The following is a 143,017-nucleotide window of genomic DNA, read 5'->3' on the forward strand; positions in this document are numbered from 1 at the left end:
TGCTTGTAAGTCTTCTTCAGAGATTTCATACATAACCATGGATGCACATAATCTTCTATGTTGTCATGTTTTTTTTTTTCTGATTGCTGCAACCGCATAAGTGCACGACATTCCTGACTCCATATCTTTGTTTTTTGGATCTTACTAGTAAGCCTCCTTATACGATTGATATCCCAATTCTTTGAACATCGTGACTAGATCTCCGAAATTGACAAGATTCAGGTCCATTGGAGGAAACTTCTCAACTTGACCATGCAGATAGACTAACTCACCGGTAGGTGCCCTTGAAAAGTTGCCCCCATAACGAAACACGGAAACACCGAATACATCAATCATCTGTAAAATTTTTCAAACCACAACAACACAAAACCAACCCTTATTATCAAAATCTCCAAAATCTCACTAAACAATACCTGACAAATGACTAATCCCACAACTAATCATCTACGACACTTACTTACAGTCCCTATTAGTCCCATCTTACGACATTGATAAGAAATAAAAGGCATAAGCAGAACAAATTTGAACAACAATGTACTTACCACTCTCCACGGCAGACGTAGGTAGAACCACAAAACTTCAATGGAACTACTTCACGGAACAACAACGACAACAATACGGAGACAAAGTGTCGTATTTTTTGGAAGAAAAACATAAGTTCTAGGACTTCCTGTAATTGTCTGTGACTGATATGGGCATCATTGGCATATCTCATAAGAACCATTATAAAACGTTTTTCAAAATATTATCGTCTTAGAACCCAAGAACCACAATGTCCCATAACTTTCACCAGTAGATCACGTCAGTCCCGGTCATACCATCCGGAAGACACGTACCAATTGCTACACCACATAAGTGTCAGGTAATCTGAATTCGTAACGCGTTACGAAGTAGATTGAACGGAAGAATCAATTTATACGGCATTTTGAGATGTTTAGGATTATTTTGTATTTTTTAGTCCTAAAGAAGTTAAATGTTCACAAATTAAAACCTTAAAGACCTATTTATTAGTTATTTTTTTATTATTATTTTAAATATTATTATTGTAAATTGTAATTGGATTAATTGACATATAACCATTTTTAATTTATCCCACAAAACTCGCCCCACTAAAAGAAGGTGGGGCTGTGAATTCGAAAGGTTTGAGAGTAGCACTGACAAATCAAGTAAGTGCATGCGAATTTCGGGCACCGGAAATGAGAAGGAAAATAGGGTTTGTTTACTAGGAATTAGGATTAAACTTTCACTATATATAAATTTTATTTATTTATTTGGATATGTGAATCTATGGGTATATAATTCAAATCCGCTATTTGGTCATATTAGTACGCAATTTGATTCGATATCTTTACAAATTTAATCAGATATGTAAATTGAATCTGATCTATAATCACCTCTATAAATTTTTAGTTAAGTTTCGCTGAATTTAATTTTTTTAAATTAGAATTCGTATTAAAACTTAGATATTAAAATAATTAATAATTAATCACTATTAAAATAATATTATAAAAAATGACTGTTAGTACATCAAATTATATTATATATTATGTGTAATTATGTATATTAAAAATTAATTATTAATCAATTACTTATATATATAATACAAAATATATATTAAATATATATAAAATGACATATAAATACATACAAACATAAATGATTTATTTGGTAACTGTTTTTAAAGGTTCATATAATATTTTTGTTAATACAAAAAAGAACCTAATATGAATAAGAATCTGAATGGATTATTGGAAACATATTAATAAGGTATAATAATTTAACCTTAAGTTCTTAACTATAATATTTAATTCAACGGACCAAAAATATGTTTCGACTTCTCGCATCAAAAGTAGATCTCATATGATATATTACATTAACAATTGATAGATATTTAATTTAACTCTTAAAACACTTTTTGCTTATTTATTTTCAGAATAACATCTTTTAAAACGATGTATCAAATCAAGTGAAAAGTGCAATACCAATTACACTGGAACCATTCTAGTGAAAATTATAAACGACTTAAATTGTTGATTTAATTCTAATTGAACTTTTTAATTAAAAAATTATAGTTATACCCCTGCTTTTTTCACATGATCCAACTGTTTTTTGTAACATAAATTTCAACTCTCCGATTAGATAGCGATATTTATAGATTTTAAATTTAAATATATAGTAAATAAACTGAAAAAGATTCACCGAGATAAAAGTCGAAAAAAACTGAAAACAAATCCACCTATAAATGATAAGAAAGTGAATCAATCAATCAATCAGAAATTATATGATCCACCTTGGATATGAATACTTGAATAGGCAGCCGTTAAACTGAAACTAAATTAATCAGCAGAACAAATTTCCAGAATTAAATGCTTAATTTGGTTAATTAAACAGAATATGAAAATAATAAATAAAATAAAATAGAGAGAGAGAAGAAAGAGAGAGAGAGAGAGAGAGAGAGAGAAGGGTATTAGACGCCATGTTGGACTCAATTGACCTCTGAATAAGTGTCTTCCTTCGTTCTCCATCCAATCAACGCCAATTCTCTTCTTTACCCACTCGCTCTCCGTCATCCCCGGCCACCGTATCCGGCGGAGAGCCGCCCTTCTCACATCGTCCCTGTAAAGCTCGCCGCTTGGCGTTGCTATTTCTAGGCTTCATCGATATGAACGCGGTCTTCAATAAGCTACGCAGTTTGGACGCATACCCAAAAGTCAATGAAGATTTCTACAACCGCACACTTTCCGGCGGTGTCGTCACCATCGTCTCCGTCGCCGTCATGCTCTTCCTTTTCATCTCCGAGCTAAGTATGATCCCGTGTCCTCTCTTCCTTTTTTTTCTTGGGCGGTGGGTAGGAGGGGGTTTATTGTTTTAATTTTGGTAAAGGTTGAAACTTTGGATTGTTTTGGCTACCTGGTTGGAAAAAATGCTCAGAAATTTAGAAGGGAAAATTTTGAGTTATACGGATTTAGGTTCCGGAGGTGTTTAGTAACATCGTGTGAATTTTATGGTTTGATTGGCTATTTTGTTGCATTGAGGATTGAGCTGAACTTGAAATGTTTCATTATTCAGTGGGAGAGCTTATAAAAGAGGTATTTTTATCTTGGGGGTGCAATGGTAGCTTAATTTTTGTTCTCCCCTTGCTTTTCTTCCGGCAAAATGATACTTTTTGTATGTTGATTTATACATTTTGCCATTACTTCATTCAAATTAATTGCTGAGAGTACCAAGGTAATGAAGGATCTAATTGCTTGGATTTGATTATGTAGTTAATGTTATGGATTAGCATGAGAATGGGTTTGTTCAAGCTTTCACTTTCTTAGTTGTTGCATTGATCTGCTTCTGATAACCCGGATCTTTGATATACGTTATCAGCTATTGGCTCAAGGGTTTAGTGTTACATATCTTGAGCCAGTCATCGAATGCACTTAAGCTTATTTTTCTGCAGTTTATCCACTAGCTTCTTATTCAATACTAGTTTAAGGATATAAGTTACAGATTTAATCTTATAATGTCATCCTTTTATGTGATTGCAGGTTTATACCTTTATACTGTTACCGAGAGTCAGCTTTTGGTGGATACTTCTAGAGGAGAAACCTTACACATCAATGTACTTATCATCTATATACTTTGCCCATCAATATGTTTATTATTTATATGTTTCTGCTATAACTTTTGTAGCTGTATCCAGGTTTCCATATTTTATGTCAACTCTATGGATATGTCATGGTTCATGAGTTATTCATGATTATTTCTTATTAGTTTGGTGATTTATTGTTGAGAAAATGCCTAAATGCAATTATTGCAAAACCTTCTTTTAGAAAACTAAAAATAATGTTGTGAGTTGGAGATTTTCTTTGTAACATTTTTATTTGGCGATTTTGATAGCATTAGTTTTGACCTTGTATATACTTTTAAGGAGTTCTAATTTGATTGTTTTTCTTGCCCTTGAAACTGCAGTTTGATGTCACTTTTCCTTATGTTAGATGCTCAATGCTCAGTTTAGACGCAATGGATATTAGCGGCGAGCAGCACCTTGATATAGTATGTAATGCTTAAATTTTCAGATAAGCAATTCTATGTGGATATGAAGATTTATTTATTATTTGCATTCTCTCTAATTATCTACCTTTCTGCCTCATGTTTATATTATTCTCACAGTATTCTGATTATTTTATATAAAAAATCTATTCTTATTATTACTGAAATACTTCCTTTTCTCAGAGACATAATATCATGAAAAAAAGAATTGATTCTCATGGCAATGTGGTAGAAGTGAAGCAGGATGGAATTGGTGCACCAAAGGTTAGCTTAAATACTTCAGCTCTTTTTCGCTGCACAATGATTGCTTGTGTGTATACTATAAACATTTGATCATTCTGGTATTTACGTTACTTCTGATTTGGTTTAAATGCTTGGAAATGGAAGGCATTATGCTTATGTTTCTTTTATGGATATGGATATGAATGACTGGTAGGAAGTGCAACATGAAACAGAAGATACTAGAATATAAAATAATTTGACAACAAAATTATGTTTATACGTTTAATGTGTCCCTGATGAATTTACATTTCATATTGTAGATTGAGAGGCCCTTGCAGAAGCATGGTGGCAGACTAGGACATGATGAAGAGTATTGCGGTTCCTGTTTTGGTGCAGAAGAAGTAAAATTTATGATTCAATATCGTTTAATTTGGTCTTGTTATCTTATGGTTTTCTATTTACCTATTCCATGTATTTCATAACTACTTACATGTGCTTCCTCTCCATGTCTCTCTCATTTGCAGTCAGACGATCAATGTTGTAATTCTTGTGAAGAAGTGCGTGAAGCATACAGGAAAAAGGGATGGGCGCTGTCTAATATGGACTTGATTGACCAGGTTGGCTTGATTCTCATTTGATTACTTGATGTGCATGGTACACTGCAATCTTATGAATTCAAATACCACACTTTATATTAAGAACTAAGAACTTAATAGTCAATGAGGAGGCTAATGACAGCAAAAACACCCTCTTGATATGCTCTGTGCAAACTTATTTGTGTTGCATTAGCAACAAATATTATTCAAGCGCAACCTTCTTATAAGCAGTAAATGCAACGTGCTGCTCATTTTAGAATTATCTCTCAATTAGCTGCAGTTGATGTTCCTTTATTTTAACAGTAAAGTTTCCTTGTTATATTTTCCTCTGGACAAATGACACATTGTATGTGTACGGTTTCCATGGTCTTGAAACCATAGTATTCTGACAATTTGATCTTGCTTGTAGTGCCAAAGAGAAGGCTACGTACAAAAGGTAAAGGATGAAGAAGGTGAAGGATGCAATATTCTTGGATCTCTTGAAGTTAATAAAGTGGCTGGAAACTTTCATTTTGCAACTGGAAAAAGCTTTCTTCAGTCAGCTATGTTTCTTGCTGATCTACTTGCTTTACAAGATAATCATCTAAATGTAAGACTGAACTTGATTTCTAATATCCCTTGTTTAAATAAAGCACCAATTTAAACTTTGATAAAGTTCTAATGTTTGTATGGTGCAGATAAGTCATCAGATTAACAAATTAAGTTTTGGAGCCCACTTCCCCGGATTAGTAAATCCTCTTGATGGGTAATTTTTCTATCTGTCTCTAGAGTCATTATTTTCTGGTGATGAGGATACCATGCTCCATGTGTTTTCACATGCTTGAATCCGTAAATTTTGATGTAATGCCACTAAATGTAGTCCTCAATCAAATTATCTTTGCTTTATGCATTCACTATGTACACATCCATCTATCAAATGATTAGGCACCAAAAGGTTGTTCAACGCAGCTACACCAACTGAATGCTTCTTCCTATTTTCTCAACAAAAGGGGGAGAACAAGGGTAAACCACAAAGCTTCCACAGGCTTATAGCCAAGCAAACAAATCTAGTAGGATTGACATCATCTTGAAGATAGTTGTAGCCTCTAGAATAATTACAAAGATGGTTATATACACATTTTAATTAAAGAAGATAGGCTTTAGTAGTAAATGCAGTAACTTATTCGTAATTGTTATGTACTGAAAATTTGATGTATGAGTTGTGTTATATTTGAAAATTTTTTATTTTGTACTATCTTCTTTCCTTTGAGTGGGAGGTTATTTTATCATGTATTATACTTAGTGAATGACATTTATGAAAGAAAATGGCCTGACTAAATTACTCATCTTCCAACCGTTTGAGCTCTCTAAATCGTTCTCTGCTTCTACTCCTTTGCAGGGTAAAATGGGTGCAAGGACCAAGTCATGGCATGTACCAGTATTTCGTAAAGGTTGGTATTATCTCGACATATTTTTATGATATTGATAATGATAAATTCTACTTATGTTTTACCTTTTATTTAATTATTTATTATCTTATATTTATATAATATTATGGATTATGTTCCTGATCATTTCTTGTTAGCTGTATTATCTAAAATGCAACTATTGTTTTTGTAGACTAGCAACAACTAACAATCTCAGTTCTATCATGAGTTCATTACACAACAATAAGTTAATGATAAAACCTTTTCCTACATCAAATGACTTTATTGTGTGGTCTATCATAATTCATAAATCATTTCTATAAACAAGTCGTTAGATTTAAGTCCTTTTTGTTTCTTATCGATTTCATCTCTTTGTCTCCGTTTACCTCTAAATTATTGTATTATGTTCCATTTAATCTACTTTTCTTAGTGGAACATTCGCTAGTCTTCTTGGGACATGATCAAACCAAATAAACTGTTGACGCACTTGATGCTTGTTTGATAATTGATGTGTGCAAACTGCAGGTGGTCCCTACTATATACAGAGACATTAGAGGCCATGTTACCTATTCAAATCAGGTATTGTCAAATATGAGAAACTTACCATCATTTGCATTGTTCCGTGGATAATGCCTAAGTTGCATCATAAATGTTATTGCACAGTATTCTGTGACTGAGCATTTCAAGAGTTCAGAGCAAGGTGCAGTCCCTGGAGTGTTCTTCTTTTATGACATATCACCAATTAAGGTAATACTGCTTAAAAAGTTAGATTATTTCATCCTCCTGTGAGTGATTATATTGGCACTGTTTTGCGCACTTTTGGTGCTCTTGTGAATAATAATTTGCTGTTTCTTTTAATCTTTTGGTAAATTAATGTGTTGTATGTTGCAGGTCATCTTTAAAGAGCAGCACATTCCATTCTTACATTTCTTGACCAGTGTTTGTGCAATTATTGGAGGTACATCCTTGTTCTTAGAGCTGGAAATAAGTGAAGCCAGCTCACGAGTCAATTTGAGCTCGACTTGTTAATAGCTCGATAAGCTGAACTTGTGAGCTAGTGAGCCGAGTTTGAATTTGGAATTGAGCTCATAAATTAAATGAGCCAAGCTTGAACTTGGATAAGTTTAGCTTATTAACTCGTGAGTTGACTCGATTATATATATATATATATATAATTTTACATATATATTAATGTTTTTAATTATTTAAAATTTATAGTCATTTTTTATATATAATTTTGATATAGAATATAAATAAAAAATTTATAATTGATAGATAGACTATATAAAATTGATCTTTTTTAATATTTTTTAATATATATAAGTTATACTTTATTGATATAGAATTATAGATTATGTTCTTATTATTTGAGTCAACTTGTGAGTTTTTGTTGAGTCGAGGTTGAACTTACGAAATAGGCTCGATTATTAATGAGTCGAGCCGTGTGCCAAGCTTAATTTTCGTGAGAGTTCGGCTCACTTCCAGCCCTGTAATGTTCTCTCTCTCCAACTAATCCAATAAGATCCATGCATGCATCGTGAAACTTAGCAAAAGTGGACATGTATCATTTGATGTAGGTGTATTCACCGTGGCGGGAATAGTAGATTCATCCATATATTATGGTCAGAGAACAATAAAGAAAAAGATGGAGCTCGGCAAATATAGATAATCTGGTGACTAAGCTACGTTGAGTCTGGTTAATGGCATGCTTGGTGCTGCATCATGTTTCATCCGCATCCTTGTGCTAACATACACATCCAAGCAGAGCTGCTGATTCTCTCCATGAATGAAGTGTATTTTTTATATATATTTAATTTTGTTCTTTTGGTTTAGAGGAATTGAGGATTTTCCAAGTGTCCAAACTGAGAGATATTGGTTGGGATAATACATGATTTGATTATGCACAACAGAATTCTCATTTCTTGTAGTGTTATAGTAAAACTAGGTTTAGACTTACAATTTTAATCAACAAAATTCTTGGTAACAATTAACAAAGACTTTTGTCTATTAATTGAAACCTAAAAATCCGACGGATGTAAAAAAAAATAAAAACTTTCATGACTACTTACTAAAAGTAAAAATCAGTTATAATAAATTCACATTTCTATACTTATAATCTTTTGTATATTAGATGAATTATAATTGATTTCTTTTCTCCCATCATATTTTTTAATTTGATAGATTAAGGATTAAACTGTCCGGATTTAAATTCTATTTAAGGATTTGAATTCTGACACATGTTTAAGCAAGCAAATGAGTAGGTTATTCGACCAACTGATGTTGACGTTGGTTAATTAATTTTCTTTTAATCATACAAATAGTATGAGAATTTTATTGAATAACCATTTAAAATTTTTTTATAATGATAGACTTTGGACCAAGTTCCCCAGAATAGTGGTCGTTTACGTGTTGTGTGTCTGTTTGGGCCGTTTAAGTGTTGTGGGTCGGTTTGGGCCTTTGGCCCCGTTGACCATATAAAATTAAGCTAATATATTCAAATTAAATTAACTTTCTTTACAAAAAATTCTTAAATTAACCTTTTTAGAATAAATTATTATTTATATTCATAAAAGATATAAACGCTGACAAATGTATCTATATAAGAATAAAATGACAATTGTACTCACGGAAGATAGCTTCTATGTGTCAAGAATATTCTAACGCACCAATTGTGTAAGTTATCTTCCGTGATTATAATTATTATTTTATTCTTATATGAATACATTTGTCAGCATATGTATCTTTTATGGATATCAATGATAATTTATTCTAACTTTTTAAACAATACCCAAAAAAATATCACTTTTACAAGTGCATATTATATGCTTCGTTACAAATTGAGAGATGCAATATATAATATGGTCAATTTGAGAGGAACTCATTATAATATAAACTCTATTCATTTAGTGATTATCCATCGGCAACTAAGTCGAGGATATAAAACGGTCTTCAGACATGAAATTGCACAATGAGGAACTGATATATTCTCACTATTTTTCCCCTTTTCTTTTTCTTTAGAAGTGAGAAAAAAATGATTCCAAACCCAATCAGCACCGTATTCCTTTGATATCTGTCTAATATCATTAGAGATATAGACATTCTTACATAATATCAAAATTTTTATTACATAAAAATCTAAAATTCCATCTTTATTATGTAAAAAAATATTTCAGCATAAGACAAACTAACCGAGAGAGAAAAATTTTAACGACTCTTATGTAAAGAATCATATTAAAAATATAATTATTTCTATAACTCTTTTTACCGACTTAAATTTTTGGAATAAGTATGTTTATGACAAATATGGTAGTACTCAAAGATGATAGAAATATTCCCAAATTAAAAAAAGAAAAGAAAAATTGAAGAACTTGACTTACAAATAGATTGGCTTGGGAAGAGTTACATGACATGATTAAATTAAGATAATCTAGATTCATACAAGATACAACTATTTAGTCTCTATGAGAACTTGAATTCCTCCTTGACTAAGAGAAACATTGGAAAGCTTCAATTTGATGGCTTTAATCTCTGCATCCTCCATCTCCTCCGTACTCAGCCAGAGAGGTAGGCAGTGATCAATCAAGTCCTGTCCACAACTCAAGGGTGAACCTCCCTTAAAAGCCCGGGTTCTCCCAAACCTCGTGATACTTGCTAGGTTCGAATCAGAAGGCTCCTCAGCATAACACTCCAATATTTCCTTGATGGCATCGCACCAGATTGGTCGAGCCACCTTGAGCAAGTCGTGCAACACTAGCACCGGAAGGTTCACGCTTCCCAGTTCCGATTCGTTGTGCCCTCCTCTTCCATGATAGTCCGACCCTCCAGTCTTCAAAAGCCCGTATGCATCGGCTAGGTCGCTATATGCTGCCAACAAAAGCTTAACATTTGACTTTGCTTCTATTGCACTTAATGAAATGATTTTACACAACAATTGTGGTCTCATGAGATGTAGCCTATAAACTATGCTTTATACTCAATCCATTCCAAAATATTTATTACTTAGGAAATTTAATACACAAGTAATTCAATGTGTATCCAAATACAATTTATATGAAGAGATAAATTATGAATATACTACATTCAATACAAATCACATCTATAACAAGCTCTTACCAAATTAGGATGAATGCACCAAATTTCTAACTAACATGTATCTTAGAATGCAGGGAGTTCTACACCAGTATTGACTAGGAGGATATTGATAATCCTAAATGGTAGATAATGGTTTGAATTTACTGTAATGAAGGAAACAAGCAAATTTTGTTATTCAGCATGTACCTGCCAGCCTTCCATCACTTCTGTAGACCTCTATTCCATGGAGACCAGCTTCTTTTAACCTCCTCACAATGGGAACAGGATTTTTCAGTGCCCATGGATGAGCCAGCACTGAAACGCCCCCAGTGTCGCTGATCATTTTTATTGCTTCCTCTGCTAGAGGCTCACTTCCCCTGCATAACAAATTTCTCATATTCTTACATATCTCCTTAGCAATGCAAATATATACATACAACCTACAAGAGCAAGAATCACTATATTACGTTGAATAAGCAGGTCCACCATCGAAAAGATATCGAGCAAAAGCTTGTTTGAGATTTTCTACATAACCAGCCTCGACCATAGCACGGGCTACATGAAGCCTCCCAGGGGCAACTCCCTTGCCTGCTATCCTGCAAACATGCTCCCACTTAAGAGGAAACTTGAGCTTATTCAGTTTCAAGACGATATTCTTTGCACGAAGAAAGCGTCCCTCTCTTATATTTGACAAAAACTTGTCCAGTTCCTCAAACCTTGATGGTCCAATGCTACTGTAATATGCTAAAATATGTACTGGTTCCTCTGCTTCGGAGTCTCCACTGCCAGTGGATTGAAAAACATCAGAATCATTGGAGAATAAGGATACCAAGCATAATTGGTTTCAATGTTAATGAATCTAGAATGTATAACATCTAAAAAATTACCTTGGAGAGAATATTGTACTAATTTCAACACCAGGAATTATCTTGATGCCATATTTACGAGCTGCTTCTACAGCCTCAGGGATGCCTGACATAGTGTCATGATCTGTCAGAGCAAGAACTTTCACCTGTTATGAGCAAATAGTGTTGATTAAAAATTAAAAATATGCCTAAAACCAAAGAATGTAAATCCTATGCAATGCTGTTGCCCCAGCCAATCATTATTGATACCATCAATAACAAGGAGTTTAATTGAACTTTACCCTTATATTCACCAAGTTTTACAGGCCTCTCAAGTTTGGTAATTTTCTATCAGCCATTCCTGCCATCTCTTGAGTAGCTTCATTATCCGTACACTAATAATCATAGTATTCTAGAAAACATCTTACTCAAATGTGCACATATTTCAAAGCTATGGTTTATTAATCAAGATTCAAGTACACATGCACTGGCTGGTTTTCCATGCCAAGGACATAGACTAAAAAATATGAAAACAATGTTCCATGGTCTGATATATTTTATTTGTGGATATTACAAAACCCGAAAACATGGAAAAGCTAACATGATAATACGGCTTCAACTGTTAACTATAGCTTAGGTGCTACTGCTCCATTACACATAAGAAAAAAAAAGGATAAAAAATAGCACTGAAGGTTTCATTATTTTGTACAAGCCTAAGAAACAAAAAAGCTATTCCTTTTGAAACTATCATATTTAATTGAAAAGAAGTGCTTAACATCATGATTAGAACAGTGGAAGCAACCAAAAAATGGGAGAGAAAAGGAAGATGAGACTTACGCCATTGATGTGAGCTCTGTCAATGAGCTTGGAAGGGGACAAGAAGCCATCACTGAATTTGGAGTGTGAATGCAATTCAAAGACGACCTTTTCCCCACCCCTGCCAAGACCCTTCTGCACTCCAAAATCATCGACAAGACAAGTAAGAGAAGAAGAAGATGATGGCTGATCCAAGTGAACCCAGTCGGTGACCGACTTGAATGCAAGAAGCTGCTCATGGGTCATCTTCTTCTTGCTGCTGCCACCACCACGGTGGTTCCTCTTCTTCTTCTTTTTCTTGTCCTTGGCGTTGGCTGAGGAACCTTCTCCCATCACCCCCCGAAAAGATAAAAACTTTAACGGAAATTTTGGTTTTTTGCTTAGGCCATTAGGGTGGGTATGTTAGGTTACATGACATGAACCCCTATATAATAGAAAGGGAGAAGGGTTCTCTATTATTAGGGCTTTTAAGTTAAGGGCAGTGTCCGTGTTAGTGACACAGGTGTCCTGAATGGTCACGGTTGAAGGAGGTTCCCTATTGGATAATCAGATAGCTGTACCTCATACGTCCTCTTCTCTGTCCCTTTATCCCTTTGCCTCCCTTATATACACTAATTCAATTCATTCTAATCTTTAACAAATAATACTTCTTATTTTACATCAAATATTTTTAATTCATTTTAAAAATATTTAATTCCAAATACACAAATTATTGAGTGTCCTGGCATGTACTTTTTACTCCATATGACTTGACAGCAATAAATTTCAAGATGTGGTTAATATTGCAGCCTTTCTTATTTGTTTGATTGCGGATACTCACACCGGTGGCCTTCTACTCCTAGTTATAAAATATTACTGTATATCAAAAATTATCTATCAAAGTAATTATTATGTATTTATATATTTTTAATATTATTTTATATAAACAGTTAATTAATGATTAATTTTTATATAAAATAATTGTCTCCTTTATAATGATATTTACTAGGAGTGTTTGCGGTGTGGTTTGGATCGGTTTTGAGTCAAAAACTCATCCGATCTGAACACTAATTTTACTTACGGTGCGATTTGGATTAGATGTTATTTTAAAAAAAAAAACCTGATCCGATCCGATCCAATTTCAAGCGGTTTGGATTGGATTGGATTTGCGATTTTATAAATTAAAAAAATTAAATAGATATAACAAGTCTCAACTCTCAACATCAAATTTTAAATAATCAATAATGACATAACAAGTCTCCACAATATCTTAAAAAGCCAACAACAACATAACAATAGAAATAAAATTATAGGTTAGTTTAAATAAATAAATAACATTTTGAATATAAAATATTTATTAAATAATAATAATACATGAATAATATAAAAATGTATAAAAAATTGAATATATTATAAGTATAATTGTAAATATAATAATAAAATAATAATATTATAGTATATTATGCGGTTTGGATTGAATTAGATCGGTTATAAAAATTAGATGTGATCCCGCGGTTTGCAAAAAAGAGAATCCAATCAAATTCGAATTAGCGATTTTAATCGATTTTCGGTTTGAATTGGATTGGATAAGCAGTTTAATTTGGATCGGTTTGAATTTGAACACCCCTAATATTGACCATAAGTAAGAACTCAGCTTTTTATATATTTAAAAATATTTTTTATATATTAAAATATTTATATATAAATATATGTATATTTAATTTATTTTTAATATATATTTTATATTAATAATTAATTTTAATAGTTAATTTTATAATACACAGGTATATATTAAGAATGCCGAACTCGTTTAATCGATGCATCAAATTAAATGAATACATATCTGTATGTTTAATTTTAATAAAACGAGTAGATTATGTGAATAACAGTAAAAGTGATGAGATTTATGTGAAGTGCATATAACAGTGAGGACAAGTAGCATATATCTCTTTCTACTTTACCATTTTTTCTTTTTCTTCTGAATAATTCAGCTCCGTACCGTACATTACCAAGTACCAACCCCCCACCCCGCTCTTCTTTCCTTCTTTCCTCTGTCACCATCAAGGAAAGCTGTCCTAATGCAAGCAGGAAATTAAAATAATAAATTGGATTGATTGGGAAACTCAGCATCTCTGTGATCATTCAGTAGCTACTAGCTAGTGCCAAGATTTATTTATTTATTTGATTGAAACCGAAATTAGTAGACAGGTAATGGTGTAATTTCTTTTCGTCCTTTTGACTGATGGGAGAAACTATGATTCCTTGATTAAGCATAAGGAATCCTAAAAGGAGCCAAAAAATAAATGCAGCAATGCAGAATTATATGTAACTGATTTTTCCTGTTATGTATCTGCTAGTGATAAATGCTACCACGTGACTCTCATCCAGGTATCTAAATTATAAACACCAAAAGCAGTACTACGGGACTAGACTACAGAATATAGCAATGTATCAATAATAGTTAGTGACGTACCATGGTTCTTGATGTTTCAATCACACCTATGTAATTGTGCCTCACTTAATAACAACCATAATACTATGTAATCAAAATGGATTATTGTTCAGGATTGAAGACAGTAGTGCAATTCTTCTGTTCAAAGTCATTTTGCACTGTATTCATCATATATATATATCACCGTTGATTCAAGTGAAAATTTGTCTCTATCTGCCAATGCAGCTCTCTTATTATTATTATTATTAAATACTTTGTTTAAACCTCAGTAACAATTGGGGCCAGTGCAGCTAAACCGTTATAAGAGATTATATATATGACTATCCTTTTCCTAAGATTATTACTGTTCTGAGAGAGGAGAATGTGGTTGGAAATAGATTTAAATAAAATGTACACCACTACAATGTGCATAACTGTATGATGTGAAGGCTAGGTAGGAAAGGGAAGCCTTGAATTTTCAATTCAGTCCTTTAATTTTGTGTTCTCTTTGTAGTTTTGACCATAATACAGGGTTGATGTATCTGATGGAAGAGTAGTACAGATCTATGAAGTCATTTCCACTTGTCTGTTTGTATATTCTTTTCTGCCATGCATGGACATGATGATTGGACATGACATGCATGCATGCATTGTGAATGCAAGCAATAAGCAATAGGAAATACAAAGATAACTGTAGCTAGTATTCTAGCATCTTTAATACCTTTATGTCAGGATGAACATGGAGTCACAGACAGGATGGGAACATTCCAGTGTCCGCTGGGTTATTTGTATGCCCACCTCGTTTTGGTTAAAAACTTTAATTTTAACTTAATCAACTTTAAAGTTTAAGCTAACTCCCTCTTGTAGCCATGAGAGACACAGACCCTGTATATATAATAAGCTGCTTCCATTATTCTATCACCAACATGGAAAAAACATGTACATTATTGGAAACTCCTCCACACCATTTTTCTTACCTTGTGAGGTTTTGCAATTCATCTCTGTATGCATGCATCATATATATATATCTGCTCTTTTGTTTTATGTGAAATTTTGGATGCATCTGGACTATGTGCTTTCCTCACGCCGAATCTCCACCTTTTTTAATTATATATTTTCAATATACTGTATATGTATATACACATCACAGGGGAGAAAAATGAAAAGAGTAAAAAAAGTGCAGGAGCCAATTCAAATATCATAGTATATTATATTATGAAAAAAAAATGTTAGGTGCAATGAAAAAATACTTACTAAATTAGCTGTTATGTATATGTAAGTACATATATTTTTTAATCTAGTTTCAATATTTATTTTATATTTTTATATAATTTTATATGGAGACTAATTTAGTATTTGATTTGGTCAAAAGATTCAACTATCATACATCTAAATTTTATTTAAAAAATCAGTCACTAATTCTTAAATTTTTAATGTCTACCATACATATTTAAATAGAAGAATGAGTTAATCATTTAACTAATCTAAATTGATTAGCATATTGTTAGTCAAAATTTATTGAATTTAAAGGAAAAGGTGGTTCAAATTATTAAGTAAGCTTTTGGAAGAGAAGTTGGTATCGAAAAAGACGTATTTTTGGGACATTAAGTAAGAATTCAATTAATTCCGCAAATTGAGGAGTTACTCGAGTAAAGAAGAATAGAAGATCGAAAATTTTTGGAAATAAAAGGTTATTTTATAACTATCACATGAACAGGTGAAAGTAGGGGTAGCAAGCGGGGAAGCCCGTCCCACCCCGCCAAAAGCCCGCTCTTTGGCGGGTTAGCTCGCCCCGTTCCACCTAGTGAGGCGGTCCCAAAATCCCAACCCGCCCCGCCTAACGGCAGGCTGGTGGACCGGCGGATTAAGTCCGTCAAATATCCTTTTTTTATTTTTAACTATTAAATCATATATATAAAGGTATAAAAAATTTTTTTCTGTTTTTTACTTTTAATTATTATAATTTCTAAAAGTATAAACAAATTATAATTTTTATATTCACAAACATTAAAGTCTTTGTAATTATAAATATCTAATAAACATAATTATAAACCAAGTTTTCATCCAAAACATAATTATAAATATTGTTCCCAAAGCAAAATAAACATAATCCAAAACATAATTATAAATATTGTCTCTAAAACAAAATAAACATAATCCAAAACACTCAATTTTCATCTTCATTCTCTTGTAAGTTGGGTTGGGGGAAGTTGGATTTTGGCAAAAAAATTGTGAAAATACCCCTTGCTAAAAAAAATACTAAGCTCGGCGGAAAAGCCCGCCCTGTCCCGCCAAAGTCCGCCGTTTAAGCGGTGCGGGTTAGGCAGTCCCAATTTTTCAACCCAACCTGCCTTTTTTGGCGGGTTATGCAGGCCGTGCCGGCGGGTTTAGGCCCGTTTGCCACCCCTAGGCGAAAGAGTGGGATCGATTACCCATATTTTTGCACATGTGGGAGTGTCACTTCAAATTGATCGGTTACGAAAATGGTTATAAATACTAGAAGGTTTGAAGATACTGGAGTTAAAACTTCGTTTCAGAAATTACTCACACACACTCACATCTCAGTGACTTTCTGAGTCTACTTCGAATTAAATTTCTGTAGGGTTCCTTCCACTAATTTTTATTTTCCATTTACATTTTCTACAAACTTTATTTTCCTTGCAAATTTATCTTTCAAGCAACATTTAATTTTCTTGTTCAAATTTACATTCTCGCATTGTTATCTTTTGAATTCAAAGCCCTTTGATCTAATCGAAAGCATTTTATTGCTTTATTTAAATTCAATGTAAACCATTTCGATTCTAGTCATTCTTATTTTTTAAACCTTTTTATTTACTTGTTGTTTCTTCAGTCGTTTCCTCTAATTCTGTCTAATTCGAAGGTCTTTGATGCATTTCTAGAAAACTGTCTCGCAAAAAAAGAGTAGGTTTCGCTCCCAAATTATTATAATCGAACCACCATCGATATACTAAAAATCGACAAAACACATATATATCACTAAATTGTATATATTATCTTTGAATTAAGTTGACAAGTATAATTAATTTGATGAACTTTCAAAAAATGTTTTAAGTATATCATAATTTTCTAAGAGTTTTAGTAGCTAGTCTTAATTATCGATTTTAATTATAAATTTAATTTAATCATAAAATACTCATGATATATTTAAAGGGTTATACTAGATATCTAAGTAATTTTTCATCCAAATTTTATCCGACTAGATCTAACACCAACAAAAATCACTCTCATTAAAAGAGTGCCATTACACGCACTTTATTCTTTTTCTTTCAAATTCACGTATACCTCCTCCTCCTCCTCCTCATCTTCCTCCTCCTCCTCCTTCGCGTGCGCATATTCTTCTTCTTCTGCTTTTCCTCCTCCTCCTTCTCTTCTTTTTCTTCTCCTTTTTTGTTATCGTCATCACCAACAACACCAACATTTTGCTACTGGATTATTTTTTCAATCAAATTGAATGGAATGCAATTGTTAAATTGAATTGAATTGAATTGAATGGACGCAGGTGTTCTGAATCTGAATTGAATTGAATTGATAATCTCTAAATTGTAGACAGACGTATTTTGAATTTGATTTTATATAATGAATTATATTTCGTTCATTCAATACTATACAATTGTTTCACCATGAGAAAGCTGTTTGAATTTGATTTTATATAATGGATTATGTTTCATTCATTCAATATAATACAATTGTTTTATCATGAGTACGTATTCGGTTCATTATGCAAAAAGTTGTTTGAATTTGATTTTATATAATGAATTATGTTTCGTTCATTAATTCAGTACTATACAATTGTTCGGTTCATTATTCCTGTTATGCACAATTCAAAATTCTTCCTCCTCATCTTTTACTGCTACTTCTTTACCAGGGAGAGAAGAAGAAAAAGACAAAAAAATACAGTAGCAACAACAAAAGAAGGACGATAAGGAGAAAACACGTGAAGAAGAAAGAACGGGAAAAAGAAAGAGGAGAATGAGGAGGAGGAGGAACGCGAAGAAAAAGGTGAAGAAGAAGACGCTCCGTGCGTAAACGAGTGTAAGAAGAAGAAGACATTCGGTGCGTAAACAAACGTTAGAATAAGAAGAAGAAACGCAGGAGAAAAAGAAGAAACGCGAAAAAAGAGAAGAAGCGTGAAAAAAAAAAACAAGTGACTTAATTAAAATGTTTCCAAACTTTTAATAAAACTATAATGCAACGCCAGATATTCGCGTAACAAGAGTAGTTTGCTGTAGAAAGTTGATGAAGTGGTAAAACCCAGACTTAGTTAAAAGGACAGGAAAAGCTATATCAATCAGAAATTGCATCATTATGCTCGCTAGCTCGTAGCTAGCTACTTATTATTATTGTCGTTATTCCTCCTTATAGCATTACTCATTTCTTTCTTAAATCATCATCTTTCATATATACACACTGCTCGCTGTTACATTATTAAATGAGAAAAAAAATTATATACATGGAAACTAGAAACCAACTAAATTATTCTACGCCGTCATGCTGTAAATTAAATGCCATGTATGTATAACTTATTATGATTGAACGAATTTCATTTCTTCTTGATTCCAAGATAACTAGGCATTTTTATTTTGGATCATCTTAATTTAACATGAATTAATTAAAGTCTAAAAGCGGGTGCGAATGAAGCATGCTTATTGCTTAGCCATTCTTAATTATCTGCAAGAATAATTCCAGAGTGACTTGTTGAATACATAGAAAGAGAATCATCAGTGAAAGACCTCTCAGCAGAGAGATCATCCTCATCCACCGACTCCGACGCTGCCGGCACTGCCTGTATCTTCTCAACTTCCCTAACAACCTGGCTCATCCCAGGCCGATTCTCCGGGAACCTCTCCGTACAAAGCATCGCAATCTCAAGCATCCGTATCATCCCACTCTGAACATTCTTCTGCCTATAGATCTCTTTATCAAAGATCTCAGCCGTCCATTCCTCCCTCACCGCTCTATGAACCCAACCGCACAGATCAACACCGTTCGATCCATGCGGAGAAGAGCAGGCAGAAATTTTTCCGGTTAAGAGCTCGAGGAGGAGGCATCCGTAGCTCCAAACATCGGACTGCGCTGTCACTCGCTTTGACTGGACGTATTCCGGTGACTTATAAATGACCATGCGCTGAACGGCGATAGGTTGGGCTATTAGGGCGGAGAGGCCGTAGTCGGAGACGAGGGCGACGTCGTTTTCGTCTATGAGCACGTTTGTAGTCTTGAGGTTGCCGTGTGGCACAATGTTAGGGTTCTTGGTGTTACTGTGCAGGTACTCCATTGCTCCAGCTACGAATTTTGCAATTGATAGCCTTGAATTCCATTTCAATGGCACCCGATTTCCATCTCTACCATCTGAAATTACAGGTAATTAAATTTTTGAATAATTGTAAAATAATTGTATATGTATATATATTGGTAAAAACTCAGTTGATTTCATGTGAAGTTGATAACTGAGAGCCGTTAAATAATTTGATTGATTTGACTAAATTTTTATTTAACGGCTCTCGGCTATCAACTTCACGTGATCGTATATATTACCGTGAAGCCTAGAGAAAAGGTTCCCATTCTGTGCATATTTGTAGAGAAGCAGCTTTTCATCTCTTGAATGGTAGTAAGCAAGCAAAGGCAACAAATTAGGGTGCTGCATCCCTGCAATGACACGCAGCAGTGCTTCGAATTCCTTCGCAGTGAAAGGTTTCAAGTCCCTCAGCCTCTTCACAACAATGGTCGGTCCATCATGCATCATGGCCTTGTAACTGTTCCCCATCATTCCCTGTCCCAGTGTCTCTGCTGACGCCCTTAGAAGTTGTCCCATCTCAAACCTTGTCTTGTTGCCGTTGAAGAACATGAGTTCTTTTCTCTCCTCCACCCTCAGCTTTGTACCTTCTCCTATCTCTATCTTCTTCTCCCAACCGCTGCTCTCTTCAATATCCTCTTTTTCCACCTCTTTCTTCACAACAATGCATTTTTTGTTATTGGGATCCTGCTGCTGCAACTTCATCATCTTGTTCAGTTTTCTTGCTGTGTTGTAGTATAGCATCAAGAGCAGTATGATTGCAAGAACAAGAACCACATTCAGGATTAATAACAAAGCTGGAGTATTATTGTGACCTGGTGATGGAGAATCGTTGCCTTCATTATCTTGCAGTACTCGAGCAATAATAGGAGAGTTATTATTATCGTTTTGTTGTTCATTGATGTTGATAGGATCCTCTTGTGCTGTGCCAACAATGCTCAATAATGTGGCAACAACTGCAAAAGAAGTAACAAGTTGTTGAAGACGAAAAGGAGAAAATCCCATGTTGCAATAGTACCGAGATTGAAAGCAGTGTAAGGCAAGCAGATATTATTAGGATTGGATATTTGAGTCACAATGTAGGTAGTTGAAGATGATAACAATGGGAATATTCTAAGTGTTCAAGTTCCCTTTGAGAATACTAAGAGGTGTTATTATTAGGACATTGTTTAGCTTCACTTACGAATCCAGCTAGCTACAAGTTAACTTGGCGTGGATTCTTCTTGTAATGTTCACCATGGCTTACGCTGTCGTAGTTTTCAACCCTTTTCATGGATTATGTGCTTGGAATCTTGAAGAGAAGCACACGCATCGCGCATGACATTCAGCCGGCATATAAGTAAAGGTAACTAATAACATTTTTGAACAATGTGTGAACAATGTGAATTAATAGGGTTAAAAAAGTAAATTTAATGAATAGCATTAAATTAGGATGTAATGTACTTGCATTTAATTGGTGATTGTTCATATTATTCAAGATAATTATTGTTTACCTAACATTTCCTATATATATTTAACATAAAGAACATAATAATTTCATTATGTGAAGCAGTTTATCATTTTATAATCAAGTTGGATTATTTTAGTAATTAGCTTACTAGTCCGCTTAAATAAGTGTTGAAGGTTCGAATTCCACCTTGTGCATGCAATAATCCATTGGCCAACAGCAAATCCTTAAATAGAGCTTAATACCGTGATGGATTAGTTCTTAGTTTATCGAGCTTAAGGATGAGAAACCAAAAAAAATATCTATCATTTTATTTTTATTCTAACACAAACACATATATATGATCCCTGAAATGAGTATCATAATTTAACTTTGCCAAACAACTAAACTACGTTCACGCATTGGCTCTCGAGAGATGCAAAAGGAGATGGTGGATATTATAAAGATTGTTCAAAATTTTAAGGTGATGTTGAAATACCTTAAAAGAAATGGATTCTATAAATACACGATTTAAGATAATTAAAGAAATAAAAAAAAGAAGAGTGTTAGGAGTTCAGTAATTTTTGTATTTTGTAATTATAAATTGATCAACAATAATATTTTTAATGGTATGAGATTAAATCCAATAATTAGAATCATTCAATTTTTTTTTTTATGATTAAATGCTGACCAACTTTTTAAAAAATTACTGCCGAGATTTCCCTAAAAAAAATTATACAAGACTCAATACTTGAATCATATCAGTCATATCTGCTTAAAAGACTTTTAAAAATAAATTATTAGAAAACATTTAAGAAGAGAAAAAGAATACAACTTATATAATTTAAGGACAAAGAGACTGAAAAATGATTGTTATTAGATAAAATTTGAAAAATTACGTATATGATAAAAGAAAGAGAATAATAATAATAATAATAATAATAATAATAATTATTATTATTATTATTATTATTATTATTATTATTATTATTATTATTATTATTATTATTACTACGGTGGGTAACCGGAGATTGACTGAATGGATGGCGTTGGCTGGCCCAAATGTGAGAAGGAGGAGGTTGCCGAATGAATGTGCAACTCGGGAGGCTCCGTCCGACTTGTTTGTACGAGAAGAGGGGGTGGTACCTGCAAAGACACTCCGATGCCTAAGTTAGCAAGAGTATGAGCAGGTCTAGAGAGTATTGGGCTTAGAGATACCTGAGGAGTGTCAGTGTATTTATAGTGGTGAGCCAATAACCACCGTTTGAGTAGTGCCGTATCTTTAGGGTGTTAACCGTCCCCTTATCTTAGGGAGGTTAAGATATGGCTTTAGGAAGCGGTTAGAGAGATTTTAGGGGCGGTTACTCACTTGAATGAGTGTTTATCTGCCAGCTAATCTCATGTCCGACTTCTTTAGAGTAAATCGTAGTGGACACCGACTTCTTATGTGAAGGTCGGTGCTTAGCTAGGCTTAATCCATCGGATTGGGCCTTTTAGTTGGACCTGGGCCCTTATCATTGGGCCAGGGTATGAACAGTGCCCCTACTTGAGCCCAAGATCTCTTTAGGGCTTGGGTTCAAGTATTTAACTCAGGTTCGTAGCCGACTTTCACGGATTTTGAAACCGACGTGATTATCGCGACCTTTTGTTTCTGACAGTTACGTCTATTCAAACGTCGTGTCCGTTAGGGGTGCACTTAGGGATTGATGGCTTTGGTAACGGTGCACTCTCATTAATGACTGCTTCGTTTTTACCACTATGCCCCTTAGCATGTTTATAAATACTTTCCCTCTCTTTCCTTTTTCCGTTTCTGCAATCTTTCAAACTTCTTCTTTCTTTGTTCGTGTCGTGTTCACTCGTACTACATTCTTGTGCTCCGGAGACTTTTGCTTCTTCCTACCTTCATTCCCAAAAAGAGGTTTGTTTCTTTCTCCTTCTTCGCACTTTTCGTATGACTTTGCTTTGTAGAGAAATAGGTTTGTAGACTTGTGCCTAGTTCTTTTTCCTCCTCTTTTAGAGACCTTTGTTTTTTGATTTTTTTCCTTTTCTTTTTCCCTTTGTAGGTTTCTTCATTTTTCTTAGAGAAAGAAAATGGCCTCCGTAGATTGGGTTGACGTTACTGTTCTGGGGGAGGAGCCGTTGGTTGATGCGGAGTTTATTACTCATCTTCGCACCCATCACCGGCTCTGTACTTCGGATGAGGATGAGCCTAAATATGAGTTGCATGTTCCCGGTTCAGAGGACCGAGTTTGTCATGGGAGAGCCAACGAAACGGCTCCCCATTTCTTCTTTATGTATGAGTGCATGATCACTCGTCTGGGCGTCTTTCTGCCCTTTTCAGATTTTGAGATGTCTGTTTTGCAGCATTGTCGGGTTGCCCCTACCCAGCTTCATCCCAACTCCTGGGGTTTCTTGAAAATTTACCAATTTATTAGCCATGCTCTGGATTTTCCGACTTCTCTGAAAATCTTTTTCCATCTTTTTCATATGACCAAGCCTTTTAGTGGGCTGAATAATAAACAGCAATGGGTTTCCTTCCGAGCCATACAAGGTCGGAGGATCTTTACCCTTTTTGATGAATCTTTTCATGACTTTAAAAATTTCTTTTTCAAAGTGCAAGCTGTAGAGGGTCATCACCCCTTTTTTCTGGATGATAATTCTTTTCCTCGCTTTCCTTTATACTGGCTGGAGGCCTCCCCTGTTGAACCTATGCACAATTACTCAAGAGGGGGGGTGAATTGAGTAATGCAACAACAATGAATCTTTTTGATAAATTTAAAGACAATATACAAAAGTGTTATTGTACTAGTATTTTTCCAAGAGCTTAACTCAATTGCTAAGCATTTATAAGGAGCTTTTACTTTCCAATAGACACCAACTCAAATAAATTGATCAAGCTTTTCACCAATCGGACTTAAGCCACTCCTTAAGTACTTACGAAGCTACTTTTCGATCACAATTTATTTGCTCAAAAGTAAAAGACAATAATATTGAAGAGATGAGTTTGGAGAGAAGCAAACGCTATTTAGAGTGGTTCGGCACAATCCTTGTCCTACGTCCACTTTCTTTCTCAATCGCAATTGAGAAGTTCCACTATTGCCAAGCTTCAAGGTGCTCGCGCAAAACCTTTTACAATCCGAGTCCTTAGTTTCTAACACCTCACGGTATATGATCACCACTCGTATACTAACCCACTCCACTTAGAGATACCTTCTCTAAGATTTGTCTTGAGTACTTAGTATACCTCTTTGGTATCTTCACCGACTATAGTGTTTATAACTCTTGACTCAACCTTGGAGATCACACTCCAATTTACAAGGTGTACAAGAAAACAATTCTCAGAGAATTGTTGAGATGAGATGAGTACTCTCTAGAAGAGTGTATGATTACAAGTTTAGCACTATTGAACCAATTGATATTGCTCTCTCAAATTGTGTATTATAACACCTTAAAAATGTGTAGAATGAAAGAATATGAACAAGATGGTTTGCAAATGCTCAAAAAATATAAAATAAGGCTTCAATCCATCCATTTATAGATTCCCCAAACCTTAGAAACGTTGGGGAATTAATGGGATGGAGCCTTTATGTCAAAACTAGCCGTTTTTTATGTTTTTGAATTATTTGCATCGATGCATAACACTTTGCATCGATGAAAATGTGTCTTTGAAGCTGAAATTTGAATTTTCAGCTAGGTTGCATCGATGCAAACATCTTTGCATCGATTCAACATGTCGTCGCATGTTTTGCATCGATGCAAGATGAGTGTGCATCGATGCAAACCTTAAAGAATGGCTTAAAATCACTTCAAAATGCTTAGGATTGATCTCAAACTTGTTGGAGTCAATTCCTATGCTTTTGTACCTTTGAAAACAAGTTTTTAAACCTTTTGGCTAGCATCGAATTGCAAGATGTGCATCAAAACATTTTGTGAGTGTGTGTTGAGAGATTTAGCAATTGGTTCTTAACAAGAAGTTACCTAAGTCCTAAGACTCTATACTTGTCTTCAAAAGTTGTGGACTTGAGTTTCTTGTTGTTGTTGTGTTTGCTTTCAACTCTTCATGCTTGTTCATTCAAGTTGTTTGTTGGTTTGTCTTTTCATGTCGTTTGTTGGTTTGTCATTCATCAAAACCTACGAATACAAACTTCGCATACAAGCAACATGATTTACAATTTCCCCCTTTTTGATAATGACAAACCAATTTTGAGGATATGTATTTATAAATGATTTTGAAAGCAACAATAATGCACTTTGTTTTATAGAAAGCTTTGGAGAAGACTTTTAAAAAAAATTTTGCAAGAGTTCCCCCTAAATATGTGCATTTGTTCCCTTAAAGATTTAGATATCAAAGTTTTTGCTTAGCGGAAGTCTTTTTGAAATCATTGTTTCGCAAACTTATTTCTTCTTTTCAAAACCTCAAACTTCTTCTTTTTCAAAAGATCAAAACCTCAAACTTTTCTTCCTTTTTCAAAAGTTCAAAGCTTCAAATATCCTCAAACTTTTCTTCCCCCTTTTGACATTATCAAAAAGAAAGGGAGTTTGAAATGCATAAAACAATGAGATATTCCCCCTTTCAAAAAAGAATTTGATTTCCTCTTTTTATATATAATAAGCATGCATAATTCCCCCTAAAGAAATGAAATATATCAAGGCATGCACATTAACTTAAAATAGGGGTACCAAGCCTATTTTGAGTTATTTCACCAAACAAGCATACAAGCATTAATCATTAAACAAAATTATGAAGGAATTATCAAAGTATTTAAACCATAATAGAAATCCTTAACTTGCTAGGAGTTAGTTTAACAATTCATATAATCAAATAAGCATAAAGCAATGAAAAGTGACTTTGCTCAAAAATGGGGTTTTGTTGCTCAAAAATGCCAAATTCACTTGTTTTTGTGTAATTTGGTTGTGTTTGCATCGATGCAATGGTCTTTGCATTGATGCACATAGCACGTCGTGTGCTTTGCATCGATGCAAAGCTTGGTTGCATCGATGCAGCATGCATCATTTTGCCCAAAATCACCAAATTTTCATCCTTTGGTGGTTCTTTCTTCAATCCTTTGAGTTCCATCATGTATATACTCACTTAAACCATTATAAGCTTCAATTTGTTGATCCTCCATTGTTTATAATCTTCAAATTCTTCAATCTACCTCAAGATTAATCACTCATTCATCAACTCATAAACTTTTCCAACGCCGATTACTTTGCCGGTGTTGTTGTCTCCATAGATCACGTTTCCTCCGTTTGTAGGCTCTATTGCGGTGAGCTTTGATTCATCGCCGGTCATGTGTTTGGAGCATCCACTATCAACATACCAATTTGTATCCTTAGCTCTAACACGTATCTACAAAATAATTAAAATTTGGTTTTAGGTACCCAAGTGAATTTGGGTCCTTGATGGTTAGTATGAGCATAATGCCCATAAGGCGCCCATCTCATATCTTGACTACTAAAGTTTATATGTTTAATTCTAGTGAAGCATACGGGTGCTATATGACCTACTTTATTACAATAATGACATATGACATTTGGATTATGCATCCTATGCATGTTTCTAAATGGTTGCCTAGGTTGTTTCCTAAATGCAACATCTTTTGATCTATATACATTGTGATTATAATTTCTAAATGAAGCATGTTGAGGAGGATGTTTAAAGGCTTCATTCCTTTTAGGCATGCTTACCTTTTGGGCTTGCGGTTGCCTAATAGGAGTTTTAGCATTTTTAAGTTTTCCTTTTTCAAAACCCAAGCCTTCCTTATTATGAACATGCTTTTGGTTTTTCAACATTTTATCTAAGTTCTTTGAAGATTCATTGAACTTAGCTAAAGTGTTCTTAAGATTTGTAATTTCATTTTCATGCATTTTACAAGATTTGTATGGATCACTACTTGTGCTACACTTATCTTTTCCAAGATTGATATTCTCGTTTTTCAACATCTCATTTTGTTTTAAAAGTTCCATATTCTTTTTCTTTAGGAGAGAATAATCTTGGGTAAGTTTTGTGTACACCTCAAGTAAGGCATCATATTCATCTTGTAAATTAAAAGAAGTGGGGTTGTCATCACTAACCTTTTCTTCGCTTGCCATTAAGCAAAGATTTGCAACCTCGTTGTCATCGGAGTCGGATTCATCCTCGTTCTCCCATGATATGTATGCTTTCTCCTTCTTCTTAAATTTCTTGTTTTTGTCCTCCTTTTGAAGTTTTGGACAATTGGGTTTGATGTGTCCAACTTCTCCACACTCATAGCATTTTGGTACCTTTGTTTTGCTCTTGAAGTTTTTCTTCATTGCAAACTTATTGAATCTTTTTAATAAGAGTACAAATTCTTCATCTCCTTCTTCTTCATTATCATCACTCTCTTCTTGCAGTGATGTTGTTTTAAGGGCGAGACTTTTCTTCTTGCTTTCTTCACCTTTTTGTCTATTTAGCATAGTCATTTTATAGGTGAGAAGATTTCCTCGCAGTTGATCAAATGTAAGTTGATCATAGAGCCTTCCTTCCACAATGGCGTTCACTTTGGAGTTCCATTTTGGTGTAAGGCTTGTAAGCACCTTGGTCACAATTTGTTTCTCATTGTATTTTGTGCCAAGCATGCTTAGATTGTTGAAGATCTTGGAGAGTCTTTCAAGAGCTTCTTCAATGCTCTCTTCATCTTTCATTTTAAAATTTTCCCATTCATGAACCAACATAAATACCTTTGATTCTTTAACGTGGTCGGTTCCTTCGTAAGTGATTTGGAGTTTATCCCAAATCTCTTTAGCGGTTTCACATGTAGAGATCTTCATATAATCATGCTCGTTAAGTGCACAATGAATGAAGTTGATGGCTTTATCATTCATTGCCACTTTCTTCCAATCATCGTCACTATATTCATCTTCTCCTTTCGGTACTTGCTTTAAGACGGAGACTCCTTCTTCTTTAGCGCTTGTTGTCTTTGTTGGAATGTGATTTCCATTCTCAATTACTTTCCAAATTCTCACATCTTGAGAACGGATCCAAATTATCATCTTATTTTTCCAATAAGAGTAATTTGTTCCGCTAAAAAGAGGAGGTCTAGCGGTTGAGTTACCTTCGCTAGTGTTGTTGTTGTTAAAGCCTGTGCTTGCCATGATCTTTTCCCTTAAACGGTTAAGTCTTTCAAAGGGTTAAGCTCTGATGCCACTTGTTGAACCTATGCACAATTACTCAAGAGGGGGGTGAATTGAGTAATGCAACAACAATGAATCTTTTTGATAAATTTAAAGACAATATACAAAAGTGTTATTGTACTAGTATTTTTCCAAGAGCTTAACTCAATTGCTAAGCATTTATAAGGAGCTTTTACTTTCCAATAGACACCAACTCAAATAAATTGATCAAGCTTTTCACCAATCGGACTTAAGCCACTCCTTAAGTACTTACGAAGCTACTTTTCGATCACAATTTATTTGCTCAAAAGTAAAAGACAATAATATTGAAGAGATGAGTTTGGAGAGAAGCAAACGCTATTTAGAGTGGTTCGGCACAATCCTTGTCCTACGTCCACTTTCTTTCTCAATCGCAATTGAGAAGTTCCACTATTGCCAAGCTTCAAGGTGCTCGCGCAAAACCTTTTACAATCCGAGTCCTTAGTTTCTAACACCTCACGGTATATGATCACCACTCGTATACTAACCCACTCCACTTAGAGATACCTTCTCTAAGATTTGTCTTAAGTACTTAGTATACCTCTTTGGTATCTTCGCCGACTATAGTGTTTATAACTCTTGACTCAACCTTGGAGATCACACTCCAATTTACAAGGTGTACAAGAAAACAATTCTCAGAGAATTGTTGAGATGAGATGAGTACTCTCTAGAAGAGTGTATGATTACAAGTTTAGCACTATTGAACCAATTGATATTGCTCTCTCAAATTGTGTATTATAACACCTTAAAAATGTGTAGAATGAAAGAATATGAACAAGATGGTTTGCAAATGCTCAAAAAATATAAAATAAGGCTTCAATCCATCCATTTATAGATTCCCCAAACCTTAGAAACGTTGGGGAATTAATGGGATGGAGCCTTTATGTCAAAACTAGCCGTTTTTTATGTTTTTGAATTATTTGCATCGATGCATAACACTTTGCATCGATGCAAATGTGTCTTTGAAGCTGAAATTTGAATTTTCAGCTAGGTTGCATCGATGCAAACATCTTTGCATCGATTCAACATGTCGTCGCATGTTTTGCATCGATGCAAGATGAGTGTGCATCGATGCAAACCTTAAAGAATGGCTTAAAATCACTTCAAAATGCTTAGGATTGATCTCAAACTTGTTGGAGTCAATTCCTATGCTTTTGTACCTTTGAAAACAAGTTTTTAAACCTTTTGGCTAGCATCGAATTGCAAGATGTGCATCAAAACATTTTGTGAGTGTGTGTTGAGAAATTTAGCAATTGGTTCTTAACAAGAAGTTACCTAAGTCCTAAGACTCTATACTTGTCTTCAAAAGTTGTGGACTTGAGTTTCTTGTTGTTGTTGTGTTTGCTTTCAACTCTTCATGCTTGTTCATTCAAGTTGTTTGTTGGTTTGTCTTTTCATGTCGTTTGTTGGTTTGTCATTCATCAAAACCTACGAATACAAACTTCGCATACAAGCAACATGATTTACATCCCCTTGCGAGAAATATGGTCTGGATGACCTGGATGAAGTAGAGGCTGCCGTCGTGGGGTTCCTCCGAGAAGTGTGGGGGAGGGCCCCATATTTGGATACTAAAAAATTTCTCCAAGGGTCTCCGACCTTTGTCCAATCACATCTAGGTAGTTTTTTCTGGTCTGCTAAATTTCCGACTTGTTAACTGATCATTCCGACTTGTTTGATTCTTTAGCTATTGTTTTCTTTTTTCAGAAGTGGCAAAGACAAACGCTCAAGAATCTTTTCAGAGGGTCCAGGAGGCTAAAGCTAAGTCTCGCGCTCGGTCTGGTGGTGCCAGGGTTATCTCTCCTCCTCCTCCTCCTCGGAACGTTGGGACTCTTTCCAATCCTATGGTGATTTCTTCTTCAGCTCCCTCTCAGCCGCCCTCCGTCGTCCGACCTTCTCCTGATCCCAAGAAGCGCAAGACCTTAGAGTCTGGCTCTTCTGGGGAGGTTAAAGCGGATGCTCTTGCATTCGTCCGAAAGAATATCTATCCTCATGCTCGTATAGGCATGGATGATATGTCTGTTCGGGGCCACCTTACCACTATGATCGAGGAGAGCCTCAAGGCGGCGGAGGTCTGTGGCAAGCTCTTAGATATCTTCGAGAGGGACCCTCTCAGCTCTTTAGAGACAACCTCGAGGGTCGAGGAGCTGGAAGGAAGGCTTCGTGTTTATCAAGAGCATGAGGGAGAGTTGAAGAAGGAAATTGCCAAGCTGAGGGAGGAGAGAGATACCCTCCGGGAGAAAGGGAAGGCTTTGCAGGCCCAATGCAACATGGAGATGGATTTGAGGAAAACGGCGCAGGCCAGCTATCAAAGCTTATTCAAAGATCTTTTGTCTGTGAAGACTGACCTGTTGAATTCTCGGAAAGCATATAAGGAGTTGGAGGACTCCATTGCCGATGGTGCCGAGGAGTCTTGGAGGATCTTTCTGGAGCAGGTCAGAGTTATTGCTCCCGACTTGGATCTTTCTCCTTTACATCCTGACAAGGTTGTCATTGATGGTGCCATCGTAGATCCTCCTGTCCCCGTGATTATTTCTGAGTCAGAGTTAAAGACTCGGGGGCAGAGGATTATTGAGTCTCCTCCTCGTTCAAAAGATGCTCCGAGTTCTTCAACGGTTCCTCCGATCCCTTCATCTCCCATGGATGCTTCTGGTGGCGCTCCTCCCGATTCTGGTGGTGGTGACCCGTCTGCTGTGAAAAAATGATCTTTGGCTATTTTGGGGGTCCGGCCTGTGGGCCCCCCCATTTTTAAACTCTATATTTATTTTGTTCTTGGTTGTGCAGTTTGAACAATTTCTTTTGGCCTTTTAAGGCCGTTAACAAAATATTTCGGCAAGTGCCCTTTTTGAATAAGGGTTTAGATTAACAAAATAAATACCCTTTTTTGGATAAGGTTTTAAGTTACCTTGTGCGTGTATGCTTTTCTAATTTTCTGAATTCCCCTTGACTTTTTCTTGAAAACCTTTCTTTTTGGCTTGTTTGTTTTTCGGAGATTTTCGTTTAAGGATTTTCGGGACATCCTTTAAACTTCTTCCTAGGTTTTCCTATCTCTTTTTGTTATCCCTCATACTCAACTTTGTTTTAGCGAGTTCTTATGACTTAGGTTATTTTTGCGATGCGTTTTTCTTCTACTCGGTTTTATACTCCGATTTATGGATCGAAGTGTTTCCGAGCTTTCCTACTCGGGGTCTCGTTTCGACTTATGAGTCGGATTTGTTCCCGAGTTTTTACGATCGACTCATATAACCTCTTTACACCGACTTGTACCTCGTCGTTTTATCCTGACGACCACTTAGGTCGATTCATGGGATTTTCACGTTTTGTCGAGCTTAAGTCGGCGCGTTTCGTAGAAAGACTTAGAAAAAATAAAAAAGGATATTATAAGAGATATTGTGAATGAAAAAGATCTTTATTAATTGGGGAGGTACCTTCTTTTGCTACTAAGGGTCTTGATAGCCTATTTTCCCTTAGTCTCTACTATGATGCCTCGTTAAAAACCCTTCTCCAGAAAAAACCCTTTTGGAAAAAAATCATGAAGTTTGGGAAAAGAGTACATCAGGGAGTAGAGTTCGCTTTTAACTGTAGTACCTTTTCATGTTACAAGCATGCCACGACCTTGGTAGCTCAGTGCCGTTCAGGTCGGTTACTTTATAATAACCTTTTCCTAAAACTTCATTGACTTTGTATGGTCCCTTCCAATTTGCGGCGAGCTTTCCTTCTCCCGATTTGTTGACTCCAATGTCGTTTCTGATTAAGACCAAATCATCTGGAGCAAATGTTCTTCGAATGACTTTTTTGTTGTACCTTGTAGTCATCCTTTGCTTCAACGCAGCTTCTCTTATCTGGGCATTTTCTCGGACTTCGGGGAGCAAGTCGAGCTCCTCTTTGTGTCCCCGTACATTTCCGACCTCGTCATGGAGAATTACCCTTGGGCTCTGCTCATTGATCTCTATTGGAATCATGGCTTCTACACCATAGACTAGTCGGAAAGGTATTTCTCCCGTGGCGGATTGGGGTGTTGTCCTGTAGGCCCATAGCACTTGAGGGAGCTCTTCAGCCCAAGCTCCTTTTGCTTCCTGTAGTCTCTTTTTTAGTCCTGCCAGTATGACTTTGTTGGCTGCCTCGGCTTGCCCATTGGCTTGTGGGTGCTCTACCGAGGTGAACTGATGTTTGATTTTCATACTGGCTACTAAGCTTCTGAAGGTAGCGTCGGTGAATCGGGTTCCATTATCCGTAGTAATGGAATAAGGTATCCCATATCTTGTGATGATATTTTTGTAGAGGAACCTGTGACTTCTTTAAGCGGTGATAGTGGCTAATGGTTCTGCTTCTATCCACTTTGTGAAGTAATCTATTCCCACGATCAAGTATTTGACTTGTCCTGCCGCTTGGGGAAAAGGACCTAACAAATCAATTCCCCATTTTGCAAAAGGCCATGGAGAAGTGATACTAATGAGCTCTTCTGGTGGAGCCACGTGGAAATTTGCATGCATCTGACACGGTTGACATTTTTTCACAAATTCTGTGGCATCTTTCTGCAAGGTCGGCCAGTAGAATCCAGCTCGGATTACTTTTCTGGCTAGTGACCTTGCTCCGAGATGATTTCCGCAAATCCCATTATGTACTTCCTCCAATACCTCGGCGGTTCTTGAGATCGGTACACATTTTAATAATGGTGTCGATATCCCCCTTCTGTAGAGGATATTTCTCACCAAGGTGTAATGTTGTGCTTCCCTTCGGATCTTTTTGGCTTCTTTATCCTCTTTAGGGAGGACGTCAAATTTCATGTATTCGACTAAGGGATTCATCCATCCGAGGTTCAGACCGGTTACCTCAAGTACTTCTTGTTTATCTTCTGTTTTTGCTACCGAGGGCTCTTGGAGGACTTCTTGAATCAGGCTTCTGTTGTTTCCTCCTGGTTTGGTACTTGCTAACTTGGATAGGGCATCCGCCCTACTGTTTAGATCCCGAGTTATGTGTTTGACCTCGGTTTCTGCAAAGCTCCCAAGGTGCTCCAAAGTTTTTTCCAAGTACCTCTTCATATTAGGGTCCTTTGCCTGATATTCTCCGCTTATTTGGGAGGTCACCACCTGTGAGTCGCTGTATATCATCACCTTTGTAGCACCGACTTCTTCTGCCAACTTTAGTCCGGCGATCAAGGCTTCATATTCTGCCTGATTATTTGAAGCCGGAAATTCAAATTTTAAGGAAACCTCTATTTGGGTTCCTCTTTCATCTACCAATATTATGCCCGTGCCGCTTCCTGTTTTGTTGGAGGATCCGTCTACATAGAGTTCCCATGTAGTCGGCTTTTCCTCTTGATCCCCTGCGTATTCTGCCACGAAGTCGGCGAGGCACTAGGATTTAATTGCTGTCCGAGTTTCGTATCTCAAATCGAACTCGGAGAGCTCTATTGCCCATTGAACCATTCTCCTTGCAACATCCGTCTTTTGGAGGATTTGCTTCATGGGTTGGTTTGTACGGACTCTTATTGTGTGAGCTTGAAAGTAAGGTCGTAGCCTTCGTGAGGCTATTACCAAGGAGTACGCAAACTTTTCTAGTTTGTGGTACCTTAGTTCAGGGCCTTGTAGGACTTTACTGATGAAGTAGACTGGATATTGTCCAACCTTGTCTTCTTTTATCAGGGCTGATGAGACAGCCTTGTTTGCTACGGACAAGTATAGGACGAGGTCTTTCCCAGGTACGGGTCGGGTTAGAATAGGAGGTTGGCTTAAAAACTTTTTGAACTCCTAGAATGCCTCCTCGCATTCAGGAGTCCATTCGAACTGGCATCCCTTTCTTAATAAGGAGAATAGTGGAAGGGATTTTAGTGCCGATCCTGCCAAGAATCTGGAGAGGGCTGCAAGTCGGCCATTGAGCTGCTGGACTTCTCTCAAATAAGTCGGACTTTTCATTTCTAGGATGACTCTACATTTATCGGGATTGGCCTCAATCCCTCTTTGTGTTAGCATAAATCCTAGAAATTTTCCTGCCTCCACCGCGAAGGCGCATTTTGCCGGATTTAGTCTCATCCCATGCAGCCTTATGGTGTCAAAGACTTGTGAGAGGTCGGATAAGAGGTCGACTTCATTCTTGGTTTTCACTAGCATGTCGTCGACGTATACTTCCATTAAAGTCCCTAGATGGGGGGAAAACACTTTATTCATCAATCTTTGGTATGTGGCTCCTGCATTCTTTAATCCGAATGGCATGACCACGTAGCAATAGTTAGCTCGTGGTGTGATGAATGATGTTTTCTCCTGGTCGGGCTCATACATCGGAATTTGATTATATCCCGAGTAGGCGTCCATGAATGATAAGTATTGGTACCCCGAGCTGGAGTCCACTAGGGTATCAATACTTGGTAGGGGATAAGGGTCCTTAGGACATGCCTTATTTAGGTCAGTATAGTCGACGCACATTCTCCATTTACCATTTTGTTTCCTGACTAGCACTACATTGGTTAGCCATGTTGGGTATTTGACCTCTCTGATGAAGCCAGCTTCCAGGAGCGCCTGTACTTGTTCTTCCACTATTAGGGCTCGTTCTGGGCCGAGCTTGCACCTTCTTTGTTGTACAGGTCAGGATCCTGGATAAACCGAGAGCTTGTGGGACATGAGCTCGGGGTCAATCCCAGGCATGTCGGAGGCCTTCCAGGCGAAGAGGTCGGAATTATCTCTTAGGAGCTTAGTCAACCCTTGTTTTAGAGTTTCCCCTAGGTTGGCTCCTATATGAGTGTTTTTCCCTTCCTCTTCACCAACCTGTATCTGCTCGGTTTTTCCTCCCGGTTGTGGTCGCAGCTCTTCTCTGGCCTTTGCACCGCCGAGCTCTATTGTGTTAACTTCTCTGCCCTTTCCCCTTAGGTTTAGGCTTTCATTGTAGCACTTCCTTGCTAGCTTTTGATCTCCCTTTACCGTTGCTATTCTCGCTGAGGTCGGGAATTTCATGCAGAGGTGAGGGGTAGATACCACTGCTCCGAGTCGATTGAGGGTAGCTCTGCCGATTAGAGCATTATATGCTGACCCCACATCGATGACTATGAAGTCTATGCTCAGAGTCTTTGATTTTTTCCCTTTTCCAAAAGTGGTGTGGAGGGGCAAAAATCCCAGTGGTTTTATTGGCGTGTCCCCTAATCCATATAGGGTGTCGGGGTAGGCTCTTAATTCTTTCTCATCTAACCCTAGCTTGTCGAAAGCAGGCTTGAAGAGAATGTCCGCCGAGCTTCCTTGGTCTACTAGGGTTCTGTGGAGATGGGCATTTGCTAGGATCATAGTTATTACCACTGGATCATCGTGTCCAGGGATTATTCCTTGCCCATCTTCTTTTGTGAATGAAATGGTAGGAAGGTCGGGTGACTCTTCCCCGACCTGGTATACTCTTTTGAGATGTCTTTTGCGAGAGGATTTGGTGAGTCCCCCTCCCGCAAATCCTCCTGAGATCATATGGATATGTCTCTCTGGGGTCTGCGGTGGTGGGTCTCTTCTATCCATATCATCTCGCTTTCTCTTTCCGTGACTGTCCGACCTTTCTATGAGATATCTATCGAGCCGACCTTCTCTAGCCAGCTTTTCTATCACATTCTTGAGGTCGTAACAGTCGTTAGTGGAGTGACCATATATTTTATGGTACTCGCAGTAGTCGCTGCGGCTCCCCCCTTTTTTATTCTTAATGGGTCTAGGGGGTGGCAGTCTTTCAGTGTTGCAAATCTCTCTGTATACATCCACTATAGAAACTTTCAGGGGAGTATAAGAGTGATATTTCCTTGGCCTCTCGAGACCGAGTTCTTCCTTTTTCTTGGCTTCCCTTTCCCTCTCTTTAGTTGAGGGAAAAGGTCTAGGTCGCCAACTCAGGTCCCTTAACTTGGCGTTTTCTTCCATATTGATGTACTTTTCAGCTCTCTCTTGTACATCACTTAGAGAAACGGGGTGTCTTTTAGATATGGACTGTGAGAAGGGACCTTCTCTGAGCCCATTGACTAGCCCCATTATGACTGCCTCTGTGGGCAAGTCTTGGATCTCCAAATATGCTTTGTTGAATCTTTCCATATAGGCTCGTAAAGATTCTCCGACCTCCTGTTTTACTCCCAGGAGGCTCGGTGCATGTTTCACCTTGTCTTTTTGAATTGAGAACCTCATCAAAAACTTCCTTGAGAGGTCTTCAAAGCTAGTGATCGATCTCGGGGGAAGGCTATCGAACCACTTCATCGCTGCTTTCGATAAAGTGGTCGGAAAAGCTTTGCATCGCGTAGCGTCGGAAGCATCAGCTAGGTACATCCGACTTTTGAAGTTGCTTAGGTGATGTTTTGGATCCGTGGTTCCGTCGTAGAGGTCCATATCCGGGCTTTTGAAGTTTCTCGGAACTTTTGCCCTCATTATGTCCTCGCTGAAAGGATCCTCTTCACCCAAGAGCGGCTCCTCTTGTTCGTCGCGGGAGTTGTGACTCTTGAGGGAAGATTCCAGCTTTAAGAGTTTCCTTTCTAACTCTTTTCGCCGTTCCATCTCCTCTTTTAGGTACCTTTCAGTTTCCTTTTGCCGCTCCCGCTCTTGTTCTAGCTGTTCCAGGCGGCTGTGGACTAACCCCATGAGCTCAGTTACATGGGATGGTCTTTCTTTTTCTGATGCGCGCCCATATGAGGAATTTACCTTCGGGTTTTTTACCCCGGAGGTGCCCTCTCTATGCTGATTGTTAACTTCCTGGTGTAGGGCTAGGTCCACATCGTTATCGCCCGTGTCCAGATTCTCTTGTTCAGAATCCGTTTCCACATGACCTTCTTCGTGGGATCTGTCCGCTATCAATGGATGATCTCTCGGGTCCCCGGCAACGGCGCCAATGTTACGGTGGGTAACCGGAGATTGACTGAATGGATGGCGTTGGCTGGCCCAAATGTGAGAAGGAGGAGGTTGCCGAATGAATGTGCAACTCGGGAGGCTCCGTCCGACTTGTTTGTACGAGAAGAGGGGGTGGTACCTGCAAAGACACTCCGATGCCTAAGTTAGCAAGAATGTGAGCAGGTCTAGAGAGTATTGGGCTTAGAGATACCTGAGGAGTGTCAGTGTATTTATAGTGGTGAGCCAATAACCACCGTTGGAGTAGTGCCGTATCTTTAGGGTGTTAACCGTCCCCTTATCTTAGGGAGGTTAAGATATGGCTTTAGGAAGCGGTTAGAGAGATTTTAGGAGCGGTTACTCACTTGAATGAGTGTTTATCTGCCAGCTAATCTCATGTCCGACTTCTTTAGAGTAAATCGTAGTGGACACCGACTTCTTATGTGAAGGTCGGTGCTTAGCTAGGCTTAATCCATCGGATTGGGCCTTTTAGTTGGACCTGGGCCCTTATCATTGGGTCAGGGTATGAACAATTATCAATCCTAAATATATATAATAAAGTACTTTTATTATATAATAAACAATTTAATGGCCAATATAATTTAATTTTATGACGACTACTATAAATAATTAATAGATAATATTAAGAAGATAATAATTTAAAAAAATTATTTAATTTAATATTAATAACTTTATATATATAATATTTAAAATTATATATTTATTATATTTAATATTATTCAATTATTCTAACCATAATAAAAAATATAAAATAAGATAAATAATAATTAAAAAATATAAAATAAAATAATATTATACTACTTTAAACTAATTTTCTATGGTGAACCAAACATTTTTGATAATTTATCATGGATAGTGCTAGGGAGCCAATGGTTTAAGTATACAATGTTATTGAGTTATAAAATAAACATCATCTATACTATCCAGAATAACCATCCGAATACTAGGGATAATAAACTTTCGAATCTAGAACTCTAATACCATGTCATAAATCCACTCATCCCAAAAGCGTAACCTGACAGGACAATGTAATACTAATACTCATATATCTAATACTTCCTACTTTCTCATTCATCATTATCTTCCACTGGCTACTACGACGTACTTACATAAAACTGTCTTTGGCTAAGCTAGTATATACTGATACTGTATAGGGAAGGATATTATTGGTGGCAATATACTATGGCTACCGTTGTCATCCCATGACCCATAATAGCTAAAGGAAAGCGAAGTGTGAGCGCCCATGCATAATAGTCGCAATAGCAACTGGCCAAGACAAATATCGCAAGACAAAAATTTACAACATTTTTATACACAATATATTTTCCTTTGATCTATTTATATATAAAATAAAGTTCTTTCATCGTATATAAAAACAATTTTGTGAAAATGCAATGGCCAATAAGACTTTACGACGACTATAGATAATACATTAGATTAAAATAATTATTCATTTTTTAAATTAATTTTTGAAATATTTTTAAACTAAATTCCTCAAAAAATATTAAGTTAGTCATTTTATTTTTTTCAAAACTTTTGTTCTGTTATTAATAATGTTAAAATTTATTGATGTGTCACATTAAATGATACTAAAACACACACATAATAATTTTAATTAATGACTAGCATAATAAATTTATGAAATTAAATCAAATCAATTTCAAATTAAAGAATTCTAATGTCTCAAGTTCTCCCTTCAATTAGATTTTAATTTGATCTAATTTTATAAACTTATCATACTAATAGTCGATTAAAACTCCTATGTATATGTTACAGTATCATTTAACGTGCCACATTAATAAATTTTGGTACGGTCAACAAAAAATGACAAAAAAACTAATACGATTAATTTAAAATTTTTCAAAGATGAATTTGATTAAAAATTTTTTTGAGAATTACTACTACTACAATAACAACAACAACAACAACAATAATAACAAAACCTTGTCTCACTAGATGGGATCGCCTACATGGATCAAACGACGCCATTTAACTATATCATGTATTATGTCTAGAGAGATCGTTTACATGTGGATCTCATTTGACCACTTTATGGATAGTCTTCCTAGATTTTCCTCTACCTTCCATCTCTTGTCTATCTTCCATCTCATCCAACCTCCTGATTGAGTGTTCTGTCAATTTTCTTCTCACATGTCCAAACCACCTGAAACGCGATTTTACCATATTTTCACAATAGGTGCTACTCTCTCTCTCTCTCTCTCTCTCTCTCTCTCTCTTATATCTTCGTTTCTTATTTTATCCAATTGCGTATGGTCACTCATCCATTTCAACATCTTCATCTCTGCCACATTTAACTTATGTTCATGTTCTCCTTTGACCATTCAACACTCTGTACCATAAAGTATAACCGGTCTGATAGTAGTGCACGATAGAATTTACCTTTAAGTTTAAAGGTACTTTTTGTCACATATAAAACCAAACGCATGTGCACTCTGCTATTTTGATCAACATGCTTAGATCATATGATTTACATCCTATTCAATCTCTCCATTATCCTATATGATGCACCCAAGATACTTAAAACTTTTAACTTTTTGTATGATGTTTTCTCTAATTTTCACCTCTGTATTAGGGGGTTTCTTTCGGCAGCCGAACTTACATTCTATATATTCCCTGTAGGTAGACTATATATTTCTAGAGCTTCTCTCCATAAATTCAACTTCTTATTTAAGTCTTTTCTTGACTCTCCCATAAGAATGATATCATCGACAAGAAGCATGCACTATGATTAAAGCTCTTGGATATGCTATGTGAGTACTTTCAAAACTAATGTAAAAATGTATGGACTTAATTAATGATGATCTCTGGTGTCACACCACCTTCAATTTTCACACTAGTTGTAGCCACATCATAGATATATTTAATTGCATGAATATATGTGATCCTCAGTCTCTTCCTTTCTAAAACTTTCCGTAAGACCTCTCTTGACACCCTAACGTACGTTTTTTTTTCAAATCAATAAACACTATATGTAAATCCCTTTTGTTGCTATAATATCTCTCCATCATCTTTCTTAATAAGTATATCACTTCAATAATAAATCTGTCTAACATAAAATCAAATTAGTTCTCTATCCTAAAAAATAATTTAAAAAATAATGAATAATTTTTCAAGAAAGAATTTGACGATTTACCCTATCCTAATACATTATCCTCCCTACCCTGATACATTATCCTCCACAGGTTACTACTTCCATAAAACTTCGTCTTTGACTGGCTAGTATATGGTGTAGGGGTGGATATTATTGGTGGCACTATCACTATGCTGGTTACCATTCTCATCCATAATAGCTAAAAGGAAAGCGAAGTGTGAGTGCGCATAATACTCCCTAGCAACTGGCCAAGACAAATATATCGCAGACACAAAGTTAGAAAATTTTATACACAAAAGAACATTTTGCTTTGATCTATTTTTATATAGATTACTATCACACTATGGACGTTGGTGATTAAAGAGACAATGATGTTTTGAGTAGCGAAAGATCCGTTTATCTTTTAATAAGAAAACGATAAATCTGTGCTAATCCTAAGTAAGAATGGTTTATTATAGATTAGGGAGGAGAAATCTTACCCTACTCTAATTAAGCGCAGTGGCATGGTTAGATTCTTTCTCCATTGACCCATACATTGAAGGCCAAAACCCTGACGCGGAATTGAAGCATTTTGTTCCACTAAGGCAAGGTAGCATAGCCATCAAATAGACAAAACAAAACAGTGCGTGTGAGCCCTCCCACTTAGATTAGCTTGCTGCTCGTGATGATTTTCACAGCCGGCTTTGCTTACTCAATTCTCCTCATTTTGACTATAAATACCAAGCACTCCTCACAATGCAAGTCACAAATTAAACTGAAAATGGACGGTGGTTTCTATCTACTAGTAGTGATTGGTTTGGTTTCATTGGGGGTTGTTAACAGCGTGCATGGGCAAGGGACGCGTGTAGGGTTCTACTCTAGTACGTGCCCTAGAGCGGAGTCCATTGTTAGGTCGACGGTTCAGTCTCATCTTAACTCTGACCTTACTTTGGCTGCGGGGCTGCTGAGGATGCACTTCCATGACTGCTTTGTTCAAGGTTGTGATGGTTCCGTCCTCATTTCTGGCAACAACACCGAGAAGAGTGCGCCACCCAACCTTGCACTCAGAGGCTTTGAGGTCATTGATGATGCAAAGACGCAGCTCGAGGCTGCCTGCCCTAATGTGGTGTCTTGTGCTGATATCCTTGCCCTTGCTGCCCGTGATTCCGTTGTTCTGGTAACTAACTACTCATCGCTATAACTAACTAACTAACTAGCACTCTGATTATATCGTGCCATTACGAGAATGCAGAGTGGTGGAGTTAGTTGGCAAGTGCCAACTGGACGCAGAGACGGGCTAGTGTCACGTGAGTCGGATGTGGAGTTGCCGGGACCGGATGACTCTGTTGACTTGCAGAAACAGAAGTTTGCGGCATTGGGTCTAGACACAAAAGACCTTGTTACCCTTGTTGGTATATGTCTTACTTTTGTGCCTTTGAGTGTGACATAGCGATTGCATTTTGAGAATGAGATTTTGTGAAAATGCACAGGTGGACACACCATTGGCACTACAAGTTGTGGGCTTTTGAGCAGCAGGCTATACAATTTCAACGGAAGAAATGGTCCTGACCCGACCATTGACCCTTCATTTCTTCCTCAGTTACAAGCACTTTGCCCTCAGAATGGTGGAGCTCCTAGTAAGCGAGTGCCTCTAGATAATGGTAGCCAAACCAAATTTGACACATCTTACTTTACTAATGTGAAGAAGGGCAGGGGAATTCTGCAATCTGATCAGGCACTGTGGACCGATCCTTCCACAAAGGCACTTGTGCAGAGGTACTCACTTGGATTAACCTTTAATGTTGACTTTGGAAATTCTATGGTCAAGATGAGCAACATTGGTGTCAAGACAGGTTCTGAAGGTGAAATCCGCAAGAGATGCTCCGCTTTTAATTAATTTTATAATATATATAGAAGGTGTTTTTCTTATTTTCTATAGGCTAGCTTGGCATCAGCCAGTTGTGGTATTTATGTATCTTTGGTATGGCTTTCCTTTTTCATCAATGTTTGTGATCACCAGTATCTTCAAGCGTAAACGTAAAGGTTAGTGTATGCAAAATAGAAAATAAGAAACTCTCGAATAATAGAGGGTCAAGTCAACTTGCACAAACTGTGTGTATGCGTGTGATGATTCGTTTGATTTGTTAGTAACAGTAATTCATAGTCAACGTTACAATTTGTATTCCCATGCCCCAAGGTTGCTCAAAAGTCAAAACACTTGCACGGATTCGTTATAGTGCGTTCTATCCGGATAGGCAACACGTGTGGAGCGAATTAGAGGACGAGAGAGACCCTGCTTAAACTATTAAGAATCGAAATCTATGGAATCTTAATTTGCGCTGAATCAACCAATTATACAAATAAAATCATCTCATAATCTCAATACCATGAAACTAAAATGTACGTAGAATACAGATGACTTGTTCCAAGAATAAAATAATTGCCTTTTCAACTCAATTTCAAGTAAACCTTAGAGCCAAGTAACCTACAAGTTCTTAAGCTCCTTGAGAGCACAGTTTTTAGATTCCTTCCCACCTTCATGTAAGTATTAACAAAAAATATGCGGGAGTAACTAACTAACTAACTATCTACATGGTTAAATCACACATCAGCAATGCATTCTCAACAAATAGGCAACTACAAAAAAAAAAAAAAAAAGCCCTGCATATTTTCATTTAACTAGCATCTTATCCATTCTGTCTATCCAAACACCAATAAAACAGACATATAAAGTCAAATACACACAGGGGACACATTCTTGTGCAATTTGATATTCAGCTACTAAAGAAGACCTAAGTATACTCTTTTTTTTTTTTGGTTGGAATCTAGAAGAACAATTACATGCATGACAATGCACCCAATTCGAGATGCAAAAGTACAACACTTAAAATCTATATTGAGCAAATTGAAGCTACTACTTTCAGTATAAACATGTAGTTAAACTATGCGTTCATTTGAACCTGACGCAATAAATACAAAGTGCGGAGTTCGATTAACGCATTAACCATCATGATGATCATTTCATCTTACGAATAGCACAGTAAACTAGTTCTTTCAAATCATCAAATTCCACAATAATCTTCACCAGAGCACCTTCAAAATTTGAAGTGAATGATGCTAAAGCCATAAAAGCATTTGATATTTAAAGCAAATGCCTGAAGCAGGGTTAATTCATCATTTTAACATCAGAAGAAAAGAGCATTATCATGTACAGAACGTGAGAAACTAAGAGCAGGCTCCAGCAAAACCAACCACAACCAAATCATGAATCATAAAGAATAATTCAATTCCCTCAATCTTAATAGAGTACAACAACAATTCAAAGACAGAACCGCACATCACACAGAGATTACCCAAACAAGCGCATTAGAATTACAATCAAACAAACAGCACTGGAGAAGCAAACTATACTTTCAAGAAGAAACAAAGGTTAAAACAGCTAACTAATCACTTGAGAGAAAAAAAAATAGTGTATATATAAGTTACTGAACTTAGAAGGAAAAAAAAATGATTATAATGAAAAAAGAAAGCACCACTAACTATGAAGATTCTATTATAGAAACTGAATTCCGCTTACAGTATTAAGGTACACAAAGTCCTCTTGATCTTGATGGCTAAACCAATACATACTATACAGCAACCGTTATCTTCACACTCAAATTGTGACAGGAAGGCACCAAGTCAATCAATCACTTGGAAACCAGTAGAATTTCAGGTTTCTTGGGTTTAGTGGGAGTGTTAGAATTGGAGGAAGAGTTGGCACTGGCAGTGGTGGCAGCATTTGCTGCAGCGGCAGCTACGGCAGCAGCTGCCTTGGCAGCCTCCCTAGTCCTGTTATCAAGCTGAATGAGACTCCTGGTGGCAAGTATGGCTTGAGGCACTAAATCATGAGAAGCCCTTGCATACAAAGACCTGACAGCAGAAGATGCAGCATCCTTCACTTCTTGAGGGTTCAAAGGACCCAGCAAGCAGTGCCCCAATATCCTCAGAACCGGTTGTAGAATCTCCCACGGCAAAGGGATCCTATCACCTTTATGAGCCCCTTCACCATTACCCCCATTGGAATCCAAATCAAAATCACTTTTTTGAATCTGCAAATTCAAATTCCCCATTTCTTCAGCCACCTCCTCAATTTCAATCTCGGAGCTCCCAATTGCACCATGCCCGTTCGCAATAGCAGTCTCGTCGCGGTGATCGAGTTCACTTCGGCAAGGGCAGTCCTGCCCAGCCCACCCGGCGGCGAAGCGGCAGAATTCGAGCTTCGACCAGCTCGGCATCTGCGAGATCTGTGCGTAGTAGCAGTGTAGCGCGGTGCCGACGATAGTGGCCCTCTTCGTTGACTTCATGGCAACGTGCGGCTCCAGCGGGGGCGACAGAACGCCGACAGAGGAGGGCTTGTCTACGGCGGAGGAGGGCTTCCGGAGGGGGGCGTGGTAGATTGAGGGCTGGGAGAGGTCGGGGATCGTGACGAGCAAGGGTTTGCCAGCACGGGATTTGGTCTCAGCGGCGTAGATGGCGAGTAGAACGGCTTCGAAGCCGGCGAGGGAAGAGGGATCGAAGTGGTGGTGGATGCGGGAGAGGTATAGGGCGGACAGTAGGGGGAGGAAGGAGAGGACAAGTAGGCGGAGGTGTGGGTCGGAGGAGAGGAAGGTGTCGTAGAGCCAGTGACAGAGTGGGTCGGAGGCGGAGCCTTGCAGGGAGGAGGAAACGGCGGAGTAGGCGGCGGGCGAGGAGAGGAGGGAGAGAGCAGGGCGGTCGGAATCTGCGAGTGCGGAGAGGGCTTCGGCGGAAGAGGAAGGGAGGATGGCAGCGAGGGCGTGGATGCGAGAGCGTGCCTTGGAGACGGACTCCCACCAGGAGTGCATAGGGTCGTCGGAGGTAGGGTTTTGCGTGGTGGTGACGGTGGCTGTGGATGAGGAGTTCGACGACGACGGTGAGGAGTGGTGGTTGTTGTGATGGTGGAAGTCCATGGTGGAGGGAGGCTAGGGGTTAGGGGAGTGTCCTTGCTCCTCCTCAGTCCTCGCTCCTCTCCGTGAAACTGTGTCGTTTTGGGTCTCTCTTTTGAAAACTATGAACTGGAAAGTGGAAACGGGGCAGAGAATTTCAAAGAGAGAGAGAGAGAGAAACTGGATTACACTTGACTAAGGTGAAAAGCTCCTTGCTTTATTACCATCATCGTCATTAATTATAGTACTAAACATGGGATCAAATTTTTTTATCATCATTAATTTCTTTCGGGAAACACATATGCCAACTTTAATGGCGTTGTACCCTCTTCTGCAACTCCACTTTCAACTCAATTCAAATTTGGGCGTTTCAACAAACCAATGAAATTACTCAAATTAGACTCTCCAGACTCTCGGAGAGAATCCAGATCCAAAAATCTTTCTCATGTTTTATTTTCTCCTATAACGAGAGATACTGTGAATTGAAAAAAAGAAATCCTATATTTAAAAAAATAAAAAATGAAAGAAAACGTTTTATTATTACAAATATTTGTATTAATTCCATATAATTTTGAGGATTGAAGTGATTATCCAAAAATAACTGTGGCAACATTGGAGAGTCCGTCATGTTAACCAACAGAAACAGTTGCAGATGCGTCCTCGTTATTATCGCCTCTGGCGTTACTAAATGCATTTCATTTGCACTCTCTTTCAGTGCCCATCAATGGCAATGGCCTCTACTTTCTCCCTCACCAACACCACCATCACACCTTTCCTCTCTCCCACTTCTCCGCCTAAGATCTCTTCCTTCCGCTTTTCCAATTCCAGATCACTCCCCCTCCCTACTCTCTCCACCGCCTCTTCTTCTCCCACTACTATTTCACATGCTCCAAATGACTACAAAGACGCCCCTATTGAATTAAGTATGTCTCCATTTCTACGTTCTCTCATTTTCCCATTTTCTAATCATGGATTTCTTTGTTGCAGGGTACCCTGCATTTCCATCCGTCTTGGACATCAATCAGATTCGTAACATTCTCCCACACAGGTACTTGCCTTTTCTGTTTTGTTATATCATCTTGTTAATTACCATTGGATTCATCACTTGTACGTTTGTATTCAGGTTTCCATTCCTTCTAGTGGATAGAGTTATTGAGTACAACCCTGGAGTTTCAGCCGTCGCCATCAAGAATGTAACCATCAACGATAACTTCTTCCCTGGACATTTTCCTGAAAGGCCTATCATGCCTGGTGTCCTTATGGTTGAGGTAACCAACTCATATTTTCTTGCTTAATTAATATCATGTAAGTATGATTAGCTGAGTACAAACACCATCAGCTTAATATCTGTCTTTTTTTTTGTTGTAATCAATCATGCTTTAAAGTTGCATTGGACTCTTGTGATGCAGGCAATGGCACAAGTTGGCGGATTGGTCATGCTGCAACCCGAGGTGGGAGGCTCTCGCGAGAATTTCTTCTTTGCCGGAATAGATAAGGTGCGATTTAGGAGGCCGGTGATTGCAGGAGACACTTTGGTTATGAGAATGACACTCATCAAACTGCAAAAGCGATTTGGAATAGCAAAGATGGAAGGGAAGGCCTATGTTGGAGGTGAAGTTGTCTGTGAGGGTGAGTTCTTGATGGCTACTGGCTCTGGTGGCGAATAGTTTTAGAAACCTCCATCAAAATGGTGTTGACTTTGTTGCATTTCTCTCGGGCTTCTCAGCACTTTTTTTAGTTGTTTTTGTTTTGCTACCATATATTCTTTTATATGGAAGAAGAGAACATAGTCGGCATTGTTACTTATGCTTATTTTTGTATGCATTTCAAAGTATCTTTACATTCTGTATGAATTTTGCTACATACAAACATGGCCCAACATGATCCTTATGCAAGTATATTTATGAGATATCAACATCTTAAGTTTATGTCTCTGTTATAACTTAAAAGGTGAATGCATCCAAAGATTAGAACATAGAATTTGAAGACTTTGATATTTGTTTACAAGCCAAGGGCACCAAGGGGTGTTTTCCCTTGTGCAGCATAGCTAGCATGCTTAATCTCAACCAATTTCAGCCTCTCTAGCTTCTTTCTGTGTGCAACGTAATCTCCATCCTCGATTTTGCCAGCTAATCCCAAAGGGTCAATTAAGAACTTCCCACCGGGGTAGCCCTGATCCCCGGTGGCGTTGGCAAAGTTCTCGGCAGTTCTTGACCACGGTGTGGCCCATTCCACCCGTCTCTCAACCCAACCATGAGAAGCAATTGTGTCCCCAAAAGAGAACCAAAGGAGAAAGGAGCAATGACATTGCTGCAATGGGGTCAGCACCAGCCACAAACCATGGAACTGCAGCCATTGCCGCCTCCCATGAATGAGCTCATCCTCACCATCTGAGGAAATGCTGGATCTTTGCCTAGGCCTAGTGGATCAAAACCGTAGTCACTCGCAAGCCTGCAATTGCAACCGCAGTTACTAAAAAGCCAAGATCGAGTGTGAGGTTCAATTTCGGAATGCAATTAGCTAAGTATTTGTGATTAAATGATTAGTATTGTTTTAGAGAGAATTGTGGTACGCGGTATGCATATAAAAGAAAGAACCAATGTAAATGAAATTACCACCAGCTTTGACAGCAGGATCCATGACTTCTTTGGGGCAGTATAGCAGCTGCTGCCACAACAAGTCTTGTGGGACTAACGGCGGAAACATCACCAACCTTGCCTCCACATAAGAAGGAAGATCCCAACCCGTTTAACACAGCACAGCATGTTGTAGCTGCCATCTCTCTTTTTCTGGAGGAAACAGTTAGCAAAAGAAAAAATAAAAGACTAAGGCTTGTGTCAAGTCTTTCTCTGCAAATGCACACTAGAAAGTGAAGTGGCAAAAAATTAAAGTTGTCGCGTAAAATACAGTGCCAAGTAGGATTATGAAATCTTAAGAAATAAAGAAGCTGTAGTGGATAGATTTTGGACCAAGATATCCATCTCCTTCCAAATATCCAACACCATTGTATTATTTATAACAGTACTAGGGTGCAAGCGGTACAAGTAGCCCGATCACTCCATTAAATTCGATCTCAACTCAATTATTATAGGTACTATAGCCGATAGATAATCGGGTCTAATCGAGTATGATACCATCATAACTGACCATAATCGGTTCCGGTATCGGAATTGAGGATGTGGAACCTGACCTGACTCCATTATTCAAAATGTTATATTCAAAAAATAAAATACATACATATATATTCATATAATTTTTATCAACCTAACCCTAATTTCACTCCTTCCAAGCCACCAAAAGAAATAATTGAAAGGGTAATTCATCTAATTTTTTTTTATATTCATTTCTTAGTGTTATACACATTTTTTTCATTTTTTTGACAAAGTTATTTTTGATTGAAAATCCGATTATCTGAACCGATCTAACTCGAATTTAAACAGTTTGGTTCAGATCAATTCGAGTACAATAAAAAAAAATGTGACAATCAATCCAATCCGAAACAATCAATTTTGATCTATTTAATTCTCATTTTAATTTAACCCTAATCCAATCCGACCCAATTACGGTGGCATGTCCAAAGGAGAGTTTGATTTTTTTTTATCATGAGAGTATCTATAGAATTAATTGTTGAATACTTATAAGCTTCAGGTAATTAAGCATATAAATATGGTAGGACAGAAATTAAAAAATTTCTTTATTGAACTCTTGATACTTAGTTAAAGAAAGCTGAGTATTTTCTGCTTAATCATACTTTTTAGGATAAATACCTAATTAGAAGTCTTAAAATCTTTTCATAACTAAGGTGAAACTTAAACTTTCGAAACTTAACTAAGTAAATGTGTTGCTACTTACTACATGTACGCAACAAAATTTAAATCTCGAGACTTGTTTAGACAGAAGTCCAAGACAGAGAACGACTCAAGTAACCTTTTATGGCGGGGTCTATGAGGTAGTTGAAATATTTTTTTTCTTTTATCTTTCAATGGGCTGGGTATTAATTCAGGGTCTCTGGATTGTTATTGGTAAGACTTATGTTTAGATGTACGGGCTTACAACAAAAAAGAGTTGTAGTCCATGAGCCCAAGATTTCATTAACCAAGATGTCCATATAATCCAAATAGATGCCGGTGTAGTTATTTATGTAGGTTGTTAGTTAATGTATCAACATGTTAGTTGATTTGCACCTGGAGGTCCAGCAGGTTCTCTATTAAAAAAACAAAATAAAACAAGTAAATAAATAATAAATAATAAAATTGAGTAAATTTTTGACGATCCCTCTCTAGTCTCTATCCTTTAGACAGGACTCAGAAGGAAGGACAATAGAGATGTATTTATTTACTTTTGAAGAACCAACCATTTATGTTCTTTCGTGTTAATGGAGCCAAAGCCATTAAAGGACAGTTCCAATTATGTAGAGTACGTACAAACGTTACTAATGTCAGTAAGTATTGTCATATAGGGTAACTAACAGTTTAATGATATATTTTGACTATTCTTTTTCTCAAATAATCTTGAACTTTGCTCAAACAGTAATAATGTATTGGTCTCCAACACTAATAATAGTGGTATGAAACTTGAGAAAATCACCAACCAAATTTGATTATTGCAGAGTTGCCAAAGGTCACAACATCGCTTTTTGACAATGACACGGATAACATCTCATTTCCCATTAGAAGCAAATGACCCTTTCAGGCACTATTCGGTTAACGTTAATTAATTAAAGTAATTACAATAATCAAATCAGATCACATCTTTTGCTTTCTTAGTACAACTCAAAATAGCTAAGGAAAGTTGAGCTTATCGCCTAACTTGTTCTCACTAACACTTCGCATTATCTATGCCACGATTGTGCTGTACATTTGTTGTAATATATATTTTCTTAAAACAATATTTTTTAGGAAATACAATTATACTTGAATATTTTTAAAAAAACAGAAGATATAATTTTTAATATAAAAATTATTTATACATAAAAAATTAGTCATTAAATTAATTATTATATATTTGTGTATAAATATATATTGTTTAATTTATTTTTAATATATATTTTATATTTTAATATGTATTTTATATATATGAATAACCAATTTAAGGAATAATGTTAATATGTGTTGTGTTTTAATACTATTTTTCTATAATTAGGACCCAAATAATAAAGTATCTAGCGGTCTAAATAACTATAAGTTGATTGCATTTATTATTGTGGGACATTGTTGTTTTGGACAATGCAATATAGATTTATTAAAATAAAGAAGCAAAATCCCCAAAAACATAAAATAAATGCAAAAGAACAGCTCATCTTCATAATCAAAATTGGAGAGTTAGCATGCTAGTTGATGCAGCAGCATGAGAATCCCCATCATTGTCTACCCCATGTTATCTTTTTTCCTTCGCTTTCGGAGGCACAGCACAATAATAATAGTGACGTTTATTCCCTTTTGGCGAGGATTATGGAATTTTTGGATTTTAAAACATAATTGTCACTAATTGTGCCTATGGTTATTGCGATCTCCCAACCCCGTATGGATATAATCATTTTGCACTCACCTGACCCTCCAATCTCATAATTATCATGTGCATATCCCTGACATATTCAAACATTTATAGTCAAAAGTTTTCAAACAAAATTGCCAAGTAAAACTATTTACCTTTCTTATTTTTATAATTCTCCCCTTTAATTTATCATCAAGACACCAACTAATTTTTTTGGTTATGGAGAAGGTGCAGGTGTTGTGTCGGTTTATAAAATGAGGGAGTGCTATACTAAAATGTGGGATAGCTTTTGGTTTAGATTTGGTAGGAAGAAATTGGACTCTTCGAGTTTTTTGTTTTGAAAATCTTGTAAGCAAATCGGAGGATTCGTTTTGCTTGTAGTATACGAAATTCACATAGAAAAAATCGGACCGTGCGATATGTCCTTACCAAAACGGATAGTCCGTTTTCTTTTTTTTTTTATTATTTGGTTATACTAGTCCTTGGGTCCGATTTGTAATTGAGAAGAATTTTTTTTTAATTTTCAAGAAATCGGAGGATCCGAGTTTCATCAGCAAGTCGCAGGGTTCAATTACTGTTTCCTGACATCACAGCCCAGTAAAATTTTCCTCCTCTCTCGCATTCTATACTGACGTTGCCTCCATAATAAAATTAATTTACGGTTTTAATGTGACAAATAAAATTGAAATGAGATTAAGATGTGGCTGCTCCACTCCCTAGACCATATATAGAAGACATGAACGGGGTTTATTTTTAATAGGGGACCAGCAAATTCATTATCATTGAGGATCATCATGAGAACAACTCATGTCCAACATACATTCATCTGCATGACAAATGCTGTTTTCATATTCATAAAATTAATTATTGCGTTGTGGACATATAAAAGAGAGTGGAAAAAAAAGGATCATGATATAATGAGTGTTTAGGGAAAAAAAGCAGACCTACTTTGACCGTGCTATTAGTTTCTTATTTCACGGTTTTCTGTTTAATTGTGATAAACAAATGATTTTTTTTTTCTTGTATAAAAGTATTTTATGACTAATGAGAATACTAATGAGAATACACTCTTAAATAAAATAGCCAATAGGTCAAAGAGTAGGGGCCTTTTTCGTGTACTAATAATTTGTGTTCATCAAAGCTACAGAGAAGAGCTTTCATCCAAAATGATTTCATCGGTTCTCTATTGCCTTTTGCCTATTCGCCATTTTAAAATTCAGTAAGCTCGTTAAGGGTACCCCACAAAAATTGAAAGAAAAAAATATATATTTATTTGGGTGTCATCAAATTAATAACAAAATAATTTTTATAACAAAATATTTTTTTAATGTGTTTAATAAATTTTTAATAATAAAAATAAAAATATTTAAAAAAATATTTTTTTAAAAAGTTATAATTTATATTATTTTTTATCTTCTAAAAATATTTTTTACATAATAAATAAATAAATAAATACTTTTATATTATTATACCCAAACATAATTAATAGATAAAAATATTTTTTTATAAGATATCTAAACATAAAATAACTTTTATTTTTTCTATAAGATCTTTAAAAAAAATAACTCGAAAAAAGATCTTTCTTAAAAATTCATCCAAACAAATCCTATATGCAATGCAACACTTGGCTTTTCATTTTTTGTATTGTAGTACAAGTAGTGTTTTTCAATAATATAAAAATTTAGTGTATTTTTATTTTGTATAAATATTACAAATTTAATGGTCAAATTTATTGTTTTTAATTTTTTTTTTTAATTTACAAATTTGACGGTTAGATTTGTATTCCAACATTAAAATTAGTTTTTAATTTAAAAAAAAATTGTCTTCGTATCTACAAAAAACATACTAATTCTCTATAACTATACATAACACACTTCTCCAATTCTCAGATTTTGATGTTGTTTTTTAAAAGATTTGTTTAAAAAATATTTTTTATTCTCTAAATTCTCTAATTTTATATTAAGTATATTTTTTGGCAATTTGATTAAAAAATAAATGCATACAAATTCAAAATAAATTTGTAAATAATAGTCTACAAATTCTTTTTTGAATTTTGTATGTATATTTTAAATAATTTCCCAACTGATTTAATAAAAATTAGATTAAATGTGAGAATCGTTTGATACTTACAAAAAATGTTATATTTTGTCAAATTGAAATTATTTTTAAATGATTAAAATGTTATTTCATTATTTCAAAGGTCATTTCATGAAAAAATAATTTTTTAGGAGGTCAAACTTGTAATTTATTCTTTACTATAGAATATCATGTTTTTTTTAATAAAAAAATAAAAGATAGATATGAAATCTTCCATATTTAATTTTAATTTAATTTTATTTTGAATTTCACACAATATTACATAAGCATTTATAAGACTATATATTATAAAAATCGATTTGAGACTCTGTGAAATTTATCATTTTAATATTTGGTCTTATTTCAATTTAACAACGATACAATATTTATATAATGGGTTTTGTTCGGTATCTTTTCGGTTGGTCGGGTACCGAATGGTTCGAAGGATGTCTCGTACGGTGAGGTAGGTTCTTCGCCTGTCTTCGGTTCGCAATGTTTGAGCTGGTGCTACTGTTTTTCCGAGTTGTTGGTGTGGCAAAGGGAGGATGTCACCTGCAAAGACACTCTGACGTCCAAGTCAGTGAGGTTTATAAGTAATGAGAGAGTAAAGTTGTTAGTGACGTACTTTGGGGGAGGGGTAGGACCCTCTCCTTATATACACTATCAGTATGGCGGCCTCATGGGAGGAGACCTCTTTCCTAAAAACTTCCTTTCTCATAAGCGTGGGTGTACTCGGGTCGTAGATCGGATGGGCCATGTACGCAGACTCGACCGAAGAGATCGGATTGTCTGTGGGGGCCAGGTCAACCCAGACGCTAGTTGGACTGGGTCGTAACAGGATTAATAGATATACAAATACAAAATAACAGCATTTTACTGATCTTTCTTTTAAATGATACTATCTTTCTTTAGTAATATTAGTATCATTTTAAATATTGTATCTAATGTAAGAGATTTTTAATATTAGTTTTAGTTTTAATTTTATTATGAGTCTTACAAGATTACATAAATATATTTGTGATACCATATGCGATAAATAATTATTTAAAATTAAAAATAAAATTTACCTTCTAATGCTTAGTCTTTAAGTTAGTTAAAATTTTATATTATTTTTATTATTCTATCAACATAATTATATCAGTGATAAATTTTTATTAATTCTCCATCAAAATAATATTATTTTTTTAAAGTGAGATAGATTTCAGTTTTAAAATTCAATTCATTTTTTAAAAGTATCAAAAGTGATACTCTAAAATCTGTTCATTAGAGAGTTGTTCTTAAGTTTAGTCTTTAAAAACTTAAATATTGATAATTTATATTTCATATATATATATTTAATCTATTTTTTAAAAAAAAGAAGTATATGAAGAAAAATTTATTTAATGGTATAACATTATTTAAATCGACATTGATGCTATTTAATTATAAAATTCTTTTAATCATAAAAATTTATTTATTTGATTATGTGTCGATACGTTAATTTTTCAAAAAAAAAAAAGTAAATTAACAAAAAATAATTTAATTGGTATATAATGTTAGCCCAAAAACACTTATACACATATTTGATAATATATTATCAATCGTGTTATTATTGTTATGTATAAAAAAATTAGTTATTTATATAAAGTATTTATTAAAATATAAAATATATAAAATAAATTAAATATTTATAAATATATGATTATTATGTTTTATATATATATATAAAATTTTTTATATTGTCACATAATCAAATATTTGACCAAATTATCTGTTATTTTAAATATTATACGAATATAAATATTTAAACAAATAATAATTAATATATTAAAATTAAATTCTTGAGAAATTAATTTCTAAAACGTAAACTGTCTCAAATATTTTTGGATTTATTTGGGTGAACTCTTAAAAAAAATATATTTTTTGAGTATTTTTTTTTAAATTTTATAAAAAAATTAAAGTAATTTTATATTTGGATATTTTATGTAAAAAGATCTTTTTATTTATCAAATATATTTGGATATAACAATTTAAAAGTATTTTTTATTTATTTATTATGTGAAAAATATTCTTTTTAAAAAAGATGTAAATTATTGTAGTTTTTCAAAAAAATATTTTTTATTTTTTTAATATTTTAACTTTTATTACTAAAAATTTATCAAATACACTAAAAAATAAAAAATATTTTTTATTAAAAAAATTTATCAACTTCATAACGTCCAAACAAGCATTTTATATACAAACAATAGCTATATTAGTAGTGACATATACATTAAATATTACAAAACTATTAAACATATTTTTTAGACTAATTTGTTAGTATTTAATTTTGACATTTTAAAAATTAAATTGGTAATTCACGCCAAAAATAGTGAACCTTTTGGAATAAGCTAAAATCGTGTTTGATGAAATCTATTATGAACTACTGATTTTTTTTTTGTGAAAAATGAAGATTTTGTTATGCATGTTAAGGAAGATAAAAATATGTCTATTACATTAGTAATAAATTACACTTTTACAAAAACTAAAGATGCAACTATATATAACTAAAAAAAAAGAATACTAGCTACTTTCTCATATTTTTTATACAATTGTTATTTATTAGAGTCACATAATACCATTTTCACTAGCCACCGTTATATATCATGTATTAGTAGTATTCATTCATTAATAACCTCTTTTAAATTGAGAGTGTATAAATTATATTTTTTTAGTTTACTACATATCTTTTTAAAATGATTTGGTGAAAGTGTCTTTATAAAGATATGAGTAAGTTGTTTTTTGGGCAATTTACTTAAATAAATAGAATGGCAGAATCCTTTACTTAAATGTGCAAAACTGATTGTTGTTACGTGCATGTGCAAAAACGTACTCTATGTAATCCGTGGCAATCCACAACGGTTTACGAAACCTGCATAAACCGTGGCAGGTCACAACGGTTTAGGAGCAAAAAATATTGAGTGTAAACCGTGGTAAGTCACCACGGTTTACGAAAGATGGATGGCATGCATAAACCGTGGTAAGTCACCACGGTTTATGAGGAAAGTGGCTTACACATAAAACTCGGTAACCCACCGCGGTTTATGTGTGTGTAGCTATATAAGTAATCTTGTCTAAATTTTTGTTAACAAGGTAATTATTTAATATAAAAAATCCAAACAGAACATTTATTTTTTTTCCAAAGATAGTACTACTATGTACATTTTTTCACAAAAATCCTGTAATTAAATATTTTGTTAGTACACTTTGTATCATGTTACATTAAAAATAATAAAAAAAATTAACAATAAGGTATTAAACATATATATAGGATAGCATGTTACCAAAAATAGTATAAAGGATATAACAATATAATATAAGCTATAGCATGATCACCAAAAAATAATATGGGCATGAGTAATGGCAGAAAAATACAGAATCAAGAGTACAGAACTAAGAAAAATCCTAAAATATAAATCTCCATCTGTAAAGTAAAAATAAAAAAATAAAATAATAATCTCAATCCGAGACCATATAAAAAAAATAGTATATAGTAATACATAGCAATATATATGGCATATATTGTACTATTAGTAATTATAATGAACAATAGTTATAATAAGCACCAAAGAATTATGATTTATAACTTGAGCCTGATTGCAGCTACTGCTCTTGATTCTAATGGAGTTATTAGCATTAAGATTATCCACAACAATCCAGCACCTAACCCTGAAGGTGATCTTGAATAGCTTCAACTTCCCAAACTTAATTCTCACCGGTTGCTTGGCCTTCAACCGAAGAGGAACACTTCCACTTTGCTGCAGTTGTTGCTTGAATAGCCAATGGAGGGTGAGGATCGCTTGTACCGACTAAATGGCGTCGCTCACGTGGCAGGATATATCGACGAAATGTGAGGCGTTTATTATGTGTAAGTTACTTATATAGCTACACACACATAAACCGCGGTGGGTTACTGGGTTTTATGTGTAAACCACTTTCCTCATAAACCGTGGTGACTTATCACGGTTTATGCATGCCATCCATCCTTCGTAAACCGTGGTGACTTACCACGGTTTACACTCAATATTTTTTGCCCCTAAACCGTTGTGATCTGCCACGGTTTATGCAGGTTTCATAAACCGTGGTGGGTTGCCACAGATTATATAGAGTACGTTTTTGCACATGCACGTAACAACAATCAGTTTTACACATTTAGGTAAAGGATTCTGCCCTTCTATTTATTTAGGTAAATTGCCCTTGTTTTCTTGATGAAATTGGCATGAATTTTAGGAAACCGTCTTAAATTTTCTCTCTAACATTGTGGCAATCAATCCCAATGTATTTCGTCCTTTCACGAAACACTAGATTACCATAATATATCTAGCAGATTGGTTGTCATAAATTAGTGTCATAGGACCCGATAGCTTGATTTTAAAGTCATTCAACATATACATAAGTCAAACTCCTTCACAAATTACAAAAGTCATTGCTCGATGCTCTGCCTCTGAAGATAATTGAGCAACTATTTGTTATTTTATACTTTTTCATGACACCAAAAATCTTTCAAAAAAAAAGCAATATCCGAACACTAATTTTCGGATGTCCGGGCATTACTCTAATCGGAATCTAAGAAACTACGAAGCGACAAGTCACGAACAAACTCAAAAAATAATTCCTTTTTCGGAGCTTTTTTCAAACACTTCAATACATATAAAGCTGCTTTAAAGTGCTCATTCATGGAACAATTTAGAATTTAACTTAACTTGCTAACAACGAAAATTATGTCAGGTTTGGTATTAATGAGATATATCAACCTTTCAATGAATATTCTATATGACTTAGCATCATTTAATAATATTCCTGATGATTTTACAAAATGAATTGAATAATTTGTAGATGTACTGACTAATTTTGAATCTAATAAATCATACTCTTTTATTTATGTTTGAAAATTTGGATTTTTTTATGGTAAAAAGTGGAAGACAAGGAAGAAGGAATAGTGAGTCATCGCTACTGTCATTAGGGTTTATTAGTGTATGTCATCCACGGCACTATAAAAAAAGATAGATATTTAAAACGGTTAATTTTTTTTATGTGAGATGAATGATATATTTTTTTATTTTTTATGATATTTTTTAAGTTGATAGATTAATCGACAGATTAAAGACTGATTTATCGTTAATCAAAATTCTATTTAAAAATTTATTGTTGACTAATAAATTATTACATATATAAAACAGAAAATCAAAGATGAGTAATATATTTTAACATGATAATTTTGAGTGTTTTTTAAAACGGTGAAAAGTATAGAAATCATTGAGTTTGTTTTTTATATTTCATTTTTTAAAGGTCTAATTTCAAAACCGATTTTGTATCTTAAAAATTGAAAGATTCAATTTCTGTATTTCAAATTAAACGAAGCCATATTTAAAATTAATACCCAACAATCTATAATAAAAAAAATACCATTTTTGACCCAATATAAAAAATAAAAAATTATTCAAACCTTAGTTTTCTTCCTTTACTCTTTCAGTGTAAATTTAGCATTCAATTAACAAATAAGGACCACTACTGGCATCGGCTTCAAGAACCTTAAACTATTATTATAGAGACTCTATTACAGTGTTACCAAACTTTAAAGGCATTCATATATCCGACCGAAAAAAGAAACAGAAAAAAAGCTACTACATCTATAAATTCTTTGATGGAAATAAATTAACAATCCGAAACGTGGTCCACAGTCTACGATTTACCCTCCACATTCCACCTAACAAAATTGGCGTTGTTTTCAAAATTATTATGGTCACCATATTCACCATTCGCCAAGATCACACAGTCTATTCGAGTATCAATTTTTTCGTGGCATTATTATGCCATTGTAGATAAGTTCATCTCAAAAGAGAAACATTGCAACAATAGAATATATTTGAATTTTGAGATGATATTAATTTCAATTGACCATGCAATAAATTTCTTAACTAACTCAAATGGCATAGTCTTTTCATATTTAATTAAGAGGTTGCGGGTTCGAACTTCTTATCTTTGGTAAAAAAAAAATAAAATTTCTTAGCTAAAAAAAAAGAATAATTAATTAATACTCAAGTGATTATTGCCTTATTAAAAAGATTGGGTTTAAGTGTTTAACTATCTTATATCGTAAGTTACATATTAAAATTATAAATTAAACATTTTTTATTATATTTATTATAAAAAATATTAAAAAATAATTATTTTATTAATTTATATAATTTTATTAAATTTATAATTAAATATCTATATTATTTCTTTTTTAATTAGATCTTACATTACTTTTAATTTTATAAATTAATTTTTTTTCATATCAAAATAGTTATTAATGAAACACTTTTTTAAAAAATATATAATAAAAAATTTAATTAAATATTTTTAATTTGTAAAAATATTTTATTAATTTTAATACTTTTTACGAAAAAAATTTAATTATAAAATTAAAAATAATATTAAATTTTAATTAAAAAATTATAAAAATTCAATTATAAATATAAAATCATTGAGACTAAGAGTATAATTATTTAACTTAGTAAAATTAATTTTTTTAATATCTTTTTTATAAAAAAAAATCAAATACTACATCACTTCTATAAGTTCTATTAATTCGAGATTGAAACTTGGAAGCTCAAGTACATGACACGCGGCGAGTTCCACTTGATCTCTTCCCACATGGCACTTCCCTTCCTTTTCAATTTCAACAACCACACTCCACTCTCTCACTCTAAACTCTCTTTAATTGACACCGTCACAAGTGATTATTACTTTGGTTACGACTTGATTTGGTAAAATATTTTAAAAAATATTTATATTTTTTAAAATTATAAATTTTTTATTTTATGTTTAATAAATTAAAAAAATTGTATGTTTATATTTGTAATTTTTAAAAAATTAAAATATTCTTAAAAATAATTAAAGTAGAATTTTTTAAAATTAAATTGATATTTTTTAAAATTTAAAAGTCTAATATAATCTCATATATTAACTAATTTTTAAATTTAATGTTTAAATTTATGTTTTTTATAATATTTTTAAATTTTAAAAATTATTTTATCAAACGTAATTATTACTACTTGTATTTATTAAAAATTATTTTTAATTTAATTTACCAAATATAAATGCTATATTTTTTAAAAATATATTTTTGAGAAAAGGAGAATTCATCCCTGATTTTTTGGTTTGTGGACATTTAAGTCCTTGTAGATTAAAAAATATATTTAAGTTCCTGACCTCTTTAAAATCTGGACATATCGATTCCTGTGTTTAATTTGTCAACCAGGTCAGATTTTTCTGACAGACAGACTTAAGTGAATATGAGGGATCGATAAGTCTAGATTTCGAAAAGATCAATGACTTAAATGAACATGAGGGATCGATAAGTCCAGATTTTGAAAAGGTCAATTATTTAAATGTATTTTCAAATTCTCGAGTACCTAAATGTTTGCGAATCAAAAAGTCAGTGACATATTTGTCCTTTTTCCTATATTTTCTAAAAATTAGCTTTTATAAGCTACTTTTAAAAAGTAAAAGTTTTATCAAATTATGTTGAATATTTTTTGTTAATTAAAATTTAATTTAGATAAATAATTTAATTAATTTTTTTTTGAAAAAATAGATTATAAATAAATTATTTTATATTTAATTTTAATTTTAAAAATATTTATTTAAAAATAAATGATAAAAATGTTTTATTGTAAAAGAAGTCATTTTTTAAAATTTTTCTATAAATATTTAAATAGTATTTAAAAAAATTACAATTTAATTTTAAAAATTATACCAAACATTAATAATATAATTTTTTATAAATTAAAAATAAAAAAATTATTAATAAAATTATCCAAATTCCAAACTGATCCTAAGTCCAACCAAAATGATCTAATATTAACAAAATTTAATTATGCATAGTATTATTATAAGTTTTTGTTTAATTTAGTTTAATTTAATTCATAAAAAAATTTAAATATATAGCACTACTCTTATACTTTATACAAATAAAAATACATAAAATTAAGGTTTAGTTAGTTAATCTTAATTTAAAATTTAAATTTTAAAATTTAAAATAAATAAAATAATTTAAAAAAAATTGAGTGAAGAATTGGTTTACTAATATTATTCTTAATCAAATAAATAAATAATTTGGCTACTATAGAAAAAGACTTCTTGATAATAGAAAAACAAATTCTCCTTTCATATACTGTAATCAAAATTGATGTAAATTAAAAATGAAATAATAAAAAGAGAACAAAATCGTTTTTTCCAGCTCAACAAAAAAATCTGAGTGTTCTCTCTACTTATTTAAACTTACCCACCCAACTCTCTCACCTTCACAAACTCCATTCCAAATTCCAAAACTTCCAACTCTTCTATCTATCTTCTCACACTTTCCTCTCTTCATCGCAAAAATGGCATCACACTCACCAACCCGTTTCCGTTTCTCTCTCATTGTTCTCTGTGCACTCTTCATCTTGGGAGCTAACGGAGCCTCACCGTCCCACTCGCACAACGCTGCCCCAGCCCCCGCCGTGGATTGCTCCTCCCTGGTTCTAACCATGGCGGATTGCTTGTCCTTCGTCACCAATGGCAGCACCACCACCAAGCCGGAAGGTAACTGCTGCTCCGGGCTCAAATCGGTTCTGAAAACGGCGCCTCAGTGTCTGTGTGAAGCCTTCAAGAGCAGCGCTCAGTTCGGCGTCGTTCTCAATGTCACCAAGGCCCTCGCTCTCCCCGCTGCATGCAAAGTCTCCGCCCCTTCCGCTTCCAACTGTGGATGTCAGTCAAATTATAACTTCCTTCTTCCTGTTTCCGAATCTTCTCTCAGATAAAGTTTTCATTTTTATGTGACTTTTTTTGTTTATTTTTTGCAGTGTCTGAAACACCTGCCGCCGCTCCTGGTATGTTTCTTTCTCACTTATAATCCATTTTTAATTTTTAGATTCTTAGTAGTATTTTATGAAATATGGATTTGTGGGATTTAATTGAAATTTGATTCGATTTGTAAAATGAAAACAAGTTTGGGAGGGGTCACATGCTTAGACATATATAAGAGAAGCCATACCTGATTTTGTAGTTTTGTTGTTTTTTTATTGTTAATTTTTCACGGACTGTGGATAATGGAAAATTAAACATGATAGTTTTTTTTTTCATTCTATATGCTCTACATTCGTTCTGATTTTTGGGTACCTAATACAATTGGAACTATCTACCAATTAAAAACAGAGAGAGACAGAGAGATAAATTGTTAATAATTCACAGAGTTGTAGGACATTCAGGGCTTTGTCTATGATTTTCTTGCTGTTTTCTTTTTACCCCTTTGGTAAACTTCATTTGACTATGGTGAAGAATCCGGAATGTAATTTTGTATATATTATAGTTTGCAGAAAACATGAATGAAAAATGTCGGTGATCTTCTAGGCACACAAGAGGTGTTACATTTTTTATATCAGAAGCTGTAACTCATTTTATTATATCTTATGCATGTTGATTGATTAAATTAAACATGGTTTTCATTCTGATGTTTGGAGTTGGGACATTCTTGGTGTTTCTAAGTTGTGTTTGTTATTTTTGTTTTGTCTCTTTGTAGGGCTCTCTCCACAATCTCCTGCAGTATCTCCATCATCTGGTTCTTCTGCAGCTCCAGCTAGTTCAACCCTCACTCCAAGTGAGGCATCATCTCCAACACCAGCACCATCAGCTGGAAGCTCAGCATCATCACTCTTCCCGATTTCAGCTGGATCCTTGTTTCTTTGCATCTTGCTAGCAGCATTCTCAGGCTTTTAAGCTTCCCATATAATAAGATTTCCATTCTGAGAGTAGAGAGATGATGATGACATGAGGCCATGAGGGACTATTTTTATGTTACATATTTGATGTTCTATTCTACCATCGGAGGTTTTCTAATTCTATGTGTGACTTAAGAGTAGATATAATTCATTCTGGGAGTGACTTGAGCCTATGACCTTGTTTTGAGGTTGTATTGTACTCTCTTTTTATATATATAAATTTATTTATCATAATGAGTAGTCATAGTATTATCATTGCTGTATATGTTGGTTGTAATTTACTAATTATTATTTAAATGGGTGTGAATTGGTTTTATTGTGATTGTGACAAATGCATATCTGCACATGTGCCCAAGTCAATGAGGGAAGACAAGTTATGGTCTTCATGACATGCTGGCTTCTAAACATAGTGCAATCCATTTACGAACATGACAAACAAAATTAATATAAATTTGACTTCAGATGAACTCTACCAGTTAATTTATATAGAACCTTACATTGTTTGATCTAATTTAACACTATATGCTGGTTAGTAACTTCATTGTGACCAAATTATTGTTACCCCGTAAAACTGTTCTTTACCATAAACCATATACAATGTTCTCGGGTGGCCCTATATACTTTTCGGCGCATGCTAAAAAATGCAGCTAATGCAAACCAGAATTTGTGGGGGCAAGTGGCATCATCTTGTAGGCAAGCATGCACCGTCATGAATCCATAAACAAATTTTCAAGTTATTAAATAATGAAAAGCATCAACAACAACGACATAGGGGTATTGATTTCTTCTTGATCTCTTATTGAACTTTACATAAAGAAGCTCTCCCAATAACAAAGTCACAACTATAGTCCTTTTTCCCCCCAACTACTGTTATATCATACATGTTATGGCATATTGTGACAATTGGCTTCGTGTCTTCCACACTTTCTGCTACCCCTTTTTCTTTCTTTCTTGGCCAACAATATGGGGTACCCTTTCTTTTTATGATATTAGGTCATTCATGGCATCTATAAGATGCTGCTCCAAAGGGCCACTGGACCTTAATTTTATCATATTCTAGATTTGGTATAAGTTCCCCATGTGCTTTGCTATGTACTCTTTGTTTGACAATTATATCATTTTGGAAAAAACTTATCATCACTATTGAGAAAGAAAAAAAAGACAGTAGCTATTCTCTAATGCTAGTATTTGTGCTCGTAGAATAAATTCACTCTATCCCTATACAATTAGATATATACTCTTCAAAGCAATTTTTAAGCAGTTCAATGGCCAATTCATGCAATTTTACCCAAGCTATTGGGTAAGGTATGGAGTAAATTTAAATAAAATTTACATCTTATTTAATAGCAGATAAAATTTAAGCTGACTTAATATCTCATATCTTATATATACTTGTAACGTTTTTTCTTGTTTAAATTGCAGTATGCAACTCTAATTGAAATAAACGAGGGAAGAGTGAGAGGTGAGAGTCGGGTGGAGTGTCCGAGGGTAGAATACGGTGAGGCTTTCCTGATTAAGGAGATTACAGGAGAGAGTGCAGGGAGGACTGCATCAAGTGACAAGAAGGAGTTTCAACAGGGTAGTTTTAGGGTGGTTCCAAAGGTTTCATTTCGTGAATAGGTGGTCGGTTTCTCTGAATTCTCGGAGCTCACTAGGATTGATGCTTTAGATGGGGATTTAATAGCGGTTGTCACCGAAAAACAAGGTGACCCAAAGCCTCCAAAGTTCAGGTTTTTTGAAGAGGCTAAAAACGCTCTATCTAAACTCTATAAGGAGGTCATCGTGATTAAGGTCCTTGGGAAGTATTTCAATGATATGGCTTTGGTGCATAAACTGAAAGGTGTATAAAGGCTTAAAGGAGGCTATTAATTCTTGGATGTTGTTTTCGACTTCTTAGTCAAATTTGATATCAAGGAGGACAAGGAGAACGTGTTATTAGGGGATCCATGAATGATGTTAGGGTATTACATTGCGGTCAAGCCATGGACTCTGAATTTTGAACCATGTGAGGCATCGTTTGGGGACATAATGATTTGGATACGGAATTGCAGGGTTGAGCATATGATATTATCATGAAAAGGCCATGATGTGGATTGCTTCGGCTATAGGCAAACCCGTCAAAGTGGATCTCGCAACCAAGTCGGCAGAGAGAGGCAATTTTGTTAGGGCTTGTGTACAAGTGAATCTGGAACTGCCAGTTGTTCGGCAAGTGGTTGTCGACGACTTTAAATATAGTATGGAGTATAAATGTATGCTATTGATATGTGAGAAGTGTAATTATTTCGGGCATATAGCAGGAGAATATAGCACACCCATGGTTCCTTTGGTGGTTGTGGATGTACAAGCAGGACCAGTTGTTCATGAGAGCCGTTCCGTGAACTAGAATCAGCATATTTTTAAATTTGAAATTGCACCCATTAATACCGCGGCAGTAGCAGATTCTACAGAAAAGATGCAGGCAACTACGTTGCACGGGAAAGCAAAAGTGAAGGAGCCGTTGGAGTGTTGGACAGAGAAAGGGGCTGGACCAAAGTTGTTGGAAGGGATAGAAGAAAATTGGGCTAGAAAGCTAAGGACCAAGTGGTGGCTAAAGGCTTGACCCCTCTTTTTGGATACAAGTTGGGCTGGGTGGGTGGCCCGAAAGAGGGGAGAGAGACTCACGAGAAGGCTGGGTTGGATAGCAGGTTGCCTTCCTCTTCTCACCAAACTCCATCGAAGTCAAAGAGAAAGTTCAACGGCGTGTTTGCAGCTGGGTCTTCGACTACCCCTACGCTCAAGAATGGTCACAAGACATGCAGATCGGCATCGCTGCGAAACACGCCTATGCACCAAGACAGTGACGGTGTGCTGAAACAACAACAGCAAGATAACACGCCAATGATAGCTTCTATTGCAGTGGGGAGCGTTCCTGAGCAGTCATTTGTGCCGGAAAGGCAAGGAACACGAGAGGTTACTAGTCCTTCATTGGTTCATTAAGGGTCCGCCGCTGAGGTTGGTTCCATTTATGTCCATTTATTTTATAGATCGTTTAGATATGAATTTCATATCTTGGAACATTAGAGGGGTTTCTAACAAAATGGTTCGAGTGCATTGCAAAGAGTTAATTAGTAAATTTAGTCCAACTTCTTTTTATTCTTTATGAAACTCATTCCTTTTGAACGAATGAAACTCTTTTAGAGTAAACTTGATTATCATGATGTTGGAATTGTGGAGGCTAGAGATCACCGTGAAAAATTCTAGGTGTTGTGCTCTAATTCTATGCTGACTGTCAAAATGGTGGATATGCCAGACCAATGTATTAGTTTTGAAATCTATGTGGGCAGTGTTTCTAGTAATTATAGTGCTATATATGCTAATCGACATGTTTATAGGCAAATGGGTCTGTGGAATGATTTGATCGGAATTTCAAATATGATTCAGGGTCCCTAGATTGTGTTAGGAGACTTTAATGAGATTCTGATACATAGTGAACTTAGAAGGGGTGCTTTCAGTCAGGGCAGGATGGAGGTTTTTGCGAAAATTCTGGCAAACTGCCATTTGTTTGAGATAGGAGCTATTGAAAGAATTTTCACTTGGTATAGGAAGGTTAGAGGGGGTTCGCAGGTTGCGAACAAACTGGATAGAGCTGCTGTTAATCAAGAGTGGCGATTGTTATTTCTTGAGGCTTATAATGAGGTTTTGGCGCGTCTTCTTTTTGATCGCGGTCCTTTGCTCATCAGATGTACACCGGCTATGAAAACTAAGAAGGATTTGAGACCATTTAGATTCCAAACTGCTTGGATGACTTATTTGCTTTTTAGCAATGTTGTTCCCGCAGCTTGGAATAAAGGGTCCGCTGATGTTGTTAGAAGTTTGATCGAGGTGTAGAATGATGCTCTTCTTTTTAATAAGAAAATTTGGTAATGTGTTTGTTAAAAAGAAAGAGTTGGAGAGGCACTTGAATGATGTTCAAATTTCTCTTGAGAGTATAGAGGATCCGGAGTTGAGGAACAAAGAACAAAGTATTCATGATGAGCTAAATACTATCCTTCTTCAAGCAGAGCTTATGTGGTATAGAAATTGAGAGAGCAGTGGGTTCGGTGTGGTGACAAGAACTCTAAGATTTTTCACTTGTAAACGATCATCAGGCAAAAAACGAAACAAGATTCATGGATTGTTTCTGAAAGATGGAACTTGGGCTACTGAGCCGCAGGAGCTAGAGAAAGAAACGAACTCCTTCTTCCAAAAGCTCTTTTTGACAAGAGAGAATATTGATCTAAATGCTATGGGAGAATTTTCCAGTCCTTTCCTTAATAAAGAGGCATATAAAAAAATTGGTTGAACCGGTGGTATTGGAAGAGGTGAAAAGAGTTGTATAATGACCATAAATTGTTTCAAAGCTCCGGGACCAGATGGTTTTCAGGCCCTATTTTATAAGGAGGTTTGGAATTCTTTGAGCTATGATGTATGGAGTTTAGTCAAGAGAGCCTTTGAGGAAGAGATTCTAAATATTACAATTTTCGAGACATACATTGTTCTGATTCTTAAAGTTGAAGCTCCTACTTCCTTAAGAGATTTTCGTCCCATCAGTTTATGTAATGTTCTTTATAAAATCATTATGAAAGTGCTGGTGAACAGGGTTAGACCCTTTCTTTCAGAGATCATTGGCCTGCTTCAGGGTGATTTTATCCCAGAAAAAAGTACTACAAAAAACATCATCATTGTGCAGGAAATTATGAGTTTCTTGGAGAACACTAAGTTTAGAAAAAGGACTATAGCCTTTAAGATTGATTTGGAGAAGGCGTATGACAGGGTGGATTGGAGATTTCTTTGAAACTTCTTTGATTCACTTTGGCTTTTCGAGGACTATTATTCATCTTATTATGGCTTGTGTGACATCATCTTCTTTGTCTATTTTGTAAAATGGTGATAAACTCCAGAGTTTTAACCCCCCAGAGAAGTTTGAGACAAGGGGATCCCATATCTCCTTATCTCTTTGGGTTTTGTATGGAGTGTCTTACTTGTTTTATTGCCCACCGGGTTTCTCAAGACTAATGGATACCGGTGTCAGTTTTCATACATGGCCCAAAAATATTCCATTTGATATTTGCTGATGATCTACTGCTGTTCTGTAAAGCTACGAAAGCTCAGGTAAAAAAATTATGAAGTGCCTGGACTTATTCTCCAAAGCATCAAGATTGTGGGCGAATCTTAGTAAATCTAAGGTTCAATGTTTAAAGAATATTTATGTGAGAAGGAAGGAGATGCTCTTGGAAGTCTCTAGTATTCGTTTTTGTCAAGACTTGAAAAAATACCTATGGTTAATATTGGGTATGAAAGATTTTCTAGGAGGACGACCCAAGAAGTTATTGAGAAAATTCAGAACAAGCTTGCTAGTTAGAAGGAGTGTTTGTTGAATAAGGCAAGAAGGCTTTGTTTGGTTAAGTCGATAATGACTTTTATTCCGGTCTACAACGTGCAGGTTACTCTCCTTCCAAAGTATGCATGTGAAAAGATTGATTCACTTATGCGACGGTTCTTATGGAGAGGCCATAATGATGGGAAAGGTTGCTATTGGTTAAATGGAATGTAGCTATTACTCCCAAAAAGGCGGGTAATTTGGGTGTAAGAGATACATGTTGTGCTAATCTAACGCTTCTTAGCAAGTTGGTTTTGGATTGCTTCAATAATAGAAAAAAAGCTGTGGGTGCAGATTGTGATGCAAAAATATCTCCAAAATTTGAATTGTTTTGCTGGTAGTCATAAGCAGAATGCGTCAGCCACTTGAAAGAATATTCTTAAAACATATGAGGCTATTAAAGATGGGTTTAGGTAGAATGTAGGGGGTGTATAGCAATCCACGTGGTATGATGAATCGACCCCGTTTGAAAAATTTTGTTATCTTGTTCTTTATGTTCACATATCTGAGTTGAAATTCGTAGTAGTTGATTTTTGGCATGATGGATCTTGGGTGGTAGATATGTTTGCTACGACAATTTCTCTTGCAGTTAAGCAATTCATTTGTGGCTTTTCCTATCCAAATTTGGTGGACCTAGATTCAGGGTGGAGTTGGTGACCTGCAAGAGCAAAATGGTATAGTGCAAGAGAAGATTATAGGTGATTGTCGAAGCATAAAATGAATTGGAATGGAAATAGTGATTGGAGCTGGCTTTGGCATTTAAATCTTTCAAAGAAGATCAAATTTACTATGTGGCTTGGGTTTCATAACGCTCTCCCGACGAAGGCTTTTCGATTCAAGCGGCATCTAGTTTGTTCGAATTTGTGCCAGAGATGCAATGCGGTTCAAGAGACAATTGAACATTGCCTGCTGGACTGTGTTAAATCCAGGAAATTTTGGCAAATGTTAGACCATCGCTTTATTGACTCATTTGAAGGCACCTCCATTGAGGCTTGGTTTAGAAATGTCGTGCCTAGTAATGAGGTTCTTTTTGGGGCCAAAGTGTGGTGGTTGTGGAGACATAAGTGTAATGATATTCTCAATGTTGGAAATATTTGGACAGATCACAAGGTGATTTTCCTTATCAGAAGCACGGTCATGGACCTAAGATTTTATATGCACCGGTGTTCTTCTTTCAGCACCTTCAAGAATCGTTGGTGTTGAAAACTCCGTGTAGGTAATAGTTTTAAAGTTTATTGTGATGTAAGTTTATTCCATGATTTGAGTTTAGCTTATTTTGGTTGTATTATTAGATACTCTAATTAGAATTAGATCTTCTGATAGTTCTCTTCCGTAGTCTATCAACAGATGTGAGCTTTTTGCAGTTTGGAAGAAATTTGTCTTAGTCTGAGACTGCAGTTTGAGAAATATAAAAGAATGATTTGAACATTTTACACCTTTTGCATGACTCTAGTGATGGGTACACGTATGAAGTTATTAATTTTGTGCACAAAATTCAAAAATTGTTATCACGACCTTAATATATTCAAATCGATTGAATAGATAGAAAAACAAATAAAATAGTGAATTAGATGGTTAGATATGAAACAAAAAATAATTTTAATTATATAATTTAATCAAAATCAAGTGATATTTTTTAATAAATCATCAGTTCTAATTTAAAATAGGTATTTGCTTTAGTCGTTCTTTTTATTTTGACACTAAAAAAGATTGCAATATGCAATAACTTTGTATGTATCCAATATATTAAAACTCAAATAAAATAATTTTCATATCAATCTTATCAAAGTTAGCCCTATCAATTATGGAAAATAAACCTAGCATGTAAGATATGCAGATCTCGTTACACATGTTCAAGAGAATCTCAACCTCTCTGGGAGGAAAATATGAGTACATATTTTAAAAGCTTTTCAAGAAGTGATTAGGTGGGAATTTGTTCCAAAGTTAAAAAATTATATTAAATTATATTCGAAAATATTAAAGTTAGATATTATAAAAAAAATTTCGTTTTTAAATAATTGAAAATTGCTTTTAATATTTTCAAAAATAAATTACAAGTATGTTTGTTTATGATATATATTTTTAGGAGTGGACCGTTAACTTCTAAAATATTCTCAAAATAATAAAAAGAAAAAACTTTATGATAATTCACATAACAATTAAATAATATAATAATAACTTTATATGCTAATATTTATTCTTTTATCATGAAGATATCAATTATCTACTTTTTAAGATAATAAAAATTTTAATTTTAACAATAATATATTATTATTATAGAAAATTCTGAATTAAATTTTTTTGAAACAAAGTACATTCAAAAACAAAACTGAAAGCCTAAGAAACTGACATAGTGACATGTTTTGAGGAAGAGTGTAAAACAAAACTCAAAAAGCCATGATAACGGGGCATTGAAATATGCTAAAACTGTCAAATCTAACAATGCATAAGTTTCCAAGAAAAGAATATTAGATATATTTTCGGCAACTTTTGTCTTCTCCACTGTTCTTTTCTGATAAAATATCAACAGATATTTACATTCCCTGCTTGTTTTGTTTGTTTAATTTTAATATACTTTTTAGGTCATCCTTTATATACTTCAAATTAAAGAGTACATATTAATCAACCATGTCAAGTACTTGTATTATCGCATAAATACATACAACAGAACTAGCTACTAATTAATCTCCCGAGCTACATACACAATACACATATGCCTCTCTTTTTTTTTTCAAGTGACGGCAAAATTTATTGAACCCATTGGGCCGACTGGCCAAGTCCACTACAAAATGCAAACTAAACTGATATTTTGAGCCTGTAAAAAAACTGCTAAATTCGTGGATTTTAGTTAGACGAGTCGGTCTGCTAGGCCCAACTATATTGATATTGAGAATTTAAAATAAATAAATAAATTATATTATAATTTTAACCAAGTTGGGTTGGTCTAGTGGTTAGCTCACTAGTCCGCTTAAGCAAGTGTCGGGGGTTCGAATCCCGCCTTGTGCATGCAGCGGCAAACCCTTAAATGGAGCTCAATACCGCGGCGGATTAGTCCTTGACCTGTCTGGTTGGGGGATACCGTGGGAAACCAAAAAAAAAAAAATACGAATAATCGACCACTTCGTTAATAAAAAGTACATACATATCTTTTGTATTTTAAAATATATTTTCTATCAGTATATTTTTGTAATACATTTTATATTATATAATTTTTTGCATAATTTTTTAATATTATATATGTTATTGGCTCATGATAATATTTCTGGATCCGTCCCTCCACCACATTCGTTCTTGATTCGTTCTCCATTAATGACACACTGACATGAGTTAATGATGTGAACCTTTAGTGACACGTGTAACGGTATGATGACGGGTCGGTTAGTAACACGTGGCATGCTGACATGGATAGTTATGTTATATGTTACAATGCAATTTTACCACTTGATAAATTATGTCACGTGTTGCAATATTATTGATCCACGTGTCATTTACTATGTTATTATTACATATACATCTAGGGGTGTTCATGGATCGGATCCGATCTGCATATCCGCGGTGTTTATCCGAATCCGATCCGAAAATTGCGGATATGGATCCGATCCGCAAGGCTTTCGGATCGGATCGGATCGGATCCGCACACTAATCGGATCGGATTGCGAATTTTGTGTTGGTATCCGCATATCCGCGTATCCGCAAAATTAAAGAAATAAATAAATAAATATTCTTTTTATGTTTTATTTCAATTAATAATTATCATATATGTTATATTATTTTAATTTATTATTTAAGAAAAGTATGTTTAATATTATTTTAAGAGTAAACATATTTAAAAGAATAGAAAAAATGAATTTTATTGATTCTTTTTAATAAAAATAAGCTTTTAAAAATATTTTTTTGTTTTGCGGATATATCCGATATCCGATCCGATCCGATCCACAAATGTGCGGATCGGATCCAACCTTAAAAGCTGCGGATATTAGATCCGATCCGATCCGATTATTTTAATGCGGATCGGATCGAATTTTTGGCCATATCCGATCCGCGGACACCCCTAATACATCAAATTAATTCCTTACTTTGTATCAAATAACTCATTTTAGAAATTAAATGTTGTGCAATAAATTAGTCATTTCATCAATTCTTTTTCTATTTTTTTTTATAAATTCAAAATTTTTTATATCTTTGAGTACACAAATTTTAATTTTATTTTTTTACAAGTTATTTAAATATAAGTGTTCTTATAAAATATTTTTAAAATTTTAGTTTTAATTATACAGGTTTTTTTCTACAATATTTTATTAAAAGAATTATATGAGATATTGATATTGACTTGATAAAAAGTGTAAGTTAAAAGTATAATAATATTTTTTAATATAATTTTTTTAATATTTAACACCTTAATAAATATTTTTAAAATATTTGATAAGGTATTTGTTAACTAATATAAATTTATTATTTCCATCCATTTTAAGAATGTCCAATTCCCTATAAAGTTGACTTCTTACTAAATTAATAAGATAGATATATATTGTCGTTTATATATTAATTTATTTTATCTATAATTTAATTCGGCGGATTTTTCATATATTATACCATTAATTAATATATACACTTATTGTAATCAACTAATCATGGTTTGAATAGTATTAAATCAGATACAAATAAACACAAGAGATAATAATAAAATTTTGAATTTAGCTAGCATGCTCTAATGATACAAATTAAAATTATTAATTAAAAAAATATTATAAAAAATTATAAAAAAATATTGAGAATTTTTAATTTACAAAAGAATGAAAAAAATTTATTAATGGACTAATTTGGTACACGACATTTAATTTTAAAGATTAAAATGAATTATTTGATGTAAAGTAAGGGAACTAATTTAGTGCATATGTAATGATGTGATATAATAGATGACACGTGAATAAATAATTTTGTGATACGTGACATAATTCAACACGTAACAAAATAATATTGTGACATATAGTATAACCATCTTCGTCAGCATATTACGTAAATCGACACGTCATTATACAATTATACGTAATCAAACTATAAAATAACACATGTTATTAAAAAATAAATCAAAAACTAATATGATACAATTTTTTTAATCTCAATATACAATTAAAATTTCAAAAACAATTATAACGTGGAACATCAATCTTAAGAACCATTTTATCAATTTTGTCACTTTACATATGATTTTCCTTTTGTCACTCATTCATTGAATCAATCCCGATATAAGTATATATATATATATTGGTCCTTTTTTGACCTGCTGGCGGACTTTGCATAATTTCAAAACAAATTCATTGGGTTGTATTGGTCAAACATTTTCGGTGACCTTTATATTTTACTATTTGTTCATATCCACACAATAATCATGTGCTAGATCTAATACAATTTTTTTGTTACAAGAATTTCTTTATGCAAACATGCACATGTATTATACTATGCCTTTTTTCTTAAACGTATATTATAAACTTAATTGTTATGCACTAATAGATCGTGGTCTAAACAAATTTTAAATTATTATTCTCTTAATTTAATACGTGTATTTATAAAGTTTATATTTGAGTTTCTTTTTGTAACAATAATAATAGATATGTCTTTGTATTGAATTTCTATATTTTGTTTCAAGGTCTGTATTGTTTTTATAAAATTTGATTTCATATGAATGATAATAAATTAAAAAATGAAAAACTTTTTAAAATTTAATTGAAAATGTAGTCATAAAAATATTTGTTATCAAGTGTGATTTTTCAGTAGTACATAATTTAAGTGAGGAACAATGTTAGGGGTTAGTAATTTTTGTGATTTGTAGCCATTAAATAGTTATCAACGATGATTTTAGTGATGTGAGATTGGTATGAAATTTTATTCAATGACTCACTTTTTTTTTTGCTGATTACATATTGATCAGAATCTAATAAAATTGCTGGCCCCTAGATTTTTCTATTAAGTGAGTTAATACTAATGCAATCCAATAAAAATAAAGGATAAGAGTACAAAACCGTTTAAGAATGAATTTTTCACGTAGAAAAAATGAATTTTTTAAACGAGACAAAAAAAAGTAAAAAATGTTATATAATAATAATAATAATAATAATAATAATAATAATAATAATAAATCACAATTAACTAATAAAAAATGAAAAAATATTTTCTTATTATCATATTGTGCAACTCAGTGGCAGTCCAGTAGTCCACCAAGACGGCAAGACCCAATAAATAAATAAAAAAATAAAAGGTTATCATAATTTTTTTTATTAATTAGTTATTGATATTTAAAAATATGAGATAAAATATATTATTAGATTATTATAAAAAAATATATTATTAAATTATTAGACTAAAAAAATTAAATTTATAACTAAATAATGACAAAAAATAATAACCAACAAATTATAACATGATATAATCTCTCCGTACTCACTTAAAAAAGCTTAATTTATAAATACATAGTTGCTTACCTGTTACACCATGACTAGTTCCACAACTAAACTTGTCATTTTCTTGGAATCTTCAACGTTTTGGTTGCACGCTTTGCATATGCAACTTGCACCATTATATTATTAATAAATTAACAGTAATTGAAGAAAGATCCAAGCACCTTCTTCACACACACATGCATATATAAAACAGAACCATCCATTTTGTTCTTCAAGCTAGCTATAGTGATGGATGCTTTGTTGTTGAGCTCATTTCAGTGCCTTCCATGGCTCTCATCAACCAAGCAGCAAAGGCAGTATTCTCATATGCATCTTTCATGCAGAGCCACAAAGGTGGAGTGTGAGAGCAACTTCTACAAGGTTCTGAGTGTTAGTCCAAAGAGTGCAACCATGGATGAGATCAAGAGAGCTTATAGATCCATGGCGCTTCAGTACCATCCAGATGTGTGCCATGATCCTTCCATGAAGGAGGAGTCTAATAGGATGTTTGTGCAGTTGAATGCTGCTTATGAGACCTTGTCCAACCCCATGCTTAGACAACAGTATGATAGTCAATTAGGTTTGAGTGTCAGCCATGATTATTCTGAAACAAGTTTGAGGAGCTTTTGGGAGGAGGAGCAACACCAAGTGGTTGTTGAATTGAAGACAAGGTCGAGGAGACGCATGGAGCAAAAGGCCAACAGAATGAGGACACCAACCAGAGGAAAAGACAGGAACTGATGATCATCATCAATGTCTTGAATTTGATTTGATTATTTCATTAATTTTGATACATTTATTTAACTTGACATGTATAGAGCCATGAATAAATCAGTTTTATTAGACTCTTATTGATTATTGCAGATCATATAAACCAATTTTGGAAAGTTAACCAGATTCGTTATTCTGTAAAATGTTGAATACTAAGTTAGGATCAATTCAATTGAGTGAGTTAGTCACTTGTTTTATGAACCTTAGGATAGCTACTGATTTGTAAATTATCAATTGGTAACAATATTAAGTAACTGATTGATGAGAAGTTAAGCAAGAAAGTAATTGAGTTATAATTTTGTCAGGATAAAGAAAATTCAAAGTCAAGAACTGAGGCAGCTTAATTATTTCAAATATTGCAACTAGAGATATAATAATAGAATGCCATAAAAGAAAAGAAAAGAAAAAGAGAATTCAAAGGGGAATGGGGCAAAGGCAGTAGTATTTAATTTTCACACAACATCAACACCAGAACCAAGTCAACTTGAGCAGTTTTCTACCAACCCCAATTCCCCAATTTTATTGTATTAAGGACCACAAAAGGTCACAGGTTCATGTGAAGATGCAAACAAATTAGCAGACAAAGGCAAATTTTGTCACATGTAAACTCTCTGTCTCTGAACATCCTTTGCTGCCATTTAAGGTACTCTGAAAGTGCTTTAGGAAGAAGAGGTGGAAGGTGTCCATAACTCTGCCTTTTTCACCTTTGAAATGCTCTCAAGAACTCCAACTGGAGATATGTGACCCATCACTGTCACCCTCTTGGACTCTATATCTATACTGATTGATGTGACTCCTAACATTGCAGCAGGTTTAATCACATGTTAGAAAACTTTAACCCCATTAGCAAATATGATTTTAGTTCATATTAACCTTCATAAACCACTGAATATGGATATTTCAAATATGTTGACCAAAGATAATTCTAATTTAGTATTGTGATTAGTTGATTACTACCATATATAGCATGGCTAGTTTTACCTTCCATCTTGGAGAGATGTTTTTTCACTTTTCCAGCACATCCTTGACAGTGAATTGCAACCCTCATCACAACCACCTATATTTAACACTTCAAAGTTGGTAATAATGAAATGAAATTCCAAATATGGTGGCAGGACATAGACAAGTGTATAAGTATAATAACATAGTATTATTATATATTAGTCCCTTTTAAAATATAGTTTTTGCAAGTTCTGTATCACATGCAGATTCCATTATTCCAAGACATATCAGAAATCAGAATAATACTATGTGACTATAAGACACTTAACTTCCTTGGTGAGAAACAAACGGAAAAGATATCTTAGGTACAAGAGACAAAATTAAAACCAAGGGCGTGGCATAATGTAGTACCATCTGTATTGTCTAATAAAATACCAATTTGCATAAAAAGGACATAATCTTTTCTGTTTCCTCTCTAATAATGAATATGCATGGGACTGTGACAAAATGAAAAGCACGTGAGACATCTTGAAACCTATGCTAATGACAAATATGAGGAGCACTAATAATGGACATATTTTGTTTCCTTGCAGAAAATAATCCTCCTGTGACACAGTCATAAACCATTGTTCTTGATCTAAATAACCAACAAAGCTAAGGAGATATGGAATGGTAAATAGTTTCTAGTGAGTTCTGTTGATAACCAACTTTTTATGAATAAAGACACTGTAGAATTCACACTCCCATTTGCATTATTTCCATTTCATGTCTTCACTTTTTCATTATGGTCCTGCATAGTTTTGATTTTGACACATAATTTTGATTGCTTTTCACAGAAACAAGGTACTGTTAACTTTAACTTCAATGACTCATTGAATATTTTGATCTACCAGTACTACACTACTATTGAAGAATTACTCCATTGCCATTACTAAAGATAAGAAAAAAATAAAGTGCAATACTACTGCAGTTCATGAAACTCCAAAATGCATAAACTATTAAGAGAAATTCTACAAAAATATATGTAACGTGAGAAACCTGAAAGACATTTTCTGTTGGTGGTTTATGAAGTTCCCTTGGCTGATTCATGACTTGAACATGGTCCTCTCCTCTCTGCTTGATCAATGGAACTGGTCTGAACCTGCGAGACTCACTGAGTTTGGAGTACTTGGAAGGGTTGATCAACTTGGAATCATCAAGAGAAACACTTCTATCAGGCCTTCTAGGCACAACCACGGATCGATTATCATGTGTGCTCATGCACACTGCTGTTGATGCCTGAGAATGGCACATGAAACCCCTTCTCACCATTTTCCTACTGCTTTTGGTTTTCTGACTCATCATGTTCATCATAGAGGAGAGGTTATAGAAGGGGGATGGTGAAGCAGAAAGTGTTAGTTTTCGAAGGAAACAAAAGAGACTGTGGTGTCAAAATATACACTATTGTAAATAGTGATGATAATGCAATGCTGATCAGTGTATATATTTATATATATATGATGATGAAGAGAAATGCTGTCATTATGACTTAAGTCTTAAGCTAACAGTGGATTTCACTGCTAGTGTTAAGTGTAGAGTTGTTTTTGTTATTTTATCTGATATATATAAATATTACTATGATACAACAGTGTCCAAAATCTTGTCCTTTTCATAGGTTAATGCTGAGAAATTGACAATAGCCTTCTTTAGATATAAATAAGAAAAACTTCATGCTAGTGTCTCAAGTTTAAGTTGATCCATTAGAGGGTGAAAAGTAAAATCATATCATAAATGATTATGCTGTCATTATCTAATCATAAAAATATATACAGATACAATGTAGAAAATAAGTAACTCTTTATTTTATTTTCCTCCAAAAGTTTTGATCAGACTTAAGAATAATTGTCTAATTTAGTTTACTAAACATAATCTGATGCTTGAGTGACTACTTTTTATAGGGATAAGGTAGAGTTAATGTGTTGAGCAGAAACCCCAGTGGGGGTAACAGAAAATGTGGCTAATAACCATGTATGGTCAAAGGATCAGTTGAGGTACAAACATTAAATTTGATGCGGTTAAAATCAGAGAGAGAGAGAGAGAAAAAAGGCAGTTACAACTTACAAATGTTGAGGTTTTCATAATAACAATGCTGACAGCTCAAAAGATGCTCCAGCTCCATTATTTGAACTTTGTAATTAACTTCTTGTGTGATTAGTTTTCATTAGTAATGGATTTATAACATTAATTAATTAAGGTGGCAGTAGGTTTGACACTTTGACCCTTGAAAACAGTAACTAATGCTGAGTTCACAAAGCAGTGGTGAGTTATGAGTAATAATAATACGTTACACTACTTTATGCCTTTATTCATTCCCTTTCCTTTGTTTTCAGAAGGGACCACATCCTTTCACTCAATTCCTTCTGGAAATTCCTCCACTCTGGAGAAAGTACAGTGCCTATAATTAAATGCAGAACTTGATGGCAAACTATAGAAGCTAATAAGTAATGCGTTTTCAATTAAATTATGCACTCAATAAATAATGAACAAACTTCATCAACATTACTCTTCAATTACAACTAATTTTCTATAACTGCATTAGCAACCCTATCTCAGAATATCCAATTCGATCTAATCCCACAGTTCTACTCGTTAGTTAATTTATGGATCGAATAAAGTGTGAATTGAGATTCAATTCTACTCAACTAATCCGCACTGTGTATATATAATGTGTTAAGGGTGAGTGTCAAATTTTTAATCACTGAAATAAAATTTTTATTTATTTATATAAAAGTCAATTTTATAAAATTATTATAACATTTGTGTTAAGATTTAATTTATATACTCATCAAATTATTGCATATTGTATTTTTTATGATTTCAAGTAAGCCTGCGGATTAAAAATAGATAAATTAAAGTTGGCATTCTATAAATGGATTAATTTCTAAAATATAAGTGTTTTGCGCTTACAAGCTTTACAAGTCCGAAAAAAACAAAATTCACTAAACGCGCTGTTTATGTTACGTGCCTTTTTAACAAACTTTTAAATCACTTCAAATCAATTAATGCGCAAATATATAACTTCCATTTTTTAAAAGATTTCGTTTTTTTTTTTCGAATTTCTTGCCAAATTTGTTGGATCTCCTTCTTGCTTCGTTTTTTTTTTATTTTCATGATTTCTGAAACCAAGCTTTAAAATTGTTTTGAAGATAATAGAATTTCATAAATGAACCCAAACGATTACAGAAATACACTCAAACGATTACAGAAATACCCCAAACGATTACAGAAATAATTATAGAAATACACCCAAACGGTTACAAAAATACACCAAAAGGATTACAGAAATACACCCAAAATATGGGGAAGACAGTTCTTCTTGAAATCTTTTAATGTTTTGTTTGTTAAGGATGAAGCACATGACAAAGACAATCTAGAAAAAAACCTAGAAGAACAGTAAAACATTAGTTTTTTCTGGTGATTTTTTATTGAGATTTGTATATTTTCTTCTTGATTTCTTCTACTTTTCGCGAGGAGTTGGAACATGTCTTTTGTTTCAAATGTCGCTTGAATCTTGACAGTTTGCATTTTGATTGAGGAAGAAGAGAAAGAGTGTGAATCTTGACGGTTTGCGTTTTGATTGAGGAAGAAGAGAAAGAGTGCGGCATAATGAACGCGTGCATTGGACACTCGATTTTAAAGGAGTGATGCGCGTATTTTTTCTTGGATTTAGACTAACTTATATAGCTTGTAAGCCAAAAAAACTTATATGTATAGCAAGCCTCTTTATAAATTTACAAATAAGATAAAATTAAATTTAAATAAAATATTAATAAAATAGAATTAGGATTCAATCTAAATCTTATTTTAGTCTCTTGGTTGCCATTTCTAGTTATTATCATTATGTGCATCGTCCAACTTAATAATTATAAAATTAAAGTTTAATTTTATTGATAGCTTTATACTTAAGGCAATAAAACATCAATCTATGCGCAGACCTTTGATGTAGACTAGCTTATGTAAACACTTGCATTGGCGAATAGTGCAAATTCATGTTTGCATTGTTGGTAAATGCTAGCATGTCTATATGTAATGGTCTAATTTATTATTAAAAAAAATTAATTTAAAAAGTATAAAAATAAATAATTTTAAATATTTAATATTTATTATAAAAAACAAGTTTGACAGATTTAATGCCAAATTTGTAGACATAAAAAAAACTTGTCTGCAATGCATAGGTTTCTTAGAAACCCGAAACTATTATAAGAGGGAACGTTAGCTCACTACATCAATTTTTTACCTGTTTTTTTTCTAATTCCAGAGTTGCATTTCGTTTTAGCATTCTTTTATGTGTGAGTTTTTATTTGAAAATAAACTCATAAATAAAAATGAAGTATATACATTATTTTTATTTACACAATATATTTTACTTTTTCTCATTGAAAAAAAAGGATCAATTATAAAAAAAATTATGTAAAAAAAAAGTATAAATATCATGTTTAGTATAAATATATTACATATTATTCTGAGCTGTTATCTGAAATTAAAGTAAATTTAAACCAAATACGAAATTTTTTTTTTGTAAAAATTTTGATTTATTTGCTGATACAATAGTGATTTATCTAACTATATTATTTGAATTATGGTGGTGGATACTTACAAAAATCTTTAATGCTTAAGTTAAAAAGAATTTTAGACAAATTTTAAATAAAATTGAGATTGAAAAATCTGAGTTTGACGAGATATTTATAGAAATAAGTAATGACTTGGATATTACTTTTATATCTCTTTACTTGTGGTAGTAGATAATTTCTTTATATTTGTGAAGTTATTTCATGTTCTGGTAGTGATGGATAGTATTTAAAGTAGTAGATGATAAATGTTTTATTTGTCATGCAAGTCGGATCATGTACGAACTATAGTACCGTATTTCAAGTAAGTCGGGTAGGTTAACTCAGGTAACTTTTTGGATTGATCTTATTGAATATAGTAATCTTCTATAAATCTTCTGTAAAATTATATTAGCTTTAATTAGACCATAACTTTATTTTCGAGTCCTGATATGAACATATAAGGGTGGCAATGGATATGATAGGGTTTGAATTCAACTTTAATCTTACCCGCAAGTTAAAATTTTTATATAAATTCAACCCTACTCTATCCGTGAATCGAGAATATTCCAACCATAACCTTACTCGTTTTTAACTCGCGAGTTATAAAAAAGATGTAACGTTATTATATAATTTCATGATAATTTAAAATAAAACTGACTTTTATGTGAAAAAAAAAACATATCAATTAATGATTTTTTTTTAGTGGCTAAGAATTTTTTGCATTTAGTGAGAAGTCTTTACTTCAATATCTATTTAAAACATATTTTTATATAAATATATAATATATCAATAAAGCTCCACATCCAAATAATTTAACCAACTAAGTCTTTTAGATTCACGCGCTTCTTCGTCGTCTTCTTCTTCTTCTTGTTTTAAATTCACGCACGCACATCCTTCTTTTCCCATGATACTTCTTTATTTTTCAATTTTGTTACCACCATCACCAATAACACCTCCTCCTCTCCCTTCTCTTTCTTTTCTTATTGGAATTTCTTCTTCTCCTTCCTTTTCATCATTCTTCTCCATCGTCATCAACATCATGGTTATCATCGTTATCGTTATTGTCTTCTTCTAATACGTATCGTTGTTATCGTTATCGTTATCGTCATTTTAGTTATCGTCATAAAATTTTTTCTGATCTGAAATTGATTTGGATGGATTTTTGTTCAAAATTGACTTGGTCTGTGCTTGTTTTGAAACAAGTTTATTTGTGTATCGTCATTATTAAGTAATTTCGGTTCATTCAAAATTTAATTTTTGGTTCATTCTAGATGTAATTTCGGTTCATTTTTGAGTGAATTTCTGATCATTCAATTTTGTTTGTGTACTTGTTTTCGAACACAATCAATCAATCATTAAGTAATTCCGCTTCATTCTGAATTTAAATAAGGTGCACTTGGTCTGTGCTTGTTTTGAAACGAGTTTGTTTGTGTATTGTCATCGTTAAATAATTTTGGTTCATTTGGAGTTTGATTTTCGGTTCATTATGGATGTAATTTCGGTTCATTTCTGATTGAATTTCTGATCATTCAATTTTGTTTGTGTATTTGTTTTTTAATACAATCATTAAGTAATTTTGGATTTAAATAAAGTGCATTTGGTCTATGCTTGTTTTGAAACGAGTTTGTTTGTGTATCGTCATCATTAAGTAAGGTGCACTTGGTCTATTCTTGTTTTGAAACGAGTTTTTTTTGTGTATCGTCATCATTAAGTAATTTCGGTTCATTCAGAATTTGATTTTCGGTTCATTCTAAATGTAATTTTGGTTCATTTCTGAGTGAATTAAGGTGTATTTCGTCTCGTTGTTTTGCACAATTCAAAAATCTTCCTCCTCACATACTCTCTTGAGAAGAATAAAACCAATAAAAAGAGAAGAAAAATCAAACAAAAAAAAGAAACAAGAATAAAAAACTCCTCAAAACTCCTCATCATGTTCTTCTTGTCCGGTTTATCTTCTCCTTCTTGTTTTTTCTTCTCATAATTCTTCTTGTTTTACCCTCTTAACAATCTTAAAAACATGAAAAAATCAAATAAAGAAGAAGAAATGCATAATGCTACAAAATCACTTGATGGATTTGGATGTGTTTTTGTTTTCGAACGCAATCATTAAGTGATTTCGGTTCATTCTGGATTTAAATAAGGTACACTTGGTCTGTGCTTGTTTTGAAACGAGTTTGTTTGTGTATCGTCATCGTTAAGTAATTTCGGTTCATTTGAAATTTAATTTTTTGATGTAATTTCGATTCATTTCTGAATAAATTTCTGATCATTCAATTTTGTTTGTGTGCTTGTTTTTGAACGTAATCATTAAGTAATTTCGATTCATTCTGGATTTAAATATCTGCGTGTATAATCACGCTCTTTTAATGAGAGTGTTTTTGTTGGTGTTGAGTCTATTTGGTTGAACTTGGATAACAATAATGCTTAGATGTGTAACACATCTGATAATATATACATATATAGGATGCAGGTTAGTCGGATAGGGTTAAGATTCAACTCGCATCCTACTCGACCCGCATGAAAACCTTACTCGCACCATACTTTATCTGCTGCAGATCGAATTAACAACTTACTTGATTGGGTTGAATTGGATTGAATACTTACGAATAAGGTGTATATTATCACTCCTATCAACACATATTTACCTCAAATAACTTTATTTGTATAATTGTATGATATTTTTTACTGCATATCGCATATTTTTTACATAAATAATGGTAATGATGTTTGTACTAATTATTGTGTATATATTTTTTATAATATAGAAATAAATTTTTTATTAATTATTTTTAATTTAAAATTTAGAAGATGTGTTGTATAATAAGGATTTTTTTAAAAAAATAAAATTAAAAAATTATTATTTTTTAAAATCCTATTTTTTAACTTTAATTTTTTAAATATGATTTTTTTGTTTTAAAGTAAGTTCGTCGCATCCCTGTCCTCTGTAGAGTTAGTTTACTCCCAACAAACTCCACTTCAAATTTAAAAAAAAAAATTGGCTAACTCAGATTTTTAACCTTCACAATGGACAAAGAAATAAATTGTATTTTTATTGGAAAAATAATATATTTTTTTATTTATAATGAAAAAAATCCTCGTTAAATATGACTTATTCCCATGTATGTATTTTTGGAGACGATAAAAATGGTTGTCATTGCCGCTAGTAGGGGTGTAAGTTACCGAACCGAACCGAATTTTACCGCAAAACCGAACCGAAATTTACAACAACCGAAAGAAAAACCGAAAAAATCGGTTTTTTTTTTTTGTTTTTTTCGAATTAAACCGATCGGTTCGGTTCGGTTTTCGGTTGGCTCAGTAAAAACCGAACCGAACCGAACCGAAATATTGGTTAAGAAACCTTGTTTTTACACATTTACCCTTTAACCTTGTTGTTTTGCTAGACATTTTTAATTGTCTTTGTTTTATGTTTAATTAAGTTGAATTTGTATTGGATTTGGATGTGATAAATTCTTGTTTTTCTAGTTTATTGAAGGTTTTAAATTTTATTTTATGGCATTTTAAATTCAGATAAGTAGGTGTAAAAAAACCGAAAAAACCGACCGAACCAAACCGTTGTTGGTTCAGTTGCTCAAACTGCAGCCAACCGAACGGTTGGTCTCTTTGAAGAACCGATCAGGTCGGTTCGGTTGGTTTTCGGTCCAAAACCGAACCGATTACACCCCTAGCCGCTAGTAATGTTGAAGAGGCTATACTTGTTGTTTGTGTATTTTTGTGTACTCTTGGATACGATGATAATGTCTTAAAAATTTGAGTTTCGAGTATTTTAGAAAAAACTAAAGTGAAGTTTACAAGAGTATTATAGAGTTTGTCGACTTCGCCGAGGACGCAGCAAACTCACCCTAAATTAAAAAAATAAATAGTATTTAAAAAATTAAAATTGAAAAATAAAATTTTAAAAATAATAATTTTTTTATTTTATTTTAGTGAAAAATCTGTGTATACAAAGGTATTATAGTATTTCTGATAATTTATTTTGTAAACCACAGAGAAAAGACAAATATAAAATTGTGTAAGATTTAGGCCGTACACCAAACGTGGGACCCTTAAATGGACGGCAGAGATTGCCCCAACAACTTGGACGCAGTGAAAGGGATATGATACCTTTCACGCAGTTGCGTTTACACACTACACTTTCTGAGAGGAACACACACTTTGGAAATTTAGAATCACAAAACCCTGTTTCTATCTCTAATATTCATGATCCATCCCGTGTTACCCCTTCTTCAGAAATAGGGGTTTGGGATAAAGTAACGATTTTTCGATCAGTTTCCTAGTGATTCTTCGTTGAGGTTCCTAATTGACTTTCTGGGTCTTTTTAAATTCCCATTTTTGAGTGTATAAAATGACGGGCATTGTGCTGGTGTTTTTATGATTCCTTCCATCTGTCATCTGTGCTTATTTCTATGCTGGAGAATCCGAGTGTAAGTTTTCTATGCTAAATTGTCGATTTTCTTTTTCTTACGTTTTTATGTATTGTGTGTTTGTTTATTAGCCCGTCGTTTCTATTTGTATTAGTGCACAGTTCTGTTTTTTACTTTTGTTTGTGGAAGTTGTGTGAATGATGATGTTCTATTTGAATATTTGTATTAGATGTATTCACTTTGCTTGAGCGCTTTGGCCTGTTGTGTATTGCTTTTAGTAGATTGCATGTTGATAATGTTTTTGTAAGTATATATTTATAATATGTAAGATTTATTTCATTTGTTCAATCCATTGTTTCAACTGAACAAACAATTTCTTTATGTGTGTGGTAACAGATGATTTAAGAGTGAGGATGCTCTCAAACTGATTTATCTTTGAAGCTTCATGTGTTTATCTTCAATGTGAATTTGAAGTGTCTCTAATGGGGAATATACTGAGTCTGAATAGTTCCAAGACTAGATGGAGTGATCCCTCTGTGGCGGCTTTGCAAGATGAAGCTTGCAAGAGGCAGAGGTTATTATCAAGCTCCTGTGAAGATAATTCAAGACTGATACCATCCCTTCCTGATGAGATATCAATCCAAATTCTAGCTAGGGTTCCTCGAATTAATTATTTAAGTCTGAAGTTAGTTTCGCATGTGTGGAAGGCTGCCCTTGTGAGCCCTGAACTATTTTGTGTGAGAAAAGAACTTGGAACCACGGAAGAGTGGCTCTACATATTAACAAGGGTCAAAGATGATAAGCTTTTATGGTATGGCTTGGACCCTATTTCCAGAAGATGGCAAAGGTTGCCACCAATGCCAAAAATCTCCTTTGAAGATGAAGCAAAGAAGGGTTTGGCTGCCTTTCCCCTTAGAGTGTGGAGCATGATGGGTTCACGTATCAAGATTGCTGATATCATCATGAGCTGGCTTGGTCGGAGAGATGCTCTGGATCGGATGCCATTTTGTGGTTGCTCCATTGGAGTTGTTGATGGTTGCATCTATGCATTAGGAGGATTTTCGAGAGCTTCGGCAATGAAGTCTGTTTGGCAGTATGATCCCGTCAAAAACTCTTGGACTGAGGCTAGCCCAATGTCTGTTGGTAGAGCGTATTGCAAGACGGGTATACTAAATAATAAGCTTTATGTTGTTGGAGGCGTTACTAGGGGTCGTGGTGGACTCAGCCCCCTTCAATCTGCAGAAGTTTACGACCCCCATACAGGAACATGGTCCCAATTACCAAACATGCCTTTTGCAAAAGCTCAGGTGTTGCCTACTGCTTTTCTGGCTGATTTGCTCAAGCCTATTGCGACAGGAATGACTTCGTACAGGGGAAGGTTGTTTGTTCCTCAGAGTTTGTATTGCTGGCCATTTTTCGTTGATGTTGGGGGTGAGGTTTATGATCCGAATGTAAATTCATGGCTTGAAATGCCAATTGGCATGGGTGAAGGTTGGCCAGCAAGGCAAGCCGGAACAAAGTTGAGTGTTACAGTCAATGGTGATTTATATGCCCTTGATCCTTCAAATTCCCTTGACAGTGCAAAGATCAAGGTGTATGATTATGAAGGTGATAGCTGGAAAGTTGCTGCAGGAGATGTTCCTATTCATGATTTCACTGATGCAGAATCGCCTTATCTTTTAGCTGGTTTGCTTGGAAAAATTCATGTAATAACAAAAGATGCTAATCACAACATAACAGTGTTTCAGGCTGACTTGCAAAGTGATTTAGCTTCTGGCCAACCCAACTTGTCATCTTCGGATTACTCATCCAGTGAACATGCTGATTCTTCAGCAGAATCCAGGATTTGGAGGGTTCTTGCAAGTAGGAGTGGTAGATCTGCTGAACTAGTTAGTTGTCAATCTCTTAAAATTTGATGTTTTTGGGAGATAAGAGTCCTCTTATGGTTATGATTTCTGAGCGTGTTTGTGTTGGTTGGAATGGTCACTAATAAGCCACAATGTAAATTTTACAAGTGTAAATTATTTGCTTAATGATTGATTGGTATATTGTAAGCATTCAAGATTCCCTCTTACACAACATTTAAACTATACAAATATTAATATGATCATTCAAAAGATAGTATACCGAAACTTATAGTTTTCCGGATCATTTATTTACATTTGAATATATCATTATCTTTAAAGAGGGACATATATCAACCAACCAATCACTAGTTTTCAAAACTACTATGTTTAATGTGTGTGATAAAGAGAGAGATTCTTCAAGGGTGTTTTTTCTCCTATTGTCAGTGAAAGGAAATAATCTTTTTTAGTCATAGTCAGGCTTACTCGCTTAAAGTTCTCCTTAGAACAAGTATTGTGCTATTTTCACAACTTTTTATACTCACTTTCCAACTACAGTACCCAATACAAATTACAAATGTCTTCTTTTCCTATAATAATCATAACATGATTAAGGGCAAGTGATCCAACACATGAAAATAACCCAAAATGATGAAAACAGAACACAGAAGAGGATGAAAATCATATACAACTTTGTAGTGTATAACTCTCAAAAAAGAAAGCACAGTCTGGTTTCACTATGTTTTTGCTTCTTGTTGAATATTCAAAAAATCAACTAGAAGAACTAACAAGGTGCGAATACGGTTGTGTATTCGCTTGGCCATTGAATGTTGAAAGATCATCTAGGACCAGAGAGTTCATCTGCTGGGATATTGAAAGTGGAGTCTAAGAGCATATCAGTAGTGTGATGGCGCATGCGGTCGAATTCATGCTGGGTCATTGGCATCTCCTCTTTCTGCCATTGATCCCATTTTTCTGCCAAACCATCACCTTCTAGCATGCTCACCACCTCAGACATCTTAGGCCTTTCCACAGGGGAGCTTTGTGTGCACAATAAGGCCACCTGGATCAGTTGCTCTACCTCTTCATCTTCATAATTTCCCTGTAAATCTGCATCAACCAGTGTCTCCAGCTTCTTGTCATTCAGAATTCCTTTAACCTGAACTCAAAACAATGACATTTCCCAACAGTGACCACTAGCCCATAGGTGTTAATATGTGGAAACAACCAGTACAGTAAGAATGAACTTCAATGGGATATCTATCATACAAGGATTAGAAAAATTTTGTTGAATACAAGTAACTGTCATCAAAGAAGTATTGATATAATTTTCATAAATGGGATGCCTACCCAATGAAGCAACATGACATCATCATCATTGGCAAGACGTGCTAGATCAAAAGCCCTCTGTCCGGTTATCAGTTCAAGAAGCATCACACCATATCCAAAAACATCAGTCTTCTCTGAAGACTTTCCGGTTGAGAGGTACTCCGGCGCTATATGCCCGATTGTACCACGTACAGCAGTGGTAACATGAGTATTTCTGTAATCCATCAGCTTTGCTAAGCCAAAATCTCCAACAACTGCTTCAAAATCCTCATCCAGCAATATATTAGCAGCTTTGACATCACGATGAATAATCTTTGGATTACAATGATCATGTAAATAAGCAAGTCCCCGAGCAGACCCCAGTGCTATACTCTTCCTTTTTTTCCAGTCAAGTGGTGGACGTGTTTCTGGACGATCTGTGGCAACACAATCAATATAAATAAATGAAAATTTAGTATGAAAATACAAGTTTTAACAAACAATAAGAACATCCACTAATGTTAAATTATATATGCACTTGATTTTAATAACAGAGAGGATGAACTTAGATGATATGTAAAATTTGCACTGCCAATTCAGCATGTATGTGGCCATACCAGATAGCATCTTAGAAATACATTGGAAATCAATTTGACATTGGAAAACTAACACTTCCATATCTACCAGAAAAAAAAGACTTGAGAGTGAAGGTTTTCACTACAGGAATAAAAGAAACTAAGTAATATATTAACAAAAATGATGCATATCACACTAATCCACACTAAATAAAGATCACAGTAGAGTAAGAATGAATGGTACCCCGTAAACAAGATGCTACACTTCCATTTGCCATGAAAGGATACACAAGCAACCGTTCGGTAGGTGTCATACAAAAACCATGCAGCCGGAGCAAATTACGATGGACAGCCATGCTAATCATTTCCACTTCAGTTTGAAATTGAAGCTCCCCACCCTGTGTGCGTTCCTCTTTAAGTCTTTTTACTGCTACAAGAGTACCATTGGTAAGGCGTCCTTTATAAACCTTGCCAAACCCTCCTCTTCCAAGAATATTCTTGCTATTAAAGCTATCTGTAGCGACTTGCAGCTCACGCAGCGAAAACTTTTTAAGCTGACCAAGATGAACTTCAGGATCCTCCTCAGCTGCCATTGAAAAATATCAGTGTAGCTAAATCAGTAGTGGCTATCACATACAGATTCTTAATCAGCATATATACCATCTTTTATGTGTTAGTCAACTAACCAGGAACATCAAAGAAATAATCGGCCCGTTTCCTTCTTCGCAAACAGGCAACTGCAATGGCAGGGCCTGCAAACAACAGAGCAGCACCTGCAGCAACTCCTCCAGCAATAGATCCAGTGGCACTGTCACCTACAATGAGTTACAGAATCTTCAATTGTGATTGAATAAATTTTTCAATATCTTTAAAACAAAAGGTTCAACATTATTATCAACTTTCTCTCTTGAATAGACAATGTGAGGCATCTGCCTCAATATCTCAACAACTCATAAATATTTTTTAAGCACACAGAAGAAGTTATGCTCAAGATATATCAAACAATCAAGATCACAGTTCAAAAAAAGTTATTCTGTTCTTTTCAACAAGTTTAAATTTGAGTGTCAGTTGCAGGCACCATCCGTAATTATATTCCCAGCTAACGATTTTAGTTCAAGCAAATCAAGTTATTATTTGATAAGTTAAATCCATTAACAATAAAACAAACATCAACAAACCTGAAGAAGCTTTTGGAGGTGGAGCAGTGGGGGGAGATGGAGGGTTTGTTTCATTCAAGCCACGGTTATTATTTTTAAAACTGCAAAGAGGAACTCGGACATTAGCAGAAATTTTATAAATTCTACCTCAATGATAATAGTAAAAAGAAACAAAATAACTTGCACCAACCTGATTGGAGTGAACATTGAAAATGAACCATTTATTGGAACATCTCCTGTTAAATTGTTGTTTGATAGATCACTATATTCCACAACAGCCATAATGTCAGATTTCACAAAATAATATATGTGATAATAGTATACCAAGGCATCTTCATTTGCAGAAGTTCATGAAAGCTCTAAGTGAAACAGTAAAACTCACAGGACTTGCAGTGACATCACAGTTGTCAGAGACATGGGAATTTTTCCTGACAAACTATTGTTGTTGAGACGCCTGCTTCAGGCAGCAGGGTGAATGAGTATGCATATTATAAACCATTGATAGGGTAGAATGATAGTTTTTTTCTTAATGTTATTGCAGTGTCTAGTGAAAATTAAATAGTCATAGAACATGTTGCGAGTGAGAAGTATGCATGCTAAGACATAAATGAAGTAACAAAATGAAACAGATTTAAGTTTTGCATATTAAAGATACGAGAAAAAGGAAGCATGTCATACAGGAAACGTAGCTTTTTAAGGTTGCTCAATGAGTCCGGTATAGGGCCGGTTAACTTATTCACGTACAGATCCAAGCTCACCAAGTTTGTCAAATTTCCAAGCTCATCTGGAATTTTCCCAGTGATATTATTGCTATAAAGTTCCCTGTGATTGGAAAGAAAATTAAGTTAGAGTTCCCAAAGTAAAATTATCCCTTGAATAATTCAAAGATGGCAATACACATGCATGAAAACTGAATAGCACAAAAATTTCCCCAAGAATATCATTTCTGATTCACAACTTACAAGTACTGTAAATTTGGGAGCCGACCAAGTGCCGGAACTAGTTGACCGGAAAGGTTTGCATTTCCTAGATCACTGACCAAACACAAACATTTCACGATGAACACAAACGGCTATAAAAGTAAAAGTAAAAGTGATGTATGTATAACTTACACACGGATCACACTATTATCATTGCTGCAAGTAACATGAAACCATGTACATGGATTGACAAGACTGGAATCCCAGCTTTGAAGAACATCACCAGGATCTGTCAAGCTGTTCTTCAAAGAACTCAGGGCATCACCTATCATAGAAGCAATATTTAGGTGCAACATCCTTATTGTTAAATAAATTGGAGTAGAAAATTTTTCAGCTCAAATTCGGTCACATAGTCACAAATATGAACCAATTAGCCAAACAATGCTAAAAGAATAAACAACAAAGCAAATGGAAATAAACATTTTTTTTTGTCTGCAAGAATAAAAGCACTTGTAGATTAATTTGTAGAAGCCTTGGTCTCTATGATTAGGATGTGATGATGATGTCAGAGACCCTTTAATACAGTTTCATAGTTGAGTCTTTTTTGTTAACCATGCTCATTTCAAATACATGTCTAATTGGAATGGACATAAAATACCCTACAAAAAAAGGACACAACGTCACAACTCACCTTCTGAATTAGCAGAAACCTTCAGCATCACGTCAAGCACCAGAATTGCACAAATGAGAAACTGTCCCATGAAGCACCATGAAGTCACTCGCTCCATGCAGCTCCAAAAGAACCTCATTCTCATGAGTCTCTCTTAGTACTAGATGATCTCCATGGTGCCCCTTAAGCTCCAAAAGCAGCGTTGACCTCGTTGACCTCAGCAAACTAACACTGAACTTTGAAGTTAAACCCAAAAAAAAAAAAAAAAAAAAAAGAGAGAGAACAGGAATGAGTTATAGGTAGCTCCAAAAAGTTTCCTCCTTTTTTGTTGAAGTTCTACTTTGGAATCTATCTTGTCATGTGGGTGTTCTATGTTTTGCCATCAAATGCAGGCAAGTTCAGAATCGACATGCACATGTTCCAAAGTTTCAAGCTTTAAACTTTTCTTTCCCCCCCACCCGCAAAGTTGCAAAGACTAAAGACTTGACGAGGACAAGTCAAAGAACGTTGCATCGTTCAGTTTAGAAATTTCTCCTCCTTTGCTTTCTAGTTTTCTTTTATTATTTTTGTATTAATTTGTGAACACCGTGATGAGAAAGAGAAATTCGGATGAAAGGGAGAGAGAATGATGGTTTTGAAGTTTCATATAAACTACGTAAGAAAGGTGGATGAAACGGGCACGGTTGTTACGGTCCCCACCACCACTCCCAAAAAAAAAAAAGAATAAATTAAAAAAAGAGGGAAACAGTCAACTCATGCTGGTTTTAGTCAACTAACATACCGTTTCTTCTTCTACAACTCGAACATCATGTTTTTGCATTTTGCCCTTCCCAGTTTTCACGTTCTGGTAAAGATTTGTCGTGGCCAAGGGAGAAAGATGATGAAGTAGAATGTTTGTATTCAATGGTGTTGCTTACGTGGCAAGATTCTCTTAAAACTTAAAAGAAGAGAATTTTTTAGTAAATAATATAAAATTAACTATTTTATCAAACAAAATTAATATTTAAAAATTCATTTTATAAAAATCAAAAGTTAGACTCTATTTTCTCAAAATTTAATTTTTTTTGTATCAAAATAGTTATATATTCTTTTAGATTTTTACATTTGATTTCTTATTGTATTTAGAGGGACACTCTGCTATTAAGATTAAAGTTGTATAGAGAGAATATAAATTCTTATTATAGTTATTTTTTATTATATTATTATTATTTAAAGTGTGGACCCTAATTTTTCAAGTATTATTTCATCTTAAAAAAAAAATCTGAAAACTCTTTACTCTATAATTCACCTATATTAGATTATACTAGGTTAACGTTAAAATAGAACGGTAATTATAGTCTAAACGAGATTATATTTAGGGTTCGTTTTTGGAAGTTTTAAAAGTAATTTTTTTGATCTTTTGACTTATGAAAAGTAGTAATATTAATGTCTGGTGCAATTTTTAAAATTAAATTACAGTTTTCTAAGAAGTTATTTAGGATTTTATAGAGAAGTTAAAAAAAATGATTTCTCTCATAATACTACTACTTTTATCACATTTTTATAAAATAAACACTTTTAAAATTAAAAATCCAAACACAAAATAACTTATTCACATGTTACTTTTAATATAATTATTTATTGCTTAAGTAATTTTTTCAAAAGTAGTTTAATTAAATTGGTTTTTCAAACTGAGACTTAGTTATTATTAGAACAGATGAAGTTAGTTTAAAACAGTGTATGCTGAATGATACTATGATTTGTATATATTGTGTGATTGGCGTTGATAGTGTTAATTAAAAATGTGATATAAGTATTTGTAAATAATTTCTTTTTGTTGGATTTTTTAATAAAAAAATTTGATTAAAAATAGAGAAAAAGGAAACCGATGCTTGCTCTTGGAGATTATGCTCTATGCTAAATCGTTGTAGAAATTAAGGTTTTATGACTCCTAAACCTCCTACTAAATCGCAGGGTGCCATGGATTTGAACTTTGAATAGAGGCAAATGTAAGATACATGGATTACGTATAAATCTTGCATATGTTGCAGTGATTTACATAAATAAAAAATAATGAATTATAACAAATTAATTTAGAACAATCTGGTTATTAATTTTCCAAAAGATTTCTAACATAGTGAGTGACACATACAATGACAAACTTGTGGGCTATTGTTTCACTTTCACCTTACCACTTCATTACCCAATACAAGCTACAAATTTCTTATTTTATCTGTAATAATCACAAATTGATGAAGCCTATGCTTTTTGGAAATAAAGATCACAAAAAAGAAAACAAAGGCAGAGGATGAAAACCATATGCACAAATATAAAGCAAATCAAGGCAGCATTGTGTTTAACATCCAAACATCATCTAGGACCTGATAGTTGTTCTGGTTCCATGTTGGCATTTGAGGTTGACTCGTCACGGTTCCTCAAATTCGCAACATAACGGTGGGTGCGGTCGAATTCTTGCCGGATCTTGTCCCTTTTCTTCCATTCCTCCCATCTTTCAGCCAAACCATCACCTTCAAGCATTCTCACTACCTCAGACATGTTAGGCCTATCCATAGGAGAGTCTTGTGTGCATAATATGGCCACTTGGATTAATTGCTCCACCTTTTCTAAGTTATAGTCTCCCTGTAAATCACTATCCACCAGTTTGTCCAACTTGTTGTCATTCAGATGCCCTTTTACCTGAACCCAAAAATAAACATTAATCATTGTCACTAACACGTGGAAACAGCCAATGAAACAACATGGAAATTGGTTATGCTATAACACAAGGGAAAACATGCAATGATAAGATTAACTGATAGAAGAAAAGCACAAGCTATTCAACTACAAGTTAAAACCATGAAAATGCAATGATGATATAAATTATAGTTTTGTAAACTGAATGCCTACCCAAGCAAGCAATAAGATTTCTTCATCTCTGGCAATCCTTGCCATGTCAAAAGACCTCTGTCCAGTTATTAGTTCAAGAAGCATCACACCATATCCATAAACATCAGTCTTCTCCGAAGACTTTCCAGTTCCGAGGTATTCGGGTGCTATATGTCCAATTGTACCTTGTACAGCTGTGGTAACATGAGTATCTTTAAACTCCATAAGCTTTGCTAAACCAAAATCTCCAACAACTGCTTCAAAGTGTTCGTCTAGCAATATATTATCAGCTTTAACATCACGATGAATAATCTTCGGGTTACAATGCTCATGCAAATAAGCAAGCCCCTTGGCAGATCCCAGCGCAATAGACTCCCGTTGTGCCCAACCAAGCGGCGGTTTTGATGGCGCACGCCCTATTGCAACAAAAAACAATAATATTGAATATGAGTTCTGAGGTTTACCTTAAGAACATTCTATAGCTTTTGAGCTATTTAGAAATGGACACAAGTACACATCATGGTTTTTTCATGCTCACAACTTTCCTAAAGAGAAAGGTCACAAACACAATTACACAACAATGATATAAAAAGGAAGATGTATCTCAGAATACTAGAGATCCGTATAGCTTCAGCACATGCCAAATAACTATAAATGACATATATGTTGGTCTTTCTTTTACAGCCAAAATTTTCCTATATGATAAATAAACAATGTTTTACTTCATGACAGGGTCATTTCTTTCCTAGGAAAGCCTCATTGAATAATGAAAGTGATGAATATCAGATCAATCCTCCTTAGAGGACCAAAAAAAGAAAGACCATAATGGATGAATAAGAGTACCTCTTAAGCAAGATGCTAGACTTCCATTAACCATCAAAGGATACACAAGCATGCGTTCAGTAGGAGTCATACAAAAACCAAGCAGCTGAAGCAAATTGCGATGCTTAGCCAGGCCAATCATTTCCACTTCAGTTTGAAACTGAAAGTCCTCACGGTTGGAGCGTTCCTCTTTAAGTCTTTTCACTGCTACTGGCTTGCCATCGGCTAAGCGTCCTTCATAAACCTTACCAAACGCACCCTTTCCCAACACATTTTTGGCATTGAAGTGATCTGTAGCAATTTGCAGCTCACGAAGAGAAAACTTCTTAAGCGGACCAAGGTGAACTTCAGGATCCTCCTCAGCTGCCCATAAAAAACACAAATTGTTGGTAAATCAGTAATGGAAACCATATGCAGCTTTCACCAGTGAACTAACCAGGAACATCAAAGTACTCATCCTGTGGTTTCCTTCGTAGCCAGTAAGCAACTACAATCACAGGGGCTGCAATTGATAAAGCAGCTCCAGCAGCAACTCCTCCAGCAATAGCTCGAAAGATGGCACTCTTACCTACAAGCATTTAGAGAATTAAGAAGAAATTGAAAAAATATATATTATTACAAGGAGATAGAAGGACAAGAGATCTTCTCTTCAAGAGTGAAAGGAAACAAGAAAACATATAATTAAGCATAGCTTTTCAATTTTTCTGATAAATTAAATCCATCACCTGTACCCAAGAAAAAAAGGAGACAATACGTTACAAACAATAAAAAAAATATCAACAAACCTGATGTGGTATTTTGTGGCAGAACATAGCGTGGAGATGGATTTTTTGTTTCATTCAAGTGGTTATGTTCGAAACTGGGGAGTGAAACTCAGAATTAGCAGCCATGGAATGGTTTACTTCTCAGTACTAATATGACATAAACAAATAATTCAGACCAACCTGACGGGGGTAAATGATGAAAATGAACCATTGACTGGAATATTTCCTGTTAACTGGTTGTATGATAAATCACTATATTTCCAAATAACAATGCATGATGTCAGATTCACTAAATAATATATAAGACACTAGTCTAATTAACTAGGCATCTTCAACTGAATTAGGAGTAATACTCACAGGACTTGCAGAGTCAAAATATTGGTCAAAGATATGGGAATTTTTCCTGACAAACTGTTGTTGTTGAGACGCCTATTCATGAAGCAAGGCCAGGGTTAATTAGTTTGCAGATAATAAACTATGAGAAACTCTTGGGGCCAGCAACTTTTAGTATTTTTGACCCGCATTTTGCCAGCACAAATATTAAATTGTCATTTTACTAATTCATATGTGCAAATTCTAAAAAACGTGGATGCACATTGTATTGATTCATGGTGTGCAAAACTCTAGTAAATATAGGTGCAAATTATATACTTCTTGTGTGCAAAACGTCTGTAAATATGGGTGCAAATTATGACTGACTAAGTGCTAGCCAAAAATGATAATATTTGCTGGCCATGTAGCATTGCTCATAAACTATTAATAGAGTAACGAAACCCCTTAATATACTGTTCATCAGGGTGGAATTAAATTAATTATGCATCTTCAGTAGAGGTGACTTCTTTAAAGATGCTGGATAAAGGAAAGCTTGCCGTACAGGTCATGTAAATTTTTAAGGTTGCCCAATGTGTCTGGTATGACACCAGTTAAGTTGTTTGAGTAAAGATCCAACTTCTCCAAATTTATCAAATTTCCAAGCTCATTTGGGATAGGCCCAGTTAAATCATTATTGAAAAGTTCCCTGTCATTGAAAAGAAAAATATTTTAATAACTCCATGGTAAAATTTCCCATGAATAATTAAAAGATGCAAGAACGGTAAGAAATTGGTCAAAATCTTAAAGTAAAAAATGTATTTATGGCTTATATGACATTATAATGCTTTCTTCAGCCATTCAACTATTTCTGAATATCATATGTTGCTTAACTTACAGCCTTTGCAAATTCTGGAGTTTACCAAGTTCTGGAACAAGATGACCCGAAATCTGTGCATTTCCAAGATCACTGACCAAACAAAAACACGTTTCACTATGCACACAGAGCACATAAAACCACAGGTAAAATGACATAAATAACTTACATGCTGGTCACACTATAATCTTGGTTGCAAGTGACATGAAACCATGTGCAAGGATTTACAAGAGTGGGATCCCAGGTTTGAAGAGCATTATTAGGATCTTTCAAGTCTCTCTGAGTCTTGAATGCATTCAGGGCATCACCTGTCATAGAAACAAGATTCAGATGCAGACATCCCTATTGTCATATAACATGGACTCTGGAGTATAAAACAAAACAAGTTTCATTCTTTTTCCCCCTGCAAAAAATATCACATGCTGTCAATTGACATTGTAGATCAATTGGTACTGGCCCCATTCTCCTTCATTAGGAAGTGATGATGATATCAAATTTGATGTCATACTCAGAACTCATATCCTATTCAAAATGAAGTCCTATAAAAAGTCACACTTGGTTCATGATTTTAAAATTTGCAATGGCTTTCAACCCAAATGATACATGCTGTGATGCCTTGGTGAAATATTTCAAAAGCATGAAACATATTATTAACTCCTCCAGTTTAATTTCATTTCTTAGTCAAACATATCACCAAGTAACAAACAAGTAACACAGCTGACAAATTAAAAACCATGGTCATAAGTCATAACTCAAAGAATCTGTTAAATGGAAAAGGACATTTATGTAATAATAAAAAACAAGCAGAGGAGCAAAGACAAAAAAAAGTCCACTCACCTTCTTGATTGCCAGAAACCTCAAGCATAACATCAAATACCAAAGCTGCATAAAGAAGAAACGGTCCCAATCCCATTAAACATGAAACCACTCGCTCCATGTTTTGTATCCTCTTTCTTCAACCGCAGCATTTCATAAGAGCCTCATGCATAAAAGCTGATCCCCATGATACACGTGAAGCTCAAAACACGTTGACCTCGTTGACCGAAAGAAAAAAGCAGTGAAACGTGAAAAGCACAAACCAAAAAAAGGAAGAATGGGTAGCTCCAAGTTCCCTCCTTTTTCCACTGTTAATTCTTCTTTCTTTGAAATCTCAGGCTGGAGGTTGAAAATACAGTCATGGTGGTTGTTTGAGAAGAGAGATAGAGAGGTTGAGGAGGTTCAAGAGTTCAACTTTCGCAAAGTTGGGGAGACCCAAGAGGCGAACGAATGAACGTAGTTGCATCCTTTTACACACTGATGATAAATGTCTTCTTCTTGCTCTCCACTTTCTTTTGCTTTTTGACGTCTTTTTCTTTGCTTTATCATTTTTTTATGAATTATTTTTTAGCACTGTGAGCTGAGAAAGCGATATTCATTCAGATGGAAAATCAAAAACCGAAAGAAAAATACAAGACAATAAAACTACAAAGCCTGAATCTCTTTTTTTTTTTTTTGTATCTATCCTGCGGAACTCTAATGACAGTGTGAGTGTGTTTAGATTTTAGTTTGTAAATGGGAGTTTGTATAAAATTGATTTTGCAAACTTGATTTTGATGAAAAATAAGTTTGTGTTAAAGTGATTTATATTTAGTAATTTTTTATCAAAATAAATTATAGTAAAATAAATATTGTTTAAATTACACTACTCAAAATTATTTTTAGATAAATAATTATTAAAATAGACATCAAATTAAATAATTTTTTTATATTATTCTATCATTTTAATTTATATATTTAAATAAATATTATTAATTAATTTTATAATAAAATTAATATTTACTTACTAAAATAAAAATAATATATAAAAATTGACAAAATATATTTTTATATCGAAAGTAAAAATAATATATGAAAAATATATTAAAATATACTTTATTAAATTATATTATTTATAATTTTTTGAATACTCTCAATATTCTTTTATTTAATATTATTTTAAACTATAAATTTTAATTATTCATGACTTTATTCTTAGTTATAATTAATTTTTTATTTATTTTATTCTTTTTAACGGGATCAATAATTTATATTATAATAAAACTATAATAATAAATTAATATACAAGAATTACACTTATAAATTTTAACAAAGCTAAACAAAAATATTTTTTATACAAAATCAAAAGTAAAAATTTAATAAAAAAATATAATTATATATTTAAAATATTTGAATTCTAAAAGGACTACAAGCAAAGAAGTAAAGGATAGAATTGATAAAACAAAATAAATCAAATCCTAACTTGATTATCTAAATGCAGAAGCTACAATTCTAGCTTCTTATAAACGCACGTTAAGAACCTAAAATCACATTGGCATTTAAAAAAAAAAAATATTCAAACAAAAAGAGGAAGTGTTCAATACACTCAAACGTGCTTCTCTTCCTTCTAAACACACCCAATATTTTAGGTACTGAGAAGTGGACAACTTTCTCAAATAAACAAATTTTATTCTCATTTTGTAACGAGAACCCAATTTTTTTTGTTCTGGTCATACAAATACACATATTAACTTAACTATCATTGCTTGGATTCCAACCTATGTGCCTTAGGACTCGAATACTATAGAATTAATTTGGTGTGATTTTATGAGTTTAGAGAGTTAGATAAAAATTTTAAAATTAGATCCAGTTATTATTTAGGATCCGATCTGGATCAATATAAACTTAGTTTTACTCAATCTATATGTATTTTAAAGGGACTAAAAAAGGTATATATATATATTTTAAATTAATTGTGATATTATGTTATATTAATTATAAGTTTATTATTTTGTTTTTAATCATATTTGTTGAATTAAGAAATGGGGGCTGCTATGGTGCTGAAGGATAGATTCTTCAGCAGGTGCTGAAGCTGCGTGTCTTAACGTGGTGAGAACACGCGTCCATTAAAATATTTATTGCTTCAACATGTGATGCGGTTGCAGGTAGTCAGTGCAGAAGTGGATCCCACTGTTCAGAATGGCTGGTCAAAATTGAAGTGATTAACAGGTAAGTTAAGGAATATCAATAACTTAAGTAACTGGAAAATAAATATAATGTGATATAATAATATTTTTGTTTTTATATTCAGACTTTAGGTTGGTGGAAAAATTGGTTGGGCCTGGGGTGTTCAGATAGAAAGGAATATAAAGTTACTTAAGTTATTGATATTCCTAAAGTCTGAATATAAAAACAAAAATATTATTATATCACATTATATTTATTTTCCAGTTACTTAAGTTATTGATATTCCTTAACTTACCTGTTAATCACTTCAATTTTGACCAGCCATTCTGAACAGTGGGATCCACTTCTGCACTGACTACCTGCAACCGCATCACATGTTGAAGCAATAAATATTTTAATGGACGCGTGTTCTCACCACGTTAAGACACGCAGCTTCAGCACCTGCTGAGGAATCTATTCTTCAGCACCATAGCAGCTCCCTTAAGAAATAGGTTAAAGAAGCATAAAATTAGAATTTATGAACAAATCTAAATTTAAATATGGTTATCAACTTTTCTGTAACAAGTATTTTTTTCTTCTTTTATAAATGAGTGTATTATAATTTTTTAACATAAAATTTATTAAGACCCCAATTAAATTTAGACTTCATCCGGTCGAGACTTAATTTTAGTGTAGCTCAAATTATAACATAATTTTATCGGATCTAAAATCGAATAATAATGTTAAAAGGAAAAGTATATGGAACCAACTATAACCAGCCAACTTTTTAAACAATTCTATTTAATAATTAATTTTAATTTTTTTTAAATTTAAATTTAAATAATTAAAAGTTGATTAAATAAATCATAATTAAAAGCAGTAGAAAGTAAAAACCCTTTTTTTCTCTCTCATTTCCATAGCCGCCCACACAAAAACCCTTCCCCCTCTTTTCCTCTCCCACTCCCACCGCGCCGTCCACACTCTCCCTTCCAATTGGCACAGCCACCACGACACTCAGAACCGCACTGTTAGCCAAAACCCCACAGCCACCTCTCCTCCGTCGCGAAGGAAATCAGAAATAGCTCCGGAAGAAATGCCACCGGCAACCACCGTCCAACAATGCGGGCATCATCCTCTCGCGCCGCAGCCACCTCCACACACTGCTGCCATCACGGCTTCTTCCACCGCCGCAGCAACCTCCGCCTTGACGTGTACCCCGGTCGATCAACCGCATCTCCTCCCCAGCGACCTGGGTTTTTTTCCTTTCCCATCTTAGAGTTTAGTTTAACTTGTGTTTTCTATTATGAATGTTTCTTTTGGATGTTCTTAATCAACATTGTTCTGAGAATTAAACTCTTATAGTGTTGTATATTTCTTTTTGAGATAATTAATAGTTTTTTTTAGTGTTACTCTTTCTTTGTACAATTTATTTCTTTTCTACTTAGGATTCTCCATGCCTTCTTTATTAGGTTTTAGTAATCAAGATTCAGTTTAGGATAATTCATTCTTCTAAATTTGACTAATTATTATGCATTTGTGAATGAAGGTGGATGTTGGGAATTTACTGAATACATTTAACCTTTGATTTCATAACTATTGATAGTGCTTACTTAGTTTCTATATTTTTTTATAGGCTCTGGGATGTTTTTGATTGAATAATCTGTCTTTGTTTATGGCTGAATGCACCACCAAAGAGTGATGTACCAATCATTGAACTTGATATGCTCAATGGAGCTGATGGCCTTATCTTCGGCTTCCCCACGCGGTTCGGAATGATGGCTGCCCAGTTCATAGATTTTCTTGACAAAACTGGACCTCTTTGATTGCAACAAGACCTTGTAGGCAAGCCTATTGGACTCTCCTACAGCACTGGTTTGCTAGGCGGTGAACAAGAAACAACACCGTAAAAAAACAAGTTTCTATATATATCTTAACCGTGTTCCTTATTAGATATCACTAGGTACTTATTAGTTGCTGATCAAACTTGTCATGATTTATGTATAGCCTTACTGCTATAACAATGCTGGCACATCATGGAATGATATATGTTCCCATCAGATACACGTTCCACCATTGCATGTTCGAGATGGAAGAAGTGAAAGGTGGAAGCCCTTATGGAGCAGGGACTTATGCTGGTGATGTAACAAGACAGGTTTCTAAGATTGAATTGCTGCAAGTATTCTACCAGGAAAATATTTTTGCCACCATTACCAAGAAGCTCAAGAATGCTGCATAAAGCATATAATGTCTTTGCCTCAGTGAAAGGAACACTATACCACCACAATGATTGAAGGTTTTTGGCAATTTTTTCTTTTCAAGGTGATATTGATTTTATGGAGTTCTATTCTAATACTTCTGTGTTTATGAAGCACACAAATAGATTAAAGTTTTATTTTAATCCTTTAAGCTTTATGAATTAGTCACTTGTCATGGATGAGGTTGAGAATGAGGACTTTGTATTTACTTTGAAGACAGTTATGGCCAAATTTGGAGAAGAAATGACACCATATGCATTAGACTCCTTTTATAAATATTTACTAGATTCAAATAGCTAGATTATTATTTTAGGTTGAATAATAATTGTGTCTTTTATTTTTAAAAGTAGATGCTTCTTTGTATATGATTGTTGTTGATATTTCTTTGTTTTTATAATTGTCATTAGATGGCTGTTTTTTTGTTTTTTAGATAGATATTTCTTTACTTATGGATGCTATGTGTCTTTGCTTATGGTTGCAGATGGATGATTGCAGAAAGTCTACTTTGAAATGATTGATAAATTTGAACTGATCTAAGAGGAATTTGAAACAGTTGATGAATTGGATGAAGTGAAAGAAACGTGATCCAAGTGTAGCAACTATAAAATTATTATATATTTAGCTAGTTGTATAGTAATCATATACCCGTTTTCTAAACGATGTAGCTTTATCCCCTCTAACAAAATATAAAGTTTACGTCAGATGTTTCTTTTGTTAAACAAATAGATGTTTTTTTATATACTAAATGGATGATCCTTTTTGTATTGCTTTTGGTCGTGATGAATTCCGGTATCAACAGTGTTGCAAGTTGCCAAATTGTATGGACAAGTTGAATGAATATCATGATTCCTTTCATTGCATTTTAGCATGATAGATAAATTTATAATTACTTATGTAGGATAAGTTTTTTTTATTTTTCATTTAAATGGCTTCTATTAAAGTAACATCTATTTAGTATGGAAAAGGAACATCCCAATGCTTGATAGAAGCAACATCCACTTAAATCTTTGCAAAAATAATTAAGTACCTAACAGAAATTACTTATATTTATTCTTTACTACAGAGATGATTCAATTGATAGTGAATACAAGTACCACAAAAGAAGAAAAAAAATTTGTATTTATTTTGTTGCTTGTTTAACAAAATTTAAAGAAGAAAAAAAAAAGGGATAAGGAGAAGAACAACAATAATAACTAGTTATTTACTTTTTCAAAAGCAATCAAAGTGTTTTGACAGTTTTCTTTTTACCCAATGTTTACTTTTTGGGTTTAGGGTTTAGAGTTACAATTTTTATCAAATTAAAACTGAGTCCACATACACAACATACTATTTAGTACTACATAGCGATGAACTTATGAGGCAAGTGTTACTTCCATGATTAAATTTATTATCAAGTGGTCAAGGTGTATGCAACAAATGAATAGCCATTTATATCTATTATATATTAACTATAAAAATACTCATAAGTCACAACAATTGAATCAATAAGTACAATATGCGTTCAATTACTGCAAAGTTAATTTCCATCTTAACTGATGATTCATTTCAGAGAATCATCCATTTAGTATAAAAAGAAACATTCATTTCTTTAACAAAAGAAACATCTGAGATAGATTTTTGCATATTGCGCTCGGCTCTTCAGGATGATCCTGAAAAGTGAAAGCAAAACAAAGCAATTATGGTCAAGGTGTATGCAACAAATGAATAGCCATCTATGTCTATTATATATTAACTATAAAAATGTTCATAAGTCACAACAATTGAATCAATAAATATAATATGGGTTAGTTTACTTCAAAGTTAATTCCCTTCTTAAATGATGATTTCTTTTAAAAGAATCATCCATTTAGTATAAAAAGAAACATCTATTAGTTTAACATAAGAAATATGTGACAAAAATTTTTGCATAATCAGGTTGCCTACAAGAAGCTAAGAAAGATACTAAGTAGGACCTAAATAAAATACATCCAAAAAGTATTATAAAAATTCAGAATTGTAATCCAAAAAAAATCTCAAAATATATTAAAAGTGTCTCAAACGGTAACGTTATCACACGTATATAGGAGCCTGCATAATTGAATGAATCATGTGTTCACAGTATGTAATGGAAAAGTTTATTCTGTTTGATGATACTATGGACTATTTCGTGGATCAATTCATCATATTCTATGATAAGTGAAATATAGGTTTATGTAATCATCACACTTTTCTAATAAATTAAAACTGGCTTAGAAGTCCAAAACTATAAACTAAACTTGCCATACAAACAGGAAGTCATGTAGTAAGAAAAACATGTTAGCACTTTAGTTCAAATTTAAATAGTGAATACATATACTATTCCAAAACTGCTGTCCACATCAAAGACACAATCCTAGTAAACTATATCCTGAGGCAAATAAAAATAAGAAAAAAAACATATGCAAGCCAAGTTCAATCTGCAAGCCGGTGAGAACACACTGCATCATAAAGCAGAGTAGTAAATCAATTTTTGTCCCCCGAAAATCATCCTCAGGTAATGTATACATTGAATAGTTCCCACCTAAAGCATACGGATAAAATAGAAAAGATCATCTAGCAAAATAAAAACATGCTTGGGGGCATTCAGAGATGGTTCCTTTTGATTTGTGACCGTTTATTCAAGTGTTTTGGAAACAATATTCAATATGAATACCATCACATCCAACGCTGAATTCTTGTTATGCATTCAAGTTGTGTCACTTAAATATATAAAAACCCACCTGTTCTCAGCCGCAGAGCTACGCATTGGAAGGTGGAAACTGGATGTCAAAGCTGTTTGAGCAGGCTTCCAATGCAACTTCCTGGTTGATACAAAAACACCAAAATTCACAACAAACAGTTACAACAATGAATCCAGAAGCAACATCTAACAATTCCTTAATTATACCCAAATCAAAGGCAACATCCAACAAGTATCATCCATGGTACTCAAACCCCACATCAATCAACACCAATTTTTAAACACTAACCAAAGAGTTCTGTCAAGCGAGGTTTCGAGGCTGGAGCAGAGGACGTCCTATTGCGTTCGTCGGATGAGAGCAGGGAGGCTTCAATGGAGCTGCCAACAGTGACATGCAGCAGCAGCGGCGCAACCTTGGTGAGAAGGAGAACCCCCTTGTTCGTCGCACCTGGGTGGCACGACGTCGCTGCGGCGGAATTGGGCGAAAATATGATTAACGCGCCGATTAGCGCATTGACGGGATGGAAGCTTTGCGGTGACCTGGAGCGTGCTATGGTAGCCGGCTGGTGCCCGGACGTGGTGGACGGAGGCGGAGGAGAACGCCACACGATGAACCTGGTGGTGTGGTGTTGCCGTGGTTGGTTTTGGAGTTCTGCTGCGATAAAACGGTAAAAAGAGGGGAGAGATTTTAGTTAGGTTAGTTTGGTTTACCTGGGTGAAATTTGGATGTTGCTGAAGTAAAATGGGCTTTAGAATCCCAGCCCAACAGGAGTTGGCAGATTATTGGCTGAACCTCTTCTTGGTTCCCTAGTATTATTGATGTTAAAAATAGATTCGATCATTATTTAAAATCGAATTCAGATCAAACCAAACCCGATTTTATCCACGCATGTCCACTGGGTTTAGTTTGAAGCAAATACTTTTGTGACTACGTCACATGGTTAATATTCTTTTTTGACTAATATGAAGGATTGAAGGGGAGAAGAAAAAAAATGCTAACAAAGAATTAACCAACAAAACCCCTTTTGTAGTGCGAAAAACCTTCTTCAGATTGTCTTGTTTGGCCCAATTAATTTATTGGTCTCCGAAATGGATTTGCAACAAATAGAACCTCAAAGGGCTTCATGCCCTTTATAATACCAAAAACAAATAATCTCAGTGGTCTGACCAAAAAATTCATCAATGTCTACAGGCCCAGAAAAGGAAAAACTACAATACCTCAGACCTTAGAATGGTTCAAATATTTATTTTTTTTCAATTTATTTTATAAAGAACTAATATTTTTAGTATAAAATAAAAAATTAATTAGTATTAATTTAAGTATAAAATAAAAACAAAAATATTAATTATTTAATATTTATCTATTTTTTAATAAAATAAAAGTATTTATTTAGATACAAAAACCGTTCAAGTTTTTTTAGACTCGTGATTTGACTTCGTTAAAGGACAAATAAAATACAACCCTATTTTTAATTTTTTCTATTTCCTATCATATAATGTTTTTTAATTCAGATCAAATTACTACTCTTTTTAAACTACTTATATGTAAAATTGTTTTTGTTGATATATTTTTTTCTTGTCACGTAAAAGTAGCTAAACAAAAAAGTGCATTTGACATGGAAGATGTTTAACAATCTAGTGCTATTTATTTTAGCATTTTGCACTAAAAGTGTTAAATGATTTAACGCCTTCCGAATCAAATATCCTTTTTTCCTTAGCGACTTATGCGTGACGTGAAAAGAATTGAAAAATGCTACCATGACAAAAAAAATAAATAAAAAAAAGGGACACTTTGGTAATAAACTTACAGAGCATTACAAATTAATATAAAAGTCTTTAAATTTGATTAGAGGAGTTGAGTTGGTCTGGCTCTATGCCACTTTCACTTATACCAAAATTTGCAGCTTATTAAACAATGTAACTACAATACTATTCTAATGATAAATGAAGTTCAACCAGATCCTTCAGATCCTCCTCTTGCTCAAACATTATTATCAATCACTCTATCTTGCACTTCTCTTTCCATACTCTGATTTTTTTTGTACTATGCCCCTATGGTTAATAATAATTGAAACAACTTTTTTGTTTAAACATTTTCACTTTAATTTGGTCTATGGAAGTTCTATAAATGGGGTAACATTTTATTCTATTCAATTGAATTTTCCTTCTTTGGAATGATAATTATTTTATTTTTAACCAATTATTTCGATATCATGAGAAACAGAGATCAAATTAAAATAATGTTAACTACGGCTGCATTTTGAAGGGAAAGTGAAACTGAATTATGTTTAAGTATTATGTTTGGTTTAAGATAAATATGAAAATTGAGGAGTAGATTTAAAATTTAAAAAGTTAAATAAAACTATTTTTTAAAGAAATATTATTAAAGTTTCACTTTTCAATATCAGAAATTTCAATCTCCTCTGTCTCCACGTTCTAAATATATTAAAATTTTGTATGTTTTTTAGTTTCTACTTACTAAATATAATACTGAATCTCAATCCTCCAATTTTAATCTCTTAAAACAAACACTACCTACTATAACATTGTGGCATTATTATTGTCCATGCAAAAGAGTCTCACTTTCACCATAAGAAGCACAATGATGGATTAAGTGGGTTGTGAAGGCAGAGCAATTAAGATTACTTAAATTCCAAGAAATTAAAGTAATAATCAAATCCAACAAATCTTATGGACACACACTTTCAATCATTCTATTCCACAGCCAACTATGCATCAGAGTGTGCCCGTGATGACCAACAACTACCTTCTTGCAAAGCTCCAAACAAAATAAGGACTTGGCCCCATCCTTCCTTGCTTTCCAATGTGCACTTTCATTTCTCTTTTATATATATATATATATATTGAGTTGATACACTCTTTTTTTTTAAATATTAGATAAGGTATAAAATTCATATCATGTAAATATATAGACCTAATCAAATATATTGATTTAATGTTAAAGAAAATATGAGTATATATAACAAATTTGCATGTGTATTATCTAACCTTTTCTTATGGAATAGCTTTTATTGCAAAATTGCAAGTTGCAACTATCTTAAACCCTGAATGGAATTTTGCTCAAGTACAAAGATAATGTAGGTGGTCCGTGACACCTCAATAATATAAATAAGAATAATAGAGAACAAAAAATTCACCCGCACAGCACCACTCCAACACCTTCTGTACCTAAACAAACAAACAAAACACTCTCTGCCTGCAATTTTTTCTTTTTCTTTCTTTTTGTTTACCTTGCTTGAATTTTTGGCCTTGGTTTCGGTTTCTGTCTGGAACAAAGGAAAGCAAGAAAGAAGTCACCACGTGACTCATAATGTTTTCATTATTATTACCCTTGCACTTGCGGTTTCCACAAGAGTACAACTGTCCAATAGAAACAGATTAATTAGGAATTGATGACATTCAAATAAAAAATTTAGCTTTGCATTCATTTTCCTTTGCAAAATGTAATACTGATCAATGTATAAAGATTGTAGTTTTAATTAAGTTCAATTGATTAAAGCGGCCCTATGTATCTTTATTTCATTAGCCTCAATTCTTTTCTGAAATAATGGAACATAATAAACTTACGGTAAAAACTTAAGTGCAATCGACTTCACGTGAAATTGATATCTAAGAACCGTTAGATGAAAATTTAGTCAAATCAGTTAAATTATCTAACGGTTTTCATATATCAACTTCACGTGAAATCGATTGCATCTAAATTTCTACCTAAACTTATCCATATAATATAACTTTTTCTGTGGTCATGACTCATGACTTGACTTACTATATATCAATCATAGTCCTAATTTCAATTAGTAGTTAATTAATATATCATAGTAATTGATTGCAAGAATAATCACATTGATACAGCTAATTCCCTAACTAATAAGCCGAAAAGCAATCATCATCTTGTTCAAGTTATGTTATAGTGGGACCCTCCATCATGCAAAATCGCCATACACAAATCAGTTGAATTCAATTTTCCAATATTAGGAAGCTAAGCATGTCATCAATATAATAACAAACGGATATGGACATAAGGTTGGTATATATGCAGAATCAGTGGCTATTCTTTATGCAACAAAAAATATTCCAACACAACCTGTGGTTATGCCAAAGAAACCAAAGAGTGCCATGTGTGAAGTACCATACCCCTCATTAAAATCCTCATATCAAAAGTTAGTTAAGCTATATGATCCTTTATACACAATACGTGCTTAACATATACATTATTCCATATTACAATATAGTAGTGGATGCTTTTTTTCTGGCGTGTTTAATGTTGCTTAAGATAATGTTATTGTTACGGTGGGTAACCGGAGATTAATAAGATGGATGGCTTTGGATGGCCCAATTGTTCGCGGATGATGGCTTCCGAGCTAGTTTGCACGTTAGAGCCTCCTTCCGACTTGTGTTCGTGAGTGAATGGGGGGTGGTACCTGCAAAGACATTCCGATGCCTAAGTTAGCAAGGGCGTGAGCAGGTCTAGAGAGTATTGGGCTTAGAGATACCTGAGGGGTGTCAGTGTATTTATAGTGGTGAGCCAATAACCACCGTTGGAGTTGTGCCATATTTTTAGGGTGTTAACCGTCCCATTATCTTAGGGAGGTTAAGATATGGCTTGATAAAGTAGTTAGAGAGATTTTAGGGGCAATTACTCATTTGAATGAGTGCTTATCTGCCAACTATTCTTCGTCCTGACTTTTTGGGAGTAAGTCGGATTTGACACCGACTTCTTAGTGTGAAGGTTGGTGCTTAGTAAGGCTTAATCCTCTGGACTAGGCCTCTTATTTGGACATGAACCTTTATTACTGGGGCAGGGTAGGAACAGTTATATACCTCATCTTTGTTCACATTAAAAATATAAAACCTTTTGTATTTTTCAAACAACATAACATTGTATATGATGTGGTCCTTCTAATTCGGCAGCCATAAATTATAATTTAAAAATTAGATAAAAAATATTAAAGTTTTTCCGACTCATAAACAATCACAACTCATAATTGTTATTCATAATTTAACCTTTATAACATAGTCTATCTCATATTATTCGGTAACTACTACCTATATTTCCAAAAATAAGTCAAATAAATAGATATAATTATTTAAGTAAAATAAAAAAATAATCTCTTCACACGATTACTCCTAATAATTTAAAAAAGTAGTTAAAATAGACATTAGAATTTTAAACATACTCGTACTATAGTTTATACATGTACTTACTAATATCTCGACAACTGAAGATATTTAAAAACGATTATTTTTCTATAAATAAGTCTATATAAAGTAAAATAAGGTAAAAGATATAAAAACTTAATACTTATTTAAGTTATTCTTACATTTTGTTTTTTTTTTTAATTGTTACTAATTTAATTATTAGAATATTTTTACAGGTATTCACCCATTTAATATTTTTTTGGAGTTCGACATATATTTTATCTATAGAAAAGATAAAACGAAGTCTTTTTTTTTTCTTTTTTTGTAAAGAACTATATCTCGGACAGAGCCCTTACCAACAAGAACAATATATATTATCGGATAGGATATATATATTATGTGCAATTATTTAAACAAAAAAGAACCAACTATGTTAAAGAGAAATGTCTTAATCTGATCTGGGCACATGGTAGTAGATAAAAGGGGAGTTGGGGAATCGAAGCTGGCTGGCTACCACCCCCGCAATCATGGACTAATCATCTTCATATATGTGAAATTAATCAAACATATATAACACCAAGTACTACCTACTATGAATTTAGGATTTTTTTTTTTTTTTAATGAATGTGAAATGAATTACAGTAACTATGACCAATGACATGCATGAAAGTTTGTTATTTATATTCACCGACCCACCCTAACTATTTGAAAAAGATTAATCCTAAACCACGCCCTCCCTTCTTTGGAATGCCAATTTTGGAAGATGAATAATATATATATCATTAAAATATCATAATTCGTTTGTTTTGGAAGGATTCACTGAACATAGAGAACCTTTTTTGGTGGAATAATGAAAAAGACAACTTGTTAGTAATCACGATTCTTTCGAAGAAGTTGCTCATAAAGACAAAATACAATTAATATTTTAGAAAAATAAATGCCTTTACAACTAGTATACTTTGAATTTCGCTGTATGCGGAACCTTAGACCTTGGAAAATATTGCCATAGTTTATCTATTGAACCATATGAATTATTTGATTTTTGTTATAAGAAAATTTAGAATTCAACACTTTTATTAAAATTTAGCATTCCTCTCTTTTATACTGTTATTTTGTATAAACACAAAAATAGCATAGTTCATATTAGAATTTGATGCAGATATGTCAACTAATAAAGAACATCTTATGTCACTATGTCATTTATAATATAAAAAAATTCTTTATTATATCAGTACAATTTTATATATTATATATATTTTTTATAATTAAAATCAACAGTTAAAAATTACTGAAACATTAATATATTGATACACTTTAAAATTTTCCTATATATTTAAGAGCTTGAACAGAATAACCTGCTATTGCAGATCAAGTTTAGGTTATCTCCTATGAATTCATTACCATACCAATGTCTTAGTGGTTGTTTTAGTTTCCTTGACTTTGGTGGCAATGAATTGAGAGACAACAAAGAGAACAAAAATCAATTAATCTATTTATTTTATATGTCGAGTTTAACAGCTGCAGTTAATTAAAAAAACGGTGCGACTTTGTAAAAAAAAAGGGTACGAGTTTAGGTGGTGTGAAGGGTCCAATTTCATTAATTGTAAAGAGTCTTGGAGACTCAATTTTTTTTTTAACCAATATCAATTTTTTATTTTAAATTCTAAATTTTAGTTTTAATTTTTTTTAAAACTAAAAATTAAAGAAATAATTCTATGTTAAAAAAATGACTAATTAACTATCTAGAATATCAAATGTAGTTATCTAAAAAAATAACAATAATGTTAGAAAGATAACAATTAAAGTTATCTTATTTAATTTAATATTCATACTTTTATATATCTAGTTTTTAAAATTATATAATTATTTTAGTGATAATTAATGAATGGGGTTAAGTATAATTTTAGTTCCTAAGTCAAAAATTATAATTATCCTTAAAGTTTTTTTTTTTTTTACTTTTAATTTAGTTTAGTAGGTTTGAACTGCTTACTGTATTTGATAATTTTTTATTGTTGATAGACGTTATTGTTTAAGTGAATTGTTGATAGATGTAGTTTTTGATGCATTCTAGTTAAGATGAAACTCTGCCAAAATTTTTAAAAAAATCTAAATATAATCGAAGTTTATAAATTACTTTGAGGAAAAGTTAATTAAACTGTTGAAGATCAAAATGACCAAAATACAGTTTTTGTAAATTGCAAACACATTTGTAACATTTACATCTCTATAGGAATCGCGAGAAGCTATGGTGAATTCAAGATTGAACGTAAACTGTTACAGGATAGGATACAACAATTTATGTTGGAATGCGTAATGACCAGAAACCGCTAAGGGATATAGCGGTTTATGAGAAAATCGAACCATAAAAAAACTGCGAGAGGCTATAGCGATTTCTTCTCAATTGTGTTGTGTTGGAAACAGTGTAACCCTGTAGCGGTTTCTTTATATAGAGAGTGTCTATAAATACCCAATATGAGGCAATGGTAAAGTAGTATAGTGTCATTTTCACAAATGGAGAGTGAGGAGAGTTTTTTAGCTTTAATGCATTGTTTTGAAAAAATTCAAAAAAGCAAAAGACTCGGTGTTAAGTTTACTTACAGAGAACCAGTGAGTGTTTTTATCCGGTCATCAAATACATTGTCAGAGCTAAAAATCAGTATATTGCAAAAGGTGGGGGTACGTGGGACAAAGTGGGCGAAGAAGTTGTTCTACAAAATTCCTATTGCGGTTGTGTCAACTGATGTGAAGTATGAAACATTTGTGATAGTGTCCGATGAAGATATGCAGGTTTTGTTTCATTATCGGCGAAGTTTTCCGGAAGTGAGAATACACGAGTTGTATGTCAAGTTGGAAGATGGCATCGACAGTTATGAGGCATCAGCGCCGATTAACTCGTGCTAAATGTTCTTTCTGCAAGAGAAATTTATATGGGACAAGACTCACAATCTCATGATTAGGAAGATCTTTGACCATCAGATGGATAGACAGCTTCAGCAAATGTTGGAGTACATACATGAGTACCACGGCCATCTCACCATTAGGCTTCGCCCGAATATTAAGAAGTTATTGTATGTTCATCGGTAGACCTGAGGGGTTCAACCGTCGCCATTTCACCAACAGAACTAAACATCAGTCAGGTCGTCGAAGTATAACGATGGGTCAGCGACTTTCATGAAAACTAAGGCCAAGCTGGTAAGTAACTTGTTTTATTTTGTTATTAAGTTTGTTTAGTATTAATATAATATCATTATTACTTGACTTAACATGTGGTTTCAAAATGTGTAGTCCAAGTCGTTGGATCGTGAGGCGACGATGACGGAGACCTTCAAGTATACCCACACGTTGAAGGACAACAAGGAGAGATTTGCTAATCAGCGGGCCACAGATCATTATGTGAGTAAACATCATGTGATATGCCATTTTTAAATTAACTGCAACCCTAATCATAGAATGTGTTACACAGGACTCCTACACAAAAAGATTGGAGGCCGCAATCCAACAATCTCAGCGTACTGGAGACGACGGCAGCAACTCCGCCGCACCAGCCGTCGATCCTGATTGGGTTTGGCATAAAGTCACATCCGAGCCGTACAAAAATCGCGTGTATGGGCTCGGATTGTTCTTTGTTGACAACCTCCACACATCCATGTTGAGACTTTCATCCAAATCTACCACTAGTTGGCCCATCGATCCCGAGGACGACATCGATTTGCGGGAGCAGGTGCTGCTCCTCACCCGAAGCCTTCATCGACAAGCTCAGCAGCTGCAGGAGTTTGAGGAGATGTATCAGACAATCCTCTCACGCATGACAGACACAAATGACCTCAGCCTGGAGTAGAAGCGGGAGTTGGAGCGGCACATGGTACCGTACGAGGATCAGGTACGCGCTGGTGGTAGCGGCGCTGCTAGAGGGGCACAGACATCATCGCCTAGGCTGCCACCTCAGTAACAGGACCAGTGGAATGACAACGATGACGACGACTTTCAGTGAGTAAGATTTTTTTATACACTGATTAATTGTATCATATCCTCTGTTATTTGACTTTTCATTTTATTCTTGCACTTGATAATTTAACATATTTGACTTCTATTATTTAGAATTTAACTACCAATTGTACAAAAAAAAATTAAAAAAAAAAGAATTTCACCGCTAATGTCATTAAAAAATCTTTAACAAAAATTGAACTTACCGTCGGATTCTCCCACAAAAATATTCGATGGTAAAAATGCAAGAACAAAACAGTTTGGCACCAAATTTACCGTCGAAAAAAATTAGTCGATAACTAGTACTAGATATTCGTACCTTAAAAACAAAATATGTCACTAAATTTTTCGCAAGTTACTGGTGGACAACAAAATGCGACAGTAAATATTTACTGGCGAGATTTATACCATCGTATTAGAACTGACACAAAATTCGATGGTATTCAACATTTTTCTTACAGTGGTACTTACCTAAATATTAGAACAAGACTGCAAAGAGTAGTGATATGAAAAAAAGGTGGTGAAGGCGATAAAGATGATGATAAAGAGCATTGATGAAAAAGGATGGTAGTGTTGGATGAAGAAAGAAAAGAGAAACTGTATATTTTAGTAAAGAGGGTTGTTGGAGAAAAATTATTAAAGAATGGTATTTTACTTCGAAAGATGATTTTAAAACTAAATTGAACATTAGGATGAATTTAAATGTAAAAAAAGGAATAATTTTGATTTTTAAGCTAAATCATAAAGGTAAAAAACATACCTTAGTGAATGCTAAATAAAATAATTTTAGACCATTTGAACTTAATATTTTTGTTGTAACGATGCTACGTGACAAGTTTTAGTAATTAAGTTTAATCGTATTGATTCAATAGGTTATTAATACAATAAAAATCAGTTGAAAAAAAACATACATAAAAAAATTTAAATTTAATTATAAAAATAATTTGTTGATCTAATATTTTTTATTATTTTTTAAAATTGTTAATTTATATTTAGTGTATATTTTATATTTAAATATGTATTTTATATTAATAATTAATTTAAACGACTGATTTTAATGTAAATTTATCATGAATGATTAAAAAATAATGACAATGATATGACGAATGTCCAATAATGTACGTATATACAGCCAATTCATCGATCATGGCTATTACATGCAAATAAATAAAAGTCTGCAAAAACGATAGCACATAAAACTGACCAGTAGTGTTGTTTAAGCAACATGATTTTTTGTCCACAAGGTGAATGTCTAGTACTTTATCCTATTTTAATTTTGGGAAGAATAAATAGGTTAAAGGGTCCATTTCATAAGTATTTTGGCGGCAAAAATAGGGTATGAACGGTGTTAATAATTTCAGCCCTACCGTTGCTCTGATACATGGACAGGTTTCCTATGAACTCGCATTCTAATAATACTAAGTTAATAATAATCACTACATTAGATTGAAAAATATATCAATATCAAAGTAGAAAAGGTTAATATGAATATACTTGGTTTGTACTCTTCTTAACCGTACCATATAAATCACAATCTTTTTCTCTCTAGTACAACTCACTATCTAAATTTGATCTTATACAAATTCCTCTAAGTATGTTGCTACAAACTCATTGCAAGTTGAGGCCACCACCAAATAAAGTCAGAAAAGGAAATTGCTCCTAAGATCCATTGAAATTATCATGACCCCTCACCATTCATGAACAAAACATTGCATCCTTGTGACAGCATGCATAGAGGATTGGGCTCCGTCATGCCATTCATGATTGTTCATTTTATTTGTTAATCTTGTATCTTTTAGGTGTTTTTTTTTTAATTCTAAATAGTGTAAAAAAAAAAACAAAAATGAAAAGCATAAACAAATTTAAAAAATTAAAATAAATATTTCATTATCAAATCTGAATGGCCACTCGATACCACACTACTAAGTTAGACTTATATTTGTCTACTTACCAAACCAATTTGGATTACTCGACCTATTTAAGCAAGTGTCGGAAGCTCCGATCCGCGATGGATTAATCGTTAACCTATCCGGCTAGATTAAACTTGCCTTGCTATGAAATGTTGTACTTGTTTGGTGTTAACCATAGAAAATGACAAGCCAAAAAATCATTTATTTGATCCAGCCTAAGATCCTCACAGGATCAAATTGGGATTTGGGATCTCCCAAACTAATAAACACAAAGATCACAACAATGTTTTCAGTTTTTCACAGCTCAGTGCCACTCAGACAGAAGAAAAAGAGAATCCTTTTCCTACCCAAAATTTCTACCAACAACTTGACATGTTTTTTATTTTTTTATTTTTTTCACTAAATACCAATAGGCCTTTTACTTTTTCTAATCACTTGTCCCTTCCACAAACACACATAGAGGCTTGCGGCCATACCTGCCTCTCGTGATTTACTTTCTGAAGCAATTACTGCCTTTGCACAATTGTGCCCTCCATTCCAATTTACGAGAATATGAGAAGAAAACATTTATATAAATAAATTAATAATGCATAATAGTTCTCTTAATGTAACCATTATCATGGATTATATCTGTGGTGCAAGTTGAGCATCCAAACAAAATGAGTGTCTCAAGTAAAAAAGAAAAAGAGGTTGCTGAGTTTCACGGACTAGTTAAAAAGAAAACTAGTATATAGATTCCTTGATTTGTTCAGTGTTACTCTCTGACAATAGCACCTACACCTTAATAATAGGGTATCTCTTCTTCCCACTTACCAAACACCCATCACATTCACGGGCTACAACAAAACAACGTTTTATTACTTATTACCACTCCACTCAAATGCTTCCTCAATTTTTTAATTAATTAATATTCGTCTGCTCTGTGATCCACTCCAGCATGTTATATCAATATTATATATATACATAGCTCATGATATTCATAACTAGTGTACCCTTGTTTGGCTATTCCATAATGGGAATGGCTCTTTCGGAAAACAGAGCACACAAGGTCTCTGTTTTGCTCTGTTTCGTGGCTCTGTTCTTCAGCTCCCATGGAGTTGGGGCACAGAATTCTCCGGTGTTCGCCTGCGATGTGGCCAAGAACCCTGTATTGGCGGGGTACGGCTTCTGCAACAAGTCCCTGAGCGTGAGTGCCAGGGTGGCTGACCTTGTTGGAAGGTTGACATTGCAGGAGAAGATCGGCAACTTGGTCAACACGGCTTCCGACGTGAGCCGCCTCGGCATTCCCAAGTATGAGTGGTGGTCTGAGGCTCTTCATGGAGTCTCTAACGTCGGTCCGGGGACTCGCTTTTCTAGTGTGGTCCCTGCTGCAACTAGTTTTCCTATGCCTATCACCATTGCTGCTTCTTTCAACTCCACTCTCTTTGAAACCATTGGCAGGGTGAGACACTTTTATAATTGTCATCAAATCACTTATTCTAAATAACGTGAATAATCATATCTCTAATACTCTTTTCAAATAAGAATCTCTTTTGAATTTGCTTGATTTTTGCATAATTTTTTTATTGTTTTATGCTATTTTTTTAGATATAGACCTCTGATACCATGTCATAAAATTACTCATCCTAAAAATGTAAGGTAATAGAAGGAGACAACATGAATGGTTGTCTCTCTAATAATAATCATGTTAAAAATACAATGCACATTGATTAAATGGTGTTTTATGTATGACCATAGGTGGTTTCAACAGAAGCCAGAGCAATGCACAATGTAGGGTTGGCTGGTTTGACATATTGGTCACCTAACATTAACATATTTAGGGATCCAAGATGGGGAAGAGGCCAAGAAACACCAGGGGAAGACCCTTTGCTCACCAGCAAATATGCTGCCGGTTATGTTAGAGGCTTGCAACAAACCGACGACGGCGGCGGAGATAGGCTCAAGGTTGCTGCTTGTTGCAAACACTACACAGCTTATGATGTTGATAACTGGAAAGGAATCCAGCGTTACACTTTCAATGCTGTGGTGTCCCAGCAAGATTTGGATGATACATACAACCCACCGTTCAAGAGCTGTGTGATTGATGGCAATGTTGCAAGTGTCATGTGTTCTTATAATCAAGTTAATGGCAAGCCAACTTGTGCAGACCCTGACCTTCTTAAAGGGGTTATTCGTGACAAGTGGAAATTAAATGGGTAGGTAAAATTAGGCAACATTTTCAGTTCTTTGTATTTTAATGCTGTCTTTATAGTAAATATGAACATGCTACATAATGTGACTGCAGATATATAGTTTCTGATTGTGACTCAGTAGATGTGTTTTTCAAAAATCAGCACTACACTAAGACTCCTGAAGAAGCTGCAGCCAAATCCATCCTAGCAGGTTAACACTTCTGACAATAGCTATAAAATTACATATTCATAGGCATCTCTTAGATTTAAATTGAGTATGTTGTTTTTGCAGGACTAGATTTGAACTGTGGTAATTTTCTTGGGAGATACACGGAAGGTGCTGTGAAACAAGGTCTTGTAGATGAAGCATCAGTTACCAATGCTGTCTCCAACAATTTTGCCACATTGATGCGCCTTGGGTTCTTTGATGGTGATCCAAGCAAGCAAGCATATGGAAACCTTGGTCCAAAAGATGTCTGCACCGCCGCGAACCAAGAGCTTGCTCGCGAGGCTGCAAGACAAGGGATTGTGTTGCTTAAAAACAACAAAGGGTCGCTCCCTCTTAATGCCAAAGCCATTAAATCATTGGCAGTTATTGGTCCCAATGCTAATGTGACAAGAACCATGATTGGAAACTATGAAGGCATTCCATGCAAATACACATCACCTTTGCAAGGGCTAACGGCCTTAGTCCCTACAAGTTATGCTCCGGGATGTCCAGACGTGCAATGCGCAAATGCGGTGCTAGACGATGCGAAAACAGTTGCAGCCTCTGCAGATGCAACGGTTATTATAGTTGGAGCAAACCTGGCAATAGAGGCTGAGAGTCTTGACAGGATCAACATCCTTCTTCCGGGACAGCAACAACTTTTGGTGAGTGAAGTTGCCACTGTCTCCAAGGGACCTGTGATTCTTGTCATAATGTCTGGAGGAGGCATGGATGTTTCTTTTGCCAAAACCAATGACAAAATCTCCAGCATCTTGTGGGTTGGATATCCCGGCCAAGCCGGTGGCGCTGCTATAGCTGATGTCATCTTTGGATTCCATAATCCAAGTAAGTTTTCACTATTTTCTGCTAAGAAATGCTAATAGACCGTCAGAATTTATTATTTTTTTAGTCTAGTAATTCAACGACATATTCTATCCCATACTTTTAAACATTGATGGTTAACTAATGGACAAAAATAATAAATTCGAATAGTCCTCTAGCATTCTTCGTTTCTATTTTCAGGAATTTGAGATTGAAATGTTGGTGTTAATATTGTTGATGCAGGTGGAAGGCTACCTATGACATGGTATCCACAATCATATGTGGATAAAGTTCCAATGACCAATATGAACATGAGGCCTGATCCTGCAACAGGCTACCCAGGTAGAACATACAGATTTTACAAAGGAGAAACAGTTTTCGCCTTCGGAGACGGATTAAGCTACTCGAATATTCAACACAGGTTAGTTAAGGCACCACAACTAGCATCTATTCCCTTAGCAGACAACCATGTATGTCGTTCTTCGGATTGTAAATCGGTTGAAGTTAGTGATGAGCATTGTAAAGAGTTGGTTTTGGATATTCACCTTGGTGTGAAGAACATGGGAAAAATGAGCAGCGGCCATACAGTGTTCTTGTTCTCTACACCTCCTGCAGTGCACAATGCACCTCAGAAACATTTGTTGGGATTTCAGAAAGTTCAGTTGGCAGGAAGATCAGAAGCATTGGTTACATTTAAGGTAGATGTTTGCAAAGATTTGAGTGTTGTTGATGAAGTTGGCAACAGGAAAGTCCCCTTGGGACAACACCTTCTCCATGTTGGAAACTTGAAGCATCCTTTGCGTGTCAGGATTTGAAACAATACTTCAAACCATCTACATTTTTTTTTTTTTCTCATTGGCTTCCTTACAAGAATTTTTTAAGGGGGCAAAAAAATAAGCTTAAGATAATTGTAACAAATTTATCTGGATTTTCTCTTATTCAAATAAGTGAAATCAGGATCAATTGTATAAGCAGTGACCACATTATTATTTTTGTGCTTAATTTATAGTATCTTTTAAAAGATTATAACTGTGGTTGTATGTACATGAAAAAAAACAACATTTTCAGTAAAAAAATGGTAAATCAAATGTTTAACTAGTCTAAATTAATATTATTTTTTATAGAGAATGACTACAATATTCTTATTGTAGAAAATGATTAAAATACTCCTATTAGACCAGTTTAACATTTGATTCATCATTTTTTCGCTCAAATCAATTTGTCTAGTCTAATTTTGATAAAAGAGCAACGCTAGGGAACCAAAAGGGTATTAGCCAAAAACCAGCCAAAATACTTTTGGTGAATTCAAAATCTATACGAGTTAATATATGTGGATATTTCTTCTGCTAAGTATCATAATGTTTCTTTTTCATACGAAATGGATGTTCTTTTATATATTTTTCGTATTTTTTTGTATTGCAAATGTGAATGTCTCTATTTCTTTAAAAATTTTATTTTTTTTAAAATTTATAGATATTTAATTATTTTTACTAAAATATAATTAGATGTTTTTTTTGTTAAGTATTAGGATGTTTTTTTTTTCATATTAAATGAATGTTTTTTTTATATAACGACGCCGGAGGGACTCCCGTGAATTGGAAAACAAGGTCTGCCATTGTCCTTGGCGCTGCTCGTGGGGTCGCATGCCTACATTCACACGGACCAACATCCTCGTATGGAAACATCAAATCCTCAAATATCCTTCTCACCAAATCATTTGAAGCTCCTGTCTCTGACTTTGGCCTTGCTCATCTTGCTCTCCCGACCGTCACACCCAACTGTATTTCCGGCTATCGTGTCCCAGAGGTCACTCACTCTCGCAAAGTATCACAAAAGGCAGACGTCTACAGCTTTGGTATACTGCTCTTGGAACTCCTAACGGGGAAGGCGGCTCCTACTCATTCTTCACTGAATGAAGATAGGTTTACCTGGAGAGCATAGAAGTTGTCGGCGCTTCCAGCAGCATTGGCAAGAGAGAGATCTGTGTGTGATTGTTGGAAGTGGGTAGGTTAATGTGAGAGAGAGGAGGAAGGCTTTTATAGGTTTTAATTAGGTTTACCTAATTAATTTAAAATTTTTTAAATTTTGAATTTAAAAAATTTAAAATTAATTATTAATATAAATTAATGTGGTTTTGTTTAATTTTTGGCTGATCCCCTTTTGGTTCCACATACTTTTCCTTGATAAAAATAACACAATTTAATCGATTACATGTGTTAAATTTTAATTATTAAAAATTATTTTAAAAAAAAGACGTTTTAAACGTCTTTATCTGAGTGGCTCCTTCAAGTTAAAAATGAAGAATTTTCAAATTTATAAGAATCAAGTGAAATTTGTTAGAGGATGTATTAATTATTAAATTTTAATTTAGGAACCAAATGGGTTATACTTTTCCATGCACACAAAAGTTCTTATGTACGTACAAAAAATTATTTCATTATATATGTGTATATTTATATACGTTGAATTTTAGAGGGTTATTAAAATTTATTAATTTTTTAGTAATTAACTATCATTATTTAAAAATATAAGTTAAAATATATTGTTAGATTATTAAACTAAAGGAATTGAATTAATGACTTAAAAATGATGAACAGAAATAATAAATTCTAAAGACTTTCTAATATTTATCTTTATATATACATATATATATATATATTGATTTATATAATTTTTTAATTAAATAATAAAATATTAAAATAATCAAACATGCTATAATAAAATAATTAAATTTATAATAAATTAATAATTAAATTTATTTACGGTAACATAATAAATATGTATTTCAATACATAATTGTTCATACCCTGACCCAATAATAAAGGCCCAGGTCCAAAAGAAAGGCTTAGTCCAGAAGATTGAGCCTTACTACGCACCGACCTAGTGTCAAGAAGTCGGTGTTGACTACGATTTGTCTTAAAGAAGTCGGGCACGAGATTAGCTGGCAGATAAACACTCATTCAAATGAGTAACCGCCCCTAAAATCTCTCTAACCGCTTCATCAAGCCATATCTTAACCTCCATAAGATAGTGGGACAGTTAACACCCTAAAGATATGGCACTACTCCAACGGTGGTTATTGGCTCACCACTATAAATACACTGACACCCCTCAGGTATCTCTAAGCCCAATACTCTCTAGACCTGCTAACACCCTTGCTAACTTAGGCATCGGAGTGTCTTTGCAGGTACCACCCCCCATTCACTCACGTACACAAGTCGGAAGGAGGTTCCAGCGCGCGAACCTACTCGGAAGCCACCCTCCGCAGACGATTGGGCCAACCAACGCCATGCATTCTATTAATCTCCGGTTACCCACCGTAACATTGGCGCCGTTGCCGGGGACGCGAGAGATCATCCATCGATGGCGGACATATCCCACGAAGAAGGCCATGTGGAGACAGATTCTGAACAAGAGAATCTGGACACAGGCAATAACGATGTGGACTTCACCCTCCACCAGGAAATTGATAATCAGCACAGAGAAGGCACCTCCGGAGTAAAGAACCCGAAGGTAAACTCCTCAGAAGGACGCGAGTCAGAAAAAGAAGGACCACCCCATGTAACTGAACTCATGGGATTAGTCCACAGCCGCCTGGAGCAGTTAGAGCAGGAGCGAGAGCGGCAAAAGGAAACTGAAAAGAGCCTAAAAGAGGAGATGGAACGACGAAAAGAGTTAGAAAGAAAACTCTTAAAGTTGGAATCCTCCCTCAAAAGTCGCAACTCCCGTGACAAACAAGAAGAGCCGCCCTTAGGTAGGGAGGATCCTTTCAGCGAGGACATAATGAGGGCAAAAGTTCCGAGGAACTTCAAAAGCCCTGATATGGACCTCTACGATGGAACTACGGATCCAAAGCATCATCTGAGCAACTTCAAAAGTCGGATGTACCTAGCCGATGCTTCCGACGCTACGCGATGCAAAGCCTTCCCGACCACTCTATCGAAAGCAGCGATGAAGTGGTTCGATAGCCTCCCCCCGAGGTCGGTTACTAGCTTTGAAGACCTCTCAATAAAGTTTTTGATGAGGTTCTCGATCCAGAAGGACAAAGTGAAACATGCACCGAGCCTCCTGGGAATAAAACAGGAGGTCAGAGAATCTTTACGAGCCTATATGGAAAGGTTCAACAAAGCATGTTTGGAGATTCAAGACCTGCCCACCGAGGCAGTAATAATGGGGTTAGTCAATGGGCTTAGAGAAGGTCCCTTCTCGCAGTCCATATCCAAAAGACACCCCATCTCCTTGAGTGATGTACAGGAAAGAGCTGAAAAGTATATCAACATGGAGGAAAACGCCAAATTAAGAGACCTGAGTTGGCGACCTGGGCCCCCTCCCTCAACAAAAGAGAGGGAAAGGGAAACCAAGAAAAAAGGAAGAACTCGGTCTCGAAAGGCCAAGAAAATATCACTCTTATACTCCTCTGAAAGTTTCTATAGTGGACGTATACAGAGAGATTTGTAACACTGAGAGATTGCCACCCCCTAGACCCATTAAAAATAAAAAAGGGGGGAGCCGCAGCGATTACTGCGAGTACCATAAAATATATGGTCACTCCACAAACGACTGCTACGACCTTAAAAATGTGATAGAAAAGCTGGCTAGAGAAGGTCGGCTTGATAGATATCTCATAGAAAGGTCGGACGGTCATGGAAAGAGAAAGCGAGATGATATGGATAGAAGAGACCCACCACCGCAGACTCCAGAGAGACATATCCATATGATCTCAGGAGGGTTCGCGGGAGAGGGACTTACCAAATCCTCTCGCAAAAGACATCTCAAAAGAGTCTACCAGGTCGGGGAAGAGTCACCCGACCTCCCTACCATTTCATTCACAAAAGAAGATGGGCAAGGAATAATCCCTGGACACGATGATCCAGTAGTAATAACTATGATCCTAGCAAATGCCCATCTCCACAGAACCCTAGTAGACCAAGGAAGCTCGGCGGACATTCTTTTCAAGCCCGCTTTCGACAAGCTAGGGTTAGATGAAAAAGAATTAAGAGCCTACCCCGACACCCTATATGGATTAGGGGACACGCCAATAAAACCACTAGGATTTTTGCCCCTTCACACCACCTTTGGAAAAGGGGAAAAATCAAAGACTCTGAGTATAGACTTCATAGTCATTGATGTGGGGTCAGCATATAATGCTTTAATCGGCAGAGCTACCCTTAATCGGCTCGGAGTAGTGGTATCCACTCCCCACCTCTGCATGAAATTCCCGACCTCAGCGGGAATAGCAACGGTAAGGGGAGACCAAAAATTGGCGAGGAAATGCTACAATGAAAGCCTAAATCTGAGAGGAAGGGGCAGAGAAGTTCACACAATAGAGCTCGGTGACGCAAGGGCCAGAGAAGAACTGCGACCACAACCGGGAGGAAAAACCGAGGAGATACAGGTCGGTAAAGAAGAAGGAAAAAATACTCATATAGGAGCCAACCTAGGGGAAACTCTAAAACAAGGATTGGCTAAGCTCCTAAGAGATAATTCCGACCTCTTTGCCTGGAAGGCCTCTGACATGCCTGGGATTGACCCCGAGCTCATGTCCCACAAGCTCTCGGTTTATCCAGGGTCCCGACCTGTACAGCAAAAAAGACGCAAGCTCGGTCCAGAACGAGCCCTAATAGTAGAAGAGCAAGTGCAGGCACTCCTAGAAGCTGGCTTCATCAGAGAAGTCAAGTACCCAACATGGCTAGCCAACGTAGTGCTAGTCAAAAAACAGAATGGCAAATGGAGAATGTGTGTCGACTATACCGACTTAAATAAGGCATGTCCCAAGGACCCTTATCCCCTGCCAAGTATTGATACCCTAGTGGACTCCAGCTCGGGGTACCAATACTTATCATTTATGGACGCTTACTCGGGATATAATCAAATCCCGATGTATGAGCCAGACCAGGAGAAAACATCATTCATCACACCTAGAGCTAACTTTTGCTACGTGGTCATGCCATTTGGATTGAAGAATGCAGGAGCCACATACCAAAGGTTGATGAATAAAGTGTTTTCCCCTCACCTGGGGACCCTAATGGAAGTATACGTCGACGACATGCTAGTAAAAACCAAGAAAGAAGTTGACCTCTTGTCAGACCTCTCGCAAGTCTTTGACACCATAAGGCTGCACGGGATGAGACTAAATCCCGCAAAGTGCGCCTTCGCGGTAGAGGCAGGGAAGTTTCTAGGATTTATGCTAACACAAAGAGGGATCAAAGCCAATCCCGATAAGTGTAGAGCCATCCTAGAGATGAAAAGCCCGACTTGTTTGAGAGAAGTCCAGCAACTGAATGGCCGACTTGCAGCCCTTTCCAGATTTTTGGCAGGATCGGCACTAAAATCCCTTCCACTATTCTCCTTATTAAGAAAGGGATGCCAGTTCGAATGGACTCCTGAATGCGAGGAGGCGTTCCAGGAGTTCAAAAAGTTTCTAAGCCAACCTCCTATTCTGACCCGACCAGTAGCTGGAAAAGACCTCGTCCTGTACTTATCCGTAGCAGACAAGGCTGTCTCATCAGCCTTGATAAGAGAAGATGAGGTCGGACAACATCCAGTCTATTTCATCAGTAAGGTTCTACAAGGCCCTGAGCTAAGGTACCACAAACTAGAAAAGTTTGCCTACTCCTTAATAATAGCTTCACGAAGGCTACGACCTTACTTCCAATCTCACACAATAAGAGTCCGTACGAACCAACCCATGAAGTAAATCTTCCAAAAGACGGATGTTACGGGGAGAATGGTCCAATGGGCAATAGAGCTCTCCGAGTTCGACTTAAGATATGAAACTCGGACGGCAATCAAAGCCCAATGCCTCGCCGACTTCGTTGCAGAATACGCAGGGGATCAGGAGGAAAAACCAACTACATGGGAACTCTATGTAGACGGATCCTCCAACAAAACAGGAAGCGGCGCAGGCATAATATTGGTACATGAAAGAGGAACCCAGATAGAGGTTTCTCTAAAATTTGAATTTCCAGCTTCAAATAATCAGGCAGAATATGAAGCCTTGATTGCTGGACTAAAACTAGCAGAAGAAGTCGGTGCTACAAAGGTGATGATATACAGCGACTCGCAAGTGGTGACCTCCCAGATAAGTGGAGAGTATCAGGCAAAGGACCCAAATATGAAGAGGTACTTGGAGAAAACTTTGGAGCACCTCGGGCGCTTTGCAGAAACCGAGGTCAAACATATAACTCGGGATCTAAACAGCAGAGCGGACGCCCTATCCAAGTTAGCAAGTACCAAACCAGGAGGGAACAACAGAAGCCTGATCCAAGAAACCCTCCAGGAACCCTCAGTAATAAAAATAGAAGACAAACAAGAAGTAACTTGAGGTAGTCGGTTTAAACCTCGGATGGATGAACCCCTTAGTTGAATACATGAAATTCGACATTCTCCCTAAAGAGGAGAAAGAAGCTAAAAAGATCCAAAGGGAAGCACAACACTACACCTTGGTGAAAAATATCTTCTACAGAAGGGGGATATCAACACCATTGTTAAAGTGTGTACCGACCTCAAGAACCGCCGAGGTACTGGAGGAAGTACATAGTGGGATCTGCGGAAATCATCTCGGAGCAAGGTCGCTAGCCAGGAAAGTAATCTGAGCTGGATTCTATTGGCCGACCTTGCAGAAAGATGCCACAGAATTTGTGAGAAAGTGCCAACCATGTCAGATGCATGCAAATTTCCACGTGGCTCCCCCAGAAGAGCTCATCAGTATCACTTCTCCATGGCCTTTTGCAAAATGGGGAATGGATTTGTTAGGTCCTTTTCCCCAAGCGCCAGGACAAGTCAAATACCTGATCGTGGGAATAGATTACTTCACAAAGTGGATAGAAGCAGAACCATTGGCCACCATCACCGCTCAAAGAAGTCGGAAGTTCTTCTACAAAAATATCATCACAAGATATGGGATACCTTATTCCATTACTACAGATAATGGGACCCAATTCACCGACGCTACCTTCAGAAGCTTAGTAGCCAGTATGAAAATCAAACATCAGTTCACCTCGGTGGAGCACCCACAAGCCAATGGGCAAGCCGAGGCAGCCAACAAAGTCATACTGGCAGGGCTAAAGAAGAGATTGCAGGAAGCAAAAGGAGCTTGGGCTGAAGAGCTCCCTCAAATGCTATGGGCTTACAGGACAACCCCCCAATCCGCCACGGGAGAAACACCTTTCCGACTAGTTTATGGCGTAGAAGCCATGATACCAATAGAAATCAATGAGCAAAGCCCAAGGGTAATTCTCCATGACGAGGTCGGAAACATACGGGGACACAAAGAGGAGCTCGACTTGCTCCCCGAAGTCTGAGAAGATGCCCAGATAAGAGAAGCAGCATTAAAACAAAGGATGACTACAAGGTACAACAAAAAAGTCATTCGAAGAACATTTGCCCCGGATGACTTGGTCTTAATCAGAAACAACATTGGAGTCAACAAATCAGGAGAAGGAAAGCTCGCCGCAAATTGGAAGGGACCATGCAAAGTCAATGAAGTTTTAGGAAAAGGTTATTACAAAGTAACCGACCTGAACGGCACTGAGTTCCCAAGGTCGTGGCATGCTTGTAACATGAAAAGGTACTACAGTTAAAAAGCGAACTCTACTCCCTGATGTACTCTTTTTCCAACTTCATGATTTTTTCCCAAAATTAAAGGGTTTTTTCTGGAGAAGGGTTTTTAACGAGGCATCATAGTAGAGGCTAAGGGAAAATAGGCTATTAAAACCCTTAGTAGCAAGAAGGTACCTCCCCAATTAATAAAGATCTTTTTTCATCTACAATATCTCTTATAAATTTCTTTCTATTTTTCTAAGTCTTTTCTACGAAACGCGCCAACTTAAGCTCGACAAAACGTGAAAATCCCATGAACCGACCTAGATGGTCGTCAGGATAAAACGACGAGGTACAAGTCGGTGTAAAGAGGTTATATAAGCCGATCGTAAACAACTCGGAAACAACTCGACTCATAAAGTCGAAACAAAACTCCGAGTAGAGAAGCTCGAAAACACTTTGGCTCAAAAGTCGGAGTGAAGAACCGAGCAGAAGAAGAACGCATCGCAAAAATAACCTAAGTCATAAGAACTCAATAAAACATAGTTGAGCATGAGGAATAACAAAAAGATTGAAAAACCTAGGAAAAAGTTTAAAGGCTGTCCAAAAGTCCTTAAACAAAAAGGCTTAGAAAAACAGACAAGTCAATGGGAAAGGTTTTTCGAAAAAAGATCAAGGGGACTTCGAAAAATTAAAACCAGAAAAGCATACACGCATAAGGTAACTTAAACCCTTATCCAAAAAAGGGCATTTATTTTGCTAAGTTATCCCTTGTTAAAAAAGGGTACTTATAAAATATTTTGTTTACGGCCTTAAAAGGCCAAAAGAAATCGTTCAACCAACCAACAACATATAAAGAGTTTAAAAAAGGGGGGACTCACAGGCCGAGCCCCCATATAGCCATAAAAAAGTTATTTTTGCAGAGGAGTAGACGGATCACCACCACCAGAGTCAGGAAGAGCGCCATCAGGACCAGGAAGAGAGGCAGCCACAGGAGATGAAGAGGAAGTCGGAGGAACAACTGAAGAACTCGGAGCGTCCTTAGAACGAGGATGGGTCTCAATGATCCTCTGCCCCCGAGTCTTCAATTCTGACTCGGAAACGATTACGGGGGCAGGAGGATCCACGATAGCACCATCAATAACAATTTTGTCAGGATGCAAAGGAGAAAGATCCAAGTCGGGAGCAATAACTCTGACTTGCTCCAGGAAAATCCTCCAAGACTCCTCGGCACCATCAGCGATAGAGTCCTCCAACTCGGCATACGCATTCTGAGAATTCAGCAAATCCTTCTTCACAGACACAAGATCTTGAAATAAACTCTGATAGCTCTCCTGTGCTGTCTTCCGCAAACTTGCCTCCATGTTGCATTGGGCCCGCAACTTGCTCTCCTTCTCCCGAAGGCTATCTCTCTCTGCCCTCAGCTTGGCGACCTCCTCCTTCAACTCCCTCTCATGCTCCTGGTAAGAAAGAAGCCTCCCCTCCAGCTCCTCAACCTTCGAGGTTACCCCCAAAGAGCTGAGAGGAGTCTTCTCAAAAATATCCAAAAGCTTGCCATAAACACCCGCCGCCCTAAAACTCTCCTCAGCCAGAATGGTGAGATGGTTTCGAACAGAAACATCATCCATACTTATATGAGGGCAAGAAAGGGGCACCAGACTGGCGTTAAACGCCAGAAAAGGGCAAGAACCTGGCGTTAAACGCCAGGAATGGGCACCAGCCCGGCGTTTAACGCCAGAAATGGCTCAAAACGTGATTTTGAATGCCATTTGGTGCAGGGATGACTTTTCCTTGACACCACAGGATCTGTGGACCCCACAGGATCCCCACCAACCCCACCACTCTCTCTCTCTTCTTCACTCATTCACCAATCACCTCAACTCCTCTTCTCCAAAAACCCTTCACCTATCAAATCCCATCTTCCTCTTTACCACTCACATCCATCCTTCATAAAACCCCACCACTTCTCCCCCTCTTTGGCCGAACACAAAAGCCATTCCCTTCTTCCTCATTTCTTCTTCTTCTACTCTCTTCTTTCTTCTTTTGCTCGAGGACGAGCAAACCTTTTAAGTTTGGTGTGGTAAAAGCGTTGCTTTTTCGTTTTTCCATAACCATTTATGGCATCCAAGGCCGGAGAAACCTCTAGAAAGAGGAAAGGGAAGGCAAAAGCTTCCACCTCCGAGTCATGGGAGATGGAGAGGTTCATCTCAAGGGTGCATCAAGACCACTTCTATGAAGTTGTGGCCATGAAGAAGGATCAACTTTGATCAAAGGTTGGACCAAGTCCTCATAGACATTTATGAAGAGGGCGTTCAATGAAAGAGAGATTCAAGAGGGAAGTCGGTTCAACTGAGAAGGCATGACCACAAGCCCATCACTAAGAAGAGGATGGAGAAAACAAGAGAACCTCTCATCATGAGATCCCTGAGATGCCTCAAGGGATGCACTTTCCTCCATGAAATTAGAGAAGATCAAAGAATCATGAGAGAGGAGCAACAAAGACAAGGAAGAGACATTGAGGAGCTCAAGCACTCCATAGGATCTTCAAGAGGAAGAAAGAGCCGCCATCACTAAGGTGGACCCGTTCTTTAATCTCCTTGTTCTTTATTCTTCTGTTTTTCGAAAAATTAATGCTTATGTTTATCTATGTTTGTGTCTTGTGATCATTAGTGTCTTAGTGTCTATGCCTTAAAGTTATGAATGTCCTATGAATCCATCACCTTTCTTGAATAAAAACGTGCTTAATTGAAAAACAAAGAAAGAATTGCATGAATTTTGAATTTTATAATAGTTTAATTATTTTGATGTGGTGGCAATACTCTTGTTCTCTGAATGTATGCTTAAACAGTGCATATGTATCTTGAATTTGTGGTTCATGAATGTTGGCTCTTGAAAGAATGATGAAAAAGGAGACATGTTACTGAGGATCTGAAAAATCATAAAAATGATTCTTGAAGCAAGAAAAAGCAGTGAATACAAAAAAAAAAACGAAAAAAAAAGGGGGAAAGAGAAAAGGAAAGAAAAAGAAAGAATAAAGTTGTGATCCAAGGCAAAAAGAGTGTGCTTAAGAACCCTGGACACCTCTAATTGGGGACTTTAGCAAAGTTGAGTCACAATCTGAAAAGGTTCACCCAATTATGTATCTGTGGCATGTATGTATCCGGTGGTAATACTGGAAGACAGAGTGCTTTGGGCCACGGCCAAGACTCAATAAGTAGCTGTGTTCAAGAATCATCATACTTAACTAGGAGAATCAATAACACTATCTGGATTCTGAGTTCCTAAAGAAGCCAATCATTCTGAGTTGCAAAGGATAGAGTGAGATGCCAAAACTGTTCAGAGGCAAAAAAGCTAAAAGCCCCGCTCATCTAATTAATATTGATCTTCATAGATGTTTTTGGAATTCATTGCATATTCTCTTCTTTTTATCTTATTTGATTTTTAGTTGCTTGAGGACAAGCAACAATTTAAGTTTGGTGTTGTGATGAGCGGATAATTTATACACTTTTTGGCATTGTTTTTAGTATGTTTTTGGTATGATCTAGTTAGTTTTCAGTATATTTTTATTAGTTTTTAGTTAAAAATCACTTTTCTGGACTTTACTATGAGTTTGTGTGTTTTTCTGTGATTTCAGGTATTTTCTGGCTGAAATTGAGGGACCTGAGCAAAAATCTGATTCAGAGACTAAAAAGGACTGCAGATGCTGTTGGATTCTGACCTCCCTGCACTCGAAGTGGATTTTCTGGAGCTACAGAAGCCCAATTGGCTTGCTCTCAACGGCGTTGGAAAGTAGACATCCTGGGCTTTTCAGCAATATATGATAGTCCATACTTTGCCTAAGATTTGATGGCCCAAACCGGTGTTCAAAGTCACCCTCAGGAATCCCAGCGTTAAACGCTGGAACTGGCACCCAAATGGGAGTTAAACGCCCAAACTGGCATAAAAGCTGGCGTTTAACTCCAGGAAGAGTCTCTACACGAAAATGTTTCATTGCTCAGCCCAAGCACACACCAAGTGGGCCCGGAAGTGGATTTTTATGTCATTTACACATCTCTGTACACTCTAGGCTACTAGTTTTCTATAAGTAGGACCTTTTACTATTGTATTGAGATATCGGGGTAGCTATCTTCGTGTTTTATGCTATCTTAGATCATTGGGAGGCTGGCCATTCGGCCATGCCTAGACCTTATGCTTATGTATTTTCAACGGTGGAGTTTCTACACACCATAGATTAAGGTGTGGAGCTCTGCTGTACCTCGAGTATTAATGCAATTACTATTGTTCTTCCATTCAATTCCGCTTGTTCTTGTTCTAAGATATCACTTGTTCTTCAACTTGATGAATGTGATGATCCGTGACACTCATCATCATTCTCACTTATGAACAAGGTGACTGACAACCACTTTTGTTCTACAAGCAACCAAGGCTCTAGTGAATATCTCTTGGATTCCTGATTGCACGATGCATGGTTGATCGCCTGACAACCGAGTGCTCGCCTGACAAACGAGCCAACCATTCCGTGAGATCAGAGTCTTCGTGGTATAGGCGAGAACAGATGGCGGCATTCAAGAGAATCCGGAAGGTCTAAACCTTGTCTGTGGTATTCTGAGTAGGATTCAATGATTGAATGACTGTGACGTGCTTCAAACTCCTAGCAGGCGGGGCGTTAGTGACAGACGCAAAAGAATCGATGGATTCTATTCCGGCCTGACCAAGAACCGACAGCTGAATTCCGCGTGCTGTGACAGAGCATATGCAATCGTTTTCACTGAGAGGATGGGAGGTAGCCATTGACAACGGTGAAACCCTACACAAGCTTGCCATGGAAAGGAATAAGAAGGATTGGATGAAGACAGTAGGAAAGCAGAGAGACGGAAGGGAAGGCATCTTCATGCGCTTATCTGAAGTTCCTACCAATGAATTACATAAGTATCTCTATCTTTATCTTTTATGTTATTTTCGTTCATCGCCATATCCATCTGAGTCTGCCTGACTAAGATTTACAAGATGACCATAGCTTGCTTCATACTAACAATCTCCGTGGGATCGACCCTTACTCGCGTAAGGTTTATTACTTGGACGACCCAGTGCACTTGCTGGTTAGTTGTGCGAAGTTGTGTAATGCCATGGAATTGAGCTACCAAGTTTTTGGAGTTCATGACCGGGGATTATGAGAGTTGTGAAAAAGTATTGTTCACAATTTCGCGCACCAAGTTTTTGGCGCCGTTGCCGGGGATTGTTTTGTGTATGGACAACTGACGGTTCATCTTGTTGCTTAGATTAGGTATTTTTTTTCAGAGTTCTTAAGAATGAATTCTAGTGTTTCAAGGTGATGTTTTCTTATCATCACCAAAGCTGATTGATCATCATCAATTTAGCTCTTGAATGCAATGTCCTGCTGAAGCTTGGCTAGCCATGTCTAATTCCTTTAGACTAAAGCTTTAGACTAACATTGCATGATTCCTGGAATTCTCATTAAGAATTTTGATACCTTTATTTTCTTTTCCATATAATTTTCAAAAAAAGCACAAAAAAATTTCAAAATCATAAAAAAAAACCAAAAATATGTTATGTTTCTTATTGAGACACTAGTCTCATCTTAAGTTTGGTGTCAATTGCATGCATTCATTCATGTGTCTTAAGGATCTTCAAGATGTTATTGATGATTTCTTACTCTAATCTTTAAATTCTCTTGACTTCAGTGTTTTGTGTGTCTCATATGCATTCTCATTAGTATCAGTAGTATACAAACTACTAAGTTTGGTGTCTTGCATGCATTGTTATTCAATTTTAGTTGCATTTTGATTATTAAAAATCCAAAAATATTTTTAATTTGTGTCTACTCAAGTCAATAATACAGGGAATTGAAGATTCAGAACATACAGCAGAGGAATTGCACAGAAAAAGCTGGGCGTTCAAAACGTCCAGTGAAGAAGGACAGACTGGCGTTTAAACGCCAGCCAGGGTACCTGGTTGGGTGTTTAACGCCCAAAAGGGTATAGTTTTGGGCGTTAAACGCCAGAATGTGCACCATTCTGGGCGTTTAACGCCAGGATGGCACAAGAGGGAAGATTTAGTTTTCAAATCAATTTTTTTTCAAGTTTTCAAAGTTTTTCAAAATCAAATCTTTTTCAAATCATATCTTTTCAATCAAATGTTTTCAAAATCAATTTCTTTCCTTTTTCAAAGATACTTGCTAACAATTAATGATTTGATTCAACATTTCAAGTATGTTGCCTTTTCTGTTGAGAAAGGTTTAATGTTTGAATCATATCTTTTCTTGTTAGGCAAGTCATTAATTTTTAAAATCAAATCTTTTTAAAATTGTTTTCAAATCATATCTTCTCAATCACATAATTTAAAAAAAAAAAACCAATCATATCTTCTTAACCTCATCTTTTTCAAAATAGTTTTCAATCAAATCTTTTTGACTTCTAATTTCAAAATCTTTTTCAAAAATCACTTGATTTCTTTCCCACTCTTATTTTCGAAAATCAATTAGTGTTTTTCAAAATGTTTTCAAAATCTTTCACTTAATTTTCGAAAATTACTTCCCTTCTCCTCACATCCTTCTATTTATGGACTAACACTATTCCTTAATGCAAAATTCGAACTCCATCTTCTTTGATAAGTTCGAATTTTCTACTTTTGTCTTCTACTTTTCTTTTCCTTTGACACCTCAGGGAATCTCTATACTGTGACATAGAGGATTCCACATTTTCTTGTTTTCTTCTCTTTCATATGAGCAGGAGCAGAGACAAAGGCATTATTGTTGAAGCTGACCCTGAACCTGAAAGGACCTTGAAGCGAAAGCTAAGAGAAGCTAAGGCACAATTCTCTATAGAGGACCTAACAGAAATCTTCAAAGAAGAAGAACCCATGGCAGCCGAAAACAACAACAATGCAAACAATGCAAGGAAGGTGCTGGGTGACTTTACTGCACCTACTCCCGACTTCTATGGGAGAAGCATCTCTATCCCTGCCATTGGAGCAAACAACTTTGAGCTTAAGCCTCAATTAGTTTCTCTAATGCAACAGAATTGCAAATTTCATGGACTTCCATTGGAAGATCCGCATCAGTTTTTAGCTGAATTCTTGCAAATCTGTGACACTGTCAAGACTAATGGGGTAGACCCTGAGGTCTATAGACTTATGCTATTCCCTTTTGCTGTAAGAGACAGAGCTAGGACATGGTTGGACTCACAACCTAAAGAAAGCATGGACTCATGGGAAAAGCTAGTCAATGCCTTCTTGGCAAAGTTCTTTCCACCTCAAAAATTGAGTAAGCTAGAGTGGAAGTCCAAACCTTCAGACAGAAGGATGGAGAATCCCTCTATGAAGCTTGGGAAAGATACAAACAATTGATAAGAAAATGTCCTTCTGACATGCTTTCTGAATGGAGCATCATAGGTATTTTCTATGATGGTCTCTCTGAACTATCCAAGATGTCTTTGGATAGCTCTGCTGAAGGATCTCTTCATTTGAAGAAGACGCCTACAGAAGCTCAAGAGCTAATTGAAATGGTTGCAAATAACCAATTCATGTACACCTCTGAAAGGAATCCTGTGAACAATGGGACTAATCAGAAGAAAGGAGTTCTTGAGATTGATACTCTGAATGCCATTTTGGCTCAGAACAAGATATTGACTCAACAAGTCAATTTGATTTCTCAAAGTCTGTCTGGAATGCAAAGTGCACCAAGCAGTACTAAGGATGCTTCATCTAAAGAAGAAGCCTATGATCCTGAGAACCCTTCAATGGAAGAGGTGAATTACCTAGGAGAACCCTATGGAAACACCTATAATTCTTCATGGAGAAATCACCCAAATTTCTCATGGAAGAATCAACAGAGACCTCAACAAGGTTTCAACAACAATAATGGTGGAAGAAATAGGTTTAGCAATAGCAAGCCTTTTCCATCATCTTCTCAGCAACAGACAGAGAGTTCTAAGCAGAATACCTCTGACTTAGCAACCATGGTCTCTGATCTAATCAAAACCACTCAAAGTTTCATTACTGAAACAAGGTCCTCCATTAGAAACTTGGAAGGACAAGTGGGTCAGCTGAGCAAGAAAGTTACTGAACTCCCTCCTAGTACTCTCCCAAGCAATACAGAAGAAAATCCAAAAGGAGAGTGCAAGGCCATTAACATGGCCGAATTCTGGGAGGAAGAAGAGGCAGTGAACGCCACTGAGGAAGGCCTCACTGGACGTCCACTGGCCTCCAATGAGTTCCCCAATGAGGAACCATGGGAATCTGAGGCTCAAAATGAGACCATAGAGGTTCCATTGGAATTACTTCTGCCATTCATGAGCTCTGATGAGTATTCTTCCTCTGAAGAGGATGAGTATGTCACTGAAGAGCAAGTTGCTAAATACCTTGGAGCAATCGTGAAGCTAAATGACAAGTTATTTGGAAATGAGACTTGGGAGAATGAACCTCCTTTGCTCACCAAAGAACTGGATGACTTGTCTAGGCAGAAACTGCCTCAAAAGAGGCAGGATCCTGGGAAGTTTTCAATACCTTGTACTATAGGCACCATGACCTTCAAGAAGGCCTTGTGTGACTTAGGGTCAAGTGTAAACCTCATGCCTCTCTCTGTAATGGAGAAGCTAGGGATCTTTGAGGTGCAAGCTGCAAGAATCTCATTAGAGATGGCAGACAACTCAAGAAAACAAGCTCATGGACTTGTAGAGGATGTTTTGGTGAAGATTGAAGACCATTACATCCCTACTGATTTCATAGTCCTAGAGACTGGGAAGTGCATGGATGAAACCATCATCCTTGGCAGACCCTTCCTGGCCACAGCAAAGGCTGTGATTGATGTTGATAGAGGAGAGTTGATCATTCAAGTAAATGAAGAATCCTTGGTGTTTAAGGCTCAAGGATATCCCTCTGTCATCATGGAGAGGAAGCATGAAGAGATTCTCTCAAATCAGAGTCAAACAGAGCCCCCACAGTCAAACTCTAAGTTTGGTGTTGGGAGGCCACAACCAAACTCTAAGTTTGGTGTTGAACCCCCACATTCAAACTCTAAGTTTGGTGTTGGGAGGTTCCAACATTGCTCTGAGAAAATGTGAGGCTCCATGAGAGCCATCTGTCAAGCTACTGACATTAAAGAAGCGCTTGTTGGGAGGCAACCCAATGTTATATGTTATCTAGTTCTCTTTGTCATTTTATGTTTTTTGTAGGTTGATGATCATAAGAAGACACAAAATCAATTAAAAAAGCAAAAACAGAATGAAAAACAGGAAGAAAAACAGCACACCCTGGAGGAAGAACCCAGTGGCGTTTAAACGCCAGTGAGGCTAGCAATTGGGCGTTTAACTCCCAGTCTGGCACCATTCTGGGCGTTTAACGCCAGAAAGGGGCACCAGACTGGCGTTAAACGCCAGAAAAGGGCAAGAACCTGGCGTTAAACGCCAGGAATGGGCACCAGCCCGGCGTTTAACGCCAGAAATGGCTCAAAACGTGATTTTGAATGCCATTTGGTGCAGGGATGACTTTTTCTTGACACCACAGGATCTGTGGACCCCACAGGATCCCCACCAACCCCACTACTCTCTCTCTCTTCTTCACTCATTCACCAATCACCTCAACTCCTCTTCTCCAAAAACCCTTCACCTATCAAATCCCATCTTCCTCTTCACCACTCACATCCATCCTTCATAAAACCCCACCACTTCTCCCCCTCTTTGGCCGAACACAAAAGCCATTCCCTTCTTCCTCATTTCTTCTTCTTCTACTCTCTTCTTTCTTCTTTTGCTCGAGGACGAGCAAACCTTTTAAGTTTGGTGTGGTAAAAGCGTTGCTTTTTCGTTTTTCCATAACCATTTATGGCATCCAAGGCCGGAGAAACCTCTAGAAAGAGGAAAGGGAAGGCAAAAGCTTCCACCTCCGAGTCATGGGAGATGGAGAGGTTCATCTCAAGGGTGCATCAAGACCACTTCTATGAAGTTGTGGCCATGAAGAAGAATCAACTTTGATCAAAGGTTGGACCAAGTCCTCATAGACATTTATGAAGAGGGCGTTCAATGAAAGAGAGATTCAAGAGGGAAGCCGGTTCAACTGAGAAGGCATGACCACAAGCCCATCACTAAGAAGAGGATGGAGAAAACAAGAGAACCTCTCATCATGAGATCCCTGAGATGCCTCAAGGGATGCACTTTCCTCCATGAAATTAGAGAAGATCAAAGAATCATGAGAGAGGAGCAACAAAGACAAGGAAGAGACATTGAGGAGCTCAAGCACTCCATAGGATCTTCAAGAGGAAGAAAGAGCCGCCATCACTAAGGTGGACCCGTTCTTTAATCTCCTTGTTCTTTATTCTTCTGTTTTTCGAAAAATTAATGCTTATGTTTATCTATGTTTGTGTCTTGTGATCATTAGTGTCTTAGTGTCTATGCCTTAAAGTTATGAATGTCCTATGAATCCATCACCTTTCTTGAATAAAAACGTGCTTAATTGAAAAACAAAGAAAGAATTGCATGAATTTTGAATTTTATAATAGTTTAATTATTTTGATGTGGTGGCAATACTCTTGTTCTCTGAATGTATGCTTAAACAGTGCATATGTATCTTGAATTTGTGGTTCATGAATGTTGGCTCTTGAAAGAATGATGAAAAAGGAGACATGTTACTGAGGATCTGAAAAATCATAAAAATGATTCTTGAAGCAAGAAAAAGCAGTGAATACAAAAAAAAAAACGAAAAAAAAGGGGGAAAGAGAAAAGGAAAGAAAAAGAAAGAATAAAGTTGTGATCCAAGGCAAAAAGAGTGTGCTTAAGAACCCTGGACACCTCTAATTGGGGACTTTAGCAAAGCTGAGTCACAATCTGAAAAGGTTCACCCAATTATGTGTCTGTGGCATGTATGTATCCGGTGGTAATACTGGAAGACAGAGTGCTTTGGGCCACGGCCAAGACTCAATAAGTAGCTGTGTTCAAGAATCATCATACTTAACTAGGAGAATCAATAACACTATCTGGATTCTGAGTTCCTAAAGAAGCCAATCATTCTGAGTTGCAAAGGATAGAGTGAGATGCCAAAACTGTTCAGAGGCAAAAAAGCTAAAAGCCCCGCTCATCTAATTAATATTGATCTTCATAGATGTTTTTGGAATTCATTGCATATTCTCTTCTTTTTATCTTATTTGATTTTTAGTTTCTTGAGGACAAGCAACAATTTAAGTTTGGTGTTGTGATGAGCGGATAATTTATACACTTTTTGGCATTGTTTTTAGTATGTTTTTGGTATGATCTAGTTAGTTTTCAGTATATTTTTATTAGTTTTTAGTTAAAAATCACTTTTCTGGACTTTACTATGAGTTTGTGTGTTTTTCTGTGATTTCAGGTATTTTCTGGCTGAAATTGAGGGACCTGAGCAAAAATCTGATTCAGAGACTAAAAAGGACTGCAGATGCTGTTGGATTCTGACCTCCCTGCACTCGAAGTGGATTTTCTGGAGCTACAGAAGCCCAATTGGCGCGCTCTCAACGGCGTTGGAAAGTAGACATCCTGGGCTTTTCAGCAATATATGATAGTTCATACTTTGCCTAAGATTTGATGGCCCAAACCGGTGTTCAAAGTCACCCTCAGGAATCCCAGCGTTAAACGTTGGAACTGGCACCCAAATGGGAGTTAAACGCCCAAACTGGCATAAAAGCTGGCGTTTAACTCCAGGAAGAGTCTCTACACGAAAATGTTTCATTGCTCAGCCCAAGCACACACCAAGTGGGCCCGGAAGTGGATTTTTATGTCATTTACACATCTCTGTACACTCTAGGCTACTAGTTTTCTATAAGTAGGACCTTTTACTATTGTATTGAGATATCGGGGTAGCTATCTTCGTGTTTTATGCTATCTTAGATCATTGGGAGGCTGGCCATTCGGCCATGCCTAGACCTTATGCTTATGTATTTTCAACGGTGGAGTTTCTACACACCATAGATTAAGGTGTGGAGCTCTGCTGTACCTCGAGTATTAATGCAATTACTATTGTTCTTCCATTCAATTCCGCTTGTTCTTGTTCTAAGATATCACTTGTTCTTCAACTTGATGAATGTGATGATCCGTGACACTCATCATCATTCTCACTTATGAACAAGGTGACTGACAACCACTTTTGTTCTACAAGCAACCAAGGCTCTAGTGAATATCTCTTGGATTCCTGATTGCACGATGCATGGTTGATCGCCTGACAACCGAGTGCTCGCCTGACAAACGAGCCAACCATTCCGTGAGATCAGAGTCTTCGTGGTATAGGCGAGAACAGATGGCGGCATTCAAGAGAATCCGGAAGGTCTAAACCTTGTCTGTGGTATTCTGAGTAGGATTCAATGATTGAATGACTGTGACGTGCTTCAAACTCCTAGCAGGCGGGGCGTTAGTGACAGACGCAAAAGAATCGATGGATTCTATTCCGGCCTGACCAAGAACCGACAGCTGAATTCCGCGTGCTGTGACAGAGCATATGCAATCGTTTTCACTGAGAGGATGGGAGGTAGCCATTGACAACGGTGAAACCCTACACAAGCTTGCCATGGAAAGGAATAAGAAGGATTGGATGAAGACAGTAGGAAAGCAGAGAGACGGAAGGGAAGGCATCTTCATGCGCTTATCTGAAGTTCCTACCAATGAATTACATAAGTATCTCTATCTTTATCTTTTATGTTATTTTCGTTCATCGCCATATCCATCTGAGTCTGCCTGACTAAGATTTACAAGATGACCATAGCTTGCTTCATACTAACAATCTCCGTGGGATCGACCCTTACTCGCGTAAGGTTTATTACTTGGACGACCCAGTGCACTTGCTGGTTAGTTGTGCGAAGTTGTGTAATGCCATGGAATTGAGCTACCAAGTTTTTGGAGTTCATGACCGGGGATTATGAGAGTTGTGAAAAAGTATTGTTCACAATTTCGCGCACCAGAGTGCACCGTTACCAAAGCCATCAATCCCTAAGTGCATCCCTAACGGACACGACGCTTGAATAGACGTAACTGTCAGAAACAAAAGGTCGCGAAAATCACGTCGGTTTAAAAACCTGTGTTTCCTCCAAGAAAGTCGGCTACGAACCCGAGTTAAATACTTGAACCCAAGCCCTAAAGAAATCTTGGGCTCAAGTAGGGGCACTGTTCATATCCTGGCCCAATAATAAAGACCCAGGTCCAAAAGAAAGGCTTAGTCCAGAAGATTGAGCCTTACTACGCACCGACCTGATGTCAAGAAGTCGGTGTTGACTACGATTTGTCTTAAAGAAGTCGGGCACGAGATTAGCTGGCAGATAAACACTCATTCAAATGAGTAACCGCCCCTAAAATCTCTCTAACCGCTTCATCAAGCCATATCTTAACCTCCCTAAGATAGTGGGACGGTTAACACCCTAAAGATATGGCATTACTCCAACGGTGGTTATTGGCTCACCACTATAAATACACTGACACCCCTCAGGTATCTCTAAACCCAATACTCTCTAGACCTGCTAACACCCTTGCTAACTTAGGCATCGGAGTGTCTTTGCAGGTACCACCCCCCATTCACTCACGTACACAAGTCGGAAGGAGGTTCCAGCGCGCGAACCTACTCGGAAGCCACCCTCCGCAGACGATTGGGCCAACCAACACCATCCATTCTATTAATCTCCGGTTACCCACCGTAACAATAATAATTAATTGATAATTAATTTTTTTGTGTATTCTAAATATGATCCTATTTACATATACAGTGAGTTAATCATAAATATTAGGTTTAATTATTTTGTTGGTTTTTATAATTTTATCAAATTTTTAATTAAATTTTTATATTTTTTTAATTCTATTTTTATATTATATTTAATTTTATAAATAAGTCATTCTTAGTATAAAAAATGTTAAAATTAACAGATATTTTTTCACAAACTAAAGATATTCACAGTTAAAAACTTAATTAGATCTTTGACTGCATATATTTTAAAAAAAATATTATGTTGATTTTAACATTTTTAATATAAAAATGATTTAATTACAAAATTATAAACAATATAAAAATTTAATTAAAAAAAAATATATAAAAACCTAATTAAAAATTTGATAGAATTATAGAAAATAATTAAATATAAATATTACTTATCAACCACAACATAATAACACTACGAACCAGGCAAATGATTCGGTACTCCTCTCAGAGAAAAAGGTTATCGATAACATTTTCAAAAATAATTACAATATAATTCCTACTTTCTCTTATTTGAAATTACTAAAGTATTTTAAATTTTTTGATATTTTCATTTTGTTAACCCAATTTGTTTCACACTCCACCAAATTGTTGATAATTATATTAGGTATATATTAAAATTAGTCATTAAAATTAGTTATCAATATAAAATATATAAAAGGAAAAATTCTACTCCCCTCCCCTGCAAGATGTTAAAATGACACTCCCCTTCCCTCTATTTTATAAATGTACATTTCCCTCCCTTCTAACTTTTAAAAAATCTCCTCTTTAATCTATTTTAAACTTTTTGTGGTAACTAATGTTAACTTTATCCATTTTTTAAGAAAAAATAAATTATTTTTTAAAAAATACCCATTAACAAAAATTTTATTTTTTATTATTATATTTTTTTACTAAAATATTTTTTAATACATTATTTTTTATTGATTAAATTGTATTTTTTAAAAAATTTAATAATTATATTATTTTTTTCCTAAAATATCTTTCAATAATTTTTTAATTATTAAATTATAATTTTACCAAAATTTTCGTTAACGATTTTTTTATATTTTTACTATTAATTTTTCGATATCTATATATATTATTTTAACATTAAATAAAAAATTTTAGTAAGATTATTTTTTAATATCAATATATAATTAATTGTTATATATATTAACAGTGGTAAAAATTTTTTATTTAATGTTAAAATAATATATATTGATATCAAAAAATTAATAGTAAAATATAAAAGTAATTGTTCATAAAAATTTTGGTAAAATCAAATTATTAAAAAATTATTGAAGGATAGATATCTTAGAAAAAAAATAATTTAATTATTAATTTTTTTAAAAGTATTTTAATAAAAATACAATTCAATCAATAAAAAATAATTTATTGAAAGGTATTTTAGTAAGTAAAATTTAATGATAAAAAATAAAACTTTTGTTA

General features: G+C 35.0%; 14 protein-coding genes, 1 non-coding gene and 1 pseudogene across 15 annotated transcripts; 8 read left to right on the plus strand and 8 right to left on the minus strand.

Moving 5' to 3' along the window:
* The first annotated feature begins 2,421 nt into the window (after window positions 1–2,421).
* Window positions 2,422–8,273, plus strand: LOC130969345 (uncharacterized). The gene is made up of 13 exons (XM_057895019.1): window positions 2,422–2,804; window positions 3,534–3,607; window positions 3,958–4,041; window positions 4,222–4,302; window positions 4,581–4,661; window positions 4,785–4,877; window positions 5,266–5,445; window positions 5,534–5,601; window positions 6,235–6,286; window positions 6,788–6,841; window positions 6,926–7,009; window positions 7,154–7,220; window positions 7,840–8,273. The coding sequence occupies exons 1-13, from the start codon at window positions 2,663–2,665 to the stop codon at window positions 7,929–7,931; spliced, it is 1,152 nt and encodes a 383-aa protein (XP_057751002.1). The 5' UTR covers window positions 2,422–2,662; the 3' UTR covers window positions 7,932–8,273.
* Window positions 8,274–9,522: 1,249 nt separating this feature from the next.
* On the minus strand, window positions 9,523–12,528 carry LOC130966690 (uncharacterized). Its single transcript, XM_057891511.1, has 5 exons — window positions 12,016–12,528; window positions 11,221–11,345; window positions 10,801–11,115; window positions 10,541–10,710; window positions 9,523–10,126 (listed from the first exon to the last, which is right to left on the minus strand). Exons 1-5 carry the CDS (start codon window positions 12,325–12,327, stop codon window positions 9,711–9,713), a joined length of 1,338 nt encoding a protein of 445 aa, XP_057747494.1. The 5' UTR covers window positions 12,328–12,528; the 3' UTR covers window positions 9,523–9,710.
* A 6,481-nt stretch (window positions 12,529–19,009) lies between these two features.
* On the minus strand, window positions 19,010–20,748 carry LOC130970519 (probable inactive receptor kinase At2g26730). Its single transcript, XM_057896630.1, has 2 exons — window positions 19,961–20,748; window positions 19,010–19,774 (listed from the first exon to the last, which is right to left on the minus strand). The coding sequence occupies exons 1-2, from the start codon at window positions 20,721–20,723 to the stop codon at window positions 19,086–19,088; spliced, it is 1,452 nt and encodes a 483-aa protein (XP_057752613.1). The 5' UTR covers window positions 20,724–20,748; the 3' UTR covers window positions 19,010–19,085.
* Window positions 20,749–40,877: 20,129 nt separating this feature from the next.
* Window positions 40,878–42,426, plus strand: LOC130969825 (cationic peroxidase 2-like). Its single transcript, XM_057895722.1, has 3 exons — window positions 40,878–41,431; window positions 41,507–41,666; window positions 41,745–42,426. Exons 1-3 carry the CDS (start codon window positions 40,940–40,942, stop codon window positions 42,149–42,151), a joined length of 1,059 nt encoding a protein of 352 aa, XP_057751705.1. The 5' UTR covers window positions 40,878–40,939; the 3' UTR covers window positions 42,152–42,426.
* A 1,258-nt stretch (window positions 42,427–43,684) lies between these two features.
* Window positions 43,685–45,655, minus strand: LOC130970170 (uncharacterized). The gene has a single exon (XM_057896163.1). The coding sequence runs from the start codon at window positions 45,222–45,224 to the stop codon at window positions 43,944–43,946; it is 1,281 nt and encodes a 426-aa protein (XP_057752146.1). The 5' UTR covers window positions 45,225–45,655; the 3' UTR covers window positions 43,685–43,943.
* A 232-nt stretch (window positions 45,656–45,887) lies between these two features.
* LOC130970171 (uncharacterized) lies at window positions 45,888–47,102 on the plus strand. The gene is made up of 4 exons (XM_057896164.1): window positions 45,888–46,123; window positions 46,188–46,248; window positions 46,324–46,468; window positions 46,610–47,102. The coding sequence occupies exons 1-4, from the start codon at window positions 45,889–45,891 to the stop codon at window positions 46,865–46,867; spliced, it is 699 nt and encodes a 232-aa protein (XP_057752147.1). The 5' UTR covers window position 45,888; the 3' UTR covers window positions 46,868–47,102.
* Window positions 47,103–47,201: 99 nt separating this feature from the next.
* On the minus strand, window positions 47,202–47,979 carry LOC130967250 (chlorophyll a-b binding protein CP24 10B, chloroplastic-like). The gene is made up of 3 exons (XM_057892067.1): window positions 47,816–47,979; window positions 47,588–47,651; window positions 47,202–47,510 (listed from the first exon to the last, which is right to left on the minus strand). The coding sequence occupies exons 1-3, from the start codon at window positions 47,977–47,979 to the stop codon at window positions 47,202–47,204; spliced, it is 537 nt and encodes a 178-aa protein (XP_057748050.1).
* A 13,087-nt stretch (window positions 47,980–61,066) lies between these two features.
* LOC130965315 (non-specific lipid transfer protein GPI-anchored 31-like) lies at window positions 61,067–62,830 on the plus strand. Its single transcript, XM_057890077.1, has 3 exons — window positions 61,067–61,523; window positions 61,619–61,645; window positions 62,335–62,830. Exons 1-3 carry the CDS (start codon window positions 61,157–61,159, stop codon window positions 62,529–62,531), a joined length of 591 nt encoding a protein of 196 aa, XP_057746060.1. The 5' UTR covers window positions 61,067–61,156; the 3' UTR covers window positions 62,532–62,830.
* Window positions 62,831–74,558: 11,728 nt separating this feature from the next.
* Window positions 74,559–75,219, plus strand: LOC130965238 (chaperone protein dnaJ 20, chloroplastic-like). The gene has a single exon (XM_057889975.1). It carries the CDS (start codon window positions 74,618–74,620, stop codon window positions 75,107–75,109), a length of 492 nt encoding a protein of 163 aa, XP_057745958.1. The 5' UTR covers window positions 74,559–74,617; the 3' UTR covers window positions 75,110–75,219.
* A 260-nt stretch (window positions 75,220–75,479) lies between these two features.
* On the minus strand, window positions 75,480–77,534 carry LOC130965237 (uncharacterized). Its single transcript, XM_057889973.1, has 3 exons — window positions 77,120–77,534; window positions 76,121–76,196; window positions 75,480–75,935 (listed from the first exon to the last, which is right to left on the minus strand). Exons 1-3 carry the CDS (start codon window positions 77,432–77,434, stop codon window positions 75,799–75,801), a joined length of 528 nt encoding a protein of 175 aa, XP_057745956.1. The 5' UTR covers window positions 77,435–77,534; the 3' UTR covers window positions 75,480–75,798.
* Window positions 77,535–84,822: 7,288 nt separating this feature from the next.
* LOC130967803 (F-box/kelch-repeat protein At1g22040-like) lies at window positions 84,823–87,184 on the plus strand. Its single transcript, XM_057892814.1, has 2 exons — window positions 84,823–85,112; window positions 85,449–87,184. The coding sequence occupies exon 2, from the start codon at window positions 85,535–85,537 to the stop codon at window positions 86,966–86,968; it is 1,434 nt and encodes a 477-aa protein (XP_057748797.1). The 5' UTR covers window positions 84,823–85,112; window positions 85,449–85,534; the 3' UTR covers window positions 86,969–87,184.
* A 125-nt stretch (window positions 87,185–87,309) lies between these two features.
* On the minus strand, window positions 87,310–92,120 carry LOC130967801 (BRASSINOSTEROID INSENSITIVE 1-associated receptor kinase 1-like). Its single transcript, XM_057892812.1, has 11 exons — window positions 91,548–92,120; window positions 91,049–91,181; window positions 90,899–90,970; window positions 90,615–90,758; window positions 90,319–90,390; window positions 90,127–90,198; window positions 89,958–90,037; window positions 89,466–89,594; window positions 89,024–89,365; window positions 88,247–88,641; window positions 87,310–88,055 (listed from the first exon to the last, which is right to left on the minus strand). Exons 1-11 carry the CDS (start codon window positions 91,669–91,671, stop codon window positions 87,735–87,737), a joined length of 1,884 nt encoding a protein of 627 aa, XP_057748795.1. The 5' UTR covers window positions 91,672–92,120; the 3' UTR covers window positions 87,310–87,734.
* Window positions 92,121–93,593: 1,473 nt separating this feature from the next.
* LOC130967802 (BRASSINOSTEROID INSENSITIVE 1-associated receptor kinase 1-like) lies at window positions 93,594–98,478 on the minus strand. Its single transcript, XM_057892813.1, has 11 exons — window positions 98,001–98,478; window positions 97,333–97,471; window positions 97,185–97,256; window positions 96,852–96,995; window positions 96,335–96,406; window positions 96,158–96,229; window positions 95,999–96,072; window positions 95,650–95,781; window positions 95,235–95,576; window positions 94,413–94,807; window positions 93,594–94,202 (listed from the first exon to the last, which is right to left on the minus strand). Exons 1-11 carry the CDS (start codon window positions 98,098–98,100, stop codon window positions 93,876–93,878), a joined length of 1,869 nt encoding a protein of 622 aa, XP_057748796.1. The 5' UTR covers window positions 98,101–98,478; the 3' UTR covers window positions 93,594–93,875.
* Window positions 98,479–101,217: 2,739 nt separating this feature from the next.
* On the plus strand, window positions 101,218–102,360 carry LOC130967251 (probable NAD(P)H dehydrogenase (quinone) FQR1-like 1; annotated as a pseudogene).
* A 14,689-nt stretch (window positions 102,361–117,049) lies between these two features.
* LOC130970724 (beta-xylosidase/alpha-L-arabinofuranosidase 2) lies at window positions 117,050–120,334 on the plus strand. Its single transcript, XM_057896893.1, has 5 exons — window positions 117,050–117,572; window positions 117,869–118,326; window positions 118,416–118,513; window positions 118,595–119,356; window positions 119,576–120,334. Exons 1-5 carry the CDS (start codon window positions 117,102–117,104, stop codon window positions 120,145–120,147), a joined length of 2,361 nt encoding a protein of 786 aa, XP_057752876.1. The 5' UTR covers window positions 117,050–117,101; the 3' UTR covers window positions 120,148–120,334.
* A 14,823-nt stretch (window positions 120,335–135,157) lies between these two features.
* LOC130972288 (small nucleolar RNA R71) lies at window positions 135,158–135,264 on the minus strand. The gene has a single exon (XR_009083477.1). It is a non-coding gene; the product is annotated as a small nucleolar RNA R71 (small nucleolar RNA).
* Between the last annotated feature and the right edge of the window lie 7,753 nt (window positions 135,265–143,017).

The sequence above is a fragment of the Arachis stenosperma genome, chromosome 3 (genome assembly GCF_014773155.1).
Source record: "Arachis stenosperma cultivar V10309 chromosome 3, arast.V10309.gnm1.PFL2, whole genome shotgun sequence".
Taxonomy (NCBI): domain Eukaryota; kingdom Viridiplantae; phylum Streptophyta; class Magnoliopsida; order Fabales; family Fabaceae; genus Arachis; species Arachis stenosperma.

Excerpts from the sequence above, each read along its gene's own strand:
- LOC130969345 (XM_057895019.1), top strand. The coding sequence starts at position 2,663 with ATGAACGCGGTCTTCAATAAGCTACGCAGTTTGGACGCATACCCAAAA. Across the intron at positions 2,805-3,533 it reads CCTTTTCATCTCCGAGCTAA|GTTTATACCTTTATACTGTT; the intron begins GTATGATCCCGT and ends ATGTGATTGCAG. Across the intron at positions 4,303-4,580 it reads ATGGAATTGGTGCACCAAAG|ATTGAGAGGCCCTTGCAGAA; the intron begins GTTAGCTTAAAT and ends TTCATATTGTAG.
- LOC130966690 (XM_057891511.1), bottom strand. The coding sequence starts at position 12,327 with ATGGGAGAAGGTTCCTCAGCCAACGCCAAGGACAAGAAAAAGAAGAAG. Across the intron at positions 11,116-11,220 it reads AGTACAATATTCTCTCCAAG|TGGAGACTCCGAAGCAGAGG; the intron begins GTAATTTTTTAG and ends ATCCACTGGCAG. Across the intron at positions 10,127-10,540 it reads AAGTGATGGAAGGCTGGCAG|CATATAGCGACCTAGCCGAT; the intron begins GTACATGCTGAA and ends TTTTGTTGGCAG.
- LOC130970519 (XM_057896630.1), bottom strand. The coding sequence starts at position 20,723 with ATGGGATTTTCTCCTTTTCGTCTTCAACAACTTGTTACTTCTTTTGCA. Across the intron at positions 19,775-19,960 it reads CCTTTTCTCTAGGCTTCACG|ATGGTAGAGATGGAAATCGG; the intron begins GTAATATATACG and ends CTGTAATTTCAG.
- LOC130969825 (XM_057895722.1), top strand. The coding sequence starts at position 40,940 with ATGATTTTCACAGCCGGCTTTGCTTACTCAATTCTCCTCATTTTGACT. Across the intron at positions 41,432-41,506 it reads CCCGTGATTCCGTTGTTCTG|AGTGGTGGAGTTAGTTGGCA; the intron begins GTAACTAACTAC and ends ACGAGAATGCAG. Across the intron at positions 41,667-41,744 it reads AGACCTTGTTACCCTTGTTG|GTGGACACACCATTGGCACT; the intron begins GTATATGTCTTA and ends GAAAATGCACAG.
- LOC130970170 (XM_057896163.1), bottom strand. The coding sequence starts at position 45,224 with ATGGACTTCCACCATCACAACAACCACCACTCCTCACCGTCGTCGTCG.
- LOC130970171 (XM_057896164.1), top strand. The coding sequence starts at position 45,889 with ATGCATTTCATTTGCACTCTCTTTCAGTGCCCATCAATGGCAATGGCC. Across the intron at positions 46,124-46,187 it reads AGACGCCCCTATTGAATTAA|GGTACCCTGCATTTCCATCC; the intron begins GTATGTCTCCAT and ends TCTTTGTTGCAG. Across the intron at positions 46,249-46,323 it reads CGTAACATTCTCCCACACAG|GTTTCCATTCCTTCTAGTGG; the intron begins GTACTTGCCTTT and ends GTTTGTATTCAG.
- LOC130967250 (XM_057892067.1), bottom strand. The coding sequence starts at position 47,979 with ATGGCAGCTACAACATGCTGTGCTGTGTTAAACGGGTTGGGATCTTCC. Across the intron at positions 47,652-47,815 it reads TCCTGCTGTCAAAGCTGGTG|GCTTGCGAGTGACTACGGTT; the intron begins GTAATTTCATTT and ends TTGCAATTGCAG. Across the intron at positions 47,511-47,587 it reads ATCCAGCATTTCCTCAGATG|CAATGTCATTGCTCCTTTCT; the intron begins GTGAGGATGAGC and ends ACCCCATTGCAG.
- LOC130965315 (XM_057890077.1), top strand. The coding sequence starts at position 61,157 with ATGGCATCACACTCACCAACCCGTTTCCGTTTCTCTCTCATTGTTCTC. Across the intron at positions 61,524-61,618 it reads TTCCGCTTCCAACTGTGGAT|TGTCTGAAACACCTGCCGCC; the intron begins GTCAGTCAAATT and ends TATTTTTTGCAG. Across the intron at positions 61,646-62,334 it reads AACACCTGCCGCCGCTCCTG|GGCTCTCTCCACAATCTCCT; the intron begins GTATGTTTCTTT and ends GTCTCTTTGTAG.
- LOC130965238 (XM_057889975.1), top strand. The coding sequence starts at position 74,618 with ATGGATGCTTTGTTGTTGAGCTCATTTCAGTGCCTTCCATGGCTCTCA.
- LOC130965237 (XM_057889973.1), bottom strand. The coding sequence starts at position 77,434 with ATGATGAACATGATGAGTCAGAAAACCAAAAGCAGTAGGAAAATGGTG. Across the intron at positions 76,197-77,119 it reads CAACAGAAAATGTCTTTCAG|GTGGTTGTGATGAGGGTTGC; the intron begins GTTTCTCACGTT and ends TGTTAAATATAG. Across the intron at positions 75,936-76,120 it reads ACATCTCTCCAAGATGGAAG|GAGTCACATCAATCAGTATA; the intron begins GTAAAACTAGCC and ends CTGCAATGTTAG.
- LOC130967803 (XM_057892814.1), top strand. The coding sequence starts at position 85,535 with ATGGGGAATATACTGAGTCTGAATAGTTCCAAGACTAGATGGAGTGAT.
- LOC130967801 (XM_057892812.1), bottom strand. The coding sequence starts at position 91,671 with ATGAGAATGAGGTTCTTTTGGAGCTGCATGGAGCGAGTGACTTCATGG. Across the intron at positions 91,182-91,547 it reads GGTTTCTGCTAATTCAGAAG|GTGATGCCCTGAGTTCTTTG; the intron begins GTGAGTTGTGAC and ends CTTCTATGATAG. Across the intron at positions 88,642-89,023 it reads TGTAGCATCTTGTTTACGGG|ATCGTCCAGAAACACGTCCA; the intron begins GTACCATTCATT and ends GTGTTGCCACAG.
- LOC130967802 (XM_057892813.1), bottom strand. The coding sequence starts at position 98,100 with ATGGAGCGAGTGGTTTCATGTTTAATGGGATTGGGACCGTTTCTTCTT. Across the intron at positions 96,407-96,851 it reads CTTAAAAATTTACATGACCT|GCGTCTCAACAACAACAGTT; the intron begins GTACGGCAAGCT and ends CTTCATGAATAG. Across the intron at positions 95,577-95,649 it reads TGAGTACTTTGATGTTCCTG|CTGAGGAGGATCCTGAAGTT; the intron begins GTTAGTTCACTG and ends TTTTATGGGCAG.
- LOC130970724 (XM_057896893.1), top strand. The coding sequence starts at position 117,102 with ATGATATTCATAACTAGTGTACCCTTGTTTGGCTATTCCATAATGGGA. Across the intron at positions 117,573-117,868 it reads TCTTTGAAACCATTGGCAGG|GTGGTTTCAACAGAAGCCAG; the intron begins GTGAGACACTTT and ends GTATGACCATAG. Across the intron at positions 119,357-119,575 it reads CTTTGGATTCCATAATCCAA|GTGGAAGGCTACCTATGACA; the intron begins GTAAGTTTTCAC and ends TTGTTGATGCAG.